The sequence below is a fragment of the Pipistrellus kuhlii genome, unplaced genomic scaffold, assembly GCF_014108245.1.
Source record: "Pipistrellus kuhlii isolate mPipKuh1 unplaced genomic scaffold, mPipKuh1.p scaffold_m20_p_5, whole genome shotgun sequence".
Classification (NCBI taxonomy): domain Eukaryota; kingdom Metazoa; phylum Chordata; class Mammalia; order Chiroptera; family Vespertilionidae; genus Pipistrellus; species Pipistrellus kuhlii.
Genome location: NW_023425551.1, coordinates 7325002 through 7453619, shown reverse-complemented (window position 1 = coordinate 7453619; position 128618 = coordinate 7325002). Strand labels below are relative to the sequence as shown.

At 40.7% G+C, this 128618-nt stretch overlaps 2 protein-coding genes and 1 long non-coding RNA gene across 12 annotated transcripts; 1 reads left to right on the top strand and 2 right to left on the bottom strand.

Moving 5' to 3' along the window:
- Positions 1-19545: 19545 nt before the first annotated feature.
- Positions 19546-109003, top strand: ROS1 (ROS proto-oncogene 1, receptor tyrosine kinase). 3 transcript variants are annotated; one of them, XM_036414747.2, is made up of 44 exons: positions 19547-20123; positions 24737-24781; positions 26443-26502; positions 28593-28619; positions 31624-31684; positions 33938-34086; positions 35249-35387; positions 38778-38979; positions 39609-39685; positions 41373-41495; positions 41664-41848; positions 42750-42847; positions 45972-46468; positions 48014-48226; positions 49080-49190; positions 50220-50398; positions 52182-52373; positions 56443-56543; positions 57722-57939; positions 58472-58632; positions 58986-59130; positions 61390-61652; positions 61912-61975; positions 62283-62485; positions 64068-64273; positions 65156-65442; positions 68171-68347; positions 69666-69868; positions 71351-71495; positions 72255-72487; positions 72586-72762; positions 76789-76957; positions 77800-77917; positions 81663-81853; positions 83087-83170; positions 86203-86338; positions 87264-87426; positions 89016-89080; positions 90012-90141; positions 92928-93025; positions 93264-93467; positions 96098-96232; positions 104075-104238; positions 107907-109003. In XM_036414747.2, exons 1-44 carry the CDS (start codon positions 20001-20003, stop codon positions 108215-108217), a joined length of 7032 nt encoding a protein of 2343 aa, XP_036270640.1. In that variant the 5' UTR covers positions 19547-20000; the 3' UTR covers positions 108218-109003. The 3 variants fall into 3 exon arrangements, with proteins under 3 accessions (XP_036270642.1, XP_036270640.1, XP_036270641.1); XM_036414748.2 differs by having other exon boundaries at positions 19548-20123; positions 57725-57939; XM_036414749.2 differs by lacking the exon at positions 24737-24781 and having other exon boundaries at positions 19546-20123.
- Positions 55130-101819, bottom strand: LOC118705720. Of its 8 annotated transcripts, none has more exons than XR_004983780.2 (4): positions 101689-101819; positions 92948-93075; positions 83124-83165; positions 76717-77217 (listed from the first exon to the last, which is right to left on the bottom strand). It is a non-coding gene; the product is annotated as an uncharacterized LOC118705720 (long non-coding RNA). The 8 variants fall into 8 exon arrangements; XR_006740015.1 differs by lacking the exon at positions 76717-77217 and adding an exon at positions 81697-81759; XR_004983783.2 differs by lacking the exons at positions 76717-77217; positions 83124-83165 and adding an exon at positions 55130-56131.
- A 6821-nt stretch (positions 109004-115824) lies between the features above and the next one.
- Positions 115825-123567, bottom strand: VGLL2 (vestigial like family member 2). Its single transcript, XM_036414762.2, has 4 exons — positions 123180-123567; positions 120595-120907; positions 118075-118596; positions 115825-116907 (listed from the first exon to the last, which is right to left on the bottom strand). Exons 1-4 carry the CDS (start codon positions 123258-123260, stop codon positions 116867-116869), a joined length of 957 nt encoding a protein of 318 aa, XP_036270655.1. The 5' UTR covers positions 123261-123567; the 3' UTR covers positions 115825-116866.
- Positions 123568-128618: the final 5051 nt, after the last annotated feature.

Genomic DNA, 128618 nt, shown 5'->3' with positions numbered 1-128618 from the left:
TGTTTTATATATAAAAAATATATTCTGTATTGCTTAGGTAAGCTAGAATTAAAAAACTTTAAGCTTAGTGTTATTCTATAGCAGTTAGAAAGCTTTAGATTGTGCTTTAATTTGACAACCTAATCAATTTTATCTTTAGCGTTTAGTAACACTGATTGTGACTCTATGAAGAAGACCAAATGAGATATAAATTTGAATCCCTTATAGGTGTCTGCTTCCTGAATACTCTTCCTTTTCCAGTTCAACTCAGGAGTATATTTTATGTTTTCTGGTTAATCCTCACCCAAGGATATTTTCCCATTGATTTTTTTTTTTTGAGAATGTGAAAGGGACGGGGAAAGATGGAAACATCGATGGATTGTCTCCCATACAGGCCCTGACCTGGGCCAGGATGGAGCCTGCAACCAAGGTATGTGCCCTTGACTGGAATCAAACATGCAACTCCTCAGTCTGCGGGCTGGTAGCTGCGCTCTATTCACTGAGCCAAACCGGCTAGGGCTCATGAATATATTTAAAATTTTTTCTATATGTGAAACAATGTGATGGAGATACATCATATTGAAAATCAAGTCCAGGTACCACTCTCTCCTTCATTCATGATCTAATGATAGTTCATGTTTGTTGATAAGTTATAATGATAGAAGTTCGGGATGTTAGAGAATCACAGAGGAAGGGTAGAGAGCTGGATTTCTAAAGCCTGGAGGGGTGTGGGAGGGGTGACGCTGGGAATCACAAGGAAAACAGTATTTGTCAAATGAGAGAACTTGTGAGAAAGCTCAGGAGGAGAAATCACAGGGTGCTGGTAGGGATGGAGCCTAATCCATCAGCAGGAACATGAGCTTCAGACAAGAGTGGGAGCCTGAGGGCAGGATGGGAGGCAGGGGCAGGATCTGAGGGCCTGGGAAGCAGGGAAAGTGGAGGGACTTGTTCAGATTTGCATTTGGGAAAGACCACACTGACTGCAGGGGGGGGGGGAAGGGGGGGGGGGGGGGGGGGGGATTGGAAAGAGTGCCAGGGAGGCCAATTTGGAGTTTGTGGCAATACTTGCAAACAATACCTCTGACAAGGGGCTAATATGCAAAGTATATAAAGAACTCATATAACTCAACAACAAAAAACACCTAACAATATAATAAAAAGTGAGCAAAGAATCAAGAACAGATACTCGGACAGTGCTTTGGCGGTGTTCAATCAAATGAGGTTCCCACGGCTCTGTGATCTGGCCAGGACGGATTGGGACACGCATGGGGATGTAGAGGAATCAGGGTGTGCAGGAATCAGGAACTGGAATGAGTAAAAAGTGGTAGCTGCACACCTTGGAGTGAGCACTGTGCAACATTTAGAAGCAAGGAATTGATCAACATACAATAGCACAGACAGATCTTAAAAGCATTGTATGTAGTAAGAAGAGTAAGACACAGAATAAGACCTTGTGTATGTAAATTGAAAATACACAAACAACAATAATTTTTATAAGGTTGCATACATACTCAGAAAAACATATAAACTACCTCAGTTGTGGGGAAGAAAACAGAGGCAGTATACAAATAAATAAGATAAACTCTTCACATTGATGATACCATGCCTTGGAAAGAGTATGGCTTCTGCACCTGAGGTATTTAAAGAAGGAAGAGATGAAGAAGTAATGAAAGGCTGGTGGTACATGAATTTAAAAACTGAGGTGAACCTTAGCTGGTTTGACTCAGTGTACAGAGCATCAGTCTGCGCACTGAAGAGTCCCGGGTTCGATTTTGGTCAAGGGCACATGCCCAGGTTGCGGGCTCAGACCCCAGTGGGGGCGTGCAGGAGGAGCCGATTCTCAATTATTGATGTTTCTATCTCTCCCTCTTCCTTCCTCTCTGAAATCAATTGAAATAATTAAAAAAGACCTGAGGTGATTTAAGGTAAACATCGGCTAAATGGACTTGGTAACTCAGAAAAGACACATTTGGTGCACTTAGCTCAGTTCTTTCCTTTTGCTCGGGAGGGGACCTCTGTGGCACAGGCCTTGCTAGGCCCAGGGCTGGATGGGCAAATCCTCCTAATTCTGTAGTCAGTAGGCCCAATTGGGCCTCACACTTCCAGCTAAGGGCTATTGGTTACGCCTTCTATTTTAACTTTACCATTTAAAGTCTTTATAACTGGATGGGGAGATGAGTACTGCTTAATGGGAGTCCTTTTGGAGACGGAGACTGTCAAAGGCATGCATATAACTTGAACTGTGTGGTTTCTATTATAGGTGAATTGATTTTCCTACCATCTCACCCACCTGCATCAGGGTGTAGCCTGCCCTTGGCAAAAAGCAGCTTGCTGAGTTGAGGCATAAAGTTAATGTCCTCACCTCCAGAAAGGCATGAAGCAGTTATCAGAGCTTCATATCAGAGCCTGTTGACTCAGGTTTGTGTGCAAAATTAAGTTTACAGATTAAACACGCTTGCTTATCAGGCTTTTTCGGGCTACTTTCAATTGCTACTCTGTTCCCAGGGTGTGGTATACTAGAGGGGAAAAGGAAAGGGGGCTGTAGGCAGGCTGGGGACAAAGGACAGCAATGGAAGTGGTAAGGGAACCAAACGTCACAGAAAAACCTTACTAATCATGGAGTGCCTCATGCAGTGCAACAAACATGTCAAACTCGCAGCCTGCGGGCCGCCTACCCCATTTATTTGGCTCGTGTTAGCCTTTGAATTTGACATGCTTGCAGTACAATAACCGATGTCCCTGAACCTCAGAACAAAACCAAGGTGATTCCTGCTCAATATATTCAGTTCAATTTGATGAGAAAATAACTCAATTTTAATAGATTGCCAGCAAAAAAAACCCCAAAAAACAAAAAACACTTAAAAAATTAACTTCAGCTATTTGAAAAATTGTTAATGTGCCACACTTATTTCCCCACCCTTGTTTAATAAACAAGTTATGATTTGATATTACTATTTTAAAAGCATATTGGTATATTTACAAAGTCTACTTTTTGTACTTTTCTAAAAATGCATACCTTGTTCCTTTCTACAATTATCTAAGTAATAAACCGAAGTTCATTATTATGGGTTCTAAGGTCTTTGCTAAGCCAATTAAACATGGAAGTGCTTTAAACAAAGAAATGTCTTCAATTTAAGCTGTTATGTTAACTGCTCTGTTGTTTTTCAGAATGCTGTGAATTTGCAATGTGTGGATCTTGTACTATATAATTGTAGACTTTGATCAGAAATATATAGCTAAATAGTAACCTGTGATACATTTATATTACATATATTGCTGGGTTTGCAAAAATTTTTTTCCAACATAGAGTGATAATAATGACTTAACTTCTAATTTATTCAGTTCCAATTTGAGGACGTTGTGACTGAAACTTTGACTGACAATAATGTCTCTAATATGGTTAGAGACTTCCATCTTCCAAGGTCCGAATTCTGTTCTCTGCAGTCTTCAAATTCACTCAGATGCTTGTCTTCATGCACACTAAACTAGAAGAAATCAATATGAAGATGAGTAGGCATCTTTATACTATAGAGTACAAATGTGCTAAGAATTACTATCACATGAACTCTAGAAGCCAAACATAAACAAAATTTTAATTATTTTTCAACTTAAAATGCAATATGCGGTTATTATAAAATGGTAAAAAAAAAAAAAAATTCAGAAGTAAAGGACAGAATTAAAGTCTTTTGCTTTCTTAATTCCTTTTCTTCACCATCCTAAGATAACCAGTTATATTTTTGGTGTATTTCTCCAGAACTTCCAGAACTGAGTCTTGATTTTTCCATAAGAATGTTGTTATTAACCCTGGCTGGTGTGGTTCAGTTGGTTGGAGTGTTTTCCCATACACCAAAAGGTGGCAGGTTCAATTCCTGATCAGGGCACATACCCAAATTGTGGGTCCAACCAACAGATATTTTTCTCTCAAATCAATGTTTCTTCCTTTCTCTATCTCAAAGCAAATAAGTATTTAGGGAAAAAAAAAGAATGTTATCTAAGTATAATTATTATATCATGCCTGTTGACCATCATATAGATAAAATTTTGAAATGCAGATAAAATTTAGTTTAATATATGTAAATTCATGAGATAGCCTTTGAGAAATCATTTTGCGGTGTTAGACCTGACTCAGTTTAGATTCCATTCTTTTGAACAAGAAGAACTGGTTAGGCCGGTTTTTCTTGGGTCCCATAATCTTTTTCTGGTTCAATCAGCTCTACACAAAATTGTTCTAATCCCAGTTAAAACTTGCTTTTGCACTTACTTACATTTTCACTTTTAATTATTCTAGGATCAACTACAATACTTTGTGTGTGTGTGTAGCAAAATAGCTAGTATAGACAGTAGTTTAAACTTCGATGAAAGCAATAGCTGCCTTTGCCAAAGCAGGACAAGCTTTGGGATGATTTGTACCAAGTTCTTTGTCACCAGGAAGGATACAAAAGCTTAACAACTTGTCATTTTACACTTTCCTAGTACATTAAAGAGATAGATAATTGATCTCTGTTGATTTGTAATCAAAATTCTTGCATATCAAATGGGGTTAGGTGAATATAAATAGAAGAGTAATTTTCAATTTTATATTTCCAGTTATCAATGCTTAAATGAAGTGAGAAACTAATAAATGGATTACAGTACATGTTAAATAAATGGATCAATAAATGCCTTTAACAAGGATCTTGTAGTATTTCCTCATCAACAATTGAAAAGACAAATGGTTCTAATTTCATTGATTGATTGATTGCTTAATTCATTCATTGGTAGTTCGGTTAGTGTCTCCAACCATCCATCCACTTATCCATCTTTCTATCCATCCATCTTCCCAAAAAACTGTTTTACACACCTTTCCTGGATGTGTAACTGTGAAAGAATGAAAACAAACAAATAAAAACCCTCATAAAACATCAATGGCATCCCCTAGAAGCTAAACATTAATGGCCTAGTTACAGTTCCCAAAGCAGACTTTTGGGTAATGTTTCCTTAAAAAAAAAAAAAAAAAAAAAAAAAAAAAAAAAAAAAGTTATAACATGAATTTATATAAGCCTGCCTCAGAAGTTAAACTTAGAGGTAAAAAATGTATACTTCAAAGGCCCACCCTAGAAGATCTTTATTTAGTAGGTCTGGCTCTGCAAGTTGCTAACTGAGTCCTTGAGCAAACCACTTTATTTTTCAATGCTGCATCTATAATAAAGTGATAATGAAACCTACTTCTCAAGCTTATCAGGAATATTAAGTGAGACACTATACATGAGAGCCATTGCAATTCCCTTGTGTTATACAGTTCTAGGTATTATATGTCTTTAAGGTAACTACGTTTAGTAAAAATAAAGTAAAAACATCTTCAGAGGCACAGAACCTTTTTCTTTGTTTTGGCAAACACTGTTAATTGCAAATGGCATTTTGTCCCAAGGGAATCAGTCAATTTTTATGAGTTAAGATAAATTCGTATCTAAATATTCTTTTTTTTTTTTTAAGGATAAAGTCTGTAGTTTATTTAGATTTTGAAATGCAACATAGTTTCCCATCACTCATCTAGCTGAAAAAGAAATTGTAGTTACTAGAATTAGTAAACACTTTTGGTTTGTAAAATAATAATGAACAGTGTTCATTAAAAATTAACTCAAGATAAAATAAGCAATTAAAATGCCCATTTCTTCAGTTCCTCTGGATACTGTTTAATTATCCAATCTATAAAAATTCTAGAAAGAAAAAGGATTAAACCAAATTTTACAGTTCCAAAGATACCCAATTTCCTTTTATTGCCAAAAATTGAAATTGTCAATTATGAGATGATTATGACACAACCATATCAAACCTAGAAATCTAAATCTTTTTTTTTTTATTTTGAGAAATCAAAATACCAAATAGATTCTAAGTTAACTGAAGTCTAAATGTAAAGTAAAATACAATTAAATTTTAAAACGTGGAATATACATTTGTATAAGCATTATGTTCTTGGGAATGTAATCTACAGAATATCTTCTTACTAAAACTTCAAAATTCTAAATACTCTTTTGAGTTGTTTCAAGTTTGGGGCGTGGGAAGGAGTGCGAGTGGGAAAGGTTGACCCTCAGGCTCTCTGGCTGTGAGGCCTGGCCACTGTGGGGGGAGGAGGGGAAGACTAAACCCTGGAGTGGGGTTTTCCTCTGTGAAACTCTGTTGCTTGTGGAGACCACCCTCTGGGTGCTCCATTTGTGAAGCTAATTGGGTGTTGCTCTGTTGTGGGATGAGGCCAGCTGCCAGGTATGTTGGTCCTGGGGCTTCTTGGGAAAGGCACAGATGCCCGCTGAGGTCAGCCACTGCCTGTGCTCCATCCAGGACCCCGTGGGAGGAGCTACAGAGCAATCCTCAGTTGGCAGCTTTCTGTGCTGGACCAAGAGGCATGTAGGAGATGCCTCACTGTCACTTGAGGCCAGCTGCCAGCCACATTGGGCCTGGGCCCATTCAGGGAAAGGCACAGGGCAGGCTGAGGCCAGCTGCTGTTTGCCTGGGGCCTGCAGACTTTGGAGAGTTTTTAAGAAATCTTGCAGCAACACGTTGAGGCTGCCCAGGAGGCACAGTTGCTGAAAGGGTCAAGGGCAGTGTTGGATGGTGCAGGGCCTCAGGGAGCCACCAGCGTGGGGCAAGCAGTGTTGACCTGGGTAATGCAGATTCAGATTTGGTGTCTGCCTGCCTGCCCCTGCAGGCTGCGTGAGGGAAGGACTCACCATGGCCACAATGGCAGTCCTCACCTCCATTTCTCCTGTATGTCTTTGGTGCCATTTGCACTGCTGTCCCTTTGCAGAGGTGTCTGCCTCTGAGTGAGAGGGTCTGTGCACCTGCCCTTTAAGAGGATGTATGGGTTTCCAGCACCCGTCCATCTCACCAGGGTAGGCTAGGCTGATCTCACAGCCAGCTGTTATGGGGACTACTCTTCCTGGCACTGGATTCCTGGGCCGGGAAAGGGGGCAAATAAGTGGCTACATGTTAAACCTCATGGGAGATAATGGGAGGCCTTCATGGAAGGCCTTACAGATTCAAAAGTAACCACAAAGGACGGTTGGAACATAAAAATTCCTTACTAAAAACAAGTCATGGCATGTGGTCACGTCTTAGACGGGCAGCTTCCTGGACAAAGGTCAGTCTCTGAGTGAGTCTGTTATCTGTTTCCATCTCAGATAACAAGCCTTGGGAATGTCAGAGCGATATCCCTTTTCCAGACCCCTCAGGGCACAGCCTCACACCAGAACATGGGGCAGCAGAACTTCTTATTGTTATCTTGTCCAAATACCATCTCTCTATTTTGTAAATGTTAACTATCCTACACTCACCAATGTAAAATAAGTATGTCTCTTGTTTTACTTTTTATCCGAAATATGAGATTCCCGCACTTTGCTTTCTCTCCCGGTTCTCTAATCTACTACCAATGGATTTCATGCAACCCCTACCTTATGCCTTCTCCTTTGAGTCTAGTGCAGTGGTTGGCAAACTCATTAGTCAACAGAGCCAAATATCAACAGTACACATTTGAAGTTTCTTTTGAGAGCCAAATTTTTTAAACTTAAACTTCTTCTAACGCCACTTTTTCAAAAGAGATTCACCAGGCCGTGTATTTTGTGGAAGAGCCACACTCAAGGGCCCAAAGAGTCACATGTGGCTCACGAGCCACAGTTTGCCAACCACAGGTCTAGTGTATAAAATAAGCTGTAAAACTGCTATTCTCCAGAGCATTTTCTCAATCTGTTGAGATTTTGCTTCCAGGCAGTTGTCATCAGTTTAATTCAAATAAACTCTTTCAAGACTTTTTCCTAGGCTGGACATTTTTTCATTGACAGGAGCCTGGCATGGGACTAGGACACCTCGCTGCTTAGTGGGGACCACTATAGATATCTCTCTCAATTCTCAACCACCACACACAGGTGTTGGACTAGCTCGTTTTGCATGTTTGCCCCTCCTACCAATCTCAACTTGGCCTCTTTTTCCATCCTTGGTTATAGGAAGCCATTCAGCTACTTTTCAGGTGGTTGTCCAAGATGATTTTTTTTAATAATTTAACTAGAGATTCAGTGCACGGATTAGTGCCTGGGTGGGGTCCCTCAGCCTGGCTAGCAATTGAGGCCATGGGAGGTTGCTCCCACAGCACACTGACTACCAGGGGCAGCTACTGTGTTGAGCATCTTCCCCCTGGTGGTCAGTGTGCATCATAGTGACAAGTCATTCGGCCGTTCATTCGCTTAGGCTTTTATATATATAGATTGTAATTTTGAGGTGGTGAGCACAGTACTTACCTACTTCACCATCTTGACTGAACCCTCTAATATGTTATTTTTTTTGTTTGTTTACAACAAAAAGAAGGTCAGTAAATAAAACCAAGATACCTTAAAACACCCCCAATTTAAAATATATTTCTTTATTGACTTCAGAGAGGAAGGGAGGAGAGAGAGAGAGAGAGAAAGAGAGAGAGAGAGAGAGAGAGGAGAGAGAGAGAGAGAGAATATCATTGATTGGCTGCCTCCTGCATACCCCTCATTGGGGATCAAGCCCGCAACCCAGGCATGTGCCCTTGGCTGGAATAGAACCTGGGACCCCTCAGTCCGCAGGCTGATGCTCCATCCACTGAGCCAAGCCAGTTAGGGCCCAATGATTATATTTTGATGGAGGGCAAATGTTCTGTTCTCATAGTTCTAGGGCTGGGGTAGAGCCCCTCAGCTTTCTAACTTGTGACGTAGGACCTGTGTCACCCTGTCACGTTGCCTCTTGGGGATAGGGATGCAGATGCTCCCCAGACAAGCCCCTGTCACCCCTTTAAGAGGAGCCCTAGAGCAGCTGTGTGCTGCAAGAGAATATTAAACCCTGGTCACACCACTCTCTGCAATTAGGCTGATTCCTGGACCTCCCAGCCTCAGTTTCCTCATTTGCACTTGTGGACAACAGCTGTTTTGCAGAGGTGTGAGGGTTAGCCAGATAGCTAGCATTCAGAGTGACAGTGGTTATGATTGCTACCTGCAGGCAGTTCTAGTTTGACTCTCAGGACCTCTCTGATAGCAACCCAACACTCTCAGGGGAAGTTCCTGTGGACACACCTTAATGAGCAACCAAGGTAAGTTATCTGAATGGACCTTTGAAATCTGTAATAAAGGTGAGCAACCATACCTACCAGCTCTCACAAGCATCATTCATATCAGAAGAGTGTTTGTATGGCTCACTGTATCAATCAGGAAGTTATTATATAAATTACCGGGTCTATTGAGAAACTGCCCCTGGGAAGTGCGTGGCCTCTTGTGAAAGAGAAAGTCATTGTATAAATTAATTAACAACTGATCACTTCCCAGGCAGTATGATTTAGAGAAGGTATTACTTAACCCAGACAATACATGAATTTTTAAAGAAAATCAGCTTTCATAGTCCTAGATATATTCTGTATTTTATGACTCAAAGATCCTCTGCATCAAGTAGATTGAAGTTCCAGAGGGCACTTTTTAATATTAAAAGCAAACATAACTGACTTTGTTCAATCTAACTGCATATACTGTGGTTGTGTTTAGAAGAATCTTAGAAGTAGGCATTTAGAATCTCAAATCAAAAGTTCGGACATCAGGATAAGACTTTATTTTTTATTTATTTATTTTTTATTTTATAAAATATATTTTATTTATTTTATACACAGGAAGGGAGAGAGACAGAGAGCTAGAAACATCAATGAGAGAGAGTCATCGATCAGCTGCCTCTTGCACACATCCTACTGGGGATGTGCCCGCAACCAAGGTACATGCCCTTGACCGGAATTGAACCCGGGTCCTTTCAGTCCCCAAGCCGACGCTCTATCCATTGAGCCAAACCGGTTTCGGCCAGGATAAGACTTTAAACATATGCTCATTGTCTCTTAGATTAGACATTCACTGTCTACCTGTGGAAGATAAAAACAAAACAAAAAACTCAGATTAGGACCAAGGACTCCTGCAAGAAAACAGATTCCAGCATGAAGAGCCCTCAGAAATTAGGCCGCTGTGTGCCCTGATGTAAAAAAAGGAAGAGACTGTGAATATATGTCATTGGGTTCCTATTTAATCTGTGTGGTTTTTCCCCCTCCTTTGCTAATTTATCTGGACTCTGTTGTTGAATCTAAAGTGCTTCCTTTTTAACAGAAGGTGAAAGCTGACCAGGAGTGCCAGTTAGAAACTAGAACAAGCAAGGTGCTCTTCTCAGCAGTTTCAGTGTCGTCATGCAAAAGACAGTAACCCACCCTAACCGGTTTGGCTCAGTGGGCAGAGCGTTGGCCTGTGGACTGAAGGGTCCCAGGATCAATTCTGGTCAAGGGCATGTACTTGGGTTACGGGTGCATCCCCAGTGGGAGGTGTGCAGGACGCAGCTGATGGATGTTTCTCTCTCATCGATGTTTCTAACTCTCTATCCCTCTCTCTTCCTCTTTGTAAAAAATCAATAAAATATCTTAAAAAAAAAAAAAAGACAGTAGTCCATGCTCACTCTCACCCTTACCTATAAAGATGTGAACACACAATAAGACAGATTCCAGATTCAGAATGGATTGCTGTTTGCAGAAAAATTACACATTTTCTTCTAGACTCCTTTTTTATTCTGTAAAGAAAAGTATGTAATTTATGAATATGAGGCCTGCAAACACTGGGTGTATGTTAATGGAACCAATACAAATTAGAGGTAATTGGGTTTTGTGTCCATTTCTCAGATAGGTAACTGTCAAGAATATCCTAGAAGGGAGTTCAGCATTCAATGAGAGGTTGTGTTATAGTTGTTTTCTCCCGTTTAAAAATTTTAATGCACTCATGTTCAGATGTAAAAGTTATTTATTTCTAAATATCAAGTATTGAAGCTAGTAAACAATAAACTTAAAAATAGAGAACATTTGAGATCATCCTTATAATATCACCATCTCTCACCTGAATTTTGATATCCTTAAGTGGAGGGAATAAAATTACATTCCACAAAATGTCATGGATTTGTATAGACTTTGAAAATGTAACATATTGGGTTTTTTTTTGTGTGTGAAAATAATGAAGAAAAAATTAAATGTGCTTTTTAAAGGATTATATAGTTCTGTCTGAAGCAATTCAAACACAAAGCTTTATTAACCTGTGGGTAGGAGTCAGCAATAGTTAACCATACCTGGCTGTTTTCCAGTATAAAACAAAGCTGTAGGTCTCACAAGTTAACTGTTTTTCCCCATTTCCCCGTAGAAATACAAAGTCCAGACAAGAGGTTCGGTTTCGTTAATAAAGCTTTTCTTACAATTCTCCTTAGGTTTATGGGTGTCACACTGCCACCCCGTGGGCACGAGGCTTCCCGGCTCCTGGGGAAGGCTTAACCTCTGTGTTCACTAGCACTCCACCTAAAATCTATGCAGGCCCATCCTTTGTAACAAAAGTAACACAGGTGGGTCCTGGAAATATCAGGGGGAACTCTTTGAAAAGTATATGATCACCTAACCACTATGTGTACACCTAAAACAGATGCAAAATAATATTGAATGTAAACTGTAATTAAAAAAATTTTAAAGGGTACCATTGGGATGGGGGATTTTAATAATGGTGGAGACTATGCATATGGGAGGGGGGGCAAGGAGAATATGGGGTACCTCTGCACTTTCCTCTTAATTTTGCTGGGAACCTAAAATTCCTCTAAAATAACAATAATAACAACAATAATAATAGTCTTTAAAATATCATACACACACACAAAGCAGGGCAATAGTGTATGTGTGCGTGTATACATGTATATGTGTAATAGCTTTAAAATTAATATATGTGAAATTTCAGGCATTGTCCACCCTGTAGGAATTAAAAGAATAACTGTTTCCTACTAAAATGAAACTATGTAAAATGATAGTTACTGCTTAAGCCAATTTAAAAATACAGAGCTATCCTTCAAGAGAAACTAAGAAACTCATCCCAGGAAGTGGGCTTTTCTAGAATTGCCTTCTGAGCTAAGTCCCAATCTAGGATGACCAACTGTCAAAGTTTTCTCAGAACAAAGGGCTTTCAGTGTTAAAACTGGAAAGTTCTGAGGGGAAAAAAAGAAAAAGAAAAAAAAAAAAGAAAAAAGCTGATCACCCTAAGTATGACACATATTGGTTTCTTGCCCAGGGATTTTAACATTCTTAGTTTCAAGTAATTTGTCGTAGACTTATGGGAAATCATAGTAATCTAGTTAGGGTAAAAGTAGAGCCTGATGAATTAAAGTAAGTAGAGCCCATGTCATTAGCAGCATTATTCATAAGAGCCCCAAAGTGGAAGCCATCCAGAAGTCTGCCAACTGTTGAGTGGATTAATAAAATGTGGTATTTGCATATAATGGAATATTACTCAGCAATAAAAGGGAATGAAGTACTGACACATGCTACAACATAGATAAACCTCAAAGACATTAGTATTAAGTGAAAAAAGCCAATCACAAAAGCCACATGTATGATCCCATTTATATGAAATGTCCAAAATAGACAAATCTGTGGAAACAGTAAGTAGATTAGTGGTTGTCAAGGGTTGAGGGGAGGGGGTCTGGGGAAGGACTGCTCAAGTGTAGGAAATTCCTTTTTGAATGATGAAAACATTCTCAGATTAGATAGCAGTGGTGATTGCTCAACTCTGTAAATATACTAAAAGCCACTGAATAGCACACTCTAAAAGGGTGGATTGTATAGTATGTGCATCATATTTCAATAAAGCTGTTTGAGTAAATAGGTCCTTGGGCTCCTCTAAACTTTAATGGGTAGTACTAAATAAAACGCATACACTTCCCCTTTATAAAGGACCATTCTACTTAGATATTCCAGTCCAAGAAGATGATGAATGCAGATAGTCTACTGCATATATTACCTGGCGAAAGGCAGTTTAATATCAAAGTTATGGTTCAAGTTAAGGTTATAGACTTTAGGCTCAGATGAATATGGATTTCAGTCCCAATTCTGCTTTCTCCCATCTATGGGAAGCCAAGAAACTTTTTGAACCTTCTCAGGACTCAGTTTTCTCAACTGTAAAATGAATATGCTAATAGTTATTTTATTGAACAGTAAAAGAATGAAATGAGATAATTCACATAAATCACTTCTCAGTGTGTAGCCCACAGACACTGCTCATGAAGGGTATGTGAAGAGATGCGCCTCATGCTTGCAGCAGCTATGATTCTCTGTCAATCCGAAATGGTTGTAGAAGAAAACCAACGGCACCATTTTGCAGTATACATATATTTCAAAATAGAAAAATTAAACTTTGATATATAACTATAACTCAAATAGCATACATATCTTCAAAGCTCCCATTGTCGACTCTCTCTTCCTTAATGGTTATCTTTTTTAAAAAAACTATATTTTATTGATTTCTTACAGAGAGGAAAGGAGAGAATAAAGAGTTAGAAACATCGATGAGAGAGAAACATCAATCAGCTGCCTCTTGTACACTCCCTACTGGGGATGTGCCCTCAACCAAGGTATATGCCCTTGACCGGAATCAAACCTGGGACCCTTCAGTCTGCAGGCTGACGCTCTACCACTGAGCCAAACCGATTAGGGCAATGGTTATCTTTCTAACAGATACCTGATTGAGGCCCCCAAAGCCCTTAACCTCCCTCTCAGCAGGCTTCCTTGGTGACACTGTAGCTCTGTACTGCCCTATGCTGCCTGGTATTAATGCTCTGATGCCTGTGGTTAGAACTCACCTGTTTCTCCAAGGTCAGTCTTTGGAATAGAAAAGTAAGCCTATTTTAAATCATGTTGTAAATATATTTCAGTAACATTAAATTACATTATTTAATGTTTAATTATATAGTACATTATAAATAACAAAATATTAATTATATTTTGATAACATCTAATTAAAATATTTAGAACACTTGATAATATAAACACTTAAATATTTAAAGAAATGTTAATGGTTTTAAAGATGAGGTTATATTATTCTATTCCCCTGTTTTAGAGGGGTTTTAAAACCCCTTTGTGTTGGGAAATTTTTTGGGTACAATTGGAACCTTTGCCTGACATATATGTCGCAATATCTGCAAATGCAGTGCTGCAGATAAAGACATGCCGATCTTTGCTAATCTGAAGTCCTGGTTTCCTAGTTCTTCATCTGCTCTGAGTTTAACCAGTGTGCCTATTATCATAATAGCAATAAGAATTTCTAAAAGAAACACCTTGTCCTCACTTGTGATCTTTACTTACAAGTTGTCAAAGTGCTCTCACTGAAAGTATGTGAGAGAAATGGAGAAAACTTCTAAAGAAAACAATGTGTGAATATTTTAAATTTGTGAGCAGGTAAACTTGTTATATAAGAAAAGACTAGTTCACTGTAGCAATTAAAATCACAATAATACAACTCACTTAGTAACATAATTATATAAAGTTTACATAATGTTTTATCTAAAAAGCAACCTGCCAACGTAACCCTCTAGCCCTGCAAACCTGTCATTTTCTCTATTTAGAACTTATTACCATATGACATAACTTAATTCGTGTTTTACCTATTTATACCTGCTTTCTCCTCCTCTGGCCTGCCCACGTGGGGACAAGATGTTTAACTATTTGGTTCACTGTTGTCTTCGCAGTGCCTTGCGTGATTTTTGGCAGGTAGTAGGCCCTCAATAACTGTTGAATATTCATTCAACAGGTCATTATGACTAATTTAAGCCTTAACTGGAACAACCTGAATATCTAAAGTGATAAAATTCTTAAGTAGGTGAAGAAATTGATTAAGAACTTACCACGTGGCAGATACTAAAACTTTGAGACTGAATCTGTCTGTTATTATCTCCATTTACAGATGAGGAATTGAGACCAACAGAACTTAGGTAGCTAATTCCCAAGCTCACTTAGCTCATGGATGGAACCAGGATTGGACATAGGCTAATATGGGAATCTGTGTTCTAATCACTTGTACTATTTCCAGGAGAGAGAAAAGGTAAGTGCTCTGGCATTAGAGACCTGTTGTGAGGGATAAGATAAATAAAGTTCTTTGAAATCTAATACCATGTCTACCACCTAGTAAACTCTCCATACATATCAAGGGTCAAGGACCATTTCCTAATTTACCAAGAACAATAATTATTGAAGCAAGGAAATTTGAAAGAGTCCCATTCTACTCTTTCCTAGGTGAACTTTGATGTGCTATTGGAAGGACATTTTTAAGTATGAAGTCAATATTCAAGCTAATTGGTTTTATGCTCAGTCTAATGAGTCATAAATAGTAAATATTCATGAATTACATAATTAGTTATTAGTAGGGTTTCTTTTTAAAATAAATTGATTTCTCAGTATCTATAACAAGGCCAGTGTTGGAGTTTTCCCCACATCAATCACAGCTTAATAATTATAATTATGATCAAACATTGCTTTTAAAAAAAATCTTTATTGTTGAGATTATTACAGATGTCCCTCTTTTTTCCTCCCATTGCCCCTCTCCACCCAATTCCTGCCCTGCCCCAGGCCTTTGCCACTCTATTGTCTGTGTCCACAGGTAATGCATATTTGCATATAAGGTCTTTGTTTAATCTCTTCCGGTCCCCCATCCTTTCTGTTCTATTTCCATGTCTCTGTTTCTATTTTATTCACCAGTTTATTCTGTTCATTAGATTTCTTATTTGTTTATTTTGATTTTTAGATTCAATTGTTGATAGGTTTGTATTTGTTGCCATTTTGTTGTTCATAGTTTTGAACAGAGAGATTTTCAGATTCCTCCTCTTTGTATTGGATTTGGAGGTGCCCAGGTGAGGCCCAGCTCTGAAGCAAGGCAGGCTGGTGCTGGTGCTGGGTCTTGGATCTTTTATTGATAGGTTTTGGGCTCCCTTACCCAGCTGCAGCTTGTTTGAGAGATTTTAGCCTGAGCAAGTACAGGCCATTCATATGCAAAAGCTGCTGCACACAGCTTGGGTAGGGTTATAAATTGCATGAGGCAGGGTCTTAGGGAATCGCCGGGGTGGAGCAAACAGAAATAGCTGCCAGTCAGCCCTGTGACCAGGGAGGCCTCAGCATAGGAACAATGATCCCTGTGAGCACTCTGTCTGGAGAAAGCTGCCCCTAAATTTCTGCCCCAATGCCAGACATTGTGGCATTGGTATGTGTCTGTGCCCCCCAAAGCCTCACCCTGGTGCTGACACTCAGAGGAAGCAGGACCTTGTAAGATCAGTTCATGGTGCTGGCCTTTAAGAGGAACAGCTGGGTCTCTAGCAACCGCTGTGTCACTGAGCCCCAATCCGCACTGGTTTTTATAGCTCATGGTTCTTTCTGCCCATAGGGACTTCTTTTTCCACATCTGGGACCCTGGGCTGGGCATCTGGTGTGAGGCTGGGACCCTTTGCTTCTCTTGGGCAGCCTTTTTAGAGATGATCTCCCTTCTGATTAAAAAAGCAGCCCACGTGGGTGCCAGCCCAGTCCATTCTGTGCCTCCACATCTCCTACCAGTCTCAGCGTGCTTTCTTCTTTACTTCTCTAGTTGTAGGACTTGCATTCAGCCAGCTTTCCAGTGGTTCTGGATGATGGTTGTTCTGTATTTAGTTGCAATTTTGATGTGGTTGTGGGAGGCCGTGAGTACAGACATTTACCTACGCTGTCATCTTCTGTCTCCCTGATCACACATTTCTAAAGTCTATGACCTCATTGAAAGACGAAGTCCTGGGGCTTGGTTCTCAAGGTCAAAGTTTCTGCCTCCCTCAGCTGAGGTTCCCTGTCTGAACAAGCTCCGTTCATGCTTTCCCTGCCCTCTGACCACTATCTGTCCTTGGGCAGTGACTTTGTTTTTGTGTGTCTATTTCATGCCTGAACGAGGGTTTGAAACAGCAGCAATTCCGGCCCAAGCAGTGTTGGCAGGGGAGTGTGGGGCAATCTGCAAGGTCATTGGTGGTGCTCTGCAGTGTGGTCCTTGGGCCTCAGCACCCCAAGGGCTGGGGAAACTGCATGAACAGCAAAGGTTGGGGCACTCTTGAGGGAGGAGAACAGTGAAAACTCTGCTGTAGACTCTGGTTCCTTCATATCTGAGGGTTGGGAGGAGGGGGAAAGGTTCAGAAGCCTGACTTTGCTTTTGAAAAACTCCTAACTTTATTACGGATGCCCTTTCCACTTCAGGGCTAACTTTGCCTTCAAATGCTTAACATGATTATCCAGCATCTGGTCTCAAGGTCTAGAAATACCTTCCATGAAGACAGTGTCTTTTAATCTACAATTACATTCTAAAGGCTCCAAGATGCAAATACTTAGGAGATTTAACAAATAGAAAGCACTGCTTTTGTTAGGAACAGGAGTATAGAAGGTGCCTGGAAGTAGTGGAGGTAGGTCACTTTAAAACTACGGGCAAACCATAGGGGTGACAGCAAGTAGAAAGCAAGCATTCGCCTTGGAGACTAGTAGATCTGACTGCAAAAATTCAGCCATCAGCTAGGGCGCAGGAACTAGGTGTCAAAGAACAGATTATTTGTAAAGATAGAAACTTGGAGAGATGTCTAGCAGAAGTTTGCGGAACCCCACACTCTGGGCAGAAGCTCAATAAATGGAAGTGTGTCACAAGGTTAAAGTGAGAAATCCAGCAGAGTTGACTCAGTGTGGTCTTCACCTATGGAATGAGGTGCCTTACATTCTGAGCAGTGGTAGGACTGAGAGTCCAGATAGGGAGTGTGGGTGAGTTCGTTCACTTGTGAGAAGTTGGAGGCTATTGGTGCAAGGGGTCAGAGGAGGCAGACCAGGAAGGTACTATGAGATGTAATCATTTTTTTGTGTGTGAAATCACACTTTAAATACTGTAATAAACTAACATCCTTTTGTCCAGCCAGCATAGCTCAGTGGTTGAGTGTCGACCTAATAACCAGAAGGTCATGGTTTGATTCCAGGTCAGAGCACATGCCTTGGTTGTGCGCTTGATCCCCAGAGTGGGGCATACAGGGGGCAGCCTATCAATGATTTTCTCTCATCATTGATGTTTCTGTATCTCTCTCCCTCTCCCTTCCTCTCTGAAATCAATAACAATAATAACAACAACAACCACAACAAAAAGAGGTGGGGTCTAATTCCTCTCTCCTTGAATTTGGGCAGTTTTGTGACTCTGGAAATCAAGGAAATGCAGCAAAAATAACTGTGATTTCTAAAACGGAATCATAAATGACAACACAGCTTAACACTGGAATGCTGCCACCAAAGATCCAAGCTCCCAAGTACACAGTTCAATTGCTTGGAGAACATCAGGCTACGGAGAAGTCCAACGAAGCACACATGGAGAAATCACCTGGAGAAGATATGTGAATGAATTGATCCAGTATTACATTATTGGGCTTTTAGTTTGTTTCCCATATTTTGCAAACATGAGTAATTCTGCAACAAATATCTTTGAACACACTCCATTTCTCACTAGTGCAAATCTGTGTGTTGGTTAAATTCCAAAAATGAGAATAAGCACAAAATCTTGAATTTGAAGGAACTTGACTTAAAAAAAAATGAACTAAGGTCTTCCTGGAAATACTTGGTAAGTTACAAATACTATTTGTGCTAATCAGGGAAAAGGCATTGGCAATGCAGTGAAGAAGATAAGTTTTGTTGGGGGTGAGAAAATACTCCAAAGGTAGACCCTCCTCTAATTTAAAAGTATATTTTGTAGAAAGAGGACCATATTCCTCTGACCAAGAAATCAAATGGTTGTATATTTTTAAATTTACATTCTTTAAAATTCAGGAGGAAAAGCAGGTAGATGAAAAAAGGTTTTCAAGAAAACAAGTTTTAGGGGTCAGTTTTGGAGTCAATACCATTCATCTTTACAATGTACATCAGTTTTGTTTTTTAAAAATATATTTTATTGATTTTTTACAGAGAGGAAGGGAGAGAGGTAGAGAGTTAGAAACATCAATGAGAGAGAAACATCGATCAACTGCCTCCTGCACACCCCCTAATGGTGATGTGCCCACAACCAAGGTACATACCCTTGACAGGAATTGAACCTGGGACCTTTCAGTCCGCAGGCCGATACTCTATCCACTGAGCCAAACTGGTTTCGGCATGTACATCAGTTTTGTCAACATTTACTAAAAGATGTTCAACTCAAAACAAAACCTTATGCATGTATTGCTTAAGAGGAGAACCTCATGCCATTAAGGGAAGGTTAAGTATATTATTATCATTTATTTAAAAAGACAAGGAATTTTATCTGATACCTTAGATTGCCATGAGAAAAACACCAACACAAAAATATCTGACCTGAAAGAGTTAACCCTCAGGAGCCTAAGAAGTATTTTCCTAGAATGACTCACTGCTGTACTTTGCAGATTTCAAATTCTTTGTTTAAACTTCAGCTTAACTTTATCTTGATGCTGGGCTAATTGAAATTTTTACAATATTTCCTTTTGAAGACAGTTACACTTGTGCATATCTTAGGTCTCTGTGATGGCTAGTTCCAGCTCTCTGTCTCACTAGACCTGATAAGGCAGCCTTTTAGTTAATATGTAGTGAACTTCTGAAAGCACTCTACCAAACCTCCTTTCCTTTACCTCACCCTCCCCGTATTTGCCTGCTAATTCCATCTTTGTTTGCTTTTTCATTTTAAAATATGCTCTTGGTTTCAAAGGGTTCTGTTTTTCCCTCTCTGCCTCATCGTGTGATTTAGGCGCTTCCATTTTTCTTATAATTTTTTAAAATTATAATAATGCTACTCTTGGCTGAAGTCTAGGTGGTGAAAACCCCGTTTCCTGCATAGCTGAACCAACCAAGAAGGTGACGTGGTGGGTGATGCGGGTTTGGGACAGTGCACCCATCACACGCTCCCACTTCGTTGACTTCCCATGCGAAGCGCGCTCCTAACCTTTAGTCCGTGGGTGATTTCCTTCATGGGAGTCAAACAAAGCTAAGTGACGAAATGGCTGTTATGGGCATATGACAAGCTATCTAGGATCCAAAGGTCTAAACTAAAAGGCCCCAGTATATTATTGAAAAAAAAAACACACAAAACCACCCGCCTCTCTTTCAACTGGAGTGATGAAACCCGAAGAATTCACATAGCGAAATGGAGGAAATCAGCAGGCGCATCTGAGGTTCCGCCGCTGGTGGAGTGATGAAGAGCAGTTACTGGCTTCTCCTGACACTGGTCCATGCCGTGGCTCTTGGCTGCCTATGGATTTCTGTGGGTCAGTGCACAGTGCTCAACAGCTGCCTACAGTCATGTGTAACTAACCTGGTAAGTTTTACCCGTCTTGCTATTTGTCTTGGTGGGAACTACAACATAGCATTCAGCTTGTTATAACGGTTTGAATTATTTTCATTTTATAGGAAATCTTCTCATGAGGAATATTGTGGTTTGTTTTCAAAGTAAGTTAGGGCCATTTATAATTAAAGAAGGTAGGGCAGGCCTATTTTGTTATCTGATCATAGATTTTTTTGGGGGGAGGACTGGGATTAGAGTAAAGGAGGATTCAATACAATCAATTTTGCATGCTTTAAAAATTATAATTTAAAAACTCATTTATTACAAAGTCGTTGGTATTTGTCTTGAAGCACGAAGGAGGTTTGGACCCAGGGCAATGCCCTCTCCTATAAGCATCAATGCTGTTTACAGTGGGATGGATGACTGTATGGGGAGGTGGGTGACCCAGGCAGCAGATGCAGGGCCCTAGAGAACAACATTTTATTTTAAAAGCGAGAATTGTTTGTATTGTCCTTTGTTGCTTTCTGTGCATTTGTAATTTTTCAGTAATGAGGCTTTAAAAAAAATTAATGTTTTCTTCTCATTTCTGGGTATCATCCCTCCTATATTTACTATTTCATATCTTTTTAGGTATTATGCTTTAGTTGTACTTTAAAACACAATGGAATTCACTTTAAAAACCAAAAATATTCTGGCCAGGGAAAGATATACTCATCTGAAGACAAAAGAAATACCATGATAGCTTACATGTGACACTACTTAGAGTCATACTTATGTAATGAAAACACCAAATAAAATACAATGCTCACCCTAAAGAATTAGGGAAAGAAGTCAAGGGTAGATTAGAAAAGAAAATGATTTGTGTTAAAGAAATTGATTTGTGTTACTCTCTTTTTGGTTGAATTTAAAGTATTGTGAACATTATTATGAATAATCGAACTTAAAAAAAAAGTTTGGTGTTTTATATAAATCTTTGCTGAAGACTTCATTGCCATTAATGTAGAATTGTATGCTTTAGGTTTGTAAAGTTGTAATTCAACCTTAAAAGTGGAAAACTGGGACAATTAAATGTTTTCTTTATTAAGAAGTTTTAAAATTTTCTCTGCTTTAAACAAGAATACGTATTCATTGTAAAACATATATATGATAGAGAATAGAGAAAAGGGAAGAACCTTATAAATCCACCACTATTAACTTCTGATTGTATTTTCTTTCAGTATTTCCCCCCAAATGTGTGTATAGTTTTACACACAGTTGTGCCCTCAGCTTTTTCACGTAGTGGTACATATGAGTTTTCCTCTATGCCCTGAAGTTTTAATGGAAACAGGATCTTTAATGTACTTAGAATAGCCCATCATATGATTGTCTTGCCATAATCTGTTAATGTTGCTGCTATCAAAGCTGACGCTGGTTGTTTGCATTAGTTCCTGTTTTATGTATTTGATTATTTTTAGTTACGTCTAGGTTTAGCGTGTCTGTTTGTGTGGGTTTTTTGGTTTCGGGGTTTGGCAGTAGAAGTAGACAGCTTGTTCCTTTGTGGAGTTGCCTTCCGTCCACCACCACCTACAGAGCAGGCCCAGCTGCTGCGGTAGCGGCTGGGGAGACACGGTCTGCAGCCTGCCCGGTGGCCAGGCCGACGGGTCTCCTTCTGGGCCTCCCACGCAGGCTGCAGGGACACAGCGAGGCCACTGGGCAGTGAACACAGCCAGGGTCAGGGGGGAGGATGTGTAAAGTGCTCCAGTGTATTCTATCGTTCGAATCTTTTTTTTTCTTCCTCTGTCCGTTTAGTCTGGGCATTTGCTGGGAAGGTCATCTTTGATTTTACTGGGTAGTTCTTAATACTGAGGCATCTTTGCTTAAAAAAAAAAAAAAAGAAACAAAAGAGTATTATACAAAGGAATGTTCCAAATTGCTGTCCAAAAATGCACAAACCATAGTTCTAGGCTTGAGCATGGGTATTTTACATCAACTGACTTAACATTTTTGAATTATATATGCCACATGCTGCAGAGAACAAAATGTAATATTTTAAAAAATATTTTTATTGATTTCAGAGAGGAAAAAAAAGGGAGAGAGAGATAGAATTATCAATGATGAGAGAGAATCATTGATGGGTATTTCCTGCACGCCCCCTACTGGAGAATGGAGCCTGCAACTGGGTCATGTGCCCTTGACCTGAATCCATCCAGGGATCCTTCAGTCTGAAGGCCAACGCTCTACCCACTGAGCCAAACCAGCTAGGGCCATAATATTCTTCAGAACACTAGAGTTGTGAGATCCTTTATGAAAAAAAAGATTTATGATCAAGTAATTATGGAATTGCTTTTCCCATACTCTCTCTTTGTATATCCACAGGGCACAATAGCATATGAGTGGCTTTGTTTAATTATATTTTTTTCATCTTCTTTGGCAACAACCCCCCCCCCCGCCCCCTTTTTTTTTTAAAGTAACAAATCCCACTGACTGTGGAACTAGTGTTCTATCAATTTAGAATAAGGAGTGCTCTGTTAGAAGTATCAATTCAATTCAGTACGACTTGCAATAGAGTTCAGAAGGTTGTACTATTTAAAAATATAAACATGATTAGTTTTCTTGTATATAATATGTAACTTTACAACAAGATAATGGAATGAAACCAAAATCCAAAAATTCTAGAAATTAGCCCAGTTGGTATGGGTAAAGGAGTAGACAGGCCAGTAAAACAGAATTCAGTTCAGAAATAAGACAATGTACATAAGGGAGTATGGAATATGATAAAGGTAACAATTCAAGTCCAAGTGGGGCTATCAATTTAGAATTAAGAATAACTCTCTCCTTTAGTAGGTGAATGAATAAATTGTGGCACAGCCAGACAATAGAATATTATTCAGAGCAAAAAAGCAATGAACTATCAAGCTATAAGAACACATGAGGAATCTAAATACACATAACTAAGTGAAAGATGCCAACCAGAAAAGGCTACATACTATGTCATTTCAACCCTGTGACATTCCAGAAAACACAAAACTATGGAGACAATGACAAGATCCATGGCTCATAGACGGGGTTTGAGGGAGTCGAGGGAGACAATGGATAAGCAGAGCATAGGGGATTGTTAGAGTAGGGCAAATGCCTGGGGGAAATACTTAAAAAAACCAAACTTAAACTATATGATAGTAAACAGAATATAGTAAGAACAAAGTAGAAAAATGGAAAAAAGTATTACATGTGATAAAATTTTATCAACGCTTATATATAAAAGCATTTAAAATAATTTAAAACATGAATACCTACCTTTAAAAAAAAGAATTATAAATAGCTATAAAATATTTGAAGGTTAACTTCATAGAAACCATAGAAATACATAATAAAAATGAATTACCAACTCTTCTTCTATCAATTTGGTAAAGATAAAAACATTTTGTTGGCAAAGTTTAGATAAACTGGTACTTTCATATACTGTGGTTAGGATGCAAATTGACAGATTTCTAGAAAACATGGATTAATAAATATCAAAATCAAAAGGAAAAATATACTTTTAACCCTGAACATCAAGAAATTTATCTGAAGAGATTATTGCATAAGTAACCAAAGAAATGTTTTCAAAAGACTCTTTATAGCAATTTTGCACCTAATATTATAGATTTCTAAGTGCCTGGCACTGTACTATAATAATTAATGCATCATTTAGTCAAATCCCCCTGAACTTCATGAATTAAGTATTATTTTACTTTTGTCTCAGATGAGAATACTGAGTTTATATAGCACAAGTTAATTTTCAAAATATCACAATGGGAGCAGTGGGATTACAATGCAGATCATTCTGCTGTTTCATTTATTAGGACAGGAAGTAAATGAAATTAGTTCCGGCTGAGGTGGGTAGGAAGAAAACCTTGTGCCAAGAACTAGGCGTTGGGTTAGGAGGACTTGAGACCCAGCACCGGGAGTGTGTGTTTTAAGCAGTTGATTGGGGCAGGAGGAACTCAGGCAAACTGGGCAGCTCCTAACTCCAAAGTGAAGAATGCGAATTTGCTGCAGATTTCACAGGAGGCACCATGCTTTGGTTAAGAGCACAGGCTCTGGGGGCAATTCCTCTCATCGCCCTTCAAATTCTAACTCCTGGGCAATACACTACACCTCCTTGTTGCTCAGCTGTGCAGTGGCCTTCATAACAGTACCTACCTAATGGGTTTTTGAGGTGCTAAATGAGTTGAGTGTAAAACACCTTGCAGAGGGCCTGGAACATAGCAGTTGCTCACAAATTGCTCTTAATAAGACTGTTTGTGTGTGTGTGTGTGTGTGTGTGTTTTAAATCTGAACATAATTCATGTTTTATCCAGAGTTCTTTGTATTGATTAATTGATTAATGTCACAGGCTTGTTTTATATTGTGTGAGACTCTCCACTGCCCTTTACCCCTCCTTATAACCCCCTTTACCATTGCTGAAGAATTCTTAGACATTGAATCTTATAATTTGCACTGGGATTTTGTCTGATTTCATGACTAATTTAATGACTTTAAGCCTTTTGGCTCCTTAATTTCCCACTAGAAAACACTGAGAAGGGAGACAGCACTATTCCAGGAAGCTTTATTTAAAAGAAGGTGTGGTAGTTATTACCGCACACAATATTGAGAGCCGGTGTTCATTACCTGCTTCTTCCTTGCAGGACAGGCATCTGGACAGCGGTCCGCCGAACAATCTGAGTGAACCAGTGAGTAATGGCTTCCATTGTTAAGAACTGTACAGTGTTAGCAATGATTGCAGAAAAGGGGGCAATGGTCAGGTTTTATTACAATAGGGTGTGTCCTAAGTAAAATATTTTTTTTTTTGTCTCTGCTGGACGAAAGACAATAAAAAAATTTAGTTATAAGTGAATGATAGAATATTCGCAGATGAAGTCAGGGACAGTGTTGAAGTCAAGAGAACACAGGCCCAATCCAAGTCCATTATTTTGATTCTACATATTTGCATGGCTTCGAGCAAATTATTTGATATTTCTGAGACTTTGTTTTATTATGTGTTATCTGAGAGGGTTGGGTTGGGCAGTCTCCAATGTTTCTTCTGACCATGACATTTATGGTTTTATTACTTCTCTGCACCTGTACCCATTTATTCAACAAATGCTTAAATGATTCAAAGCACAAGTATGAACTAAGCACTGTGCTAGGTAACAGTGAAACAAATGAAAATGAGAACACATCAACCCCTGGGGCACAGCGAATGCAGTCTTAGAGGGAAACTGAGAGCATTCTAGACCCACCTCAAGAAACAAGGGAAATCTCAGATAAACAACCTAACTAGCCTTCTATTTAAAGGAACTGGAAAAAGAACAACAAAGCCCAAAGGAATGAGAAGAAAAGATCAGAGCAAAAATAAACTAAATAGAATCTAAATAAATAATATAAAAGATCAATGCAATCAAGAGCTGATTCTTGGAAAACATAAATAACATTGATAAGCCTTTCACCAGTCTCATCAAGAAAAGGAGAGAGAGGATCCAAATAAATAAAATCAGAAATGAAAGAGAAGTAACAGCTGACACCACAGAAATACAAAAGATTATGAGAGGAAATATTATGAACAAGTATATGCCAGCAAATTGGACAATCTGGAAGAAATGGATAAATTCCTGGAAACATACAGTCTCTCAAAACTGAGAGAGTGGATGAGCTCACCGGTGGAGAACTTGAAGAACGAGAAGAGAAAAAGTTGAAGATAGAACACAAAATCAAAATGTGTAGGGGTGGGGGAGGAGAAGAGATGGTAAAGAAGGAACTGAGAGGAAGAAGGGACCTGTGGAAGAAATGTCTATACAATCTCAGGCATAGGCAGGTCAAGTACAGTTAGGAGAAATGGACCAAATTGGTCCATAGGAGGCCCAGTCGGTTTTGGGAGAAGGTTTTCAGGACAGTTGTGAGGGGCGAAAGCTGGCCAGCGGGCAGTAGACTTCTCAAACTGTCCGCCCATTCAAGGTTTGATGTGCTGCCTTCTGCCCGAGCGCCAGCTTGAGTTTGGCTTGTCACGTGAGGCCACCCAATGGATCCACGATATGTTCAGTGTTGTGCTGACCTAGACTTGACCTGCTGCCAGCCACCCAGGGGACAGTGTGCTGCCTGAAGTTCGGGTGCTCTCTGGGTTCTTGACCTGCCCGTTCCAGACTGAACTCCACTCAGCACCCCTGCCAACTTTCAGTGAACCACACTGCCCTGCTGTCTGCAGACAGGACAGCTCTGCTTATCACCCCAAAGGTCCCAATTCTTTTGAGGCCACAGATTCCTCGGTAGATTTCTATTCCTAAAACATTATTGCATTTTCAGATGACAAAAGAGTCCCTCTTGTTCAGTCACCATTGTCTCTTCTTGTCTCTTGCAGTGCATCCAAGGATGTCATTTTTGGAACTCTGTAGATCAGGAAAAGTGTGCTTTAAAGTGTGTAAGTGTTCACTGAGTTTCTGTTTGGATACTTATGTTCCCCTTAAGAGAAATGTTGTCTAAGAGGACTCCCGTTTGAGTTTCCATTGGCTTTCATTTAGTTGGCTGACCTAAAGGGAAAGAATGGCAGCCGGAGTGAAACATGGTGATGGGGGGGAAATGACATTACTATTACTCCCAACTGGAGACCATGGGAGGTTAACACAAACCATGACACCCCACCTGGAGATGCCCAATAGTTACCTCCTACAAAGGCCTGTTAGTAGGATGTTAGGTATTTGTTAAATTCCTAGTCCTGCACTTCTCAAATGTCATTATACACTTAACCGGGAATCTTGTTGAAGTGCAGATTCTGATTCAGTGGGTCTAGGAGGACCTGAGATTCTGTACTGATAACAAGCTCCCCAGCTAAGGCAATGCTGGTGGCTCCAGACCCGTACTGGATAGCAGGGCCTTCGGCCATGTCCGAAGTGGATCTGAAAGGAACATAGTAGTAATCTAATCCAGAGGTCATGAGCACCTAGGTTCATCATTAAAATAGGATACGAATCGAATCTCCCTCCTAAAGATAGTGCCTGAAACACGATCATTACTCAATCTTATGGATAAAAACTGGGTAATTTAAAAGTGGGCTGGCTGCTGGGACCGGTTTGGCTCAATGGATAGAGCGTCGGCTTGGGGACTGAAGGGCCTTGGGTTCGATTCCGGTCAAGGGCATGTATTGATACCTTGGTTGCGGGCATATCCCCAGTAGGGGGTGTGCAAGAGGCAGCTGATCGATGACTCTCTCTCATTGATGTTTCTAACTCTCTATCTCTTTCCCTTCCTCGCTATACAAAAATCAATAAAATATATTTAAAAAATAAAATAAAATAAAAGTGGGCTGGCTGTATTGCAGTTGTTCAGGTCAGAGATTAAATCAGTAAGGTTGAGGTAATGTTGGGTAATATCACTTTCTATTAATTGCTCAAATCGTAGCATTGGGGTTTAAATAAGGACATTGGCCTCTTCTATAGTCCTCATAGCTGTTCCTGTATGGTATGTCCTCGTAGATCTTTGTCATAGCAGTTACTCACGCCCATTCTCATGTTTATGACCCTGTGCTTCATAGAACGGAAGTTACCAAAAGGTGGGGCAGGTGGGATCTGGACCTGGGAACTATTATACACCCTAAAAAACACAGGATCCTCTCCTTTTAACAATTGCAATTTTAAGCACTATTTGTCTACTCACATGCTTTGTCCCACAGCTAAGCCCATCAAGGTAGGACACTCTTTATCTTGTTCACACTGTGTCTCCTGCACTGAACAAAGCAGGGGCAGGTAGCAGGTGCTCAGACACACACGGGATGAGTGAACGAAGGGAAAGTACCATTTGTTGTCAGACAACAGTCCAGCTGCAGAGTGGACGCTAGCATGGCCAGTCTGGGCAGAGGGACCTGCTGGCCTTTCTTAGCTTATCTCCAGGGTCTGTCTTCCCTGGGCATCTGCCAAAATCCCTTCTTTCTCTAACCTGGTCCACCACAGACCCCCCTTACTTGATTGGGACTTCCTGGCAACCATCGTGTTTGTTTATAGCATTTCCCTAGTGATGCAAATATAAGTTTTACAGCTCTTCCTTCAGTGGCCTGTCTGGGCAGAAGGCCCTGCTCTGGGCTCCCTTGCTTTAACGGCTTTTTATTTGATTTTTTAAAAAACTTATTTTTTAAATTTATTTATTTATTTATTTATTTATTAATATATTTTATTGATTTTTTACAGAGAGGAAGGAAGAGAGATAGAGAGCCAGAAATGTCGATGAGAGAGAAACATTGACCAGCTGCCTCCTGCACACCCCCTAGTGGGGATGTGCCCGCAACCAAGGTACATGCCCTTGACCGGAATCGAACCAGGGACCCCTCAGTCCACAGACCAACGCTCTACCACTGAGCCAAACTGGTTTCAGCTATTTTATTTATTTTTTTATTTTGTTATCAGTTGTTTGCCATTGGCGGGATAAATATAGAGCTAAGTATTACTAAAATTGTTTACAGCTTTATAGATTTTAAGTAGTTTTTCTTTGTTTTCTCCCTCTCCTTTCCCCCCCACACAGAATGACACCTATGCCACAGTTTGTGAGGTAAGTTGGCCATCCTTATAAAAAGGATGTCATCCAACTCCATGTCTGTATCTCCCCTGGAAAAGCTGGTAAAATAACAACGGAGAAACCCGAATCATTCTCAGTGCACAGAGGCATTCTTCTTGGGTGTGCATAAAGACGACTGTGGAATTCCATGCTGACACAAATATTCGCTGTGTTTTATATGTCTGTGTGCATATGCAATGTCTAAAAAGTTACACAGATGTGTATGCACACATACACTTACGCTGCTCTGGTTGGAAGGGTCTAATTCCTGAAGCCTGGCCGGGCGAAGGTGGCAGGGAGAGAGGCAGGAGCAGAATTCAGGGTGTCCTTATTTCTGCTGATTTTATCGTCTTCCCCATAAAGCATGCTCTATCATTAAATACAATGCATTAAGAAAAGAACACTTTAGTTGCAATTTCTCCCCCTGATTCGACAAACTCCTTGGACAGCATTTTGAAGCATAGCAGGTGTGTGTGTGTGTGTGTGTGTGTGTGTGTGTGTGTGTGTGTTTTCTTGCTGTTCTAATGAGGGACCTTGTGCTGACTCTGCTGCCCAGGTCTCCCCGCCCCCCACCTCCTCCCCCCACTCCAGGCCAGGACCCTCCCCCGAAGCTCCTAGCAGGTTCTCTGCTCCTTCAGAAGGACCTTAGGACTTTGAGCTTGTCTTCCTCAATCTTCTTGAACTGAACCTGATCTTCAGAGTTTATTTTAGATCATTTGACAATAGGTACTTCTGACTACATTATTTCTCAGTTTAAAATCCATGTTGCTTTGTTTTTAAATGTCCTTAAAAGCCAGAGAACAAAACTAACTTATCTTGCTGGAGGAAGGAGTACAAATATCAACCATTAGTAAAATGGAAAAATTCCCCTTTAGTTGATAATACAAAAAAAAAAAAAATTTTTTTAATTGGAATAATTTCTCCATAGTCTGTGATGACTTCATACTTGAGTGATTTTTCCTTGGGAGTGAATGGTGGTGGGGTTAGCTAAGAAGAGATAAAACACAGGGCCGGGGGAGGTGCCACATATGTAAATAGACAATGAAGAGAGAGAGAGAGAGAGAGAGAGAGAGAGAGAGAGAGAGAGAGAGAGAGAGAGAGAGAGAGAGAGAGAGAGGAGAGAGAGAGGCTTGGATGTTACTTTAAAAAATTGATCTTACTCTGACTGGTTTGGCTCAGGGGACAGAGCGACCACTTGCAGACTGAAGGTCCCAGGTTCCATTCTAGTCAAGGGCACATGCCCAGGGTGGGCTGGATCCCCAGTAGAGGGCATGCAGAAGGCAGCTGATTGGTGATTCTCTCTCTCATCACTGATGTTTCTGTCTCTCTCTCCCTCTCCCTTCCTCTCTGAAATCAATAAAAATATATCTTTAAAAATTGATTTAAAAAATGGTAATTATGTGACAAGAGGGTGGTAATGCTATGGTGATCATCATATTGCAATATATAAATGCATCAAATATTGTGCACCTTAAATGTACACAATGTTATGTGTCAATTATGTCTCAATAAAACTGGAAAATATACAAGCTTCATAAAAAGTAAACAAAACAAAATATTTAAATGCCTAGATAGATCAGAATTTTGTTCATATTTTCCCCTGAAAAAAATTTAAAAGAACTAGGCCCATATATTCCCTTAAATACTAGCTATATTTTCAAACAAACATTATTCCAACTCCTTTCTTCCTCCTCAGTGTTCTTTCTTGGAAACAAAATCCTATGTTACATGATAATTTTGCTGCCACTTGGTATTTTATTCTCTACAGATATATTGAATGTATTTTATGGAAACCTGAAAGATGTGAAAAGTATATGAAACCCTTAAGTTAAATAATCTGGAGCTCAACCTGAGGTGTTTAAATTAATCCTTAACTAAGCAAACCTGGGCTTATCAGGCTCTGCTTCCTCTGAGCTCACAGACCAAACACTGGCCAACTAGTATGTGCAAATCATAGCCTTCTACCTGGAATTTTTAGGGCAAATGCATTGTGCCATGGTTTCCACTATTATCACGAGAAACAATAACATGTTTTCCTAGGCATTATAAGTTGAGTGAGATCAGGAAGATTGATCATGATTGTGTTGTAGGTTTACAATGGGTGTCTTTTCTCCCCCCCCCCTTTTTTTTTTCATAGCTAATGTTAATACATCTGTTCCAGGAAATTTGTGTCTCAGTCATCAAAATGTTAATGTTTACTCTGGTTTTGGTTATCGAGATAATATGTTAACCATCATTACATTTTTTTTTTTTTTTTTAGACTTTAAAATTTAACGTTGGTATTAAGACCTCCATTAAAATGTTCAGGTATTATAAAGAGTATAGTCCACTTTTAATTTTTCAAGAAGTGCATGGAAATAAATAGGTATAATCTTAGGCTAGAGTTTTAGGTTATTAGCTCACCAAATCTTTGACTGAGATGGCAAAAATAATTGCATTGAAAAGCTCATTGTTTTTTCAAACTGTGAGGCGTGACCCATGAAATCAATTTAGTGAATAGAGTCCCAATAATCAAATTAAGTGGATTAGAATAGAATAGAATAGAATAGAATAAAGATTGCATTTTGCGGAGGAAACTATTCTAAAATTAGATTGTAATGATGATTGCACAGTTCTGTGAATATCCTAAAAATCACTGAGCTGTGTGCTTTGGATGGGTAAATTTTAGGTTGCATGAAATAGATCTCAATAAAACTGTTAAAAGGGGAGGGGAGTAAATATTGTTTCAAGAATGTATTCCCCCTCCCCCCCCCCCCCCACACACACATTTGTGCACCACGTTCTTTCATTGCATGCATTTTGAAATCTGGGACATGATGAAAAGAGTTCGAAAGGTGCTGTTCCTATCCACTGGCAAATGAGAACTTTATTACAGTCGCCATCATTGGGATGCAGGGGCACTTATTTATCAGGCACTGAGATTTCAAACTGTTGCAGAAGCTTATCGGCCAAAGCGTAGCAAGGCTGCTCTGACCAGTGCGCTCCCTGTCTCCCACAGCGCGAGTCCTGTGAGGACGGCTGCAGCAGTGCGGAAGGTGCCTATGAGGAGGAGGTCCTAGGTGAGCAGACACATGCAGCTGGGACTGGAGATGCTCCACCCCCCTCTCGGAACCTATGCTCCACCTCCATAGCGCACTCCGATCTGTCTCTCTGTAATTCCATCATTTTATGTGGGAAAGCCATTTTGGTAGAGATTCAGTGAGACTCCTCTTTCAGAGCCAAAGAGGGGAGCAGAGCACAGGAGTGATGTTTAGAACCTGACTTTGCCCTCGTTCAGCAGCTGCAGTAGTCACTCCTCTCAATGAGAGACAGATGTGAGGGAGACTTGATGTCAGGAATGCCACTGTGTTAATGAACTGAGAGCATAGGAATTTTTAAATGTAATGTTCAGTGAATTATTCAGCTGGCAGTTATTCAAGAAAGCACCTCCCAGAAGCATGGCCCCCTACAAGACTCTAGGACAGTGGCCGGCAAACTCATTAGTCAACAGAGCTGAATATCAACAGTACAACCATTGAAATTTCCTTTGGGAGCTGAAAACCGACTTCTGCTCATGGGTCACGAAGTTTCAATCGCACTGGATGTGTGTGCCCGCACGTGGTATTTTGTGGAAGAGCTACACTCAAGGGGCCAAAGAGCTGCACATGGCTCTCGAGCCTTGGTTGGCCGACCACTGCTCAAGGACATTTCCATGTTGTATAGAAGCTGGTCCTTACGTCAGCCCTCGCTGGTAAGGTAGCTTATTTGGGCCAGGAGCTGAAAAACAACTGAGGCCTTGATGTTATCTCTAGGGAGGAAAAGTCAGGAGGTCCAGATCTCACAACCAGTGATATGCTAGGGGAGGAAAAGCCACCCTGGGGGCAAGACCCCACCCTACAATTGATTGACCTCCACTAGGCACCTGGGGCTTTCCACCTCCTGACCTTCTGAACCTGGCCCATCTTCATTGCTCTGCTCACGTCAGTCTAACTGCCTACAGCAGTACTGCTAGCTGGAGGTAATTCATGCTATAAACAAAGAATTGCACTGCGTTCCTATTGTTGATATCATGTCTTTGTGATGCTGGGCTGTTTTGGTTATTGCTGTAATAAGAAACAAGTACCTTGAGAAAGTCAACATGGGACAGTAAATGAGGTGGTGGTACCCAATCTAATTATAATATTAAAGACATTGTACAGTCCCCAGAAACCACACAGATCTCATTAGTTAGCATCATTTTAAGGATGAAACAAATATATTATTTTGTCTTTAAATGTATGCGCTATTTTTTTTCAAATCTATTAAGTTGATAGATCAAATCATTAAGTTGATCTATTAACTTATGTTATAATAATAAATATAACTGATAGATAATTCCTTTGGTCCAGAGAATCTTAAAAAAAAATTACTGAGAAACTAAAGATTTCAGAACTGAGAAAGTTTGGAAAACCGATTTACATCCTATTTTAACATTCTGAAATTATGCTACCTACTGAATTATACAATTTGGTTAGAATGCCAGTATAATTAGTGCTTTATTTTAAATTTCTCACTGGCTTTGGATCAGTGTCTGTACCACTGACAGATAAGATGTATCCAGTCTAAATAAAGGCATTTGTGCTTACAACCATATCTTTAGTTTGTTACAACAAATCTTATTGCCCAGGCACCTAACATGTTGTTTGTCTTGAACACATGTTACCTGTTGGTCTGCTGTCTTAGTCTATTTGAGATACCCTCCGTGGCCCTTTTCCACATGGCATGAATGATAGTAACTAATAATATATTGAAATATGAATAGCTATCATTTATTAGGTATTTATGAGTCAGGTTTTGTTCTCAGTAATTTATAGGTTTAAGCTCTTTTTCTTTTTTCCCCTAAGAGATATAAGTATTATGATTGGCCTCATTTCACAGATGAGAAAAATGAGGCACAAGTATAAATTCCTGCTTGGGGTTGCTTGGGGCTGTACAGCTGGAGAGGAATGTAATCGGAATTGTAACCCAGCTATCTCATTCCAGAGCCTTTTGGGCTGGGCACTATATTAAAAGTATCGATAGTATATAGCTCAGTTTAGCTTCTCTTTCCCATTTGGTTCATCCCCATCTTTATGTTTTAGAATAAACCTACTTTGCTTCTGTTTTACCATGGCTTTCAAACAAATATCTTTTTAAAGCTATGAAATATACACTTCATACTTGTATGTGTAAAACTCTGGTCTCTTCTACCCGGAAACGTAAAAGTGTTTAAGAGGATGTGGAGAACCTGGAATCCTGCACACTGTGGGTGGGAACGATGGTGCATGGTGAATGAAATCTCGTTTCCCCCCCAGAAAATGTAGACCTCCCCACTGCGCCCTTTGCTTCTTCCATTGGGAACCAGAGTGTGACATTGCGATGGAAGCCTGCCAACAACTCCGGAGTAAAATACATCGTTCAGTGGAAATATGCACAACATCCGGGGAGCTGGACTTACACTGAGGTATGAGAAACTGCCTGTGTACTGAAGCAGTCTTTTTCTCCAATAAAGTGCCAAATTACTACATGTAACCTGTAATAATAAAAGCATAATATGCTAACTAGACCAGATGACCTTCCGGACAAAGCCAGGCTTGTAAGGGAAGCTCGGGTCCAGGTGCCAGAGGGAAGCCAGTGGCGGCAGCTGGGGAAAGGAAGGCCTACTCTTGGGTGAATTTTGTGCATCGGGTCTCTAGTTATAGGTTTAAAGACAATCTGGGGAAGAGTAAATCATAAAATGACTGGTTTGGATGAGATAAATTTTAATGTCTGCTACTCTGTAACATGTTACTGCTAAACCCTTTATATTTATTTAATTTTAATATATTTTATTGATTGTTTACAGAGAGGAAGGGAGAAGGATAGAGAGTTAGAAACATCAATGAGAGAGAAACATTGAACAGCTGCCTCCTGCACACCTCCCACTGAGGATGTGCCTGCAACCAAGGCACATGCCCTTGACTGGAATCGAATTGTCCACAGACACTTTATCCACTGAGCCAAAGCAGTTAGGACTATTTTTTTATTTTTGAAGAAAATATACTAGACATACATATTATTCCTTCAGCACAGCATCCTATAACCAACTACTCATATTATTGGCCATTATCTGCCCATATCGGCCCATCCCACTTAAAATGATTCTAATGAGAACAAAGGGCAGGAAGGTATCAGAACTGGCTTTTTTAGGAAGGCATGAGCCAGTTCAGAGAAAAATACCCCTAAGACACCAAGTATACGGGGTGCCCCCCTAAACGTATACTTACTTTAACAGCTTAACTAGCCCAATGGATGTTTCTTTCTCTTCAGATTTAGCCATTGGCATTCACAATGGGTTCAAAGTATGTATACATTCTTTTGCGACACCCTGTATCATCGACTTGAACAATTAAAGTAAAGCTTTGTGGTAAATACCAAATAATCAAATCCATAACTTTGCAGTTTTGAAGCAGGAAAGAGTTTCTAGGTGACTTTTGCAGACTGACGTCTGGATGGCTCAGCTCCAAGCTCCAGACCTTCCTTTCATGTGGCCTGGGTGGTCCAAGTCCTCTACATCCAAACGACCACCCCCGTCTCCACCTTCCTCTGTGCCCGGTGTGCTGACGGTCGATCTCTCGTTGGTCCAGGCCGTGTCCAAACTGTCCTATGTGGTGGAGCCCCTGCACCCCTTCACGGAGTATGTTTTCCGAGTGGTTTGGATATTCACAGCCCGGCTGCAGCTGTCTTCTCCCCCGAGCCCCAGCTACAGGACTCACCCTTATGGAGGTATGGCGTGTCCTTATTTATTTATTTTTTAAAATATATTTTATCGATTTCTTTTTTACAGAGATGAAAGAAGAAGGATAGAGAGTTAGAAACATCGTTCAGAGAGAAACATCCATCAGCTGCCTCCTGCACACCCCCTACTGGGGATGTGCCCGCAACCAAGGTACATGCCCTTGACCGGAATCGAACCTGGGACCTTTCAGTCCACAGGCTAACGCTCTATCCACTGAGCCAAACCAGTTTCAGCTGGTGTGTCCTTATTGCTTATGAAATAGATTATCCTAGAGCTTTTGTTTAATGTGGTGTTTTGTTTTTTTTTAAACAGTGAAATAAATCTATGCTATCATTAATGGATCCATCCCACAAGTGAGTTCCTATGTGCCAGGGAGAGTCCTCGGTGCTCACCAGACCTCTGTGATCAAAGCAAAAAGCCCTGCTCTTGTGGGGCTCACCTTCCGGTGGAGTAGAAATGAAGCGGTGAACAGAATAAGTAAGGAAAGTATATCGTAGGTGGGAAGGTGCCGGGCACTCTGACAGAGGAATGTTTTTCTGAACAGGATCTGTCCTTTATGGGATTGGAAATGGGGGAAGGAGAGTCTGGTTGCAGTATATATAGATGGTCAGAGCAAGGCTCAATAAGCAGATAGGAATTATGGGAGGTTTTAAAGCAGAAGAGCAATTGTTTCACCTGCCCCGCAGAAAGATAATTTTGACAACTTCACATGGAATGGATTGAGAGAATGAGAGAGATTGGCAAATAGAGAGACCTGCCGGAAGGTTACAATAGTACAGTTATACTACATTTTATCAGAGATAGCTAAAAGAAATGCTACATACATTGGAGCATTTTCTGATTTCTTCTTTTTGAAGATGTGACTTTCCCATCAGGAAAAGGATCGAGCCTCGAGCCTTTGAGGGAGGCAAGTTCCTGGGGCAAACATTCAAGGAGAGCTGCCTGGTGCCCTGGGCTTCAGCGGTAGCTGAGGGACCCTGGGAGGACTGACTCCAGGCCAGGTGTTAGCTGTCTTACGTCTCAGTTCTGGAGATGCAGCTGTGTGAGAGATCCTCTGATTGAACGAGGCCTTGGACCTAAGGAAGGACAGCTGGTCAAGTTGATTTGGGCATTTTCCCCCTTCCCTGACGAGTGTCCTCCTCTTGCTTGTTAGATCTCAGGGTAAGTGTGGCCACCTCTGTGGGTTATTCTCTGACCATTCCCTCAGGTCAGACCCTGATCTAGGACAATGTTTGCAATGTTGCAGATTGGAATAGAAAACATGCATCCGTCTTTGTTCAGAAAAATGCCTGATGTGCTTCCACTGTGCTGGATCATTCTCCAGAGCTGGAGAGACACCATGGTTGTTGAATAAAAATAATGAAAAATAAAAATTTTGCTTTCCATTTCTGGGCCTTTCTCCTGGATATGCTCTCCAGGTGTCCCAGACCCTGTACTGGGTGGTCTTTGCATGGATAACATCTCATGCTTCAATTCGCTCTCACTTTTATAGCCACATCAAAGCATATAAAGTTATCTGTTTTGTGTTCCATTGACACATGGTCCTATTCCCTGTTAGCTATGGAAAATACATGACTTTAGACGGTATGACCGCCTTGTAATTAGGGCCCTTATGTAGATAATTTCTTAACCAACAAAAATGGTTTGGCTGAAACTGGTTTGACTCAGTGGATAGAGCATCGGCCTGCAGACTGAGGAGTCCTGGGTTCGATTCTGATCGGGGGCATGTACCTTGGTTGTGGGCACATCCCCAGTGGGAGGTGTGCAAGAGGCAGCTGATCAATGTTTCTCTCTCATCGATGTTTCTGGCTCTCTATCCCCCTTCCTTCCTCTCTGTAAAAAATCAATAATATATATATATATATATATATATATATATATATATATATATATATATACATAAAAGAATGGTTTGGGGCAAGGATTACCTTGCCTACTCTGACCAGTCTTTCAGGGAAGGCTTTTGTGGGAGATTTGGACAATAATCACACCATTTGGTGGGATCAAACTTGCTTGAAGTGGAGCAGATTATATCTGGCCTTAACCCAAATGAGTAGGCTTTTTGACATAATTCCCACTTCCTTCTTCATCATGGTGACTGAGTGCACGGAGCAGCGGAGTGATGCAATGATGTTTGTGTTTGCCGGAGATCAGTCTGAGGGTTGGGGAGGAATTGTATCAGAAAAAGGCTGAGAGGTCAATTAGAGGCCTTTTTATTTAATTAATTTATTTCTTTAAACTCTGTTTTTATTGTTGACACTATTACAGACGTCACCCTCCCCGGGCCTCCCTCTGCCAGTCCAGTGTGAGGGCTGAACTACCTAACTTCTCCCAACTCTGATAAATCAAGGGTGATATCGAGCATCTGCCAGAAGAGTTCAGAGGGAGAGAGGCTACTAAAGAGCAAAGGGACATTAAGGGGCTACTTGTCCTGGAAAGAGGAAGTAAAACACGTGGTTTCAGGGGTGGGGGGGAATGAGAAGTAGGTGGAGATGTAAATGGAAGACAGGCTGATAAATCATTTGCTTTCCTTTCTGTTCTTTGCCACTTAGGTAGCTTCTGAAGTCTATGATACTGAATTAATTAATGCATGCTTCTTTAATTCTTTGAAAGGGAAGGAGTGTAGCTAAAGTGTAGTCAACCTGGATTCCAAGGGACCCTAGGAGCCGGGGGAAGTCTGGGTCAATGGTGTGGCTCTTTGGCCCCTTGAGTGTGGCTTTTCCACAAAATACCACTGCCTGGGCATTAGAAGAAGTTTAAGTTTAAAAAATGTTGCTCTCCGAAGAAATTTCAATCGTTGTACTGTTGATATTTGGCTCTGTTGACTAATGAGTTTGCTGACCTCAGGTCTGGATCATCAGGTGAAGTAGACTGTTTAGCTCAGGCTTATCGGAACCCATATCTTCAGCTGGAACTGGCCAGGCATAGCACTCCAGGGAGTGAAAAGGCCCCAGGACTTAATTCTTTCAACTCATGCTAATCATTGACTCAGTTTTGTTCCCGGATTCTTTTCTCCTTCCCTACTTGGTTCTGCCCCACATTCAGCTCTTTTAAGTCCCTGGAGATTTTTTTGACAACTTTTTTTTTCTAGAATACTTATCCTATCTGTACACTTCCACATTTAATTCTAGTTCATAAGCTAGAAGTGGGGAAAATAACATTTGAAAGAGTCCCTTAGGAAAACAGCTAAGGGCTAAGACTTAGGGATCAAGAGTGGCAGCTCATAGATATCTTCCCACCTTCTGTCTATCACTTATTTTGAATTGATTATTTCACTTATGTTACCTTTTCAAGAAAACAGGACATTGTTTTCTATCCTCTCTAAAATCATAAGCCCTGCACGTTTCTGCTTACTGTGTCCCCATTCTCTCTTCTAGCTCCTGAAACTGCTCCTCTCATTAGAAATATTGAGAGCTCCAGTCCTGACACCGTGGAAGTCAGCTGGGCTCCACCCCAATTCCCAGGCGGACCTATTTTGGGTTATAACTTAAGGCTGATCAGCAAAAATCAGAAATTACATTCAGGAACACAGAGAACCAGTTTCCAGTTTTATTCTACTCTACCCAATACCACTTACAGGTAAGAATTAAGTGGTGCAAGGGAAAGGTAACCAGCATGGCTGTAGGCATAATAACTATTTAGGCAACGTAGTTTAAATGTATTTTGAGAAGTCCCATTGAATCTGTACTGTTGGGATGAAGTTGTATTTTTCCTCAAGTTTGCATGCTCACTAGATCACACATCTTAAACAGAAACATCCTCAAGCATTTCTATTCTATTCAGAGGATCCTTATCAACATGGGCTAATAAAAGACATCATAAATACCACGATTTCTTCATTTAATTCAACCTAAAACAGTAAGGAGGTGAAATTCGGTTAATGGCATTTTGTATTAACCGTTAGGGGTTATTATTTTATTATTGTTAGCTTTTCTAGCATTTACTAAGTTCCTCTAAATTAGGGTAAGAACGGGGTCATGCAGATAGCAGAGTTCAGTTTTTGACCTCTGTGCCCCTGAACTGTTCTATGGGAAATGCAAACAAGATGTGATTGATGGCTATTTAGTGCCCAGCCCTGGCACCAAATAACCAGATACATGCATTGTCACGTTGTCCTTTAAATGGAAACATTACTGCTCCTTCTATTTTTATCTCCCGTTCACACCATGCCATGTAAAACACATCTCTCCAAATTGTTTTTGGAACAGGTTTTCTGTTGCAGCTGTAAATGAAGTTGGGGAGGGGCCAGAAGCAGAATCTCGTATTTCCACTCCATCCCCAGCAGGTATGGCCTAGCGCTGCTCTTCATTACACAGAACTGGAGGGGGTGGCAGTGGTGGTTCCGCTCTCAGAGGTCCTGGGTCATCTGGTGTTCCTCCAGACACCCCTCTTCTGCCCAGATGGACACTGTCTTCTTGGGACTTGGAAATCTTTCAATTTGGTGTATTGAAGTAAGTTGTTAGATGGAAAGGTTTCACATTAGAATTTAGGAATGTAAAGAGTAAAATCAGAAAATTTAGGGATTAAAAAAATGGCCTCAAGCAAATCTTTGGTTTCAGGTAAAATCACTAGTGATTGTAACACATTTACACACGTAGGGGTAATGCATAATCTTTCTGCCTCAACCCTCATTTTATATTGTGCATCATTGTCATTTAATACATAGCAGATATCTTTTCTGCCAGCCTCCATAAGGTTTTCAAATATATGTAGACTTAATCATCTCCATTTTACCACTCTGAATAGCCAATCTACCAAATTAGCTTTTGTTGTTATTTTATAAGTACCTTTTTGGGAAGCCTTTGCCATTTTATTTTTATTTATTTATTTAAAAATATATATATTATTGATTTCAGAGAGGAAGGAAGAGGGAGAGTGAGATAGAAATATCAATGATGATAGAGAATCATTGATCAGCTGCCTCCTGCCCACAACCAGAGCATGTGCCCTTGACTGGGATCAAACCCAGGACCCTTCAGTACACAGACTAATGCTCTATCTACTGGGCCAAACCAGCTAGGGTGGCCTTTGGCATTTTAACAATTGCCTAGAGAGACTGAATACTTATTGCATGATGATTAGGTGAGCAAAATAATAAATGAAAATGCTTTCTAAGAAGCACTGGAAATGTTTGGAGGAATCTAGTAGAATAGTTTTGAATAACATACAAAGATCCAGAATTCTAGGAGTCTGTGGTCTATTTTCCCTAGAGTCCATTGGCTGGTTGACTGCCCCTTACCTAACTGCACACACTTATGCCGGTGGGTATTGAATGTCACCTCTTACCAGCTTTTGTTTTCTTTGGCTGTTAGGAGACTCTAGGAAAAGAGAGGTATTTTGGCTAGGCAAAAAAAAACATGTCCAAAGGGCAAGTTAAATATAGAGCAGGCTTAAGCTTGTCATTACTGTGATTATTGCATAACATTTATTAATTGCCCTAAGAGTGCTCACCGGCACACACTTCATCAGCCTCCAAAAGAACAGGACATCAAGCAGAGTTCTGCTGTCCTCAAATTTCCTTCCTCCAAGGACTTTCTTCCTGCCTCAGGGAGAGATATTGAAGACAATAGGAAGACAACCAATGCCTGTGTGTGTGTGTGTGTGTGTGTGTGTATGCTCTCTGTGTAGCACCCACTCTGTAATACCCACTCTGGCCTGCACCGGACCACCTCCACCCAGCAGTCAAATTCTTATGGCTGACATAATGAGCTGAATCAGTCTTCTGGCAAGGCTGTTGGGAATGGCGATACTCCATGTCATGTTATTTTGAGGGCACTTAGGGGCACATACACATACAACCCGCTTGGTTGACACTGTACTTGCTATCCTGATCATAGAGTAGTGTGGTTTATACCACAGTTGAAATGCCTCTTTCAAGTGCTCGACCTCTTGCTTTGGAGGGTGGCATTGATCTTCTTGTGTCGATGTGTATATGCTTGGGGTTATCTCTGAAAATCGTGTTATCATTTTAGTTCAAGAAGAGGAACAGTGGCTCTTCTTATCCAGAAAATCTTCTCTAAGAAAGAGATCTTTAAAACATCTGGTAGATGAAGCACAGTGCCTTCAGTCAGATGCTGCACACCATAACATTACAGGTCAGTATAGTAAAGAGAAATAGTTCCTTCGTGTGAAAAGGAAGATCCAGGTTGATTTCTCTTTTAATCTCTTCATGAAAAATTAAGGAACTAAATTATCTTTTATGTAAGTTTTTTTTTTTGTTCGGTGCTATGAAATAACGCACGTGCATTTGCGTGGTCTTCTAGGAATATCAGTTCATGTCCAGCGGCAAGTTGTTTATTTCTCTGAAGGGACTCTCATATGGGCCAAGGAGGCTTCCAACATGTCTGATAAGTCTGACCTGAGAATTGTTTACAGAGGTTCAGGAGTGATTACTTCCCTCTCCATCGACTGGCTTTATCAGAGAATGTATTTCATCATGGATGAACTGGTTAGTCTGAGAGTTTAAAGTGAATAAGCAGATACTGATATTCATATGTATATCAGACATATTTACAAGTAAACATGATTTTTCATTAAATAAGTATTCATCAATTATTTATTACTAGAGAGCTGGTGTACAAATTCATGCACAGGTGGAGTCCAGCCTGTCTGCCCTGATGGGGGCCCATCAGGCTGGCTGGGAAGAAGGACTTGGGGGAGGGGCCATGAGTGATTGGCCATCGAGGGGACAATTTGCATATTGTCCTGTTATTATATAGGATGTTTTAGACACTAGGTTAACAAAATCATAGATCTGCTCTATAGGAGGGTCTAGACTTTACCTAGTACTAGTCCTAATCTACTAGTCATCTTTATTGGTGATTTTCCAGAGCCATGAGTTTATGCTAATGATAATTCAACTTTCATAAGATAGAAGTGGTACTTGTATTATAACTAGGTAGGACTGCCCATCATGGTCAAAATCAGCTGCAAGCATTTTGAGTTATGTAATAACCAGAGTTGACTTTAGGTCTCTCAAAACCAGTATTACTGAAATTTTTGAGAAGACACAGTCTTGAGGTGTTTCAAGTTTCCTTCTTGAAAGTGATAGGCTTATCACAGTCACTATGGCTGTGAAATTCATAAGCTTGGGTCAGCCTAAGTATTAAAAATAGTTGAGTGTCTACGAAAGCCAGGAAAATAGGCACTTGTATTTCATTGATGTCAATAGGTTATAAACTCATTAGGACATAGGATTTAAAATGGAGTTTCAGGGCATTTTCATGTTTTCAAAAAGTGCTCAGTGACCAGCACAACTCTAAGCACAGAATAGATGCCCAAGAAATACTTGTTGGCCAAATTGAATCTAGACAGACTCTAATCCTACTGCTGGAATTTTGATTCTCTAGGTATATGTTTGTGACTTAGAGAACTGCTCAAACATTGAAGAAATTACTCCTCCCTCAATTATTGCACCTCAAAAAATTGTGGCTGATTCATATAATGGGTAAGTGGATTAATCTTACAATTACAAATTCTTCAATAGGTAAGAAACTTTGGGAAACTTGCTTAATAATGAGACATTATCATCTTAGAAGAGCCAATCTATGTATCTTAGCTCAAATTTAAATAAATCCAGATAATGTTTTCATTCTATAGAGCCAGGGGGGAATTTCTTCCAAACAGGATACACATCTTCTCTAGTTAAGAGTTTTCCCTTTCTCATTCACAGTAAAATATGGGTATTTGTGAAAGACGTCTCATCTGGGACTCAGGGACCTGGGTTCTAGTACTGTCACTATTTTATGGCACAACCCGGATCTCATTGTCCTCCTCAGTGCTCCCTGAGAGAAGCCCTTCCATTTCCTCTCTTTATTGCACTCGTTCTTTTGCTGGGCAACTCAGCATCAGTTCATTTCTCTGGTCTGGTTCTTATGCCTATGAAGAAGCTGATTGATCAGAATGCTGCCAGTATCCACCTTAGGAGACAAGAATTGATGGTTAATGATAAGCAAAACTTTTCCATTACAAATAACTATTTTTCCCTTCACTACAAATGGAATGGACACATTTTAGCTCAGGTGTGCTGCTATATTGCAATAAGACCTCAAACAAGTAACCTCATGCCTGTGACCTTTATTTTATCAAAAGTGCTGGATGAACACATAAAAAGTTATCTTGTGATTTACTCCTTAATTATGGCCAGCTAATTATAGGTTAGTAACTAACAAGCAAGGCCAGTGTTTGTAGGATTACTAGTAAATGTTTTTCTTTCTTCTAGGGATAAAATTATTTTCACTTTTTAAAAAGTCTATTGATCTCAAATTAAACTTCATGAAAGAATCACTGAATTACAGAAACATTTTTAAAAAAACACTGTGATGTAAGGCAGGTCCTTTGAACCTGTAATCTTATTTTCCTCATTTGTAAAAGACGAAAATCCTGTTAAGTGTACCTTTGTTGCTGGCAATTACATAAAAGGACTCATTCTGAGAATAATGAACTTCCCTCACTAAACCAAACCCTCAAAATGCATCTCAGTGAGGTTTTTGGTGGCTCTTTTTTCCATAAATGAAAGGTTGATTTCTGTTTAGATTTTGAAATGTGACTAGAAATAATAATGATAATGAACAGTTATAAGGCACTTAATATGTGGTTTTAAGTGCATTATTTCAACGTTCCATTTAAACCTTGTTCAACACTATGATGTAGGTGCTTTGAATATCCTAAGTTTATAAATAGGAAAGCAAAGAAGAGGTTGATTTAGTGATTGCCCAAGATCACACAGCTATTTTGGGATGACACCAGTACGTGACTTCCTACTCGAGGCCTTCTTCTAATCATCTCATACAGTGGTAGACTTTCTGTGAAAACCAGTTGTAACTTTGAGCAACACTTAGGGAATGTTCCTAAAGCACTCCAGATGTGGGGAAAAGTTGATTCTCCTGCTATAAAAAAATAAAATAAAATAAAAAAGCTTTCTTTTATGCTATCATTTTGCACCATTGAACTATAACCTCACTGAGTGTGTTGCTGCTATAAACCTTTCCCCTCTCCCCTCGTCCCTGCCTCATCCCCCTTTCCCCTCTATATTCTACCTCCCACACCCCAGCTCGCCTCACCTTCCTTTTCTTTTTCTTTCCCCTCCCAAGTGGTGATGAGCATTAGAGATAATGCACTCCTTCCTGCTTCGGTATAAGAATTGTAATCTTATACACCCCATAACGTTTTTTTCTATCTATTCTGACATCCCTTAACAATTTGAACTTGGGAGACAAAAGCAGGAAGTTAGGAGCCAAGGTGTTTCTGCTTTTTTGCCTGCCACAATCTTCCCTTCGGATGAAGATTGTAGGTTCATGTCCCAGGATGAAGTTTATATCTCAGGATAAGGTTCTAGCACAGGAGTCGTGAGCATATTGATAAGGATTTGGGATAGTCATCTGGAGAACAAGAGTGGGACTGCATAGGACGAGGACAATGATTGGACAGTTGTAGCTCTGAATCCTGCCAATCCACGGGTTTGTGATGAGAAAGATTTACTAAGCAAAAGTACATCTGTCTCCATGAACACAAATCTGCAATTGGCTGCATTCAAATTAATAGTTTTATGTTTTAGTTAATATCCTGACAGATTTGATTGTAAATGAAGAATTTTAGTAAAATAAGGTGTTTCCTTTTTCATGATTACAAATTCTCCTGCACAACTCTTTTCATGTTTGGTTTCAAATTATATGAATTTTCAAAATTCTTCCATTGGCTTCTTTCTTCTGATTACTGGGTGGTCCTGCTACCTTTTGCAATATTTCTTCATGAGTTGTAAAATGGCAGCTCTATTGCTGCAATTGTAAATATTTTTAAAAGCTTAGTCTACTAAAAATGCAAAGTAGCTTTGCTAAATATTTATCATAAACCAATAACTGAGGTTTTAAAAAAGTGGTTGAAACGTTTTTGCTTTCTTCCATTTTTTTCATTTACAATGAATGGGAAAATTTATTGGTAGAAGTAGACTTAAAATTTTGTGATTTGGGGAGAAAAGTTTTTGTACAAAATAACATGTAACTTTTATATAATGTGCTTTCCTTTAAGAATAGGTTCCATTAGAAAAATCCTTAAATCCTTTTTGCTTTTAAATTCTATGATTCTAAAAAGTCATGTATTGCCGAAACCGGTTTGGCTCAGTGGATAGAGCATTGGCCTGTGGACTGAAAGGTCCCAGGTTCGATTCAGTCAAAGGCATGTACCTTGGTTGTGGGCACATCCCCAGTAGGGGGTGTGCAAGAGGCAGCTAATTGATGATTCTCTCTCATCGATGTTTCTAACTCTCTATTCCTCTCTCTTCCTCTCTGTAAAAAAAATCAATAAAATATATTTTTAAAGAAGTCATGTATAAGTGAGGATGCTAAGCACTATAAGTGAGACTGAAATCTTTCAATGTTCTAACTTCTAACTTAAATGAATAGAGCATATCCGTAGTAAGTATTCTTATTCTTTTGCTACTTGGGAAACCCTGCACTTATGAACTCCGGAGATACATGATTCTGATTGCACAGTTGGATAAAGCATTGGGTTGGGGAGCTTACTCATCTACTTTTGCACTGAGTCAAACCAGGCTCCTTTTGTTCCCACACCAGGTATGTCTTTTATCTCCTGAGGGATGGCATCTATAGAGTAGCTCTCCAGGTGTCACCTGGCCAGGACTCAGAAGCCATGCGCATTGTGGAGAGTTGCACATTAAAAGACTTTGCCGTAAAGCCACAGTCCAAGCGGATCATTTACTTCAACGACACCACCCACGTCTTCATGTCAACTTTTCTGGATGGCTCTGCTTCCCATCTGGCCCTCCCGCATGTCCCCTTTGCTGATGTGAAGAGCTTTGACTGGGAGAACAATCACTTCCTTGTCACCGATGGCAAGGCTGTTTTCCGGCAGGATGCCTTGTCTTTCAATGAGTTCATCGTGGGGTGTGACCTGAGACACATAGAAGAGTTTGGGTTTGGTAACTTGGTCATGTTTAGCAGGTACACCCAGCCGTACCCCCTGCCGGCCCATCCGCAGCAGGTCTCTGTGCTGTTCGGATCCCACCAGGCCCTGGTTCAGTGGAAGCCTCCAGCCCTCACCATAGGCGCCAGTGAGTGCCCTCTCCCCAGCGTGGTCATGGCCTCAAGTGGAAGGAAAGGAAAGCTTGAACTGCTTGACATTGCCACTCAGTTTTGAGAGCTCATGTGGTGTGATGATTCACTCATCAGAGTGCTACTTAGCTCAAAAAGGAGTTTTGACACGTTTAGTCTGCATTTATTAGTTTTGCGTTGGAAAGCTCTCTCTGTTTTTCATTTATATCCCAACAGAATGCCTCAAATGTTTGAATGTCTACTAGGAGTCAGGCACTGACAAGCTAGTCTGCCTGACTATTAGCCAGGGGGTTAGGGCACTTGGGTTGAGGTTTTGTAATCATCATAGCCTTTAATTAATGTTAGCTACTCCCTAAAACTCTCTAAACCTGAAGTTCTATCTCTGCAGAGGCAGTTTGTGTGGTGGGTGAGTAGGTGAGCTCTGGAGCCAGTCTGCATGGACTCAAAGGCTGGTCTTGCCATTTATTAGCTGAATGACTCTGGACAACTTACTTAACCAGTTTCCACTACTGGAAGATGGGGATATTAATTCTTTCTATGGTGTTGTCATGTAGATTAAAGTAAGATGCATAAATAGAAAACACTTAAAACAATACCTAGCACAGAGGCCAGCAAACTTTTTCTAGAAGTGAAGGACCAGCTATAAAGATGTTCAGCTTTGTGGCTCATACGGTCTCTGAGACTGCTAGGCAGCACTGTCTTGGTAGTGTAGAAACAGCCATAGATAATCTACCAGTGAGTATCTGTACAACTTCATTTACAAAAACAGGAGTGGGCTAGATCTGACCCCGGGACTGTAGTTACCAACCCCTAGCCACCTAGGGTATTTAGCAAACATTGTCTATTTTCTCCTTTAAGACAAAGTTAGCTGTGCCTCTTTGCTGTATGTCACAAAGACAGCTGAAAATGAACAAGCAAATTTTGGGAGGTATTGTTTGGGCTTCTGGGAAAAAAGTGCTATGCAAGCACTAGAGTTATATTAGAGATTCACCACAAGCATTTGCTTATTATTTTTTTAAATATATTTTATTGATTTTTTACAGAGAGGAGGAGAGAGGGATAGAGAGCTAGAAAAGTCAATGAGAGAGAAACATCGACCAGCTGCCTCTTGCACACCCCCTACCGTGGATGTGCCCGCAACCAAGGTACATGCCCTTGACCGGAATCGAACCTGGGACCTTTCAGTCTGCAGACCGATGCTCTACCACTGAGCCAAACCGGTTTCGGCGGCATTTGCTTATTAAGAGCCTGGTTCCACCTGGCGGTGTGAGAGAGCATCCCTCTGACAATTCTGTGCAGCCAAGTGTCCTCTGATTTGTTGGGAATAATGACTCCATCAATAAGCAAGATGAGTGGCATGGGTGGAAGGGACACTGTTCTAGTGATACCATCAAACTAACCCTGATGATTAGTGGGGCAGCAGGTATTACTGCCCAATGACCCTTCCAGTCAAGGTGAGGCTGGAGGTGAATTTGCTCCTGACCCTTTGCTCGCCCTTGCTGATGTCATTCCGGCCAGTAATATTGGTTAACTCTTCTGATTAGGCCCTTCCTCCTGGCAGAACTGGACTTACGAGGTGAAAATATCAACCCAAGACTTTCCCGGAAATACTCGTGTTTTCTCTCACATCAGTGGGACCATGCTGAGAGTCCCCGGGCTGCAGAGTGCCACACAATATGAGGTTTCCGTGAGAGCAAGTTCTCCCAAGGGGCCAGGCCCGTGGTCAGAGCCCTCGGTGGGCACTACCCTGGTGCCAGGTGAGAAAATGTTCTTGATTTAGGGAGGGATTCTGTAAAAAAAAAAACAAACCCACAAAAACAACCCCCCCCAAAAAGACTTACTCCTGTGTTCCTTAAAATTACTCACTTCCAATATAGTAAAAAGTTAAAAGAAGGTGTGATGACCTCTTGAGTATGTTTATCTAAGATTAGGAAAACATATAAAGCACTGGGTAACATTTTTACGTGTCTGGCTTGATACGTTAAACTTCCCAAAAATAGTTTGTGGGAAAAACATATTTTTCTTCTCCTTCATGACTTTCTTCTTTCTTATGGTTTATTAAGCAATAGCACTCCTTGAGCTCTGAAGGTCATGCGGAGAGAAGTTGAGGGCTGCAAATTATGCTAAATATCATCCTCTTGGCAGAAAAAAAAAAAAGATAAGATAATTGTACCATTTCTAGTGATACTGTTAACACAATTGCTTCTGGGAGCTCTGAATGGGAACATGGCAACCAATAGCCAAAGCAAAAAAAAACAAAACAAAACAACAAACAAAAACAAAAACAAAACAAAACCCAAAAAGCAAATTCTGCCACGACCATGACATTGCTATAGAGGCAATATCATAATATATTTCTCTTCACATTAAATTTTAAATAATTACGTAAAAATCTGAGAGTATGTTTAGTATGATATATAATTCTATATATAGATATTAAGCAGACACAATTGCTCATACCCTTCCACAGTATTTTTTTTAAATATTGATACTCTTTTACTTTATAAAATGTGTGCCTTAAAAAGTGTGCTTTCTGTGATATTTCCTTCAATTTTTTTTTTTTTTTTTTTTTTTTTTTTTTTTTTTTTTTTTTTTTTTTTTACCCAATAGCTACAGAACCACCATTTATCATGGCTGTCAAAGAAGATGGCCTTTGGAGTAAACCATTGAATAGCTTTGGCCCAGGAGAATTCTTATCCTCTGATATAAAGAATGTGTCAGGTAAATGCCAAGTCCCTTTACACTTGGAATGACAGGTTTCTACTCATCACACTTCCCAAGCTATTTGATAAGTCAAAGAATCAAGCGTTTTGGTATTAGGTCAATAATGACAGGGTGAAAAATTGACTGACCTATACCTCCAGGGACAGTGTTAAGAAAATGTTGCTTCTCAAGTAGGAATGCTCTTTATTATTTCACAGAATGTGAGGTTACCTATTGGTTCATGCCCATTTCATGGAGGCTTTGATATATTTTTCATGTATTTTAATCTATCAGTGTTGTCTCACTGTAACAACATGTTCCACTAAGACAGCTATGCTTCGATAATTGATTATGAGTTGGTTATAAGACTGGAGCATGAAAAGGCTTCATGAAGATATAAACAAAGAATCAGAAAGAATTTCATGATAGAGGATTATTCAGTAATGAGCGGGCCATTTTGTGGGAAGACATTAGATTGAAGAAAAGTCTTCAGTCCAGGATGATGTAATAGAGACCTTGTTGGAAGATGGCATCCTCTATAACTACCCAATTATTTGATCTATTTGCTTGGCCATCAAAAGCACAACAACATTTCTTTGACCAACAAAGAAGTTGGGCTTGGGAGGTATTGTCTAATGGAAAGAATGCTTTGGAGTTGTCTTGAATCTTGGCTCCCCCTCTTTTCATTTGTGAGATCTCAGGCAGAGTAGATAATGTCACTGAGTCTGAGATTTGCCATGTCAGAAATGAGGATACTTCCTAATTTCTAGTTTTGTTTTAAGGATTAAGTGAGACAAGTAGAAGTGTCTGGGACAATGTTCTAGAAAGAGGAGATGCTTAATGAATATTAGTTCTTCTCTCTAGTTCCAAGGGTAAATATTTTGAGGTAACATTATTGAAATATTCTTGACCAACCCCTGAAGTTCTGGTGACTTTCTATGTTAGCATATGCTATTAGATTCTGGCACAAGTGTGATTTCTTGACTTGCTATGTTTATGTCAGTAAACATGGAAAAAATAACTTTTACCAATTCACTTTGTTTTGAGACATGGATTGGTATAACAACAGACTCTACTACAGTGACTTGAAAGGTGATGTTTACGTGTGGCTGCTGAATGGGACGAATATCTCCAAGAATTATCACATGCCCAACATTGCAGGAGCAGGGGCGTTAGCTTATGAGTGGCTGGGTCACTTTCTCTACTGGGCTGGAAAGACATATGTGGTAAGTTAAAGCCTGGCATTCTGGAAGCTCTAGAGCAATGCCCACCCACTTCAGTGGCTTGAATATTATTTTCATGATTTTTTTTTTCATATTAGTGTACCATCTATGCTATTATTTATTGAATATTTATCTTTAAGTCTGCTGAATTTTTTCTTAAAATGCATTTATGTGCGAAGGAGATTTTATATCTTTGGTGTACTATTTCCAACAATATCTTAAAAATAAATATATTAAAATGTCCATTAGTGGGCCAGTGTCCTGGAGGAAGACAGCACACTCCAGCTAAGTGAAGGGACCATTTTCAAAGGTGTTGACAGGGTTAAGGAAACTAAGCTAAGGATGGCAAAGCATGGCCTAGGCTAGCAAGTGTGGAAAGATATAACTACTTCCAGGCATAAATGGGGCAAAGGAAAGAAGGAGAAGACCCTGTGAGGACTGTAGGTTAAGGAGAGTTGCTGACAATCACTGTCATAATGCATGGTCCGGGGGAATGAGTTTCCCAACTCCTCCTTCCTTCTGCCCTCCCATCCCCTGCTACTGCTTCTGTTGGCTGAACCTCACTGGAAATCAGAGAACAAGGGAGCCCAGAAATGCTGTTCATAGATGTCAGTCCTCAGGGGGAAGAGGAGGGTGGAGAGGGTTGAAAGTGGACCTGGAGGCAACACGAAGACATCTTGCTTATATGCAGTGGTAGACTTTGAAAGGAAATATGGTTAGTGATGAGAACACTAGTCTAACAGATCAAGCAATATGGTACTGAAATTGTTTTCTAATCAAGAGTGTGCTATTGTACGCACTTTTATTCACTCAACAATCATTTATCTATTGCCAATAGGTTTAGATCCTGGAGAATAGCATAGTTGGGAATATAAAGTAAATAGTAAATATGTCCCTGCTCTCTTTAAAAAAAAAAACACAAACAAAAAACATATAAACTTTATTGAGATATAATTTACAAGCCATAAAATTCACTCTTTTGTTATGTAAAATTGAGTAGTTTTTAATATGTTCAGTGTTATGCAACCATCACCACATGCCCCTGGTCTTTTAATGAGATAAAAATATATAAATAAAATAATAGAAGATATACACAAATTAATGTATTTAGAGGCCAGCATTATGATATAGTCTGAATCGTAAGTGACAGTGACATGTGAGCAGAGTTGACGCAGATAATTAGAGACAGCTTCCTAACATGGGTTAGTTGGAAAATAGTTTAGAAGGAGAAAGTGGAAGAATGGATATGAAAATTGGCTTCAACTATTTGCTTTGTCTCTTAAAAGGTGTTTAACTCCAGGAAAAATTACTTAACTTCTTTGAGCCCAGTTTACTCTTAAAAAAGTAGGGAATAGAAATCCTTAATAGGCTTACTGTGAGGGTTACCAGGGCTTATATTTTAAATATTAAAAAAATATATAGTGCTAGGCACATCATACATACTCACTAATAATGGCAGTATTTAATGTTAAAAAAATCTATTGATAGAAAGGAATCCGATATAATACATTCTTAACCAGCAGTGTTTTGACCGGATATATGATTAGAAAGAGCAAGTATTTTAACTCAAAATAAATGCACATCCCTTCTCTTTAGGAACATGAAAAGTGATAAGCTTCAGGAGGGCAGGCACCATGAGTATTATGTTTACAAGGTTTAGTACATAGTGCCAATCAATACTTATGGTTGAAAAAATGACTGGTGAATGCAGCAGTTTAATAATAATTGCAATAAACTATTCAGAAATCACGATGTCATTTAAAAATCCTATGATTGTGTTTTATAGATACAAAGGCAGTCCGTGCTGACAGGACACACAGATATTGTGACGCATGTGAAGTTGTTGGTGAATGACATGGTGGTGGATTCTGTTGGTGGATATCTCTATTGGACCACACTCTACTCAGTGGAAAGCACCAGACTAAATGGAGAGAGTTCCCTTGTACTACAGGCACAGCCCTGGTTTTCTGGGAAAAAGGTGACCAATTAAAAATAAGATCTGATTACTTAATAATTCTGAGTAGTGCTATTGTATAGTTATGATAATACTGTTTCTGCTTATTGTGTATAGTTAAGGTAGAATCTGAAAGGAAACACTGCTACAGGAGGATTTTGGTATAAGCAAAATTTCTCTTTCATTTAATTGTCATAATTGATTTAAATTTTTAAAATTTAAGGTGGAAATTTTTAGTAGTTTGCATTATCTCAAATGGTCCACACTTAAAAGCATTTTAATTTCTGATTGTTTTTATAGTCTTAGAAATTCTGTGAGATATATCAGAGCTTGTTGGATGGTGACTAGGTGATTTATTATTTATTATTTTTTAAACTAGATGCCTGGTGCACAAAATCCATGCACTTGAGGAAGGAGGGGGTTCCCTCAGCCAGGTCTGTGCCCTTTCACAGTCTGGGAGCCTTCAGGGGATGTCTGGCCTCCTTCTGCAGAAGGTAACCAGGCAGATAATCAGGGGACAGCCCTGGCTGGTGAGTGGCCAGCCCCGCCCCCCACTGCAGCAGCCACTCAGCCCCCTCCCCCATCGCCATCCCCTCCGTGTGCCCACTGGCACGTGCTTTTGCTAGCCTGAGCCACTTGCTCACTGCCCCCCCCCACCCCCCCGCCCATCCCGCCCCACCGCTAACTGGAAGTTCTGCTGTTCAGACAATTTGCATATTATACTTTTATTATATAGGATATATTTTTATTGGCTTCAGAGAGAAAGGGAGAGAAAGATAGAAACATCAATAATGAGAGAGAATCATTGATAGGCTGCTTCCTACACACCTCACACTGGGGATGGAACCTGCAACCTGGGCATGTGCCCTGATCGGAAATTGAACCCTGACCTCTGGTACATAGGTTGATGCTCCACCACTGAGCTATGGCAGCTGGAGTCAATTTTGGATGTTGACTGCTCTAAAACCTGTCTGAGATCCAAACAAAATATTTGAGTTCTGTGTGTTTCCTTTTCTGGATAATGAGAATATATATTAACTGTTAGCCTACCTTTCAGGCTTGTTGCAAAGATTAAATGAGATCATTCATGGGAAGTAATGGCAATAGTTCCAAACACATGGTAAATGCTTAATAGCTAACCTCTTATTATTGTGATTCAGTCTAAATAACAATCTGATATAAGAATGTTTTTAAAACAAATACTGTATTATTTTTACTTCCTCAACTTCTAGAATCATGGTTCTTAATCCTCTAACTATTCTCTATGTATTCATCTAAATTTCTAAATTTCTGAATTTCTTCTGATCATAATAGTAATATATGTCTACTATAGGAAATTTATAAATTGCAAAAAAGCCTGAAGAAGAAAGACATCACTCATACTGTTTGTGCCTATGATATTTCTTAAGTTTTGAACATTTAAAAAGTTTGTTTTTTTTTCTTTTGTCATTAGAGGTAAAATATACATAATACAGATATATCAGATCATTTATAAACAAAAAAACAAATAGTTAAGTCATATGATCCTTAATTCCATTGGATATATGGATAATTTGTCAGACATTTAAAGGGACCTGATTTGCATATACAGATTGGAACACAGATATTTAAAAGAAATAGAAATGAATACACATATCCAGAAATGAATCACTCCTGTAAAAAAAAAAATGAAATTTTGGAGCCACTTGAGTCTGAATACGAAGAAAATATTCTTTTATGTCTCAATAAAAAATGTTAGGGGAGAGCACTTTTATTTTTTGTAAAAATGTATTAAAGATTACATCTCAAGAGTAACCTCCTATCCCTATATTATATTGTCAGTAATTTCTCCACTGCTCTGATCTAGCCCTGGAGCTATTTCCACCGAGGAAAGCTTTGGAGTGGCCCTGCAACTTTCCTATAGAGTAAATTGTTAGCTTTCTGAGCATGTTTGGTAAAAACACCTTTCTTTAAATTTCAGCTTTAAGTCCTGTCAAAGGCTGTTAGTGTGAATCCGTGCTCTGCTTTCATGGTGTGATGTCTTATCTATATGCCTCCACTCATGCTATTGGTTGTTAGCAGCACAGATACAGATAACAAACTGATGGTTTACAGAGCGGATGGAGGTGGGAAGGTGGGTGGAAAAGGGTGAAGGGAAATAAGAGGCACAAACTTCCAGTTATAGAATAAAAAGTCACAAGAATGTAATAATATACAGATGGGGAAAATAATACCATAATAGCTTTGTATGGTAACAGATGGTTATTAGACTTTTTGTGATCACATCATAAAGTATATAAATGTCAGGTTATCATGTTGTATATCTGAAATGCATATCATATTGTATGTCAACCATACTTTAATTAAAAACTAAAAAAGAGAGAAAATAGAGTTAATTTGTTATTTAGAAAACTCTACTGCATCTCATTATAAATAATCAAGTAAGATTAACCTGATTTCATTTTAACTGAAAAGTAATCAATAATCTCTTTTAACCTGGCCAGTGTGGCTCAGTGGTTGAGTATCGACATATGAACCAGGAGATCATGGTTCAATTCCCAGTCGGGGCACATGCCTGGGCTGTAGGCTTGATCCCCAGTGTGGAGTGTATAGGAGGCAGCCAATTGGTGGTTCTGTCATCATTAATATTTCTTTCTTTTTTTTTTTATCATTGATATTTCTATCCCTCTCCTTTCCTCTCTGAAGTCAATAAAAAATATATTTTTAAAATCTCTTTTAGCATGAAGATGGGACATAATTCAACTGCCAAAAGGTTGGGAGTTGCTAGAATAAATTTTTACCTTTTGGGAAAAGAATAGGTTGAGTTTTTTTTTGTTGTTGCTTTTTTTTAAACAGAAAGCTGTGATTTCTAAGAACATTGAAGGTTCTTATACTCTTATGCCTCAAGATTATGTCTTTGTAGTAGGCCTTGGGTAATGTATTGAATAGCAAGTATTTTTAGTTCTAGGATACATTATTGTATTCCTTTTACATTTTTCACTGGCTCATCATTTTTGTTTATACGCTGCTGTGTCTTGCTAAAAATATAGTAATCAACTTTAATCCTATCTGATAGCTCTCTGTCTCCAGGCCTGCTATAGAGAGAATGCGCTGCTCTGAGGTCAGATTCCTGGCAATCTCAGCTCACTTGAAAAATGCATATAAAGTCAAAGAAAGCAAAAAGATCTCTTTGATTGTAACATCTATCTCATACAGTCTATTTCATAGGAGAAGCATCTTTCCTCAGGCCTTACTTAGACATTTGGACATAAATTAAGACAGGATAGTAACAAGAAGTCAAAGAAAGAGTAGTGAAAGGTTTTCAGATGTCAGCTGGAAATAGGACTTTATATATATGTGACTTTACCAATTATAAAACATAAAAAGCCTGTATTACGTTTTTAAAATGTGTCAGGATGTTTTGGTTATAATGAACAGAAGATACAATTTAAAATGGTTTAAACCATTGGTTCTCAAAGTTGGAGACACATTGGAATTACCTGGGGAATTAGATAATATCCAGGGGATTGGTTTCATCTCCAGAGACCACACTGTAATAGGATGCAACCTGGAAATTGAGATGTTTAAAGAACCCCACACGTGATTCCAATGTGCAGCAATGCTCGAGAACAACCGATTTCAACAGCAATGAAATTCATTGTCTGATGTGGCTGAAGAGACCAAAGTTATGGCTTGCTTTGGGCAAGGCTTGACATGACACAAGGCTCGAGTTCCTGATTCAGTAGGTCCTGGAATGTGGTTGAGAATTTGTCTTTACAAGTTCCCAGGGGCTGCTGCTGCTGCTGCTGGAGATAAGTATATAGAAGTGAGCAACAGTCCCTGCCTTTTGAAGATTTTTAGGAAACCAGTGCTCTTATAACCAGTGCAATTATATAGGAATAGCCATACTCATATAATTTTTATATTCAGTGAAAGGTAAAAAATAAAAATTAAAAAAACAACAACACTGAGTTTATTGTTCCAAAGAGGATCTTAAGGAGAAATCTGTAGCTTAAGTGTGACTTGTTCAACAAAGGTATCCTTCAGCTGTATATTTTATCTGTTTTTTTTTTTTGTTTGTTTGTTTTTGTTTTTTGTCTTATATTCTATGTAGGTAATTGCTCTAACTTTAGACCTGAGTGATGGGCTCCTGTATTGGTTGGTTCAAGACAGTCAATGTATTCACTTGTACAGAGCTGTTCTTCGGGGGCAGGGGTAAGTAATAACCCTGGAAGGCAATTGATTGAGAAGAAGACAATGACTTGCCCCTCAGTTATAAATGATAATGCACGAGAATTCATTTTTCAATAAACAGTTACTAATTATCTGCTCAGTTGCAGGCATTGTGCTTGTGGGAAAAGATAGGTTTGTAAACATGTAATTATAGTAGAATGTGGTGTGATAGGGTATATATAGAGAGAGCAGAAGACACTGTCAGGTGGGTAAAAGTCCACAAAGCAAACCAGAGACTGTCTTCACAGCTGAGTAGGTGTAAATAAATAGCCTTTTACTAGACCAGAGACTATGGGAATAGCACTAGTGAACATACGTCTTTATAAGGTTCATAAGTCCCAGCTATGGTCCTTTGAGGTAGTTTTTGTTTTTTCCCCCCAAGGAGATATTGTGAAATTCTCAAAATAAGACTTTCATTTATTTTTATTTTAAATGTCATACTTTATAATTTTCTAAAGAGGAAAATGTCAACACTTTAACAAGATTTGGAGAAATCATTCTTTAAAAAGGTCAAATCTCTGCTCTAAAAGGTAATAGAAAATCATTGAGAGTTTTTACTGAGTATTAGATAATTGGAGTCATTTTAGATACAACCAATAAAAGTGTTAAAGTAAAAAAGTCCTTGTAAAATTCCCTGCCATTAAGAAAAAAAAAATCTCTAAAAGCAATTTAAACCATAGTCTGTTTGCTTGAATTCCCTGGTCTGAAAAGAAGCATTTTGACTAAGCTTTAGAAATTAGTAAGTATCATTGGGGCAACAGAGACTTGTGACTAGTACACAGAGAAGGACCAAAGAGGCCAGAATGATGCAAGCAAGTCAATAACCAAGAATAGGAGGGAGACACGCTCAGTGGGGAGAAACCAGCCACTGGGTGTGACTTTGATGTAGGGTATTACCAAGAACCACAAGTTTTATTAAAACCTGTGTAATACTCTTGCCATTGCAGTATCACATTAATAAGAAAAGCCCTAGAAAATTCACTTTAGGAATATTTTAAGGAAAAGGTAAAAATCAACTAAATATTAAACTAAGAATAATGACAATTATTGTTGCAAGGTATTTCCTTTTTTTATATACACAAACATGTTTCCTGCAGTATTTGAAGGTACAAGTCCTTCCCCCATTTAGGATACACACACTAATTGGTGTTGTGTCTCAACAGTGTTGGGGATCCCACCATCACAGAATTTGCAGCCTGGAGTACTTCCGACATTTCCCAGAATGCACTGATATACTACAGTGGTCGGCTTTTCTGGATCAATGGCTTTAAGATTATCACAGCTCAAGAAATAGGTCAGCGAACCAGTGTCGCTGTTTTGGAACCAGCCAAATTTAACCAGTTCACAATTATTCAGACGTCCCTCAAACCTCTGCCAGGTATGATATTTTATTCTAGTTCACCCTCATTCCTCCATACTTCCTAAATAAATGTCTAGGTTGGGATTTTTTCTTAGGAATTACGTTTTAAGAAGGAAAGGGTTTTAGTAGTTTCTTTTGGTTTGCTTGCAATCAGTTTATTTAAAATACATATATTGATTTCAGAGAGGAAGGGAGAGTGAGAGTGAGATAGAAACATCACTGATGAGAAAGAATCATTGATTGCTGCCTCCTGAATGCCTCACACTGAGGATCAAGCCTGCAACCTGGACATATGCCCTGACAGGGAATTGAACCGTGACCTCCTGGTTCATAGGTTGACATTCAACCACTGAGCCATGCTGGCCAGGAACAGTCAGTTTATTCTTAACTCAAATGTACAGCTTGAAATGGTCAGAAAATATGTTAATTTTCAGAATATTTTAAAATAAAGGACAATTTTGTTTTGATAATTACTATTTATTACTGTATTTTTTAATGATGACTATAAAACTATTCCTTCTCCTATTCTTTTTTTTTCATTTCTTCCCAGGGAACTTCTCTTTTACCCCTAAGGTGATCCCAGATTCCGTTCAAGAGTCTTCATTTAGGATTGAAGGAAATGCTTCAAGTTTTCAAATCCTGTGGCATGCTGTCCCAGCAGTGGATTGGGGTGTAATTTTCTACAGTGTGGAGTTTAGTGCTCCTTCTAAGGTATGGCCTTGGTTCTAGTAGCTTCCTTCTCAGACAGACTGTACCATCTGCCTCCAGCCCTGCCCACGCTGATTTGTAATTTTTTCACTGAGCCATGCCCATCTCCCTGCGTGCTCCCTTAGCCTCTGTCAGGATTATTCCTGAGACCCTTTGTCTACAGCCCGTCTCTGACTGCTTTGTGGTTAGTGCGAACAGCTGGCATATTAGACTCTTTAATTGGAATTTACCACATCAGCATTTCCAAATTTGCAAAGCTTGACTTTATATGTAAAGTTTGGAGATTTTAGTTAAGTTAAATAAAATATTTTATGATTTTCTCCCTAATAAAATAATGTTTTGTGTTTATATTTTAGTTCCTGGCTATTGAAAAACAGCCTTTACCCGTATTTACTGTGGAAGGTCTGGAGCCTTATGCCTTATTTAATCTTTCTGTCACTCCTTATACCTACTGGGGCAAGGGCCCCAAAACATCTCTGTCACTTCGAGCACCTGAAACAGGTACAAGGGTTAAAATCTTTAAGAAAGAAAAGGGCAGAATCTCACTTTGCATGATCTAGAAAGGACAGATAATTTTTTAAGAATAACTTTCAGTTTTGTAGATGTGTTTAGATTCAATACACTTTCAATGACTTTTTAGAGATTAGAACAACACTATTAAAATACCTGCATAATTTATCCCAAAAGTATATTTCAGAGATTTTTTTGAGAACCGTTTATTTTCACTGTAATGACATACAAGATGCACAAACGTGTTTCAGATAATTTGTGAAATGCTTTCTAAGGAAATTGGGCATTTATGAACAGAGACAGTTTTGTGGGAGGTAGGCTTATTGGGAGATATTCGCTTAAAAGGTAATTCAGAATCTTCCAGAGATGAATAACTGATGTTTAAATTTATTGTTTTTCTTTGGAATATATTTTAAAATGGATGCTATCTATATCTTTGCATGTGTCTATCACTTTCAAGTGTAAAAAGCATACTTACATGTATCACTCTTTTATTAAACATTTATTGTCTACCTATCATGTGTCAGAAACATCATTTCATTTGATCCTTACACAGCTCTGAGGTAGGTAGACAGGTGTTACTATCTTGACTATGAAAAGGAGAAAACAAGCTCAGTAGTTGCCCAAAAAAATTGAGAGTAAGAGACAGGGCTGGAATTTAGTCTCTAGACTTATCACTATAGTTTCATCAAACTTCCGTTCAGTCATTTTTGCAAATGTTGGCAAATGATAGGGTCATATTGATTTAATTTACATAACTTCCTAGCACAGGACTTGGCAGGCAGTAAGAGCTCAATAAGCATGGACATCAATTTACCATTACATATATATATATATATATATATATATATATATATATATGTAATATAATTATACATATATGTAATGTAACAATATAATAAAGAATATTATTTACATTAAGATTCTTTCAACAATGTTTTTTATGAGTCACATAAGCTCAGGCAGGTTCAGAGCAGTTAGCATTTGGGTCCAAGTATGCTATCTTTGATATTGTCTTGGAATGTCATCCTTGATTGGATTCTTCTGAGGAAATAAACTTGACTTTATCTAAATTGTGTCGTGAGGGCTGGGGCCATCAACTCTCTGCTGGGTGTTGGGAATAGTAAGGAAGATTGATAAGATCTGGCCTTTGCCATCAGGAAATTTACAATATAGTTGGGAAATTATTCAAAATGACAAATATTTATTAAACACTTACTGTGTCCCTGTTTTATACTAGATTTGGAAGGATTTAGCTAGGATTGGGAAAAGGTACTTTTTCTGATGGAGCTCATAAAACAATAGAGATAAACATATTCTGCTACTGATAATAGAAATAAGACTGATAACTGAGTAGTGATGGCATGGTGTAAGTAGGCAAGATTGCGCAACCTTCACCTACATCAAACTGTCTCAACATTCTTAAGAGCAGGCAATATACATGTACTACATAGATGCTATGGCTAGGGAAGGCCTTTAGGGAGGGGAAACTCTAGCTGGGCCCTGAGGAATGAAGCAAGAAGACTGAGTATCCCATGTTAGTGCAATATAAGAAGGCCTGGAGATTGGATAACGATGTGAGCATTGAACATTAAGAAGCAATGTGATTGGAGAGAGGAGTGGGAGAGTCTGAAGAAAGAAGAATCATATCTTAAAAGGAATAACTGGAAAACCAGGAAGAGACATTTCCTTTAAAAGATAGAGAAATTAAAGGACTGAGCAAAAGTGAATTGCTTGGTTTGGCTCTAAGATAAATGGTGACCTTCAAATCATACTCTTGGGGTACATCTTGTCTCCTGGGAGGGTTCAAGGGGAGAGGACCAAGGATCCTCGATAGCTGTATTTTTTATCTTGAACTAGCTCAAGGATAGATCATGTTACTGCCTTCCTTCCTGGTGACTGCCGTTCCCACATCCAGCTGAATCATTCTGTTGAAATGAGAGTAACTATTGTATTTTGTAAAGAGAATAAGCCAGCTTCCATTGATACAGGGCACAGACAAGAAGATGTAACTAAGTGGTAATAAGAGGGGTTTGGATTAGACATAAAGGAGATTTGCTAAAATATTAAGATAGGTTCCTGAAGAAATCTATAGAATACGCTCTCCTGGAGATATTTAGAACAAGATAGATAACCTTCAACTATCTGGAATGAGAAAGAGTTATTACTAAATTGCTCCATACTCTCATCATGAGTAGTAAAAGTCAATCTTCTATTCTTTTCTGCCCTATTGGTATCTTTGCTTTTCAGTTCCATCAGCACCAGAGAATCCCAGAATATTTATATTATCAAGTGGAAGATACCACAATAAGAATGAAGTTGTGGTAGAATTTAGGTGGAATAAGCCTAAGCATGAAAATGGTGTGTTAACAAGATTTGAAATTTTCTATCAAATATTCAACCAAAGTGCCATCAACAAAACATTGGAAGACTGGATTGCTGCCAATGTCACTCCCTCAGTGACGTCTTTTCAACTTGAGGGCATGAGTCCTGGGTACATTGTTGCTTTCCAGGTATGGGCACATGCTAGGGTTGCAGGCTTGATCCCCAATAGGGGCCTGCAGGGGGCAGCCGATTGATGATTATCTCCCATCATTGATGTCTCTATCGCTCCCTTTCCCTTCCTCTTTCTGAAATCAATAAAAACATATTTTAAATTTTTTTTAAAGAGTGTGAAATAAAAAAATTCAATAATTTATTAGTTTCAAAACTTAATTATTGTCACTGAGGACACTGTCAAATTCAATTTTTTGTATCTTTTTCTTTCTTTAGGTTCGAGTCTTCACATCCATAGGACCTGGACCATTTTCTGACTTGGTAAAGTCCCAAACATCAGGTACTATCTACAACCTTTGTAAATAACAATTAGTGTTATTTAACCCTTTTTTAACCCTTGGTATTCTCAGGGATATAAGTATAATCTCTGAGCTGAAGTTAAAGTCGAATTAAAAATTTTTTTTTTATCGTAATCAAACATGCTTAAATATATCTAGGCTTAGAGCAACTGGTCTGTCTCCATTGAGACTGATGTAGTAGATAAACAAAAGGAAACCCATTTCAAAATGACATCATATTGAGTTCGGGGATTTTGGTAAACAAGTTATTTTTCTCGTACATATTATCTACTTGTATTTTGTTTTCAGAAGTCAACCCATTTCCATGCCTCATAACTCTTTCGGGCAACAAGATGGTTTTGTTAGATATGGATCGAGATCAAGTTGTGTGGATGTTTTCCGCGGAAAGAGACATCAGTGCCGTGGGCTACACAGCTGATAACGCAATGGTGTATTATGCTCAGGGAGGCTCCCTCTTTCTTCTGAACTTGCACAATCAGTCCAGCTCTGAGGTACACCACTATGTAATTCTTTAGAAAGGAAGGAAGTATGTTAACTATCTAGGTTGTTTGTTATTAAGAGGCCTTTCAGTGCAGTTGGGAAAGGAAGCAAGTAGAAGATCTGTGTATCACACTGCCCTGTCATTAAAATGACTCGCCTGTGATTGAGGCATTAAGATTAGGATGGTTGAAAATGACAGATGCTCTATAATTAGTTAGTCACAAATAAACTCAGATTAGGTTTTGAGCAAATGCCATTCAGGATTAATTTAGCATAAACAGTTATTGTGTTTAGGCTGTGTTAGTTCCTGGAATAAAGGTGAAAAAAAAAAAAAAGGCGTAGTCCTTAACCAAACCCCGTCTAGTACTGGTCTAACACTGGGAAGACAGTAGGCACAGTGATTAAGAGGGTGAGCTTTGGAATCTGACAACCTAGAATTTAACTCTGACTCCACCACTTACTGTATCTGTGGCCATTAGCAAGTTATTTAATCGCTATGGTTATATAGTACCTCATCATAGGATTTCTGTGAAGATCAAATGAGATAATGCACGTAAGGCACATAGCACAGTGCCTGGCATTGGTAGGGATTCACTGAATGTTTGCTAGTGGAGAAGGCAGACTGAACAGTGTAAGTGCTGTGCTGAGGGCAGGATATGGTGGAATCTCATAGGATGGATGCTCCATCCAGGTTAGTTGTGGTAGGATGGAAAGACATCTTGGACTCCAAGAAGATGAGCCAAGTAAAGGTGGGGAAAAGCTGAGAAAGCAACAAGCACTAAGTCAGGGAAACAAGAGAGCCACATAGAAGGAGCTTGGAATGGAAATGGAGGTGAGGGCAGAGTGAAAGGCAGGTGGTAAAGCTGTGGAGGTAGGCAGGAGCCTGCATAGAAGGGGCCTCCTTTGCAAGCAGCAAGCCATTAAAGAAATTTAGTGGGTCATTAACATGATCAAGCTGTGTTTTAGAAAGACCTCTCTGTGAGCTGTGTGACTAATGACTCAGAGAAGGTTAAATCTGAGACAATTAGGAGGCTATCACAGAAAACCAGATAGGAAAGGCAGGAACTGAGAAGCAGTGAAGTGAGAAAAGAGAGGACAAATTGTGGAGATACTTAAAATGAGACCAATTCACAATTTGAAGTGATGATAGGAAGAAGTCAAGGATGAGCCATAGTTGATGGGATTGCTCCTCGGGTGAATGTTGCGAATCTATAAAAAAAAAAAAATGTAGGCGAAAAGGAGATTTGAGACATAGAGTGATGGATTCTGTTTCCTGGGATCAGTCATATATGTTTAGTAGGCAGTTTAATATTTGAATCAATAACTCAAGGAGGGATCAGACTGAAGATGTGGGTCTGTGGCATTGCTTTATGATTTACAGTTGAAACCATGGTAGTTGAAATCACTCAGGGAAAATACACTATGTGAGAAGGAGACGGATGTTACAATGGCACACAACCCAGAGTTATTGAGGTTTGGGATTACAAAAGAGAAGTGCAGTAAATGACTAATATGAGTGGGTTACGGAAAAGTCCTCAAACTTGAAAAAAAATGACCACTGTCTTTTTGGCTGTGTTTTCTACCTGATTTAAGATTTTCCAAGATGCACGTGTTTTTGATATCACAATTATTACAATTGATTGGATTTCAAGGCACCTCTACTTTGTGCTGAAAGAATTACAAAATGGAATGCAAATATTTGATGTTGATCTTGAACACAAGGTGAAATATCCCAGGAAGCTGAAAATCTGCGACAGAAATTCAACAATAATCTCTTTCTTCGTGTATCCCCTGTTAAGGTATCTGAAGTATAACTGTTTCTATTGTGCTGAAATACAGAGACATATTTAATACAATATCTTTGGTTTAATATTAGGCGTTAATGATGGGAACATAGATGCTTAGGAGTCTTAACTCATTACATTAACTTTTAGTAAGTATCTCTACATGTATATAAGCTATGAGCCCACAACCACAAATATGCAAACTGAATCCATACTAACAATTTAACTAGCTTAAAGGTAGGTTAATTGCCAGCAGGAAACCAAAGTAGATTTTTATATCAGTGAATTTAATAATAACCTCAGTTAGTGAGGACAAGAAGGGGTTGGAGACAATGGCAGAAGATGAGCAGGAGATAGGTGAACAGCATGTCACACACAGAAAACACTATTCTGGGCTCATCCATCTTTAATTGATGTCTTCAGAGAAAGAGTTTTAAGGCCTCTACTCAGCAACTGAGTGGCAGTTTCTTAGACTGGAAAGATGTATTTTGTTTGTGCCATAGCGTGGATATAATCTACCTTGAAATTAGATTGTTAACTAGTATTCAGAAGCAGAAACAAAATTGAGAGGAGGGGAATGGAGATAGGTGTTGATGAAAAGTTGCAAATGTATTTTATATTTACAATCATTAATAAGACAATACAGCACCTAAAGTCATTATAGGCCAAGGCTTTAGCTGCAAACACATTTATTGGGAAATCATTGGAAAATGCTACAAATTAGATTGCTTGTGACCTCCTCCATCTCAGAAGAAGGTTATTGGGCACATGGACATGTTCTCTCTAAAAGATACATTTGTCCCCCTCATTATTAGAAATGATTGTTCTTCATAAGAAACAAATACTTGAAATGATATATTTTACTCATTAAGTTGGAGGGTATTTTTCCTCCAATAGTCGCCTGTATTGGACAGAAGTTTCCGATTTGGGCTCTCAGATGTTCTACTACAGTGTTATCAACCAGACCTTGCACCGCATTCTGCAACCCACAGCCACAAGCCATCCAAACGGAAGGAGCCAATGTTCTTGCAATGTGACTGAATCTGAGTTGAGTGGAGTAATGACTATTGATACTGTTCACATAAAGAAACCACAGATATACTTTGTCAAAGGGCCAGAGATCTGGGCCATGGATCTGGAAGGATGCCAGTGTTGGCAAGTTATCACAATGCCTGCTCTGCTTGGTAAGATACCATGTGTGTACGTAGATCTTTATTAGTAATGGCAGCCCCTTGTATTCCATTAAGAAGGGCTTACATCCTACATGTATGCAAAAGAATATACACACAGTACTTATTCTAAACCATGCCAAATGCTCTTGTAGAATTCAAGTCAAGTTGTTTTCAGAAAAATTCTATGTAGGCATCCACATAATTTTCTGGATCTATAGGGGTATTTTTATTATTGTTTTATTAACAGTAGAGCTACAGTGTATTGAGCTTCACTATAAAAACTATAAATGCTACCAAATGCATTATCTCATGTCATCTCCACAACACCCTGGTGAAGTAGTTACTAGTGTTGGCGATGGTGAGAACAGCATCAGGTGTTAGACCGGTGGGTTCAGACCTTGGTACTTGAGTTCTGGTTAGGAAAAAATTCAGAGCCAAGACTCAAAGTATAAGAGAAAATTTATTTAGAAAGTCACAGTGGTAGAAGAAGTGAGTGATAAAAGAAATGGACTCAGGAAACAAATTTCAGAGGCAAAAAAAGGGGCCCTTGGAGCTTAGGAGTGAGCTGGGCCTTCGGAAGAGGAAGGGAAAAAAAAAAAGCTTGGGTATTGGGTGTGTTCCCAGGAGGCAGAGTATGTTGGGATTTTAAGGGTTGGGATTTTAAGAAAGGTCCCTGGGAAGGATCTCAATAGAACATTCATCGAATTTCCAGGTGTGTCCTCTCATGGTCTCCACTGATTGTGTCAGCCCCTGGGCAGAGGTCAATGCCGCTAGGGGTGAGATCAGCTATGGTGTTGCTTGTCTGGTTTTCCTGCTTTTCTGGGCCTGGAGCTGAAACACAACTCAGGCCTAGATGTACACTTCATTATTCTGGAGTCTTAATGCACACCCTTTACTAGGGAATCAAACCTCCAACTTGGGCATGTGCCTTTGACTGGAATTAAACCTGGGATCCTTCAGTCCACCGGCCAACACTCTGTCCACTGAGCCAAACTGGCTAGGGCAAAGTCTCTTTTCTTAATCAAATTTTAGTTAGGTCATCTGAGCCCTCAGGCCTGGACCTTAGCCGTCCATGTCCATTCTTGCTGAGTCCAATTTTAGCAAGAATCCTGCTAAATCAGTTTAGAGAGAATTTCCCCCACCTTTCATATCTGATTAAGGCCCTCATACCACACCCAGGATGTTCTTGCTTGCCTTTACCAAGAATCTTATTAGGACAGTTTAGCAAGAATCTCCTTACCCTTGATGTATCCTAATAATCATTTTTACCCACTGACCCTCTCATTGTGTATGCTGGTTATGAATCTTGAGTTATCTCTTTTATATTCAGAGTTGAGTACATCTCTCTCCTATATTATATCTCCCTCTACAATATTGCAATAGACTAAAGTCTTCCTTCACATTCTAAGAAGTGTCAGAATAATTTTCCTTTGACACCTGATACATAAGAATTACCTAGTAGGCATTATCTTATGGGTATAAAAAGGGAAACCCATAATTGAAATCCATAATCATAATATTAGAAAATTGAAATAACTTTAGAAATCATTTAGTTGTCATGATATTGGAGGAAATCCCTCCTCAAAAACAGTCTTGACAGAATACATATATATATATATATATATATATATATATATATATATATATATAATACTACTTTATTGGGAAGTTTGCTTAATTTGGGGGATAATTCTGAATGTTAGATATTTTTATTCTTATATGTAGCCATTCCTATTCCTATTCCTCCCATTTATTAATCTGAGTTCTGACCTCTACATTTAAAAGAATAAACCAATCACCTTCTATGCAATAGCCATTTGACTTGATAAAGATAGTTGTCATAGCCCATCCTAAGCATTTCTTTTAGAGGAAAAAGTCAAGTATCTATACTACACCTCAGGGGATGTGGCTTCTAGATCTTTCTTTGCCCTGGTCCCCCTCTGATGGTTTCATTTCAGCTACATAATATTCTCTTAAAAGTCACCCCTGACATGAATCACGGTGCTCAGTGTGTTCTGGTCAGTGCAGGAGGCCACTGCCTGCCTACGCCATCTTTTACTGCTTTCCATCTTTGGGCTGCCTGCCATTTGAAAACCCATCATTATTTTTCATAATTTTTTAAAAACTATTAATATTACTGAGCTAGATTTCTTTCATTTGCTATTTCTCGGGTTGATTTTAAACTTGAATTTAAGGTGTTACATTTGTTCCTGTAACATTTCATTTTATTTCCTGATTCTGTGGTGATATTTTTGAATTCCAAGTCAGGGACTACATACGTATACTAGTGACAGTAAACATTGAATAGTATCTACGAATTTGATAAATATGTTTACTTATTGATAAAATCATTGATAAAAATATCGAGCTAGGCACTGAGTCCTGCGCCTTTCAGCTAGTACCTCCCTTCAGATAGGCACTGTTTGGCTTGGAGGTAAGTTGTAAATCCTGGATCTGCCCTTGACTAACCTTATGGCTTTGACATTATTTAACCCATCCAAGCCTCAATTTCTCCTTCTGCAAAGTGAAGCTAATACCAGTTACTTATGGCTTCATGTGAAGCTAACATGAGAACCTAGCTGGGAAGTCCTTAGCCTAATGACATAAAATGTGTCATTTTTTCATATCAAAATAATAGGAAGATTCAAAATGTAGCAGTTATGATATAGAAAAAGGGTTTCACATATTGTTTGGAGTAGACAACATAAGATATGTTCTTTATTTTGTTTCTCATAAACAGGAAAAACACTTGTTAGCTTAACTGTGGATGGGGAATCCCTATACTGGGTCTCCACAGCCCAAGACAGCAGCGAGATTTACCAAGTCAAGAAAAGGCGTGGGGCCATCCCCTCTCGGGTGAAGGCCCCCAGGAGCGAGCGCGTATGCGCTTACAGTTCAGTGCTGCAGCCTCTTCCAGGTAATCAAGGCACAGGCTTAGTCAACTTGTTTTCCTAGCTTAAGGCCAGGAAAGTCTCCTAATGACTCCTTCTCTGGGCTGTTTCTCCAACTCTTCTGTCATGCTCTGAGTGTTGCTCCAAACTGCCAGGGTTTGGTGTGTGCTGGGATTGCTGTTTGCCTGGGATCGCAAATGCGTACATTCCCGGCTTGGGCTGCAGGAGGCAACCAGAGGCATGGAAACCCTGATCCTGTCGTTCTTGCTGCCTGTTTCTCTTTCTCTTCTTAGACCCGAAAGTTCCTTTCTTTCTGCCTTTTTTCTTATCTGACAGTATTTTAGACTCTCAATGGTTACACAAAGCATTGCATAGAATTCCAAGGTCAAGTGCCTATTTATACTAGTATTATAATAGTATTCTGTACATCAACAATTTAACAGACATACATGTGTCCTACCACTTTTATTCAGTTCTTGTTTTTTTAAAGATGTATCACTTAGGAAGCTTTTAGTGTTGTGCCCCTAACTCAATTTCCCCCGGAAACCCTGTGGATTTTATTGTGCAATTTTGTATAAAGCAGTGACTTTTAGGAATGCATGTATCACATTACGGGCAGAACTGACTATAGATGTTTACTACTGTGAGTCACAATAAAAAAAATATTTGAAATCTAAAAACCAACCAACCAACCAACCAACCAAAAATGAAAACAGTATTTTACAGACTAATGGGTGATTTTCTCAAGTTCTCTCTGCCATTAAGATGTCTATGTTATTCTAAATTAAGTATAATTCCCACTAGAGAGGGATAGAAATGAATGAAACAGACTAAAATAATCTTTGCTTAAATGTATTCATTTATAAAATATGTAAGTTGCAAAATGTTTTTTAAAATGAAGATTTTTATAATAAATAAATTAAATGCCATTTTGGTTAAAAATTAATTTTTCACTTTGAGAAATTTAAGATATTTTAAAATTCCATGAAAATATGATTAATATAATGCTCTGACTACTTCAAAATAAAACAAGTAGTTCTTTCTTTTTTTTTAATTTTATTAAGGTATATGTGTACATATCTTACCATTGCCCCCTCCCACTCTCATATGCTACTCTCTATAAAGGATATACTTTAGCTCCATCTGCTGGGAATGTTAAGCAGTTACCCGTTATCTTGCTCCCTACTTCATCCATCTTTAAGAAAAAAACTTGTCTTTCTGTCCTGAGTAATATTTCCAGCACTTCAATACATCATGCCTTATAAGTTAAGTAAAAAATAAAAATTATATTACTCTCAATGTTCATATGTGTATATGTTTAATCTTTTTTTCTTATTATTTTAGATAAAGCATTTCTGTCTCTAGCTTCAGATATCGCAGAGCCAATTATACTTAACACCACTAACACCAGCCTCACAATCAGATTACCGTCTTCCAGGACAAACCTCACCTGGGATGGCATCACCAGCCCAACTCCAACATACCTGGTTTATTACAAAGAAGTTAATGATGGCAAAAATGGTTCTGAATCAAAATCTAGAATGCTGGTAAGATTGGAGCTGGTGGTCTTTGTCTTTTTACAAGATACTCTTTTTTTGGTATGACATTCTTAGTCATAGTATTTTCTATATCATTTTCTGGGATGTGCTATTATGCAACCTGTTATAGCTGATTCATCAAAACATATTGTGTCTAGTCTTCTTGTCTGGGAATAAGTTATGCTTCAACAAACTTTATTAACTGACCAGTTGGTAGATCGCCAACAGTAATAATTTCCTGAGTGCCCTTGAAAAATCTGGATTTTCTGTCCTTCCTGGTTATGTAATTATCCCTAGAAAGTAATGCATATGTGATTTTATGGCCCACCTAGCAGACTATGTTTGAGGGGTAAGAAATGCATTTGACAGAGAGAACAGCGCCATATACTTCTGTCCTCCACAGCATATATCTAATATAAAAATTGTATATTTTTTGTGATTTCCAGTATTTTGTGAAATGTCCCATTATGTAGGGGCTATGCTTTGATTTATCACTGTATTACTAGTACCCAGGATAGTACTTGACATTATATAGACATTCACTAGATATTTCTCGAGTGAATAAATGAATTGGCATAATTCTTGGCAACATGGGCACTGATGTTTTAGTTGTCCTTGTGATGAAATCATGTATGTGTATCCTATATTTTGCTTTGTGCTAATTATTTAACCAAGTCAAAAAGTGAAATTGACCATCTCCTACTTGAGGTCAACATAGTGTACTTTGCCTGAAAATACAGCAGATTCTTATTACTTCTTTTATTTTGTCTGTTTTTATCTTTTTTACACATTTCTAAAGAGAGCTGGTTCAGAGGCAGCTTGGATCATTGGCTGACTAAGACTGGGCTGTAGCACCAGACATTGCTGTGAGAGTCAATGTATCTTGTCTTCACATAGATTAACATGCACCAAAGACATGGTTCTCAGCCTCGTGCACACTGGAGCTTTTGGAATCTCTGGGTCCAGGTTTCCCCTCAGGCCAGTTCAGTCAGGATCTCTGAGGTGGGACCCAGAAGTCAGCATTTTCTTGAAATTTCCGACATGATTCCAACCTACAACTAAAGCTGAGAACCATTGACCTAAGGAAGGTCTTTTTTTACTTGAACTTTATTTCTAAGAATGACTAGATAAGGTAGCTTAATCTTTTCTATTGTATACATGCATGTATCACATCTTTCCAATACCGTTTTGCTGAGTTTCCAACGCAATGCCAATGAAATAGTGTCCTCCCCTGGGAATCTACCTTCTTATATGAGATGTATATGCCACGAAATTGACTGAAGGCTGTCAGTCATTTAGCATTTATTCTTGTAGCTATTCAACAACTCAGGCCTGGCCAGATTAGAACAGTGAAAACTGTCCTTCATGATCCCATACTTAAAAAAAAAAGTTGAGTCTTTTAATATGTTATAACTTTGATTAAATAATTTCTCCCCGTTTGTATAATACAAAAATAAAAATCACATATTAATATTTGTAAATTAATTGCAGGAATTTCAGAGCAGTATAGCCCTTATTGAAGGCTTACAACCATTTTCAACATATAAGATACAGATCGCTGTAAGGAATTATTATTCTGATCCTTTGGAACAGTTACCTCTGGGAAAAGAGATTTTGGGGAAAACTAAAAGTGGAGGTGAGTTATGGGCTTGGTGTGGGATGCCAGAGTGAGACTTTATAATATATGTGATGTGTATGTCTATATTTGTTTGTTTTTTACCCTGAATATAAAGTCATCTTTATTATGTGAGCTTTTTAAAGTTTAATAAGAAAAGTATACTGGTTGAAAAATACTTGGATGACATGATTTTTGCTCTAATACTAGAAGATGATAAATAATATTCCATCGAAATGAAAAGCGACTAGAAGCTTAAAGAAACATCAGCATCAATACTGTTTGACCAAGAAACACATTCTTTGCTCTCACCACACAGTGTCACCCTCTTCCCGTATCTTCATAGGTCTGCACACATGGTGGGACGGGAAGACCAAGCCTTTTCTCCATTTAAAGTAACATAACATATTGCCTTAAAGATAATGGATCTAGAATCTAAAAATGTGTCCTTAGTGGTGGCAATTGTTATGGGGTGATGCCATTGCTTTCACATGTCTTTGATGAATTCACAAAAATCACCCCAGTTTGGTTATTCATCATCATTGACCAAATCCTGGGGCCAGAGTCAGAGAATGATTTAGTCATTAGGCAAAAATAAGCCAGAGGCCTTCAGGCAGCGGTTAACCTACCATTATATAAGAGGCTGGCTTCCCTGAGGCACATCTGTCACTCCTTCTGCTCACATGATATGACTGACATCAACCAAGACCCCATCCCTTCCTTCCATCTCCCAGTGCTACTGTTGCAACATCCCTTGTCACGCGTTGCTCTGCATTTCAGTACCAGAGGCTGTTTGGCTCATCAACACAACGGTGCAGTCAGACAGCAGCCTTGTCATATCCTGGAGAGAATCTCCCAAGCCAAATGGACCTAAGGAGGCAGTCCGCTATCAGCTGGCAATCTCACATCTGGCCCCAGTTCCAGAGACTCCTCGTAGACAAAGTGACTATCCACATGGAAGGCTTGCTCTTCTTGTGACTGGACTGTCCGGGGGAAGACAATATGTGCTAAAGGTACAGCGAAGCTATTGGGCACTTTTACTGCCATTCTCAAGCACAAGGTTTTGAAAAGGTTAAGCAATTTTATTTTTTCTTTACTTATTTACAAAAAGGTCCTTGCCTGCCACGCCGAGGAAATGTGGTGTTCCGAGAGCCGCCCTGTCGCCGTGGAGATGTTTGACACCCCAGAGAAGCCTCATGCCTTGGTTCCAGGCAACAGCAGTCTGCAATTGGATTGGGAGGCTCCCTCTAACGTGAACCTCCTCAGGTTTTGGTTTGAACTCCAGAAGGTAGATCACACCGTGCACTTGGATGCGAATTCTTCTTTTATGCTGTAGAATAGCTTGGAATAATCTCAGTCTAGAGCATCCTCTTGTATAAATCAACAACATATTTGACCACATTCTCTTGTATAAATTAACAATATATTTGATCACATTCATTGATTCAGGATTGCCATCTAGAAGCTGGGGATTAGCTAGACTAATTTCTGATGGGAAGAATTCCCAGTGAGATTAGTTTGCTCTTAAAAGACTCCCTGTAAAGGAGTATAAATTATGGCTTATGGGTTTCATAATATTTTACTTCATTTAGATGTTATCAGCAAGGTTCTCTGGTTTAAAGTTCATAGCAGCTGGGACCGGTTTGGCTCAGTGGATAGAGCGTCGGCTTGCGCACTGAAAGGTCCCGGGTTCGATTCCGGTCAGGAGCATGTACCTTGGTTGCGGGCACATCCCCAGTAGGGGGTGTGCAAGAGGCAGCTGATCGATGATTCTCTCTCATCGATGTTTCTAACTCTCTATCCCTCTCTCTTTCTCTCTGTGAAAAATCAATAAAATATATTTAAAAAAAATAAAAATAAAGCCCATAGCAATTTGGTATATATATAAAAAAAGAAAGACACATATAAGCCAAAAAAATAAAACCTGTTTAGAAAGGTTTTTTCAACCATTTACGCAACAGGAGAGAAGTAAGATACAAAACCATTTGATCTTTGCATATAAACTATAAGTGTTCCTCATCCAAAAATCTTCATGCTTTGACCAATATAAAAATATTCACTGAATTATAAAATACCAATTAATCTAATTACTTTACCGCTAGGGAAAAGTTTAGATTGATTTTATATTGCTACAGTTAGAATGGGTTATTACATTTTTCTAATTACTACATTTCATTTTCATCATTATTTGTGCATATGTCCACATTTGTAAAGATTGGCTAAGAATGTTTTGTTCAGTGGTAACTTAAAAACAAATCAGTATAGTCATGGCCTCATTTTTCTTTAAAAATGAAGTTGCTCTCAGGATGTTTTTCACAATTTACTACATAAGATTATTTTATGACCTTGTACTTTTATATAAAAGCTATGAAATATGTGACACAATGGTGAATGTTGACTTGATAAAACCAAAGGCCATACTTTAATGGGACTTCTTCCACTGAACATTTTTATGATGATGTGTTGCCTATTTAAAAAATGGTCACCTTAGAAAAATGCAATTAAATTGAAAAAATTAGAGGATCACCTTTTTTTATTTTTTATTTTTATTTACATCTATTTAAGTAAGCTTAATGCAGTTCAGTTTAGAGTCAAGAGGAGGATATAAAGCTCATTTCCCAGATCAAAGAGATGAAATGGGAAGGACCTTGGAGATGATGATCTCCAGCCTCTCATTTTACTGGTGAGAAGTCAGAGACCCAGACAGGCAGTGGAGGACCCCGGGTGACTCACTCCTCAGCAGACTCCTGGGGTGCTGTCCACAGACGGACCAGGAGTCAAGTCACCTAACTCCTTAACATTGGGAGAGGACTGCGGCTAGGGACAGCTTGGTTCAGTCCTCACAACTTTCATGCAACACTTTTTGTTTCCAAACTCCTTGTATTCTTACTCTTGCTCAATCCAGGTTTCAGAAAGATCATTAAATCATGGAGCTGGAATTGTCTGATACAGTAATTTCTACATGTGTGACCCTCTATAGATACTAATTGATGAGCACGGCAGAAGGCTATATTCTGAGAGAGTTAATGAGTGATATCTAGTCAGAAAATTCTATCTCTTTTGAACCTACCTTATAGTAATAGGACAGCTGAGGAGGAATTGATAGCTCTATTCTGAAACTTTGGGGCAGGTGATAAGGGTAGACACATATCTTTTTAATGAATTTTTTTTTTTAAGAAGAAATGAAGGAGACAAAGATAAACTTGTAGTCTCTCTGTTTTTTATCAAAAGTTCCTTATATAGAAAATGAAAGAATTTGAGCACAAAGCTAAATTTCTACCTCAGGCTTACATTTCATGCATTTTAAAAAATCATAACAGTGTACAGAAGAAGAACATATTTCATTTAAGATTGGAGAGGAAGAAGTAATTTTGCTTTGGCAACTTTTTATATTTTATCCCCCCCCCCCCCCCCCACCACGGAAGCCCATTAAAACTGTGTTTTCCTCAGCTATCTAGGAAAATCCCTACCAGAACCAAACATTTTTGAAGATCCAATCCCTGAGACATTCCAGTCTGCATCATCCCCTGCCCCCTTCACCACATAATTTGAAATCCCTCTGTGGTTGCCTCCACCCCTGCACTTGCAGGCCCCTGCAAAGGAAGGGTCTGACGGTTGTGATTTACTGGGGTAACATGGGGCATCTCAGCACGTTTGTGGTCTGTCCAAAGCAGTCATTGCTGTGGGAAGGCTGATACCCTACATTTTTCCAGTAACCCCCTTGGCTAAACATCTTCCTGGTATTTCAAGGAGCTGTGTTAACTTCTGGATGGTGTGGCATGTTGGTCCATCTAAACTGTTCACTTAAGCCGAAACCCGTTTGGCATCGACTTGCGGACTGAAAGGTCCCAGGTTCGATTCCGGTCAAAGGCGTGTACCTTGGTTGCGGGCACATTCCCAGTGGGGGTGTGCAAGAGGCAGCTGGTCAATGATTCTCTCTCATCAATGTTTCTAACTCTCTATTCCTCTCTGTAAAAAATTAATAAAGTATATTTTTTAAAAAATAAACTGTTCACTTAAGGTAATTACTATAGCAGATCATTAAGGAGGCAGGACCACAAAGGGCTAGAATTTTTGAGCCAGTTTTTAAGCAATCTCTCATCTCTCATCTCTCTCTCTCTCTCTCTCTCTCTCTCTCTCTCTCTCTCTCTCTCTCTCTCTCTCTCTCTCGTTGCTCCCATAGGTTCAGAGTCAATGTTATGGATCCAATGTATGTGTTTCATTAGGTTATGTGTCTTGATGGGATTGATACGCTTATACGTTTATCAGGCAATGTCCCTGACATGAGCATTTCTATTTTTTCTCAATCCTTTCATTCCCCATCCCCCCTTTCTTTATGGAGCAAGGTGGTCTGCTTCTTGAAAGGCCTATCGACAGTAGTTCCTAACAGAATAGAGAACTAATATAAAGTGTCCATCCAATGAAATGGCATGGCCTTGGAGCGCTAAGTGAAAAAGGAGATGTAAAGCAGGGTTATTTATGGAAGCTGACCTTCGTAGGAAACTACTGGGGGAAATATGCAAAGAACCCTTGACAAAATGCCACGTACTATGTCTCTTCCTATTTGTACATTGAAAAAAAAAATCACCATTTCCAAATAAGTGTCATTAAGGGTCCAGATACATGGATTTTTTAAAAAGTAATGTCACAGAGAAAGAAGTTTAAGATTAGTAAAATCAGAGACCCAGTATCTAAAGAAAGTAAGATTTCCTATATTTTATTTCTAACCTTGCTACTGATGGTGGGCAAAAATTTTCTTCTCTTGAGGATCTAGTCTTCCTTTGTGTAATAATAAGCAATGCTAGTTAGATGTCTGGAAAAAGCTTTGGGAAGAAAAACTAGATGTCTTAATCTATAACTCAATGTGGACTTCTTCTTCATAGCATCAAACATGTAAAAATATCCTTATTTTGAAATGAACAAATCTTTGGAATTAGAAGTATCATTGTTTTGATCCATCACTGTCCCTCAGCAGTGAATTGGCATTCTTAGCCATCCTGATTCAATGCAGGCACAAACGATTAGAGGAAGTCAAGCTCTAAATTTTCTTCAAGATGCATAGTCAGAAGTGTATGGCCCGCCTTAGACTTATCCTACGAGCTGTCCTTCATATCAGTTATAGCTTATCATGAAAAAGAAAATGGCTGTTTATGGTAGGCATGATGTTTGGGATCAAACATAAAGAAGCTCTTATCTTTTAATAGAAAATAAAGTTTATTTAAAGTTTCATTGATTACCTTGGTTTGTAAATTTCTGTGTTTAAGAAGGTTTTCTTAAAGAAACAAAAAATGTTAATTGAGTCTTCTTTTTCTAGTGGAAATACAGTGAGTTTTACCATGTGAAAGCTTCATGCAGCCAAGGTCCTGCTTATGTGTGTAACATCACAGGTCTGCAGCCATATACTTCTTATCATGTCCGAGTAGTGGTGGTTTACAGGACAGGAGAAAACAGCACCTCACTTTCAGAAAGTTTTAAGACCAAAGGTGAGTATTAACATACAGCACTGAGAAAACCCTATAAGTTTCCCAATTATTTTCTCATCACCAATCCTAGAGGTTGTAATTTTGTTTTAAAAGAGTAAATTACTATTTCTAAAACTTGAGTTAAGAAATTAAAGAGTTAGGAGTCCTTATAGGCAGTAATGAGATAATACTCACCTGGTCTTGCAAGATCCTGAACAGGGCAAAATTATTTCACCTTTCAGTATTTGGATTTCCTATCTAGCTGTATCTTGCAGCAAGAACTAAATTAAAACAATGCTACTGATGTCCAATCCAATATTGACTTACTGACTACTATAATCACATGTTAAAGATTTTTTTTAAATCTAAAAAGTATATTAAATTTATTAGAGTTCTAAAAGATATACCATAACTCCAAGTTGATATTATAAGAATCAAGGGAGAATGTTCTACAATATTTTCCTTTTGTATTACTTATTTCAGACAAGCTAGGATATGTTACTCCTATCATGAATCCATCACAATAAAAACATCAGATACTCATTAAAAATTTATGCACTTGTATGAAAACTAGAGGCCCGATGCATGAAATTCATGCAAGAGTAGTCCTTCCTTCCCCCAGCTGCCAGCACCAGCCTCCCTCTGGTACCCGAGGCCCAGGCTTCCCTCACAGCTCTGACTTCGTCTAGAAGGATGGAAGGACGTCCAGAAGGATGTCTGGTCTAATTAGTACAGTATGCTTTTTATTATTATAGATATTTCTGAGTATTTCTTTCCTTTTAATAAATACAGTCTATAAAATATGTTGTGCAGGATATTTTATATTTCTAACTTATCAATCAGTATTTTCTTTGTTTCCAAAGCTGGAGTCCCAAGTAAACCAGGCATTCCAAAATTATTAGAAGGGAGTAAAAACTCAGTACTATGGGAAAAGGCTGATGATAATGGAAGCAGACTTATATACTATATACTTGAGATAAGGTATGTCTATTGGGAAAAGTGCTTTGTAAACTACAAAGAGCTAAGCAGGTTAATTGTAAAGTGTTATTAGATCAAAAGTAACAATATTTCTCAATACCGTATTTTTCGGACCATAAGACGCTCCGGACCATAAGACGCACCAGTTTTTAGAGAAGGGAAATGAAGAAAAAAAGATTCTGAAACAAATAGTGTCCTAAAATATTTTATGTGCATTAAAACCCAACATCACAGTCATAAACACATGTAATCAACCCTGTAAAGTAAACAGCATTTAGAACCATTTTAGAGCCGGGCAAGCACACAGAGACCACACAGAGCCGGGCAAGTAAAAAAACTTTTTTTTTAAAGTATATGTGTAGGCTATATTTGGACCATAAGACACAGGGACTTTTTCCTCCCACTTCTGGGGGAAAAAAAGTGTGTCTTATGGTCCGAAAAATACGGTATGTGTTTTATAAATAAATATGAAGAATCTTTAAAGACCTTAAATGTCTCTATCTTTTTTGCTCAGTTCCCAGCAGCTAGCCTTGGCACTCCAATTATAAGGCAGATCTCAAAAAAAATCTGTAAGTGCTTGTCAAAACTTTATGGAAATAATTCTATAATTGGCACATATAATTTATATTTACTTAATATCTATTCTTTTCAAGCAGCCGAGCTGATGTTTAATGTTAGATGGTGGTATGCATGTACATTTCAGATGTTAATTTGTTTTAGCAAGATGAGTAATATATAGGGAAAATTGTGCATGAGCTAGGTATTTTTTGGGACGTAAAATCAGGAACAGATCAGACAGGACTCTCTCCCCACTGTGAAGATTACGGTTTGCAGAGTGTTCCTGGGGACTGAAAATGTGCCTTTGATGTAAACTGATCAGCTGATGAGCATACGCAACCTCAGTTCCAGCCAGGATGAGGAGCTCTGTGAATCATAACTGGCTCAGATGAACAGATTTCATGCCAGCACGAAGAGAGAATTTCAGATTCCACAGACACGCCCCTCACGGGACTATGAAGCCATCTTTTAAGAAGCTCCAAGGACAAGTCACTTCCATAATTATAGTCCTGGCTACTTGAGCTTTAGATCTATTTTTGCTTCATCATGCTCTGGCATTCCCATAACCTTAAAAAAAATTTTCCTGCTCATGCTAGAGGAGTGCATTAACCATATTTCTAACGAAAACCTTCTTGAAATTTCTGTTACATTGTTCACACAGAGCAAAGTACATTCTGACCTGCAGAGCTGCCTTGGTGGCCTGAGACTGTGATTATGTCCACCAGTCAGGCATCACCTTGGCCTTGGAGGACCCCTTTAACAGGTTTCCCTACGCAACACTTTAAATGCATAGTTCCAAACTTCGCATCTTCTCATCCCAAGTTTCTATTCTCTGGACAGGGACTGTGGAGTGAAAGAATGAATTGCTTTACCTTTAGTATCTCAAAGTAACTTCTTCAGTCAGGATACTCTCGCGTACCTTCTGTACTTGCTGAAAGTACAGTGGTAGTGATAGTGCCAAGTGTGTGAACTTGGGAGCTGAACAGACTGTGTTAATTCCCTAGAGGACTACCACAACAAAATACCACCTACTGGATGGCTTCAGACCACAGACATTATTCTTTTATAGTTCTGGGTCTAAAGTCTGAAATCCAGGTGTCAAGTCCAGCTGGTGTGGCTCAGTGGTTGAGCATGGACCTATGAACCACGAGGTCACAATTCAATTTCTGGTCAAGGGACATGCCCAGGTTGAAGGCTTGATCCCTAGTTGGGGGTCAGAGGGGCATACAGGAGGCAACCAATCAATGATTCTATCTCATCAATGATGTTTCTATCTCTCTTTCCCTCTCCCTTCCTCTCTGGGGAAAATAAAATAAAAAATATATATATTTGTTGTTGTTGATGGTTTGTTAATCCCCACCTGAGGATATTTTTCCATTGAGTTTTAGTGAGTATGGAAGAGAGAGGGAAAGACAGCAACATCGAATGGTTGCCTCCTACAGGAGCCCTGACCAGGGAGGAGCCCACAACCAAGGTACGTGCCCTTGACGGAATCTAATCCAAGAGCCTTTGGTCTGCAGGATGGCCCTCTATCCATTGAACCAAACTGGCTAGAGCAATAAAAATATATTAAAAAATAAAATAAAATAAAATAAAATAAAATAAAGTAAAATAAAATAAGGGTGTCAGCAGGACCACTCTTCCTCTGAAGGTTCTAAGAAGGAATCTTTTCCTGCCTCTTGTTAGCTAATCTGGTGATTGCTGCCAATCCCTGGCATTCCTTGGCTTGTAGATGCATCACTCCAGTCTCTGGCTCTGTTGTCACACGGCATTCTCACTCTGTTTGTGTCTGTGCCTAAATCTCTGTCTTCTTAAGAGGGCATCAATCATTATGCTTGATCCTATCCTAATCCAATATGATCTCTTTAACTTGATTACATCTGAAAATACCCTGTTTCCAAATAAGGTCATAGTCACAGGGTCTGGATGAGCCTGAATTTTGGTAGGATACTGTTTAAGCCAGTACACAGACCATATTTAACTCCTTGCTTTACTCCATTTTAAACTTCAATGTTCTCATCTGAAAACAAACAAACAAACAAACAAAACACATGGGATAATAATATCTATCTCTGTAGGCTGTTGTGAAGGCTCAGTGAAATGAAATGACATGAAAAACACCAGTATTGTGTGTTGTAAATAAAAGATGTTTAGTCAATGTCAGAATTCCTCCTTCTCTTTCTCAATAGCCAATCTCTGTGAAGAGCCATTTTATAAATGTTTCAGTATCTTGTTCTTTTGGGTCAGAATTGTTTGGGTTGACCAATGAAATTGCCAATGCCTACCATGAAAGTTCACAACATGTACAAAAATACCATGTCATCAAGCTTTCCTCAGGAAGGCCCCGAGGACCTTCAGCTCCTTGTCACCCACTCAGCTGCTCTGGTCCTCCTGATCCACTTGCCCACGCCCTGTCCCTCACAGGCTGCTGTCACTGTTTCTCAGTTAGTTGAAGAACTGGCTTGCATTACCTGTCCCCATGCTTATTGTGGGTTGGTACCAAGTCCTAAAACTGCTGTGGTCTGAACAGTTTCAGACTTCTTACTGTCAGAGAAGACATCACTGCAAGGCCTTCAGCCTATGATTCCATTCTTCCAGCTACATCTGTTAAACCCAGCTATTGTGCTCTTTCTTTGTTTCATGTGAAGAATAATGTGAATAGACTTTGAGGTGAGTGTAGGCCAATACAAATGGCAACAACAAAACTTGTAATTTCAGACATAATAACTTTGGTAGCTGAGCTAGTATACCTTCCTGATTAATTGTATTTTTCGTGGGTTGTTTCTATCTGGATATGCTATTTGGAGACTATAGATATAGAAGCTGAGAAATAAAAATAAAAATTTCCAACAAATATCATGGAACAATTGTCTTATGTGTTTGGAATTCTGAAGAAATCTTATGCATTCTGATAGTAGGAAAAGTTGCTTCAGCTTTCTCTTGGCCATTGATTATTCATTCTTTTCCTGATGGGCTGAGTTGGTTGGTTCCATTCATTGCTGGGATGACTTTATAAGACTCTGCTGTGTTCTGTGGCCAAACCAAGTGAAAGGAATGAGACCACGGGTAAAATGTGCAAGAGGAGATGCTCTGGAGTTCTGTCACTAAAATGATATATGAGTGTCTAGAAATAACACATATGTTGTCTCATATATTTTCTATATTCATGGTTTTGCTCTTTCTTTGGCAGAAAGGGTACTTCAAATGATTCACTGAACCAGAACTTAATGTGGAAGATGGCATTTAATGGATCCTGCAGTAGCATTTGCACGTGGAAGTCCAAAGACCTGAAAGGAACATTCCAGTTCAGAGTAGTAGCTGCAAATACTCTGGGATTTGGTGAATATAGTGGAATCAGTGAGAATATTTTATTATCTGGAGGTATATTACCATATCTACCTTCATACTAAAGTATTACAAAAAGGTTCAGAGATAAAGTGTGCATTCTTAACATGAGCAATAAATTGGGTGACTGTAAAACTTATCTAAACTACCAAACTATTCATTTTATCTGATGTACTCTTCTAAAAACACCAATCCCATCATCATTTTCTCCTCAGTAATAACCAGTTAATTCTTAATCTCCTCTTATCAAAACCATGCTCCTCTATAGACTTCTAAGGATGTCCAGAGCCTGTCTTTATCCAGCCTTATTATCCTATTCCTGGTACTCTCACTATACAAGGGGCCTAAAATTATACTTAGGCCTTAGTACTTCCCCAAAATATTTCCATCTTCCACTGTGTTCTATTTCATATTTCTAATCACATCGGCTAGAAATCTCAGAACCATGTTAGATTTTTCCCCGCCTCTAGTCAGTCATCTCTATAGCATATTTTTCTTCTTTCCTTTTTTAAAATAATACTTTAAAAATCACTCAGTTCATGGGTTGTGTGGAATCAGGCTGTGGCCAGATTTAGCCCACAGGTCATAGTTTGCCAAGCTCTGTCTACATGTTTATCTCCTCTTCTCAACTGAGACCACCTAAGAGAAGGTGCCATGTGTTCATGTTTATATTCCTCAGTTTAACATCCATGGCATTAAATGTGTATGAAGATGTTACAGAGTTATAGTATTCCCAACTATATAAAATATGATGAAGACTGGGACTTCTCCCAAAATTGTTAAAAGGATTATCCATGTTTTCTCCATCACTTTAAAGTAAAAACCTGGGTGGGTATACCCCAATGATATACTGGTAAACTGGCTCTTTGGAAAAACACAACATAAAAAACATTGATTTTTGATTATCCAGGATGTAAATACTCTTACCATAGATAATGCCAAGCTACATAGTTTAACTGGCTCCTAAAATATCATTGGAGCTAGTCCTGGTATATCAGGTAGATACTATAGATCAGTGTTTCCCAAAGTGTGGTACACCACCCCCAGGAGTACGGGAAGAGTTTGGTGGGGGTACGCATTGCACTGGAGTTTGGTGGGGATATGCACTGCACCGTGCTTAGCTGCACATAAGTCTACATTCTCATGAGTGTGAGGGGTACTCAGCTTTATGAAAATTATAGAAGGGGTACACATGTCAAAAATTTGGGAAACACTGCCCTAGATGATCTATTCTATGAATTAATTTCTTTTTCTCATTTATTTCACTAGATGGTTTTTGGATACCAGAAACAAGCTTTATACTTACTGCTGTAATTGGAATATTTCTGGTTGTTATAATCCTATTGACCTTTGGTAAGTAAAAAAAAAAAATTAATAGGTAATAAATTACTTATTTAGTTACAATAATTGATTTATTTCTTAGTTTATTTAAATCTCTCACCTGAAATAAATTCATAAAATTTACAATGTTATCTTTGGCAGTAAGTCCTTAACCATTATCTTTTGTGAATTGTTTTCTGGGTCTAAGAGTAACTATTTTATGAACAATATAACTATATTTACACTTCATGGTATATTATAGATAAAACTATTTGCAAGAACATTGACTTTAACTTTCTTTAAAATAGTATTTGTCTCTGACTGATTATGTAGCAAGTGTTTTTTGTGGCGTAAAGTTTGAAATAAATGAGAAATTATTTTGGGTGTATAAAAAAAGGTAGGATTAATGCAAGACCAGTGGCGATCCTTGCTTGGGATAGTCTGGGCCTCCCGGCAGACAGCCTGGTTTGGAAGGAGTCGGGCCCCTTTTGCAGAAGGCCCATTTCTGGCCTGTCAGATCCACTCTCTCTTTCAGATGTCTGACTTCCTTATTTCAAATCCCTGCTCATTTATAAATGACTAGGAAAACAGAGTTAGATTAGGTAGATAGAAAACTGGCTATTTCCATCTATTCCTTTTATACTAAAGTGCTAGTCCTAAAAGGCCTTTAAAAAATAACTTGTTTAATATGAGAAAATACAACGACAATTCCAAAAGGCTTGGTCAAATATTGGGCCCTTAGGCTTATTATAGTGATCACACATTCTGATTTATTCCTATTGTTTCACCATAAACATCAATAGCACTTTAAGTCCCTAAAATATTTTGGTTTGCATTATAAGATATATGATCACCTTAACATCATTAATATAATGTGTCTCAGACATGCTAAAACATTATAAGAAAAACATGATATTTACCAGAAAAAAAGCATTCAAATACATATTCGAGAAATTGTGGCTTTTCTTTTTTTGCATAAACAAGGAAAAGTTAGAAGAGAACATTTAAGGAAAATGTACAAACATATAGTTGAAATCTCTCAGGATAAAAAAAGCCAATATTTCACTCGTGTTCTAAATCTTTATTTTTTCCCAAATCGATTGGAATCATGAGCTATTGGAGAGCACACTGAAATTTGAATTGAGATTTCTTCTCACAGATTCCACACAGATAATATATGGAACTCCTTTGGCTAACTTAGAAAGCTAAAAATTTCAGCTGACCCTGCCAGGATATTAACCTGTGGTTCCAGGGAGTCTAAGTATTGCACAGCTGATGTTTGTGTCGCTAAGCCAGCCCCTCCAGAGTTACGCATATGACTGCAGTATATTTGGCAGTTGGCATATAGGCTTGACTGCTTGTCTGCTTTCCTACTGGGAAGGAGGGGTTCATGGAGAATCTTCCATCTGACCTTTGCCTGCCTACTTGTACATCACCATTGTTCAAACTCATAACTCCAGTGGATGAACACGAGATAATTTCAGACAACCCATTATGCTTTTAAGACATCCTAAGAATATCTGACTTTATCAGGACTTAAAGGTCTTTATTCTATTTGGAACTCAAACAGATTTTTGAGTACAGCTAAGCTAATCTGGTTATTTAGGAGATGTGCATGTGGTTTTACTGGTAGGGGTGTGGAAGTGCATGGGGAAAGACTGAGCTCTTAAAATAATGAGAAGTAGGAATTGTTTTAAAATTTGCATGGTGCTGAGGGCTCTCATCAGTCATGCTTATAAATATAAAATTGAAATAAGGGTTTAAAAATAAGCATTGACAGCTTTTGCTCTGGGGAGCAGTCATAGCTAACGTGTAACATCAGCCATATGCTGGGAGCAGAGGGAAAGATAAAGTAGTAAACTACAATTGCTGACCTCCGGAGGGTGCCATTTAATGAGGGAGGTAAGACTTATTTGTGTGAAAAGATAGCGATATACGTGTTAAACAACAACAAAAGGCAATGAATGCTACATGAAATGCACAAGACAGTGACACAGAAGTGCTTAGAGACACATTAGTCTTATAAGTTCAGAGATGAGAGATCAGTAGAGGTTGCAGAAGTCTCGTAAGGTGTCACTGAAAATGGGGGGCACTAACATGGCTTTTAAAAAGGAAGAGGGGTAGTGAGAGCACTTCAGGTTTGAAAAACTGCATTAGCAAAAGTATTTAAGATCTACCCCTGTGTGGTCCCTTAGATGGAATTTCACTTGAATAAAATTCTGACCTGTTAAACACAGGAGCTACTATAAAATAAAGTTCAGATTTTCATGATTATCTCACAAAGCATCCTTGCTGTTTTCAGCTTCTGTGCCAATATTCTAGGGTAGATGGGTGATCTTATTGACATCATTGTATTTTAATCTAGAAAACTATAGTTTATTTATAGTAATTTATATATATGATTATAAAATAATATTTGCTCATTGTATGAAGAAGATAATACAAATCATCCATGATTTCATGACTAGGGAGGACCACTGCTAACATTTGGTGGGGTTCATTCCAATAATTTTTCTCTGTATTTGAATATATATATATATATATATATATATATATATATATGAACAACAATGGATATGTATTCTGATACTCTGCATTTTCAAAAAATATACTATTATAGCCATTATATTGAAAGCACTCCTCAGGTTTACTGAGGAGTATAACCTGAACATATTTGGACTCAGAAATGAATTTGTTTCACTAATAATTATTATGCAAGTGTGTTTTGGTTTGATTTTGCTTTAAGAGTGATTTTGATAAATTAATTCCGATATTAAGATACTTCAACTTGTTTATAACAGCAATAAGAAATATATCAAATATTTAAATGTTACTTTGATATTCGATGAAAAATGAGGTAGTATAAGCTATGCATTTTTCTATGGCCTGCTACCGAGATTTAATTAGGTTTTTTTTTTAATTATTATTAGGGGCATACTTTTCAGTTAAATTCTGTTATTTTACCAATGGTGTTCTTATGGATAAACACTTAATGTACTGTTTACATACCTAAAGGAAAAGGAAACAATACTTTGTTTTGTGAATTATGTCTTTTTTCTTTATAGTCTGGCACAGAAGATTGAAGAATCAGAAAACTCCTAAGGAAGGGCTGACCGTTCTCATAAGCGAAGACAAGGAGTTGGCTGAGCTGCGAGGTCTGGCAGCTGCGGTGGGGCTGGCTAATGGCTGCTGTGCGATACGGTGAGTGTCTGGGGCATCATGATGGGACATCCAGATGAAGGGCAGGCAGGAGGACATGGGCTAACATCTACTATTCTGTTTCAGAAGTAGCATGGTGGTTGCCTACACAAGCTCTTTAAGATAGATGAGTATTGAACTTCTGTCAACATAACTTAAAAAAAAATGTAAATGTTTTTGTAAGACATTATACTATGGTCCATACAAAAGGGAATTATATAGTCATAAGCATTTACATTGAAATTTGTAAATTAAGACAAAAACATGAAGGGTTTGGAATAGACACAGAAGTGATCTAAATTAGAGGTGACTTTTTCTTGAAAAGTACTCAGTACACCTAACACTCAAGATTCTCTTTTAAAAACTCAAAGCATTTTAAATGCAGATGCATTTCTCTGCTCATAATATTCCAGGTGAGAAACTTGGCTTCTTAAAAGTTAACCTGATGAAAATGGAGTTGATTTTTGTGCTCATGGTAAATTTTGTTTTATATAAGAGGTTTTTGTGTGAAGTAGTTAAAGTAAATGCTTTTTAGCTCATAAATCCAGCTGTATTTATTACTAATTTGCAATCACTTTTTTATACAAACTGGTAACGTAAAGGAATTAATTGATGACTGTAACAAAACAAGCTACAGCAAAAAACCTTGAGGCAATGCACACACAGGCATGTTTCTATAAAAATGAAGGTGCCTATTAGCAAAGTGACATGGTCTGTCTGGGTTTTAAGGGAAGGAATATTCTGGATGGTGAAATGGGGAAGGAATTGAAACACAAAATTCCACATCACTTCATCACATAGAATGCACCTCAGGGTTGCGAAGCCATGAGCTTTCTTTCTCATACTCTTTCAAACACTAACACCAACACCAACACCAACTTGTAAACCATCTGTATTTTGGGAGATCAAGAATATTGTTATTTTCTAGTACTTTTCCGACCCAAGAGGAGATTGAAAGTCTTCCTGTCTTCCCTCGGGAAAATCTGACTCTGTGCCTCCTGCTGGGAAGCGGAGCCTTTGGAGAAGTGTATGAAGGGACAGCAGTGGACATCTTAGGAGCTGGGAGCGGAGAAACCAAGGTGGCAGTGAAGGTAATGTGGTTTTAGCTCCTTGACATGTTATGTCAGCATACTTACATAGATTTGCATGGGTGCAACTGTAATGAAAGATGAGTGATCTTAACTGAAAAGAGAACTAGAAGGTAGGAGGCTATTTATGGCTATAGAAATCACTTTTTTTTCCTTCCCATTCCCTACATAAGCTCTGAAATTAATGCTAATTTCTTTTTTTAAAATATATTTTATTGATTTTTTTACAGAGAGGAAGGGAGAGAGATAGAAAGCTAGAAACGGTGAGAGAGAAACATTGACCAGCTGCCTCTTGCACACGCCCTCCCTCCCGCCCCCCGCAACAGGGATGTGCCTGCAACCAACCAATGTACATGCCCTTGACCGGAATCAAACTTGTGACCTTTCAGTATGCAGACCGACGCTCTACCACTAGCCAAACCAGTTTCAGCAATTAATACTAATTTCTGTGTTTATTAATTAGTTAAGACCCAGCAGTTTTCCCCTTCAAATATACTATAAGAGGAGTGAGGTTGTTAAGTGCAGTCTCAAGGCAGGTAATAGGGCAGATTGTAAACATTTTAGACTTGTGGCCATATTGAGTCAGTTGCAACTATGCCACTCTATCATTGAGTATGTAAACCAATGTGCGTGATTATGTTTCAGTTAGACTTGATTTATGAAAATTGAAGTTTACTAGTAAATTTCACATAATTTTTATGTGTAATGAAATTATATTGTTTTTTACTTTCTTCAACCAGTTAAAAATTTATCAGGTCAGTTATACTTCAATAAAGCTAGAAAAAAAATGTCAACTATTTTCAGATAGCAAGCTGTGCAAAAATAGGTGAAAGGGTGGAATTGGTCCACAGGCTATATTTTGCTGATCTGTAATCGAGCAATACCCTAATCACAGCTTTTTAGGAATCTATTGCTTTGAAGGTGGGCAATACAATCAGAAAATTTGTCCAAATTTTCTCAATTGATTTAAATAAGTGTTTATTTTTCTTATGTAACAGGTGACCGCTGGCTTTAGTGCAGTGCCAGTAGATCTGAAATTCTCTTCACTTTGTACATGTGTGTTAACTCATGGTCCCAAGATGGTTGCCAAGGAGTCAGGCAACACATCTTCATTCAGGACAGAACATTCACTGACCAGAACTGATCCATATTTGCAAAAGAGGCTGGAGAGTTACAGGCCATGGTTTTCATGATTATCTCAGACCAATTGCCTGGGACTGGTCACCTTGCCTCTGAGAAACATATTAGGGTATTATTAGCAAGGAAGCCTGGGAACTAGACATTGAATAGAAAACTGTGAAAATTTAGAAATTAGCTTAAGCTCCAAATTTGTTCTCTTTTTAAATTTTTTACATTTTGGAGAGACTTCGTGTAAATATTACTAGATCTGTCATCTATCACTTAAATACTTTCAAGAACAGGAGCTATCTTTTAAATAGGCTTACATAGTACATGCACATGCACCATCCATTATTTATTTTGCAATTTCAGGGTGGATATTATAAAACAAAACCAAGATTATCTCCATTAATGCACTGAGCCCACAGAAATGTCTGCTATACTGATTCCTGGCTTGTTTTTATATTGCACAGACTTTGAAGAAGGGCTCCACAGACCAAGAAAAGATTGAATTCCTGAAGGAGGCGTATCTGATGAGGTATCAGGGCAGCTCTAAAATAATTTTCCCTTGGTATGGGCAGGAAGCTTTTACATCTGATTGGTAGATTTCTAACATTCAAAATCACCTGACATAATAGATCATGCCCCAATTGAGCGTGGCTGAAGTCTAAATGGGAATATGCCTGTAATGACAAATATTTTATACAATAGAATCCAGCCAGGGCACAAGCAGTCCTCCAGCAAAAGGTTTTCCTTTTACCTTCAATAAAATGTGTGTTTTGCAAGTGACTTCCGAAAGCATGCTAATGGTCTTCTAAGTATGTGGGGATGGTTGAAGTAGACTGAGTAAGAGAGAGTTCTCTTAAGTACAGTGTTACCAATGAAAATATCTCTTGTCTTGGTAAATTTGACTTCAGTGATAGAGTTAGTTGTTGAGCATGAAAACTGATGAAAGACATCTTAACGGGAAGACCTGGGGCAGTGGGTCTAGTTATTCGATTGGAATTTATTTGCTTTGACATCTTGAGGAAACAGTTGTAACCAAATTTGCCTGTTTGAATTGTTCCTCTACAAAAGAAAGAATAATATTTCATATTTGTGATGACAAAAAAATATGTTTTCGAATAACTTTTGAAGAAGGAAATTCGTTCAAATGACTTTCTTTTCCAAAACACAAAGTACTGAATATAAACATGGTTTCTTCTGAAACACAGGCTGCTCTATCCATATGCGCTGGCCACTAGGGGTTGCCATATTACCTCTTTTCTATCAGATATTTCACTTAAATAGAAAAGAACACAGCCCATCACTTGGAAAAAGGAGGCCTTCAATTGTAAGAGTTAAAAAAAAAAAAAAAAAAGCGGGGGTTTTGATGGAAACTATAGATAATCAATTGCTCTATTCCAGAAGAACCTCAGCTAGGACTTCTGTCGCTGTCATGTCACCCGCCTGTCTCTTTCCACTTTTAGTAAGTTTAATCATCCCAACATTCTGAAGCAGCTTGGAGTTTGTTTGCTGAATGAACCCCAATACATTATCCTGGAATTGATGGAAGGAGGTGATCTCCTCACCTATTTGCGTAAAGCCCGGATGACAACGGTAGGAAATGGGGTCCCCAGTGTGGATTTTATAATGCAAATGCCCTAGTAATTTTCTTTAAATTCAATAGGCTGCAGTTTCCGTCTATGGGAGAACCGTGGAAGACTTCCTTGGAAAGAATTACTGCATTTTCTTCATGTTGGATTAGGACAATTAGCACCCTGGACTAATTTTTGGGATTTTCTGGTTATTTGAGCCTGTTTTCAGTATTTAACTGGAAAATAGCTCCCTCAATGCCAGAATCATGTTCCCTGGAGAACAGAGGTTGTGAAGAGTTGGAAAAAGCATGTCTTTCTCTGTATTTAATCTGTATGTCTGTCTTTCCCAAATTGATATTTCCAGTCTTCATGTCTTGACTATTAGAATTATGCCTTAGTATGTTCAGTATCTTCAAACTTGGTGTTCTGGTTCTGTGTGTGTGTGTGTGTGTGTGTGTGTGTGTGTGTGTGTGTGTGTGTTCCCCTCAGAGGAGAGCCTCCAGCTACAGTGGGGAGATCTAAGAGCTAGTTAGCCCTTAAAATAAACTTCTAAACATTCTCCTTACATTGAGTCCTGTCCTTCACCCCCGAATTCAGAGATACTTGCTACCTCCAATTCAAGAGTCTTTGTGGGGTTCTACAGTGAAAATCAGTTTAATTATTGCTTTCTCCTTCATCATCTTTCACCTCCCTGGGCTCTGCTAAATTTCCACTCCTCCATATGTTTTCCCTGTTCTAACCTGTCTTGTTGTGTCTATTTTCTTGATCTACTTGCCCTTGTGATATCATAAAAATTTCCTCAGGACTCTCATTTTAGTAAGGGGAGAGAGTGGAACTAAAATTAAAAGCATCAATTCCCCATCTTTAACAAGAAAGCTTATCTGACCAGCTGGCATGGCTCAGTGGTTGAACATTGACCTCTGAACCAGGAGGTCACAGTTTGATTCCCAATCAGAGCACATGCCCAGGTTGATCAGGGCACACGCCCGGGTCATGGGCTCCATCCCCAGTGTAGGTTGTGCAGGAGACAGCCGATCAATGATTCTCTCTCATCATTGATATTTCTCTCTCTCTCCCTCTTCCTTCCTCTTTGAAATTAATAAAATTTTTTAAAAGAAAGCTTATATATAGATTTTTGTAAGTTTTTTGTTTGTTTTGGTTTGTTTTTGTGTATGTTTTGTCATCTTTCGAGGAGAGAAGAGAGGATGAAAGTAGGCTAAAAGAATGCATGGGACCATGTTTTCCAAATTATCCCACGCGTCCAGGATCCGAATGGCTGTAATGATCAGTTCTTAAGAGTGTTCAGTTCTTCCACTGCCTTTCCTGCCAACTGCACAGGATGGCCTCCATGCTTCATATAAGACAGGGTGCTGTTAGGTGCCCAGTGCCGGGATTAAGGTCAGGGCCCTCTGTGGCCCAGGCTCTAAGCCCCCATCATGCTGAGTTCACTTGGGCCAGCCATCTGTCCACAGAGAGTGCTCAGAGGCACATTCTGGAGGAACTACCACAAGCATCTTTTTCCCTATCCCTGTGCCGAGACCACTAGTCTAGTCCTTCGTTTTCAAGATCTCACTTTCTGCATCTATAAAATGGGATATTAAATTAAAAACTTTCTCCGGCTACTTTTAGCTTTGATATTCCAAGCTTGTATTACAATGGAAAAAAAGTAAAAGCAAATAAAAACATGCCATCAAAATAATAAAAACACATATTCAAAAACAAGTTAATTATCAAATCTCTGCTGGGCATTTATTGACTAACTGTGAAGTATGTGGTCTTGCTTTTAATTTATTTTATTATTTTTTGTTAATCCTCACCCAAGGATATTTTTCCATTGATTTTTAGAAAGAGTGTGAGGGAGAGGGAGACACACAGAGAAACATCAATGTGAGAGAGACACATTGATTGGTTGCCTCTTGCACATGCCCCAACCAGGGTTGGGAATTGAGCCTGCAACAGAGGTGCATGGCCTTGATCAGAATTGAACCCTACAGGCATTGGGTCACAACGGAATGAACTAATTAAAGCACAAGGAGGCTGGAGACATGGGAAGTTTGGGAAGAGTCCGATAAGGATGATCAAGGCCTGAACGAGGGTAATTGCAGGGAAATGGCAAGGGACAGAGTTTTTCCCTATGGTTCTAATAAAAACTTTAGCTGGCCTTTTTTCTTGTAGAAATCATTGTAGCCATACAGGCACAATTTATTTGGGCTGGCTCGCTTAGACGTGACCCTGAAAAAGAGTGTGTTTTGCGCATATGAGGAACAAGCCCATTGTCGTGACTGACACAATAGCGTGACCTTGGGTAAATAATTAAACTGGTGAGCACTGACTATACTGCCATTATTGCTGCTTATGAGAGCAGCTGCTGTTTATAAAGTGCTTTTTATATATCATCCAGATTACATACCGTATGTGAAAACCCACAAAGGCAGGCTTATTATTTCCACTTTACCTACGAGAAAGCTGCTGAGTGAACAAAGCAAACTGAGCAAGGCCACACGATGAGTAAGTAGCAGAATCAGGTAAGTCTTGGTCCGTCAGCATGAACACCCAGTTTCAAACAAAGGTCCCAGATTGCCTCTGCTTACGAAATGTAGTCTGTTTTTTATGTATATTTGGGAAGAAATCATACAAATAGAGTTCTTTTCCTCTTTGCTTAAATTCTTGCAGCCATAACTAAAACTTTCTTTAAAATACCATGTGTATGTGTGCACATGCATATGTATGAAGCCATTTATACATATATATGTATAGGTGTAGTTTGTGCAAATGGGAAAAGTGCCTAATCTTTTCCCTTTCTTACAGTTTCATGGTCCTTTACTTACATTGGTTGACCTTGTAGACCTGTGTGTGGATATTTCAAAAGGCTGTGTCTACCTGGAGCAGCTGCACTTCATTCACAGGTACAGTGATCCTGGAGACAGGTTCCTATGGATATTGGCACATTAGGCATCTGTAGTTTGGGTAAAATATACAAAACAAACATTTTCAGTCCTTCAAAATAGCAATAATTCTTAAAAAAAAAAATAGTCTCTCTTCTCTACAGACCTGCTAGTATAACTTGTCTGATCTCTGGAACTATATTATTATTGTATTATTATTATTATTATTATTATTAATTAAATATAGCTTTTGCCATAGGGACCTGGCAGCTCGGAATTGCCTTGTCTCAGTGAAAGACTACAGTAGTCCATCACGGGTGGTGAAGATTGGGGACTTTGGACTCGCGAGGGACATCTACAAAAATGATTACTATAGAAAGAGGGGAGAAGGCCTGCTCCCTGTTCGGTGGATGGCTCCGGAAAGTTTGATGGATGGAATCTTCACGACGCAGTCTGATGTATGGTGAGCTTAATAGGACGCATAGAAATGTGGGCAGAACCATCCAATGTCAGAGCCAAAAAGGATCTTAAAAGGTCTTCTAATCTTTTTATTATTATTACTAGAGGCCTAGTGTGCAAAACTTATGCACTTGGGGGGGGTCCCTCAGCCTGGCTTGTGCCCTCTCACAGTCTGGGAGCTCTCGGGGGATGTCCAACCGCCTGCTTAGGCATGCTCCCCGTGGATCTTAGCACTGCTGAGGATCCAGGGTTCTGGCTGAGCAGCACTTTCCCTATGGGAGCATGCTGACCACCAGGGGGCAGCTCCTATGTTGAGCATATGCCCCCTAGTGGTCAGTCTGTGTCATGGTGACCAGTTGTTCTGCTGTTCAGTCAATTTGCATATTACTATTTATTTTATAAGACTAAAGGCCCAGTGCACAAATTCGTGCACAGGTGGGGTCCGGCTGGCCCAGTCCCAATTGGGACAGATCAGGGCAGGGCCTATTGGAAGGAGAATACAGAGGGAGGTTGACCCGCTGGCCTGCCCTGATGGGGGCCCAATCAGGGCTGGGCCAGCTGGTGGGAGGGGCTGAGGGCAATTGGATGGTGAGTCTCACCCCAGATTGGGGTGGGGTGGTTGATTGGGGGTCAGTGGCCAGAGGAGGGGTCCTGGGAAGTTGGCTGGTCAGCCCCACCCCTGATTGGTGTGGCGGGGCCCATTGGGGACAGAGCTGGCTTGAGGGAGGGGCCACGGGCCAATCGGGGTGGTGGGGGCTGATTGGAGGTGGGGCCAGCCAAGGGAAAAGGTTGTGGGTAGTGGGCCAGCCAGCCCCACTCCTGAAGGGGGTGGAAAGACCAATTTGGGCCTGTGGCCTAGAGGAGGGGTCATGGGTGGAAGGATAGGTTTTGGGAGGTTGGCCACTGGCCCCCCCCCCCCCCATTGGGGTGGGGGTGGGGCAATCAGGGGTGGAGCCAGCCAGGGGGGGAGGCTTTGGGCTGATCAGGGTGCTGGGGCCCATTGAGGGTGGGGCTGGCTGGGGGAGGGGCCGAGGGAGGTTGGCTGGTGGCCTCACCCCCCTATCAGGCCGGTTCGCTGGCTGCAGTGGGCATTGTTCTGGTCATTATGGCGTTCCAGTTGCTGGCTTTTTATATATATATATAGATTGTTGTTGTTGTCAGTATTACAGATGTCGTCCATTTGCTCCCCTTTTTCCATCCTTGACGCTGCCCCATCCCAGCCCTTCACTACTCTATTGCCTGTGTCCATGTGCTATGCAAGTTCTTCGGTTAATCTCTTCCTGTCCTCTAACCCCTCTCCCCTCTGAGATTTGTCAGTTTGTTCCAGTCTGTTCCATGTCTCAGGACCTATTTTGTTCATCAGATTCCACATATAAGTGAGATCATGTGATATTTGACTTTCTCTGACTGGCTTATTTCACTTAGCATAATATTCTCCAGGTTCATCCATGCTGTTGCAAGGGTAAGAGATCCTTCTTTCTTACTGCTCATAATACTCCACTGTGTATTGTTTTTAATATGAGAAAACAGAGACCAGAGAGGTTGCAGTTTGCCTGAAACTAAAGTGAAAGCTGGTGTCTAGCGGGGACTATTTTTGGGTCTCAGTAGCTTACATACCTCGCTCCAATAGGTTTTGATCCTTCATCTTACTAGTGTACATGAAATAGCTACATTTACTTCAGGTACTTTGTTACTCCCCAAAGTGTAGAGGCTTTGACTAATAGGAATTGGGACCTATGAATTAATATCTAAGTATGCGTCTAAATGCCTACTATTTGGGGATGTTCGGTCATTCATTTATAAGTAGACTTTAAATCACAGATCTCAAAAATATTAGGACATTGGGGAGATTTAGAAATATATTTATTATTTGAATAGAACTCATTTTCGCTTGTTGACCCCAAACTTTCTATGAGAGCTGCTCAAAATCTAAGGATTTGTTCAATAACTTTTAAGCTGAACCAGCCCTAGACACAGTTGGGGATGAGATAAAAACTAGGATCAGTGCTGCCAGTTTTTATTCACACCTTCCTTCTCCATGTTTACTAACACTCAAACTTAGAAAAACAAACAAACAAATGCTTTCTTGCTCACCTGGAAGCATATCTTGCATAATGGAGGTCTGCAGTTCTCCAATGGTTCAGCCAGAAAGGAGGAGCAAAGTGTATGTGTGTGTGTGTGTGTGTGTGTTCCCACTGAGCATTCCTGTCACCTCTGAAGTGCTTATTCTATTTTTCTATTTTATTTTTAAAGATATTTTTATTGATTTCAGAGAGGAAGAGAGAATGAGAGAGCTAGAAACATCAATGATAAGAATCATTGATTGGCTGCCTCCTGTATGCCTCACACTGAGGATCAAGCCTGCCACCCTGGGCATGTGTCCTGACTGGGATTTGAACCAGAACCTCCTGGCTCATGGGTTGATGTTTAACCACTGAGTCATGTTGTTTGGGCACTAGTTCTACTTATTCTTGGGATCAACTTGCTTTTAATTCTCCCACTTGCCTTTTATGGACCCAATCATTCCAATCACAAAATATAGCCCGTTGCCCCAGGAGTATTATGTTGGAGAAATGACTGTAAACATGATGTTTGTAATAAGTAGAATTAAAGCAAACTCTCTGATATCCTCAGGTCTTTTGGAATTCTGATTTGGGAGATTTTAACTCTTGGTCATCAGCCTTATCCAGCTCATTCTAACCTCGATGTTTTAAACTATGTGCAAACAGGAGGGAGACTGGAGCCACCGAGAGACTGCCCTGATGATCTGTAAGTTGTGATTATGTTAACATAAGTACCCACAAACAAAAACACGAGCACACGCACTCTAATGCCTCAGTGATATGGTGTTTTAAAATGAAAACTGGTCCTCATATATTTGTATATCCTACATAAGCTAGAAATGGATTTATATTAAATTTTCTAAATACATGATTTTTAAAAATTTATATATACACATTATATTTCACTTCAGAAACAAAATTTGGAAGAGCAGAATATATTTATACTCCTGGTTAAGTGAATTATAAGAAATAAAAGCTCTCTGGGCATGTATAATGTGGGTGTGTATATGTGTGTGTACCATTATATTTTGTAAACTCTGATTTAGCTAATATCTTAATCTACAAATTAAAATATTCTATTAAGTAGGAATACATTTTGTAAAAGTTAGATTGCATTTGTTAACATAGCTGATCTTGGGATAGAGTACTGCTCAAAATTATAGAGGTTGTTATCTGTTTATGAGCTAAACATGTAATGACTAAGTATTAGTAATCAATTGCTCTGTCAAATTGATCCTGGTCACTATTAAATTTTAATAAACTTGTGATTCTCAAAGAGTAGGTGATTTTAATCTAATTATCAAAAAACAAGACAACTTATTTTACTAAGTACTAATCCATCTTCTTGTGAACATCCTCAGCAGAAATATTGTCTTGAGACTTTTCCCAAGAGGTGTTTTACCCAAGAAGTTTCTGAAAGAACATATAAGCAACACGTATAAATTTCTCTGTTATGTGCATGACACCATGCTAAGGATTGTATGATATACAGAGGTGTTTAAAACAGGGGCATGAGTTTTCAACATCTCAGATTGCATTTTGAAAGAAAAGACGCACATGTGGAGCAGCTGGATAACAAGCCAACACGTAATAAAGTGCTAAACTCTGTGGTACAGTCAAGTGCAAGAGGAATTAGCAGTATGCGGATACACACCACGATTGTACTGCCTTGACTCTGTTGTGTTATTTAGAGGATGATTCATAGCGGAGCCAAAAGATGATTAAGTACTGGGCACCTTGGGTGGATGTTTTACTGGTGAATGTGTTTGTATTATTTAAACCTTCCAGCTAGAAGATTTGAATCACTGATTGTTTCTTTTACAACCTCTGGGATATTGGCAGGGAGATTAGGTATACACAGACCTGAACAAGTTTGGTGTCAGTGATTAAAAATGTGCTTAGGTATTTGGGGGAGATGGGGAGAAATTCTGTAAGCTAGGAGTAAGAAATTATACGCAATTTGAAAACCTTTGATCTAGAGTTTGAGAAAAAAAATACCCCAGCATAGCTAAGCATGAAACACATTTTTGTTAAATAATTAGCAACCTAATCATTATTTTTGCATCATATTTTTATATATATTATATTGTTATATATATATAATATATATATAATTAGGTTGCTAATTATTTAACAAAAATGTGTATATTAATTTATAATTAGATAAAAATCACCTACTCTTTGATGATCACAAGGTTATTAAAATTTAATAGTAGCTAGGATAAATGCCTGCACCTCAGGCATCAGTTATATATATATATATATATATATATATATATATATATATATTTCAGAAAATGTCTCCAGAATTTCAGTCACATGAAATTTTCACTGTGCTATTAGAATTTTATCTGACATAGGCACTTTAGGAATCATTGGTATGGTATGAGTCACTGTTATACATTTTGATTGTTGTGTTCATTTATATAGTTTGGGGAGGATAGAGGTGGATAACAAATTATCTTTTGTGGAACAAAAAATGATTGAACTTTATTCTAATCCAAAGGTATCAAAAAATGCAACTGGAAAAAGGAGGGAGAATGCATGCTAGGAAAGTGCTAGAAAAAGATAATAGTCTACATAATTTTATCTTGATTATTCAGTATCCAACAATAGAGTTTCCATGAAACCAAAATTTGCATTGGTGGTTTTGAAGTTCCTTTGAACATCAGTAATGAAAAGGCAAACAATGCCCTCAGCCCTCCCTCCAAGTGCTATACACCTCTCTGAGCCAGGGAGGGTTAACTCATCGCCCACAGGAAAACTAGCTGTGCTAGGAAATTGGGCTCTGAGCACTGCCATTCAATCTGGCCCTGGCCTTAAGTTGTCATGATAAAGATTAACTACTCTCCTTAGAGTACAGAGGGAACTGATTTTTATTTGAAGCCGCTCTCTGAGATCACAGGCCGAGCTTAGAGGGTTGAAAGTCTGCACTGAGCCATCCCGCAACTTCTATTCACCACCTAAATTCCCAGCACCTGGATGCTCTCTGGGTCAGGTGAGCCCATAGGGAGCTGTGCTGAACTCAACTATTAATGGAATGCAGAGGTTCAGAGCATCTTCCTCTTCTCCCCATAGTCCGGGATGTGTGGGGGAAAGCCTAGTCCTAGGTATTCCCTTCAGCTTTCAGTTCACACAACAACCATGCCATTCTCAAGAGGAAACGGGTTCAAAGGGCAACTTCAAGAGAGAGCTCTTTGGGGTTCTCCGACAGATTTATTACGGTGGCACCTGGAATTCGCGGGGTGTCTCTCAAATGGAGGTGGCAACAATGGGAGAAGATGAGGTGCACCGTCGTATTTTTACCCCTGAAAACTATGTGCACCTAGATGCTAATTGAGTCCCTCTAGGATTGTCATAATGAGTAAGGGAGTTCTTAAAATCAGTATTTCTTGTGCTTTGTTTAAATACCTATAGAAACTCATTTCCTTCAAACGGAAAGATGCCATGGAGATTTTACCTGTTGAATTTGAATTGCTTTCTGAATCTAAGGCCTTTCTTTACTCATAGACACTAAAAATGAACGGTTAATGAGTCTCATGGTATTTTGAAAAAGAATTGAGGCTAAGAGGAGTCAAGGGTTGGCATTGTGAATGAAGGAATTTGAGCCTGAACACTTAGCTGAATGAGATATTTCAAATATGATGAGTTTGTATCTGTGTAGAGATGGAATATCCAGCCCAGGTAAATTTTAACCACAGTAAAGTACCTGTATATATATTGACTAATATGCTTGAGTATTTGTAAGTATAAGCTAATACCAGTCTCTAGTGCATGATATTGAATTATGGCAAGTGCCTATTTATAAGGAAACTAGAGGCCCGATACAGGCACTGAAGTGAGTGCCCTCAGCCTGGCCTGCCCCCTCTCACAGTCTGGGAGCCCTCAGGGTTGGGAGGTGACCTGGTGATCAGGGGAAGGCATTGCCCCCATCACACCTCTGCTGCTGCCATTGCTGGCAGTGCAAGCCTAGGCCCAGCCCTGGTTACCTGTGCCTTGGGCTGGCTCTGAGCAGCTGGGCAGCCACCATCCAAGGCCCTGGGCAGCTGGAGGGCTATGATACTGGGCACTGTGGAGGCAGGTTTGTGGAGTGCCTGACACACCTAGGGGTGGGCCTGGCAATGCCGTGCTGCCACCCAGGTGGGGCTAAGGGGAGTGGGAGCCACCAACTTGTGGCTGTGGGTGCAACCATCTTTGAGGGTGTGGCAGTCAATTAGCATATCACTTTCTATTGGCTGTGGGTGCCACCATCTTTGTGAGTGTGTGATGGTCAATTAGCATATTTCCTTTTTATTAAATATACTAGAGGCCTGGTACATGAAAATTCATGCACTGGAGGGGGGTGTCCTTCAACCCAGCTTGCCCCCTCTCATAGTCTGGGAGCCTTCAGGGGTGGGAGGCAACCCGGTGATCAGGGAAAGGTGATGCACCATCACACCTCTGCTGCTGCCACTGCCACCAGCACAAGCCTTGGCTGGCCCTGGTTACCTGAGCCTCAGGCCAGACCTGGGCAGCTGGGCAGCTGCCATCTGAGGCTTGCCTGCATCTTGGGCTGATCCTGGGCAGCTGAGGGGCTGAGGGCACTGGGAGACTCCGAAGGCAGGCATGCAGAGCAGCCGTGTGCCTGCCGCCTAGGTGGGGCTGAGGGGACTGGGTGCCACCATCTTGTGCTTGTGGATGCTGCCATCTTTGAGGGTGGGGCAGTCAATTAGCATATGCCCTTCTTATTGGCTGTGGGTGCCACCATGTTTGCAATGGTATGAGGGTCAATTAGCATATTCCCTCTTTATTAGGATACCCTTACACCAAAAGAATACTTGTTATTAATTTACCTGAAAGATGTAAAAACATGTATTTTCAGGGTTAAATTCTTAAAACCTTCATTTTATTCCACTCTGAGCTTAATGCTATTTAAGGGCCCACGTTGTACCCTTTTCATTTAAATGACTTGCTTTATAGAGTTTCTCTTAGCTTAATCTAGGACAACTTTGTTTTCATTTTTCACCTGGATATGGGAGAGAAAGTTTTATATATTATCTAAAATATGCCAAATGTTTTCACCATCATAAAATTAAGAATAATGACCATATTCCATGTAAATTAAGTCTTTGTAGATGAAAAATAGTAATATCTGCTTAAATAAATTCTATAGATTAAACAAGAGGCTGAACTTTTGGAGGGTGATGTGAAATGGTGAGGTGTAGTCTAGCCAAGTGACAATTGTAAAGATGGCTTCTCTCTCCTTTTCCTCCTCCCTCTCCCCTTCCTTCTTCCTTCTTGCATTTTTTTTTGTCCTTTCTGTCCTAAATAATCGCCTTTAAGTGTCTTAAAATCCTTTGTAGAATGAGGCAAGTCATAAATAAATAAAATAAGTAAAAACTTCATAATTGAAGTATGACAGGTCTTAAGAAGGCCTATTCTTTGCCAATATCTTTGATTCATAACTATATTTTTTTTCTCAGGAAATGCTTCCTGTGGAGAATTATACTTTACTGTCCCCCTTAACCTCCTAAAATAACTCTTAGACTAGTCATCAAGATTCTACTTTAATGATTACTTTAAATATTTAACAACATTTTATTTCAAATCTAACCATTAGGATCTTTTTATCACCCCTGTTTCTAAATGCCACGGGTTATAAAGAAATATATAAAAGATTAGGTTCTCAGCCATGATTCTAATTTTTAAAAACATAGAGCCAAATTTGGCACTCTATATCTAGAATGTAAATTCCTTGTCATAAATGTGAAAAGACATCAGATCAATACTAGTAAATAGACCAATATCAGGTCTCTCCATAGTACTTCACATTGAGTACCTACTCTAGCCTGAGGTGCTTGTCAAAAAATGAAAGAGATGGAAACAGAATTTGCATATCACATTATAATGGAAACTATAATTCCTAAAATAGATACCAGCTATTTAAAATACCATACCCATAATGACTTCCGGATCATTGTTAACTATGATTGAATATCTACTTACAGTAGCTCCATTGCCTTTGCCTTAGTCCAAACCACCAGTATCTCTCAGCTAGTCTTCTGAAATAAATTTCTGACTTCCCAATTGGCCCTCTACAACCCATTTTTCACATGTAGCCAGTGAGAGTAATCCTTTAAAAATATGAAAATCATGCCTGTTTAAAAACTTTCAACAGCTTACCATTGTAGTGTCATAAATCCAGCTCCTGGCCTGGTCTCCGAGACCTGCGTGATCTTGCCTTCCTCCTCTGACCTCATCTCCTGTGCTCTCCTCCTCAATGACGGCTCTTCAGCCACACTGGCTTCCTTTCAGGTTCTACAACCTGCCAAGCTCCTTCCAAATTTAGAAGTTTACACATGCTTTTTCCTCTCCTGGTGTGTTCACCGACTCCCATCCCCACCCTATCCCCATGACTAGCATCTTATTTTCCCACCAAGTTCTTTGGCTTAAATGTCACCTCTGCAGAGGGACCTTTTGTGAGCAACTCACCAAAAGTGTTCCATCTTTATTAGATTTCACATTGTTTTCTTGAGCACTTTTTTTTTAGAACTTGCAATTTGTAATTTTATAATTATCTGTTGATATAGTAATCCTAATATTTTAAAATACTTCCCAATTTATGTTTCTTTATAAGTTTCTCTCTCTTTGCCCCCAATCTGCCTTATAGCTCCAAAAAGAAAAAGAGAGAGAGAGAGGAAGAGAGAGAGAGAGCGAGAGAGAGAGAGAGCAGGTACTTGACCTTTTTAGTAAGTCGGTAGACTTGAAAACCAAGCCTGAAGGAGAGAGGGTTATCTAAAATCCACTCGCTCCTTGTTAATATACTAATGCCAGTTTTGGTAACTAGGACCTATAATTCTATATAAAGATGATCTATTTTTTTTAAAAGCAGGACATTGATCTAATAAAAAAGGGGAAATGAGGAGAAATACCACTCTCTCCAAGCCCCAGAGAAGTGTAGGAAGAAGAGGCCTGACAGCAGAGGGAGGAGGGTGAGGATGTTGGCTAGCTAGGTCCTGCACCCTCCTCTGTAGGGTTCAGGCAGATCAGTGTGTGCAACATCAAGGGCATGGAGCAGCTGCCCGCTCCTCCCGGTGTGGGAGGATGGCACGGAGATCACTGAGCAGGGGACCCCCACAGTGACATGGAGACCCAGCATCCTGAGGGCGGCAGAATGGCATGTCCACACGGAGGATGTCTGGGGGAACTTCTAAGCCTCCTTTGTTTCCCACCTGGTGGGAACGTTTTGTTGAAAGCTAGAGATTAGGCCAAGGAGTCCCCTGTGGGTGTGCAGCAGAGACAGGAATGCATCCCCTGGACCTTGTCGGCAGATGTAGCACACAATGTAGTCCCAGGACAAATAGGTTATGGTTAGAAAGAGGAAAGGGGAAACCAGTTCGTTGGGGAAGGGTCCAAAGACAAAGTAAAGAGATCATAGACAGCAGATAGCCACTGGTGCCTGCAGGATGGGCCAGGCCACTCACTCGATGTAATTCCGGATCATGCTACTCTGAGACTTGTGATGATCCAAGGGGCAGTGGGGCCCAAAGGATGCTTCACTGCAACCCTGTAAATCACACAGGACTTTCACCCAACATACAGCCTGACACCATCTCGGAGAGGAGGGAAGGAGTAGAAATAGCCTAAACATAAGAAAGATTGACCTATTATTCAGGAAAGACTGAGCCAAGATTATTTAAAGATATTGAATTGGACTAGATTTTAAACTGCATTCATAACTGATGCTAATTTTCTTCTGCCAGGGAGGGGCTCTGAAAAAGACCCAATTAATTACAAACAGCATAAAAGAGCTACATTTTTTCCTGCTCATATAAATTGTAATGTGAGAAATTTTATCACTTTACATTTAGTATATGTATTTCTATGAAGACAGGCACCACAAAGCTGGTATAACAAGTGTTCTATGGATAAATGCATGAATAAATGAATGAATGAATGAAGTGAGTGAATGAATATTGGTTAGGCATGTTGTACAGTCATTTCTCAGACAACTGTTAAGGGAAAGGTAATATTTAATCAACCAGCTATTTATGTCTGGGAAAACTGAATGTTAATAAACCTGACAGTGTAATGGAGAGTAAAGCCATTAGAATCTAATCTGGTTTCTACCCCTAGTTTTCCCACTAAATATATGTGTGGCTTGGAGTAATCTTAGATTTTGTTTTAGATATTAAGGTATGAATGTAGAGTCTTTTTAGTATTCAATAAATTTTATAGCTCTAGGTTTCCTTATGTGTTAAGTGAGCATTTTCCATCTATTATCTATCTATCTATCTATCTATCTATCTATCTATCTATGTGGAATAATAACTGTTAAAATAATGCCAGCTTTTCAACAACAACAAAAAGTGGTAACTAATAAAGAGAGTAACATTGTAGACTACTATTAAATAAGAAACCAAAAACTTTGTTCTGGTTCATTTATATTAATTATGGAAAACTGGCAGTAACTCAAACTCTCTTTCTTCTACTGGGCTATGTTATCAGTAAGGGTTGCCTAAAGACTTCTAATCACCATTAACTTCCATGTCTTTACCTACATATCCAGGTGGAATTTAATGGCCCAGTGCTGGGCCCAGGAACCTGACCAAAGACCTACTTTCCATAAAATTCAAGACCAGCTTCAGTTATTCAGAAAAATGTCCTTAAACAGTATCTCTCAGTGCAGAGAAGAAGCGGACTCCAGTGGAGTCATAAATGAGGGTTTTGTAGGTAAGTTTGATTCTTTGTCAAATTTTTCTGTGTTTTCTCCCTTGTGGACCGAACAAGTTACAATGGTCATGCTGCTGGGGTGGGGCTGCACTCTGCTTTACCCTAGACCCTGTGCTCCCAGACTTCCCCCAGACAGGGCTGTGGTCAGGAAGCTGCCTGCCCACTCTCCCCACCTTGTTATCCAGTTGTGACTTACTCAACAAGATACGCCAGTGTTAGTTACATCCAAGTTATTCAGATGCCAACTTTCGGCAGACTGCATTAAAATTGTAAATAGCGTTCAAAAACACAGAGAAGCAGACATAAATATGCAGAATTAAGATGCAGGAAGAGTTTAACCCAGAATATAACCAAACTTGGGTAATTTAGACAGAAACAAGCAATTGTGTGCCACGGAATTGTTATTTGCAATGCGTGCAATTCCTGAAGATAAGGAATCGTAAGAAAAGTAGAAATCACTAAAAATGTTGACAGTTGAGAGGTGACTAAACAAAAATGGCCAAGAAGAGAGAAGAAATGGAATAAAAAGTCAGGGTTTGCTTCTTTGTAAAGCCATAGAACTTTCCTTTCAAGGTGAAGCTAAACTTAATTAATTACCTGCAACAAAAAGAGAATGTGTTCAATAATAGTTTGCTGCTTTGCATATTTAGCAAAGCAGTGTGATGTCTGTCTTCATTGTTACTGTCAGATACATAGGAGAAGATAAGAAAGCCCAGGAAGGGCTTTTTTTGGGAAAAAATAAATCAAGGGCATTAGGGTTAAAGGGAGCAATCATACCATGCCTATCCCTTGGTCCTACTGACCTAATGGGGTGGGGAGGGGATGGAGAGAGAAGCAACGTATCTGGGCATCTAGTAAAAATATCCCAGTGACTTCATCCCAACATTTGTGTAAACATCACCTCATCAGTCCCAGAAGTAAGAAAGGCAACAAATCTAAATGCCCCTGTGCCGTGCTAAACATAGCCAGTCAGCAGGCATATGTCTCGTCTGCGAATGCCCAGTTTTACTTGGAAGTCTTTATTTTAATATTTCCCTCTTAAAGGGAGGGTTGCTGAGTACATGCTGTGTCTATTCAGGATCTGTGCTTTAAGGGTTGACCTTCCGGCTTTCTATTCAATGGTTTTTAAACAGAAAAAAATAGAAATCTACCCACCCTCCCTCCCCCTGCATGTCTCCTTATGCAATCAGATGTACTGATTGCTGAAAGCTTGCCAGGGTCAAGTTACTAAATATTGCTCTAAGCATCAGGATCAACGACATAGTTAGCTAATGGTTTTTCTTTGACATATGGCGCCAGAATTTGTATAAAGCATTTATTTGCCTTATATAAAAGTTTTTGACAAATAACTCAACGATAGGCAAAAAATAAAAATAAAATAAAAAATAAATAAAATCACATTTTATTAGAAAGTTTCCTGATATGCTACTTAATGGGATAAAAGCATGGCAGTGAGTTGCTGGACTTATATTGCAGATTTATGTTTCTGTGAAATTCTAAACTTTTCTTTAGCCTAATTTCTTTAAGCCATTTAGGAACAGCCCAATTTGTCTGTTGGCATTCTTATAGATATAGCAAATTAATTTGATATGTTTCTCAGTGGCAATTAGTGCATATTGATAATAATCATAACATTTAGATCCTCCCATAGATATTCAGCACTTAAGCACTAACCAAACCTGGCATCTGATAGTTATCTCTGTGGGGAAGATATTTTACAACACTGTTCAACCATGCATGTGGTTTGAAATAAGCTGAGATGGTGTTTGGATGATAAAGAAGACATGAGAGGATGCCAAAGAGCTTGTGAGCCTGCAGCTTGGCCATCCTGCTCATCATCAGTGGGAAGGGTCTGAAAAAAAAAAAAAAAAAGCACATAATAATAGAGAACAGAGAATAGGAGGAGTAGTCCTATGCTCTTACAATAAAATAAGCTTTGTGTCGGGTGTAGAACTTGGTAAAGAGGAAGATCCATTCAAGTCCAATGGGAAAAAATAGATACAATGATGCTTCCCTTAGTCCTTGGACGTTTTCTTACATTTCAGTTTAAATTCATTGCAAATAAACCCAACCTGGATGTACATCAGGGCTAAGTGCGGAGGTTGCAGCCAGCAGGTCTCACCTGTGCATTTGCACGCCTAAAGGATGGGGAGGAGAAAGGGAAGGACCGTCATCAGCTACTGAAATAGTCCCGATTTTTCAAATATACTGTATGAAATAGCAATACTATTTCTGATCATAATTTTTTTTAATCCAGGTACTAATGTACCATGATTGGAAAGTATTGGTAAAAAACAGTTCCCACAATATGCCTGTGTGTATTTATCTTTTTGATTACCTAGAATATTGTGAAGTGTTTCAGAAGCTCTGCTATTAGGTTTCAACAAGAGTTCTTATACTTTGTTATGTAAGAAGGTCAGCCTTTAAGTAGAGAAAGAGAGAATAATAAGAGCAAAATTGTGAAGAAGCTCAGTTATCCACTTGGTATTCATTTTTCTGCTGCCACCCTGACATCAGACACACAGTCGGAGTCTGTGCTTCTCAAGGATTCCTGTAGGGCCCACTGCCCACCCACATGGGCCCTCCTCACACAACACAGCAACTTCACCTATCCCTGGGGGAGGGTGACTAAGAGAACTCAGACTTGAGCCAGACAGTCTGGGCTCCAATTCCAACTGTGTGACTTTGGGAAAATGATTGAACCCATCTGTGCCTCAATTTCTGCATCTCCTAAATGGGGATAATACTTGTATTTAGCTAATAGAAACATGTTGCTCTAAGCAAATAGCTTAGAATAGTACGTGATACATAGTTAACAATTTTTTATGGTTAATAACATGTATCATGTCGTTTTCCTCCTACCTCCATCCTGCCATCATAACTTGCCAGGCCAGTGTCCATTTCCTATCAGCCTTTTGAGAGCAGGAAGGAGCATGCTAGTTTTAAATTTGCCAATCACTGTTAGTGATTTCATATGCCATTTGTCCCAGGGGGATGGTGGAGGAGGGCCAGCCCCATTTGCTGTCTTGCTGTTCTTCCGGCCTTGGTTCTTACTGTTTTTCTTCTCTCTGGTTCTTACTGTTCTCTCTACGCCTTGAATCTTCTTCCTAAAATAGCCACATTGGCAAATTCTCTCACTTAATTCAGGACTCTACTAGAATTTTGCCTCATGAAAGAGGACTTTGCAGACTGCCAAACCTCAGAGGGAAAGCAGGGGAGAGTGGGTGGGTGGGACGAGATCAACCTATTAACTTGTATGCATATATGTGTAACCCATGGACACAGACAATAGCTGGAGTAGCAGGATGGAAGGGTAAGCGCTTTAGACAAAAGGGGCCATGATTTCTTAATTTCTATCACAAAGACCATGACCTGCTCCACTTGTTCTGGCAGAGTTAATCGGCTGCGGGCTCTCCCACATGCTATGAGTTCCTTCATGATAGCACACATCGCCCCCTAGGGTAGAGCTACTTCCCTGCTAGCCTGCAGAAGTCTCAAGGACAGGGATAGCATGTCTTATTTATCTTTGTGTTCCATTAGTGATCCTCCTATAAATGTTTGCTGAACCAATGTATAAGGTTTGGTGTTATAGTTCTCCTACTGCCTGTATACAAATAGAGGAAATCAAATAGATGCTGGAATAACTGTTATATCTATTATTTTCACAGATGAAGATGGCAGCATGATTTGTGTGAGTTTGGATGACAGTGGGCCCATTGCTTTAGTGGAAACCAAGAACCAAGAGGGGTTAAACTATATGGTACTTGCTACAGAATGCAGCCAAGGTGAAGATCATTCTGAGGGTCCTCCAGGCTCCAAGGAATCTGAATCTTGTGGTTTGAGGAAAGAAGAGAAGGAACCACATGCAGACAAAGGTATCTGCCAAGAAAAACAAGTGGCTTACTGCCCTCCTGGCAAGCCTGAGGGCCTGAACTATGCCTGTCTCGCTCACAGTGGACATGGAGATGGGTCTGATTAATAACTCGGTTTGGGAAATGCAGGGTTGAGATAAACACTCCCGTTAAGTAGTTACTGAAAGGAAACCCTAGCAGAATGACAGATGTTGAGGTGGTCTATGACTCTGAATTAACACTGGAAAGTTCCTGGATTCTAATCTCGGTTCTGAGAACCACTTGGGTTCAGTCTTGACAATCCCCACACAACTGTTTAACTTCAACAGGATTCTGAGGTGAACCACTGAGCATTTGGGAAGCAAAGGAAGACTCACGAGTCTGGAGGGAAAGCTGCTCTCCCTTACCCTTGAGGTCACTTAGACCATTGCCCACCCTTCAGTCTGGACTATAACAGGAACATCTTGGTCAGAGGTTAGAGACAAAATAGGTGTGTTCAAAGATCTGAAGGAGGCGTGAGAAGCATGCTCAGGGACCCAGCTGAATTACAGATAATCCCAAAAGGGACTGAGGAAATGCCTAAATATATAACTCTACATGTTCCAAAGGAACCAGCATCGATGGCATAAGAAATCATTTGGGATGCTATTGCTATAATAACGTATTGTCTTTCATGACTATTGTGAAACATTTTGGAGGTTTTGAAATAATGAAAATAGGACCATGAAGATGTCTAAATCCTAAAGCTTAGCATTGGGTTGTATAAAAATCGCTCTGTGACTTGTGTGCTGTCATGGAAATTAGCTTATAAAGACTGTTTTTATTTGCCATATGTATTTTATATATATGGTACTTAAGATTATGTTTAGCACAAAATTGTCATTAAAATTAAATATAAATGATTATACAATGCACATGCAAGCCCTGTGATTTTTTTTTAGCAACTACATGAAATAATAAATACCTAAATGAGAACTATTTAAAATATTCAGTGAAACACTCTGATTTCAAGCCTATTTTATTATTATTATTATTATTATTATTATCATCATCATCATCATCATTATTACAGCTACCTATTATACTGAAGTCTCAACTGCTCTAAAAGCAATCTAATGAGAGCTTTCTGGGTCTTACAGGATGTTCGCTAGGTACAGAGAAGAACATTTGCTAAAACCTACAGTGGAAGAGGATCACATATCCCCTTTCACCTTGGCTAATTCAGTTCCTTTTAAACTGGCCTTAACAGGTGATTGGCTGATGAAGAGGAACACAGGAAGTCCATGTGTTCCCTGTGCTCTGTGGTGAACAGCCTCCACATAATGGTCCAGGACTTGGGGTCACATCTGTTGTTCCTCTGAACAAGGCAGAATGTTTTCTCTGATCTCCTGACCCTCTACTGGGCATTAGTCATTGTTTGTAATGATACTGCTTCCTGAGTTAGGGGATTCCACCACCTTCGTCCCCTGCTGGGAGTTACGTTGCATTTGCTCCTCCAGGATCTCGTGAGCAGAAGGCAGGCATGTGACCTGGCGCCCACCACTCAGGCACACTCCCAGGCTCCTAATTGAGAGCTAAGGATGCAAAGAAGCGGGCATCGCAGTGAGTCCTTCCTGGGGATGGTGGCAACTGCTGTTGGTCTGGCACAACTGCAGTGTCCAGGGCCAGGAGGGTTGGCAGAGCAGGTCCAGAGCCTGGTGCCTCTGGCAGCTGGGGTCACCAGACTGACCGGCTCTGCAGTTTGCTTTTAGTCATTGCTCCAGGCTCCATTACCCCCAGTCTGGGATTCTATCAGTAAATCCCCATATCCTTTTAATAAATGCCAAACAAGCCAGGGTCAGTTTTCATTGCTTACAACCAGGACCTTTGCTCTGCCAGTGCCATGGTCTTTTATTTTGAAAACTACAAAGGGATCAGAAATGTATAGAAGAATTGGATTTTCAGTGTAATACATATGCATCACAATTTGGATAGTAAAGAAATGTATAAAATATCTGAGGAGAACATCTCATAAAATATGTTCCAGCTAATATCTAAGTATAAATCAGTATTCATTTTTATAATTCATAATAAATAATATTGGTAGAAATATTTAATACAAAATAAAATAGGCAATGGCTAAAGTCTCTCACAGGTAAAATCTATTATGGATAATAGTAACTGATAAAATACAAATGGCTGGTATTATTAAGAACTATGTAAGTTAAATTTGAATGAGAAATACATTTTAACAAGTACCACTGACAACACTCAGGGGGAGGGAGGGGAGTTGGGGCAGCCCCCAGCCCCAGCCCTGCAGCCGCGATGCTGGGCTGCTAGGGCCGGAGTGGAGACAAACCCACAGCATGGGGCTGGGGCTGGGGGCTGGAGTGGAGACACAAACCCGCAGAGGGGCCAGATTCGATTCTGATCAAGGGCATGTACCTAGGTTGCAGGCTTCTCCCTGGTTGGAGCTCAGGTCAGGGCTCATGCAAGATGCAACCAATCAAAATGTCCCTCTCACACTGATGTTTCTCTTTGGTGACTGTGGCGGTTGGCAGTGGCAGCAGCAGTGGGATGATGAAGGTGGTGCCTTTCCCTATCAGCCCGATTGCCTCCCGCAGAGGGAGTCCAGACTGTGGCATAGGTCCCCTCCCCATGGGGCAGAAGGGGTAGGCTGGGCTGAGGGACCCACTCAACCCCAGTGCATGAATTTCATGCACTGGGCCTCTAGTCAATTATAATTTTTATTTTATTTTATTTTATTTTTTTTAGTGAGTGTGAATATAGAATTTTCTTTTCCTAAGTGAAATCTATTTTTATTTGAAGTATTCTAAAGACTGTTCCAAATTATAAGGTTCATTGAATATTTTAGTGGTTATAAATACATGTAGAGACTAAAGTATGTACTCTGAAAATAAATAAAATTTCTAATTGATAACTAGACCATTAGAATCATGCAAATATTGATTAGGAATCAGAAAATTTTAATTCTTTAATTTTGTTTGCAAAGTTTAGTTGAACTTTAACGTAAATTTCTTTTATGTTGTGATATTTATGTATTAATTCACTTATGCTATTTTGATGGGCAGTAATGACAGTGGAGGATAGTTTGAGCAAAATCACTTGGGCCATTTGAGACATAGCAGGATAAGAGCTTATTAGGAGATCCTAAGAACAAAACAAAAAATCAGGAAATTTGCTGCCACTGATTTTCTAGGGGAAATAAGTGAATTCCAGTAAGTCAGAGGGAGTTCAGACATCTTTTTCGGTGAGCTTAATTTCATAAGAATACACTGGAAACTTGTAGAAATACTGCATTTCGAAGCATACATGACACTACATTGTGGAGAACTTTAGATTTTTTCTTAAGTTAAACTTTTTTAAAAGTGAAAAATTCCAAATAAAGGTAATGTTCAAGATCTATTTCTCTAAGCAATATGCTTCTCTACACATTCATTCTTCAGTAAAACAGTTTATTCCTTCCCCCCTGCAAGATAATTTGTGGTCTTCTTGAAGAGAGCTCTGATTAGCAGAATCACGTCCACTGGCTCCACCAGGGGCCCCTCTGCTGGACATGAACTTTCTGCCGGAGCGGAGGGCAAGGCTGGAAACAACTGTTCCTGAAGGCTGCCTTGCCTTTTTAGGTGATGAGGGTCTCTCTCCATTTAGGGTAACGTGATTGACAGCTCCACACCGGTTCCAATTAGCACCCCATAATTTATTAGCTTCTGCTTTCAGATTATGCGTTAACTTCACAAATATTTCAACCACGGAAACAGCAGCTATCAAGTGTCTCTTTCCTGATCCAGCAGTCTCTGGGGCTGGAGTGAAATACAAGGAAAGAGCGGTACAGTTGGTCTGTCAAGTGAGAATAATCATTTGTGTCTGTGCCTGTCTGAGGGCACAGTTCTCTGATTTCTCTTTAGGCGTGTGTGTGTGTGTGTGTGTGTGTGTGTGTGTGTGTTCCATTTCATTTATTCATGGGAGACGAGAGAGAGCTGGTGTTGAGCAGATGTGAAATTTACATTTGCTTAGCTCTGCTGCTTGTGTAAATATAAAAACTTCCGTTAAGTACAAACAGCAACTGTAATAAACATACTGCCTTTACAACATTATTACTTTTCTCCAGATTTTAGGAATATGTAATAGTGAAGAAGAAGAATCCTAGAAATATTGCAAGGAAGAATGGAATATATATATAGCAAAGACTTTGACAAAAACAACCAAACTATGAATTATTTCTGTGCAAATTGTCGACAGACTTAAAACAGGGTTATGAAAGAATCGTGGTTTCCAGTTTCTTTTATTTTAAAAGTCTTCTCAAACATTTTTCCATCTAAAAATGCATTTTATGGCAATGGCATTTATAAGGAAAGCAGTTTGTCTAAGTTATCTTTCTTATGTCCTCAATCTCCAAAGTAACCAGTCACTAAGTGTTTTATAAGAAAAAGTTCCCGGTTTATGTTGCCAGAACAGGTGTAGATGACTACACACAGAGGCAGGTTTGTGACTCTCAGTGAACTGGAGGTTAAGGTACCTTAACAGTTGTTTTCCTCCGATGCAAAAGGGCAGGGAAAATGCAGTTCTTACCCAGAAAGAGTGGACAGACATGCTTCCAGGCAGGGAGACCGAGCCCCAACACCCATCTCCCCAGCCCTCTCTCCCATCTGGGCCCAGATGATTCTTGAGCCATTGCTAGAATTTGCCATCCATTGGAATAGAACTTCAAAGGGGAAATGAGACAGGATGGCAATTCCTTTTCAACTAAAGGCGCAGAACAGATAGAGTTCCCTGGAGTTGGGGGACTGAGTACTCAGCCAGAGGGCAATCGACAAAGGGATTACTCCGTGGTGGAGAGCTGTCTCTCCCCTTTTCATCACCTCTCCCTCACGGGGAGGCCACGCACAAAGGAAAAACTGGATGAAGCGGGCCCAGAAAATCCCACTGGGGGTGATCAGAGGGGAATCCAATCTTTCTTTCAGGCCCCAACCAGGTGTAGTATAGGGGGAAACATCATGTTTTCTCATGTCATCCTTTCCTCACATCTCACTTTCTTAAATATCCTTCTTTCCCACTACTAGGGCCTTCTTTAATTTGCATGGCTTCACGAATATTAGCAAGATGGGCATGGGAATTGGTATTTCACATGACTTGACGGGCCTAAGAATGTCAGTGAGGGTTATGAATTCCCCAAAGTTCTCTCTGATGCTCTTATGACACTGGATCATTGTAGCTTAAGGGCATCTTGCATTTCTACTTAGGGAGGTACAGCACGGATAAAATGCTCTGCTCTGCGTGCCCAGTGTGCCTGGTCACTGGAGCCCGCTCAGCCGGCTGGAGGTCTGCTCAGGACTGCCCCAAAGGCCAGTTCCAGTGAGTGAGTCTCCCCACCAGCAACCTGATACTCAGGTCAGACGCAGCTCAGGAGAGAGGCCTCAGTCATCGGAATCTTGTGGCTGGGGAAGTGCTCCCTGTGGGATCTGATCAGAGATCTTGTGAGTGCTCCTGCGGGTGCAGCAGCATGCAAAAAGCCTCGTTCAGGGAGGACTACTTGGAGAAGTGTGTAGCAGAGAACGCACTGCTCTGCTTTCCGCTTCCACTGCGTGCCCAGGGACAACTTCTAAAAAGCAAGCTGGAAGTCAGTGCATTTTATTCATGCTTGCATACTGCAGTGATCCATGCCAATGGAACATGGATTAAAAAACCCGCAGAGAAGTCCAAAGTTAATTTTAGCGATTACATCAACGTCCGAACTTCAGGCTAACTCTTCCACAACTTGGTTAGGTTGGGTGTGAAGAGCTTCAGCGCAGCGAAGGCTAATTAAATACCAAAGTGAATGAAGAGCAGCAGTGAAACATTCTTCTCGGAGGAGAATGAAAAGCTGTGTCTGACTGACTGGTTAAGGTAGTGACATCTGATGAAGGGTCTGGACAGTGTCCTAAGATAGTTCCTTTGAGACCTGGGATTCTGTAGGCTCTACTATTTGTTGCCCTGCCTCTTCCCTTCCTTAGTCATCTATTGGAGGGGGTGATAAATGAAGCCCACAATTGAGAAGCCAGAGACAAACCAGAAGTGGACAAGCAGTGTGCAATCAGACAAGGTGCAATCTCTGTAGCTGGGCTGCCTGGGTTGGCATCCTGGCTCTGCCACTGAATGTCTATATGACTGAGCAAATGATTTCTCCTCTGTGAGCTTCTGTCTTCTTGTCAGTAAAAAGGGGATCGTAACAATAAATATCACATAGAACTGTTGTGAGGCTATAATGAGTTGACCTATATATTCCAGTAAAGCCCTCAGACAAGTGCCTGGTATATGAAAAGCAATTAACATTAGTTATTACTACTGTTATCATATCTCATGCAGTGTAGCCACATAGTACCTTCCATCTGAGTGGTAGAGAGCGGTGTGACGTAAACTGGGACTATCCTAGGCAAACTGGGACATAAGGTTACCTTACTTATGAATGATATCCAACACAGTTCATAGTTTCATTCTTCAAACACTTGACAAAACAATAATAGGTCCTTGCAATGATCATAATCTACTTCATAGCTTCCCAACATGATAGGAAGAGAGGATGGGTAACTTTGTGAAGTCATGCTCTGAGTAAGGCTCCTTAAATGCCCCCAATTTCTGTGACTGTTATTCAAGATAAATGATATTTGCCTCTCGTGTTATAATGAAGGTCAGGATTTGAACTAATGTTATGCTTTAACAATCTACAAAGGCAACTTGGGTATAACACAAAATATTTCTCTTAGAGTCACACAAATTATGTTGGTGTCATGAGAAAACCATAAGTTTCTTAATAATATTTTCCACCTAGTGGTAGCTTTGGTTTCTTAGCCTAGCTTATTAAGATATAAAAATGACCAATATTTCAAAGACATATTTTAACCAACGACTCTACTGTCTTAAGCATTTAGAATTCAAGAAGTAACAATCATTCTTTTCTGGAAAAGGATAAATGCAGCCCAACCAGTGTAGTTCAGCAGTTTAGCATCAAGCCAGGAACCAGGGGACCACCGGTTTGGTTCGATTCCCAGTCAGGGCACATGCCTGGTCTGGTCACAGGTCACAGGCTCGATTCCCCTCAGAGGGCATGCAGGAGTCAGCTGATCAATGCTTCTCTCTCATTATTGATATTTCTACCTCTCTCTCCTATCCTCTCTCTCCAAAAAATTTTTAATAAAACAATCTATAATAATAAAAGGGTAATATGCTAATTAACCAGACATCATTCCGGATGTCCTTCCTGATGAAGCCAGGGCAGAGGGAAGCCAGCCAGGGCCCTGGATGCCAGAGGGGTGCCGGCAGCTGGGGTAAGGCCTACTCTTGCACAAATTTTCATGCATCAGGCCTCTAATATATATATATATATATAAAATAAATGTATATCCGACTGAATGATGTATGGATGGTGCTTTCAGTGCCATCTCTGTTTCTGACTCCATGAATGCTAAGAGGTAAGACCTGAGCTGTTATGGCAACAATTGATTTTCTCACTTGTAAAAAGAGAAGGGTGATATATAACGTTTCATTCCAGGCTCGATGAATAGAGGGGTTATTATCAGGTTTCACAGAACTGCAAACACTTTGGAAAAGCAAAAAGTAACATCTATATACACACATGTATATATATGATAAAGTAATTTTACTTTCTGACTTCAGATCATACTGCTATATTTTATTCTACTGGAGAAACGTAAGACGATTTTTTTTTTTTTTTGTATGAAACAACACAGGGGCCTTGTAGTAAACAGACACCTTTAATGTTTGTTTTTTCTTCCTCATCACCTTCGGCTTTGCCCAGTGCACAGACCCCTTCCCCTGTTTCAACAAGGAAGTGACCAAGTCATGACCACAGAGACCGAGGAAAATATTCGAGGTATTGGAGACTCCATGGAACATTCCTCCCCCATGTGGTGGTTCCTGCTTCTTCATGGAGACAGTTGGGGGTCCCTTGATCCTTTTTTAATTTCTCAATGGGGGAGGAAATCGAGGGACAGAATTTGTGGGAGAGAAGGCAGAGAAGGGTTTCTTCTTTCATCGTAAAGTGTTCCTTGTAAAAAATATGATATTTACACACACACACACATATAAAATATATCCAGTGCAATTGCAATTGTTATGCCAAACACTGGGAAGTGCCACCTTGGTCGATGTATTTCTGGAGTTTTAAACAGTTGTCCTACAACAGCTGCATTTCAGTAAGACGTGGGCAGGTGGCTCCAGATGAGCCACTTGCCACTCATAAGCAGGCTGAGGCTTCCACAATCCAGAGGAAAATAGTGTGTCTTTGTGCCTGGAGTCAGGGATGTAGGGGGGAGTGGGCAGGAAGGGAGCTGGAGGCTTCCGAGGTGAGGAAGAATGATGGGCTTCTTTGTACTTCTCTCCCACCGTCTCCAATGCAAATACAAATACATTTTAAATCTGAGGATATTGACATCAGTAGTGCTGTGATCACACTACGTAATGAAATAATTCACATCAGCATAGAAAATATTCACACCAAAAAGTCCGGATGTCTTTCCCAAGTGACCTCACCACAGATATTTCTGGGGGTTTGCCCAAAGTCGTTTACCACAATTCAGAGTCTTTGGATCTGCCCTTTTGACAGAAGGAATTCTTTTTAGATGACATTTCTGAGGTGTGTGATTTGGTTTTCCCGACACAGGGAGAAGTTCGAAGGCTCTGCCTTTCCCCATGTCCTCATCCTTGAAATGAGAGGCACAGATGATGAGCCTTCCGGCCGGTCAGAAGGGAAAGGGAAGGGGGAGCCCTGGGTCAGCAGGTCAGCTCAGGAGGGATGCACCACAGAGGGAATAGCGGCGAGCTGCAAACCAAGATCAGAAGCCGTTACAAACCCACTCCATTCAGCTCTGAGCATCACCAAGGGTGCTAGGCAGAGACCTATGGGGAGGAAGGTGAGCTGTCTAAAACCAGTACAGATCCTTGCTTTTGTCCTGAGGCTGCAAACCTGAAAGCAGAGAGAAAATAAAAGAGAGACAGAGGGAGGAGAGGGGGTGGGGGGCAAGTAGGGAGAAGAAGGAGGTGGGGGAGGGGAGGCACAAGAAAGTTAAGGAAAGGGAAAGGGAAAGACAAACATCACTGTTTTACTGTGGAAGTCACAGAATTTATCTGACGGGCATGAACGAAAGTAAAAGCAAAGCCAACAGAAGTGCCAAATCTTCACCCGAGGGAAGAGGGAGTGGGCAAAACTACAAGCCAGTGATTGTATTTATAACTCTCTCTCTTTTTTTAATTTGTCCTAAAACTAAAGACAGCAAAAAAAGCAAAGCTTTGTCTGAATGTACCTTTCAAATTCAGCCCTTCAAGCCAGGAACATTGTTATTCTTAAGTTTTATGTTTTTAAGAGATTTGCCTAATTTGGCACTTACGTTGATATTCATCATATATTTTTCCTTATAACTGTCACTAGGTGACCAGACACCCCCCTGCCTCCCTGTACCCCCAAGCTGCACCCTTCGCAGTGACCAGTACAACACATGGGAACCACGTGCATCATTCTAAATTTCCTGACAGCCACATTGGGGAAAAAAAAAAAAAAAAAGGTATAAAGAAACAGGTGAGACTTCATCTTAGTGATATATTTTACTTAGCCTAATATATTCAATATGCAATGTGATGAAAATAACACGCACTCAATAACAAAATATGAGTGAGATCCATTTTACTTTCTTTTTTTTTTCCTACAAAGTTTTGAAATCCATTGTGTATTATGCACTTCAGGCCCATCCCAGTTCTGCCTGGCCACATTTTTAAGTGCTCAACAGATACACGTGGCTAGCGGCTACAGAATTGAACAGCGTGGAACTAGAACCTTTCCAACAAATGGTATTTTAAAAAAAAAATCCTCTGTGACATCTACCAGCTAGGAGGGTCCTTCTTTCCCATTCTGCACGCCCCCCAACCCCAAGGAGGCCCCTATATGGGGGTCCCGCGCTCAGCCCAGGGTGAGCCCAGCCCGCTCCCCGCTTACCTGAGTCCACGCTGAGGCCCAGCCCCGGGGCCACGTCTCCCGCGGGGCTGGCGAAGGGTCCCCCGGGCGCGGCCCACGCGGCGCCGGTGGGCTCGCTCTTGGCCGCGAGCTCGCAGGGGGGGCTGCCGGGCGCGGGCGCCGGGGCGAGCGCCAGGCGGGCGGGGCGGCCGGAGGCGGCGGGCATGAGCAGCGGCCCGTAGCGCGGGTCGAAGTGCGGCGCGTAGACCTCGTGCACGGCGGCGGGGCGCGGGTAGGCGCCGCCCAGCGCGTAGGGGTGGTGCGGGTGCGGGTGCGGGTGCGGGTGCGGGTGCGGGTGCGGGTGCGCGGGGTGCCAGGGCTCGGCGGCGCCCTGGTGCAGGTGGCCGTGCAGCGCGGCCGGCGCGTAGGGGTCGGCGGCGGCGAAGGGCAGCTCCGAGTGCGCGGCGGCCAGCGGGCTGCCCAGCGGCGCGGGCCCCGGCGCCGGGTACGCGCTGTTCCAGAAGGAGGCGGGGAAGCTGCGCTGGCTCATCGGGTAGGAGCCGTCTGCGGGCCGGCCAGCCGGAGGGGAGAGAAGGGGGGAAAGAGCTTGTTAACGCCGGGAAACGCCGTCGATCGCGCCCCCCGACCCCCCAAGGCTGCGGGGAGAGCCGAGAGCGCGGGTCCCGCCAGAGGCCGGAGAGCGGCGGCTGGGGGCGGGTCGGCAGCCCAGCCTTTGGGGCGGTGCCTTCCAAAGGGGCTGGAGCCTGTGAATTCAAGGTCCGGGCTCCGGAAAAAAGAAAGGGGGGGGGGGGGGGACTCTATGGGGTGCAGGCCCGCTCCCTGGATTTTGCAGACCCGGGGTTGGTGGGAAGCGGAGGAGCGGAGAGATCTCCTCCCCAAACCCCTGTTTCGGGGCGCAGGCAGTTCACCTAACTCCTCTCAGCCGCCTCCCAGGCCTCGGGGCGGACGCGGCTTCCCTATTCCCATCCGCTGCCTCCCAGCCTGGACACTCTTCCTGCTCTTGGTCGGCCGCCTAGCCCTCTCCCAGCCCCTCTCGCGTTTCAGCCTCCCTTGTTCTTGAAAACGCGCCTCTGATAGACTAGAAGTCCATAGACATAGTTCGAAGTCTTGCTATTATTAGCCTCCTTGCTAGAAACCTTCTTTCCGATATTATTTTTTCCAAGAACAGAAAACCAGACACACTACAAGGACAGCTGTCTTATCTGCACAAAGGGACGGGATGGGAAAGGTCCTCTGCGTTTTAATGAACAAGCTTTGTGCATCAACGGATGGATGCCACCCTTCTGATTTACTATTAGTATTGTTATTATGATTGCTGTCGGCATCACTGTGGGCCCCTAGGGTCTGGGAGCATTTTAAGAGAACAGCATTTAGATCAGATGTGTTGCCTTCGGTTAGGAGGGAGGGAAAGAAAGACATTGAACTCATTATTGAGCACCTCTGGGGAATGCATCTGTACACCTAAAGAAGGTAAAATAGTTTTAAAATACATTCCAAATAATGAACAGTCTCCCTCTTAAAGATATCTATTTAGGCGTCTGAATAATAAAAAAGAATGTTCTGTATTCAAAATGAATGTTTTTGGAGCTTGTCTAGGCGAGGTTTTTACAAACTTTCAGACTCAAGGGGGAGGGGGGAAAAAGGAGGATAAGAGTTGTCATTTCCCCCAAAATGTAATATTTGTTTTCCTTCTTACAACAAAGTCCTGGTTTCTCAGTTCGGTACATGTTAAAAACTGAGCTTGGTGAGAAAGTTTACCGAGCAGTTAACTGTAGTTTTGTTAGGGTAATAAGGGAGGTGGAGATTTCAGAATAGAAGGAACATATAGTTGACTTGTCTAAGAAATCATTGTCCCAAACTAGATAAAGCAGTGCTCTCTGGGAAGGGTAGGACAATAAAGAGATGTCTTGGCTGTACCCAAAGACTCATTTCCTTGCTACTTTATTTGCTTATTGAAAGATGCTTTCTGCTTCAAGAATTCCCCAAATAACTGAAACCTGAGGAAAAGGCACAGGTAGGTTTTAGGAGACATTCCTCGGTACAGTTTGCTGGCAGCAGGGCCTAGGACTTTGTATTCTGGGCAAATTTTCAGAAACTGGGAAAGGGCCCTGAAAACCGCCCACGTCCACGGTGTATTTACATACATTTTCTGTTTGTCTTAGGACCATCTCCAGGGATAGTCTGGAGGGCGAGTATTATTCTAATTTTAGAGACCAGTAAATAGAGTGACCTCGAAGAGGTTAAGAGACTTGCCCAAGGTCATATTGCTAGGAAGTGGGTGGAACCAGCACCCAGCCAGCACAGGCCTCCCAATTCCAAGGCTGGTGCTTTTTCTAGGTCAATGCTCTGCTCTTCTCTGCCTTCTGGAGGAGAGATATAACGCCTTCGCCTATTCTTCCCTCGATGATGTCCTCACCCATCTCCAAAGGCCCATCCTCCCTTCTCCTCTGACACCCTGCATTCTCTCAGCTGCATCTCCGTCTCCTGAGCCCCTCTAGGAGACCCGGGCTGAGAGGGCTCTCTGCGGGCCGCCACACTCACCCCGCCAGGGCCCGGAGCTCCGTGGTGCTTTGCTGCTGGCACAGCTCGGGGAGTAGCTGCTGGGCTGGCTCAGGGCCCTGCTGAAGTGCTCGTCCACCACGGAGCTGATGTCTCCCTGGAAGTAGGTGAAGAGGACGCAGCGGGAGTTGATGTACTCGGCCTCTGGTGGGCGCTCTTTCTCCGGGCTGCCTTCCTCCTCCTTGATGCTGGCGGGAGTCTGGCTGGAGAAGGAGGAGCTGCCGCTGCCACTGCTGTGACTCGGGCTGGCGTTGCACTCTTGGGCTTCCTGCATCTTGGAGTAATAAGCTAGTTTCTGCTCAGAAGAGAGAAAGAACAGAGGAGTCAGTTTCAAAAGAGAAGGCAGGTTGGGTTCAGACAACACGTCCTCGTCCTCCTCCCATCCCTGAGGGAACTGGCACTGGTGCTCAGGGATGCCGGCTGCACCACCTGCCCCTGAACACGGGTGGGCTTCCTGAGAAGCGGGTTGCCCTTCCTGATCTCTCTGTCTCCTGGCATTGCTGCCAGCCGCAGGCAGAATGCTGAGGTGTCAGAGTGAAGGCTGTGGAAGACGCCTGAGGAACCAAGTTATGGGCCAGAGTTGGACCACAGAGCCAGGCTCCGGGCAGATATACAGAGTGGGCAAAAGCAGGCTTACATAATACAAATAAATAACACAGGAATCATTAAATAACAATGCAAGAATAAGCTCTGTGTTTCCCGTACTCACAACTGCAAACCTACTTTTGCTTGCCCCTGTGTGTATTTTTCAAAACCAGCCTCCATGACTAACGGGCATCCGGTCCAGTGAGGGCCGGGAATCCAGGGCAGAGACACAGGAGGCGGCGTGAAGCATCCTCATGACGGAACATGACAACCCCCTCCACACACCCGGGCTGCAGAGGAAGCCCCGCTGCGGAATGGAAGGTTGGAAACGGTTCCACTTAGGAAAGAATCACGTGAGTGGACAGGTGAATGACATCCTGACACGGGCCGTTGTCAGACGCGTAAGTGGCTATTTGTTTGGTTGCCCGTATACTTTCCATTTAAGAGTCTGTCTCGGTTTGTAAAGAGATCTTCCTTTCTGAGTAAAGGAAAACCAATGGGTCATGAGCATTTCCAGCCTTGCCATCTCTGGGCACACAGAGGAAACGCGTAATAAAAGGGAGCCTCGGAAAAATCTTGGCCGGGAGGCTCTGTCAGGAGTGACTTATCTGATAGTGATTTTAAAAGATGAAGTGCAACTGCTATTCACACTTTCTTAGAAACGAGCAGTGGACTGGATGTAACGTGGAAGCATTGTGCTGGCAGAGATGGCCTGGCCGTGCAAAAATGAGCAGGGATCTCCATGCAATAGATTGGTCCAGGGCCAGGGAGGAGAAAGGAACAGACAGACAGGAAACCACCCCACCATCGCCTCTTTGCCATAGTTCCAGCCTGGGAAGGAGCTGGGCTCAGATGCTGAAGTCAAAAGAGCCATTTAGCAATATCACTACTTCCACCACATTCCCGCTTGGCTCTAAAATGAACACGGAGACTAGATCTCCTGGCTGGGAAGTGAGATGAGGAGGAGGGGGGAAAACAGAAGCCAGATAGATATTTTGAATTTGCAAGCAGAATGGGTGAAGGTGTGGACTCTGTCCCACACTGGGGTGTATTTCAATTCCCCCAAAGCCGGAGTGTAGGCCCTCACTTTCCAACCTGGCCAGGCCCCTCACGAGCCCCAGGATGTGATGTTGGCCTTTTCCTGGACTACTGTCCGTAGTTTTCGCTACTTCAGCTGGGGAAACAGAGGGAACTGTTCAGCGGACACAGCCCAGAGAACAGACAAACAGGAGCAAGGAAAGGAAACCTGCGTTTGCAGAACCCGGGTTCAGTGGTCTTATGAAAAGTGAGCTTGTTGATGGCAGGGCAGCCCAATTCAGCGACCCCGTCTCCGGAAGTGGAAGTATTATCTATGAAGCTTGCCTCTGCCCCAGTCCATTGTACCCCAGGAATACCCCCAAAACTCTGCAAAGCGAAGATGATACACTCAATGCTTTTCCTATGGTACTCTCTGTAACGAATTCTCTGGTTCTGAAATTATAATAATTGGCCCGATCGTCTGCAAATTGAAACGGGGGAAAAAATCATGCCTTATATAAGTTTCCTGGGATGCGAACGAGGGTCTTTGCATCTCCAACAGAGAGACAGAAACAGGCTTTTTTGCTTTTGTCTGGACCAAAGTTCGGTTTCCCGTGGGCAAGCTTCGCTCCCATCTACCTCCCTGCACCCGCCCTGGGCTCAGACGAATCTGGGGCCAGGCAGTCGCTCCGAAAACCACCCAGCAGGCGCCATCCTCCTATGCTGATTCCCGGCAAACCCGGACACGCAGCAGCGGGGCTTAGCTGCCTTCCGGGAACGCAAACGAAAGGGGTGAGCGCGATCCACCGGGTAGCCGTGCGGCGATCCCGGCATCCGGGCGGCGCTGCCGCCGGCCGCACGCCCCGACCCGAGCGGAGGCAGGCGCCCTGCGCCTCGGGGTTCAGACCTCGGGGTTTGCAGAAGCCGGGGCGCCCCCGGGTCCCGGCCCCGCAGCAGGCACGTACCTGGTGGTAGGGGGTGTAGGCGGAGGCGAAGTAAGGCTGGTGAGGACCGTAGACTTGGTACATAACATCCAGACAGCTCATGGCTCTCCGCGGCGGAGCCGGCTCAGACGTTCACCCTCCACTCGGGGTCGGCGGGGCGCGGGGATGCTGCTGCCCGGGCGGCCCTCGGACCCCAGCCCCGGGGTCATGGGCGGAGGAGCGGGGGCAGTGCGCTCCGCGGCTCGGGGTCCCGCTGCTCGCCCCGCTCCCGCCCCTGCAATCCCAGCCGCGGCCGCGCTCGCCGGGACAGACGCGCCCGGGCTCCGGCTCGTGGGCATTTAAACCCCCGCGGCCGTCCAGCGGGCGTGCTGACGCCACCCGGCGGCCGCGGAGGGGAGGGAGGGGAGGGGAGGGAGGCCGGGGCGGGGGCCGGGCCAATGGGGAGGGAGAGACGCGGACCCGGCTCCCCGGGGGCCTGGGCGCGGCGGGCTGCGCGGCTCGGGTACAGAGCCCGGAGGCTTCGTGCCGGAGGTGCGGGGACTCCGGCCCGGCTGAGGCGGAGGGACTGGGGCGCAGGGAGGCGGGGAGGCGGGAGGGGGGTTATCACGTTAGGAAAGAGAGAGAAGGCTGGTGCGTGGTGGGAAAGGCGCTGCGGGATGGCAGCCAGCGGAGTGCATGCGCGCGGGGGGCGCAGGCGGGGCGCTGGGCTCGGGGTGCCGTGCTGGCCGCTCTCCCTGGGAGTCCCCTCCAGTGTTTCCCAAAGTGTGGTACGTGTGCCCCCAGGGGTACGGGGAGAGTTTGGTGGGGATATGCACTGCACCGTGCTTAGCTGCGCCAAATTCTACGTTCTCATGAGTACCAGGGGTACTCAGCGTTAGGAAAATCATAGAAGGGGTACACATATGTCAAAAGTTTGGGAAACACTGGTGATCCCGGCCCGCAGGCTGGGTGTCCCAGGGGTCCGGGACCGCTCCGGGGGCGGAGGAGCGCGCGCTGCGGGGAATGGCAGCCCCTGGAGCCCGCACCGCTGTCCTGCTCCCCCTGCGCGCCCCTCGCCGGCCAGGAGCCCCCCTCGCCGGCCCCCACAACCGGACTCCGCTCCGGGGCGGCCCCTGGGCCCCTCAGGAGTCCGATCCCGCCCTCTTCTCTCGGATGGGCTCCACCCGAACCCTCCAGGTTCGCGGGCTCCCGCCCTCCGGCTCCTGCCCGGCCTCCGGCTCCTGCGGGGCGAGCTGCTTTCGAGGAGTCCCGAGCCCTCCCCGCCCCGGCCCCGCGCGTCCTCCCTGGCGACCCGCGAAGGGTCGGGCACTTTGAGACCAGAGCTCTCGGCTCCTGGGGGTCTCCCGGGCCGGACACGGAGGTCAGGGAGGTCTCCCGCTGCCTCTCAGCCCGCCCCGCAGACGCTGCGCTTTTGTCTGATTTCAGAGAGGTGGCGGGTGCGCGCCATCGTGAGACCCGCAGCCACGCCTCTCCCTGCCCGGGGGTGTTCCTGGCGCCACACGGGGTGCTCTCCGTCCTCCCCAAGCACCGGGCACACCCCGTGTCCCCAGGAACGGTGGCCAGGAGCTGAGGAATGAATTGAGCCAGGCTCTCTGGTGCTGGTCAGGTGGAATAGCGGCGGGCCAGACTCGGGGTGGCGGGGGCGGGGGCAGGGTGGGGACAGAGTTTGGGAGCATTGAGGGCCCAGACCCAGGGAAGAGGCAGGTGGATTACTGATGTCATCCGCCAACGCCACTTAGTCTCGAATTTAAACGCAACAAAAAGTCTGACGTCGATTCTCAGGCTCTAAGACTGCGAACAAATGCACACGCATAGAAGATACGTTGGTTCTGAACTATGATTATTTTAAGTAAATTGTCTTGGGGTGGAGTTTTTGGTTTTGCCCGAATTATATAAATGGGCAAATGGCTCCATGGCTTCAATTCCGTTTCTAAACGGTGAGCCCGCCTGGGCAATTGGAGAGGTTCCTTCCCGGCATAAATTCACCTTCCTTCCTTCCTTCCTTCCTTCCTTCCTTCCTTCCTTCCTTCCTTCCTTCCTTCCTTCCTTCCTTCCTTCCTTCCTTCCTTCCTTCCTTCCTTCCTTCCTTCCTTCCTTCCTTCCTTCTTTCTTTTTTTTCCACAGAAAGAAAGAGAGAGGGATAGAGAGTTAGAAACATCGATGAGAGAGAATCATCCATCAGCTGCCTCCCGCACACCCCCCACTGGGGATGTGCCCGAAACCAATGGAAACCAATGGAAACCAATGTACATGCCCTTGACCAGAATCGAACCGGGCCGGGACCTTCCGGTCCGCAGGCGGACGCTCTATCCACTTAGCCAAACCGGTATCGGCTGGAGGGGTTCTTTAATTAACTGTAATGTATCTATTTGAAAGAAAATTAAAATAAAAACAATAGAGGCACCCCTTAATCCAGTTTCACCGAGCCTCCTCATTTAGAAGCCAGGCTGAGCTCTGCTGGTTTCTGGAGCCTCCCTCTCCACACCCCGCCCCGCGCAGGCCTGAGCCAGGTCTCAGGTGCTGCAGGACCCCAGGTGCCCAGCACAGGTCACTGCGGGGGGCCACACTCCCCCTTCACTCAGGCCCCGCTGTCAGTCCGGACAGAGGGCCTCTCCCTGGGGCTCCTGTGGGGACATCGTGACCCGCAATGCTGCGCGGAGAGGGAGCGCCGGCTGTGCACGTCTGGCCGTCGGATGCTGGGCTGTGGTCCTCACCGCCTGTCCCTCATACCCCTCGCTTGGACATTTCTGTTTCCCTTCGGCCATGCCACTGGAAGAACTCTGATTTTCCCACAAAGTCGGGGGTGGGGTGGGGGGGGTGGGCATGAGGACTGGACGATAGGAGCAGCCGTTTCCACATCTGGAAGGAAGGAAGTGAAGAGGCTATGGCTCAGTTGCCCAAGGCTGCTTTCTGTTCCCATTCCTCAGCCTCTGGCACTGGAAACCGTTTTCCAAAGCCTCGCCAAAGCCAAGGAAGGTGTTCGCTGTCTGCACCGGAGTCAACAGGAGCACAGGCAACTGGGTGGGCATCCGCCTTGAACCTGGACAGGAACGCCTTTTCCTCTCACCAGCTCCAAGAGAAGGGAGGAAACAAACAGCCCGCACTTTTGGAGCAGGCTCAGCCCTTCCTGCAGCTCCGAGCTGCTGTCACTCACAAGAGGCGGCACTTCTCCATTTGATGGGATCCCCTCTTCTTTCTACCCTGAAGTGGAAAATAAAGCACCTCTCAATTCAAACCTCCTCCAGCCATTCAAAACACCAGGACTCCAACGCTGCACACAAGCCAGGTTCTGGCTCAGGCCCTTGGGAAGGGGCTACAGGATAAAGGGGAAAACTGGGGGGCAGGTCTCTCTCTGCCCCTCACCCCGTTATTGTAAAAGAGACTGCAAACCAAACAGTTACGTTTCCTGAAACTTGGGTCTAGTGGACAAACGTACCAGCACCCCCAGGATGAACAAACCCGATTGCATCGAAACCAGTTTCCCTTTAACTTCCTAAAAGGGCAGGAGCAAGATCAAAACTTCTTCTAGAAATGAATTCAGTTTATGAAGCTTCATAGCAATTTATTGAGCTGCCAGTAGGGAGTTTGCCATGTGAAAATTAATTCCACCAAAATTTCCTTTTAGTACCCTAATTGTAGTGTGCAATTCTAAGACTATCTAGAACTGTGAAAATAAAAGTTACTTTTACTCTCAAAGGTCATATATGATGTTAAATTACTTTGTAATGACTACCTTACCTTCTGCATTTTTCTGTTTACCTTGCCATCTTCTTCTGAAGACTGCAAAGCAGCAGTGTGGGAAAGATGTGCGAATAGAACTGATTTGGGGAACTGACCTGCAGCCAGCCCCGGCCCTCCGGTTTATGTAGATCATTGAGTGTTGGCATTTTATGCTGCCTTATTCTGCTAAGCAAACGGGATGGACACAGTCATAAGCTCATAAACTTTTATGTGTCTAAGCCCATTTTGCCTGTTTTACAGAGCAGAGATGTGTTTGGACTTTGAAGAGTAGCTGACAAGATTTTGTGGATTCAAACTATTAATAGTATTAGCTGAAAATATGTCTGCAAAGGCCAGCTTTTAAGGCATGGAGTGTCACTTAGCAATGATACTCCAGTAATTAATGGAGAGGCTGAATGGTGATTTTATTTTAAAGGAATAAAAAAGAGAAATTCCTGTACTCTGAAACCTCACAAAAACGCTAAGTGGGGGAACTCCAGTTTGACTTAGTGAAAAAACAAAACAAAAACAAAACAAAATGAAACAAAACAAAAAAAAAACAAAAAAACACACACACAAGGAAAAGAAGGTTCAATTATTTTCATACAAACTTAGAGTAGTTCTTACCAGTGTTTTCAAGTAAAAATCCTCCATGGTCTGGCCTGATGAATAGTTGATACTGCTTTGGAATTATTGACATATATTTGATTATTATAAGAATGTTAAACTTTTCTCCTTTATATTTTAAAGATATTTTATGTCAAGTATGTCATCTTCAGCATAGGTGAAATAACCACAACTTTCTGTATTTAATTTTTTCTTGAATTCATGCTGACATTAATAGCCAGTTCTAAGAATGCAAATATATTTAATACCATATTTATCTTTTAGACATGCTATTTTTAATGAGTCTCTATGAAATGCATAGTATAAAGACATTACTATACAAATTAATTCATATGACCCATACTTTTAGAAATGATACCAAGTGCTGAAATAAAGATTTGGAATAGATGTGTGCAAAATATCTTGGCTTGTTAGATTTTTTACAAGGGAAGAAAAGTTAGAAAATTATATTCTCTGATATTTACTTGGACACAAAGAGTTAAGTTAAAAAGCACGTATCAATTATTTATTAGTGGGAAGAAGTGGGTTTTTTTTGTTTTTTTTTTTTTTTTTTTTTTTTTCATCTTTACCTGGCTAGAAAACTCTACTTTATTTGCCTTACATTTCTGACAATGGGGGAAAAATTTTTTCTGAGACACAATTTGGTCAGGACAGCCTTGAAATTAGCATATGTATGAACCGCCTTTGGAAAGACAACTAGGGGAATCTGCAGGTTCAGAACTTGGAAGTGAGGATTTAAACTGTTGGTTTAGGCATTTGACAGTACTGTTGTTGATCCACTCCCACAGTTTTGTTTATAAAAGCCATTTCAGCAGGATGCTGAGGGGATTAGAAGGAGGCCAGGGCGTCACAGAGGTGAGATATCCATCAGGGTGACTCCTGTCATGTGCTTCAGGAGTTCTTGAAACAGCTCCTTAGAAATGCTGGTAGGGAGTTCCTCTGGGCATGTGGGAGGAATTTTTAGCACTGACTGGTAGACTGGCATGGTGTGTCTTTAACATCTTCGGTAATGGTGACTGATTTTTTAAGCAGATTTCATGATGACATAAGTAAATTTGATTGTGCGTTAAGAAAAAACATGTAGTCTGGGGTTCAGTGGCGCATCAGAACACT

Coding starts and splice junctions, on each gene's coding strand:
- ROS1 (XM_036414747.2), top strand. CDS start 20,001: ATGAAGAGCAGTTACTGGCTTCTCCTGACACTGGTCCATGCCGTGGCT. Junction 48,227..49,079: donor GGGCACTACCCTGGTGCCAG/GTGAGAAAATGT, acceptor TTTACCCAATAG/CTACAGAACCACCATTTATC. Junction 71,496..72,254: donor GGGGAAAACTAAAAGTGGAG/GTGAGTTATGGG, acceptor TCTGCATTTCAG/TACCAGAGGCTGTTTGGCTC.
- VGLL2 (XM_036414762.2), bottom strand. CDS start 123,260: ATGAGCTGTCTGGATGTTATGTACCAAGTCTACGGTCCTCACCAGCCT. Junction 120,908..123,179: donor CCTACACCCCCTACCACCAG/GTACGTGCCTGC, acceptor TCTTCTGAGCAG/AAACTAGCTTATTACTCCAA. Junction 118,597..120,594: donor GAGCTCCGGGCCCTGGCGGG/GTGAGTGTGGCG, acceptor GCCGGCCCGCAG/ACGGCTCCTACCCGATGAGC.